This window comes from Prenolepis imparis, unplaced genomic scaffold, assembly GCF_030444845.1.
Source record: "Prenolepis imparis isolate NDT839.2.m4 unplaced genomic scaffold, iyPreImpa1.0 SCAF_1, whole genome shotgun sequence".
Classification (NCBI taxonomy): domain Eukaryota; kingdom Metazoa; phylum Arthropoda; class Insecta; order Hymenoptera; family Formicidae; genus Prenolepis; species Prenolepis imparis.
In genome coordinates this window covers 26,086,005-26,230,183 of record NW_028141159.1, presented here as the reverse complement: position 1 = coordinate 26,230,183, position 144,179 = coordinate 26,086,005, and the positions used below count along the sequence as shown (strand labels likewise).

General features: G+C 41.2%; 7 protein-coding genes and 1 pseudogene across 7 annotated transcripts in view; 1 reads left to right on the top strand and 7 right to left on the bottom strand.

Moving 5' to 3' along the window:
* LOC145938599 (uncharacterized) overlaps positions 1 to 4,233 on the top strand; it is a 7,064-nt gene extending 2,831 nt beyond the window's left edge. The window contains exons 2-3 of the mRNA XM_083042354.1: positions 3,662 to 3,900; positions 4,157 to 4,233. Coding sequence (XP_082898480.1) covers positions 3,662 to 3,900; positions 4,157 to 4,233 — 316 coding nt within the window. The remainder of the gene's footprint in view (positions 1 to 3,661; positions 3,901 to 4,156) is intronic.
* Positions 4,234 to 33,649: 29,416 nt separating this feature from the next.
* Positions 33,650 to 35,608, bottom strand: LOC145938589 (uncharacterized). The gene is made up of 2 exons (XM_083042328.1): positions 35,423 to 35,608; positions 33,650 to 35,212 (listed from the first exon to the last, which is right to left on the bottom strand). Exons 1-2 carry the CDS (start codon positions 35,606 to 35,608, stop codon positions 33,650 to 33,652), a joined length of 1,749 nt encoding a protein of 582 aa, XP_082898454.1.
* A 48-nt stretch (positions 35,609 to 35,656) lies between these two features.
* Positions 35,657 to 38,812, bottom strand: LOC145938582 (uncharacterized). Its single transcript, XM_083042317.1, has one exon. The coding sequence runs from the start codon at positions 38,810 to 38,812 to the stop codon at positions 35,657 to 35,659; it is 3,156 nt and encodes a 1,051-aa protein (XP_082898443.1).
* An 18,211-nt stretch (positions 38,813 to 57,023) lies between these two features.
* LOC145938566 (uncharacterized) lies at positions 57,024 to 58,145 on the bottom strand. Its single transcript, XM_083042295.1, has one exon. The coding sequence runs from the start codon at positions 58,143 to 58,145 to the stop codon at positions 57,024 to 57,026; it is 1,122 nt and encodes a 373-aa protein (XP_082898421.1).
* Positions 58,146 to 62,728: 4,583 nt separating this feature from the next.
* Positions 62,729 to 64,987, bottom strand: LOC145938561 (uncharacterized). Its single transcript, XM_083042283.1, has 2 exons — positions 64,335 to 64,987; positions 62,729 to 64,277 (listed from the first exon to the last, which is right to left on the bottom strand). The coding sequence occupies exons 1-2, from the start codon at positions 64,985 to 64,987 to the stop codon at positions 62,729 to 62,731; spliced, it is 2,202 nt and encodes a 733-aa protein (XP_082898409.1).
* A 101-nt stretch (positions 64,988 to 65,088) lies between these two features.
* On the bottom strand, positions 65,089 to 66,465 carry LOC145938551 (uncharacterized). The gene has a single exon (XM_083042270.1). The coding sequence runs from the start codon at positions 66,463 to 66,465 to the stop codon at positions 65,089 to 65,091; it is 1,377 nt and encodes a 458-aa protein (XP_082898396.1).
* Positions 66,466 to 87,050: 20,585 nt separating this feature from the next.
* On the bottom strand, positions 87,051 to 91,762 carry LOC145938537 (uncharacterized; annotated as a pseudogene).
* Positions 91,763 to 124,822: 33,060 nt separating this feature from the next.
* On the bottom strand, positions 124,823 to 127,211 carry LOC145938529 (uncharacterized). The gene is made up of 3 exons (XM_083042236.1): positions 126,296 to 127,211; positions 125,909 to 126,177; positions 124,823 to 124,897 (listed from the first exon to the last, which is right to left on the bottom strand). The coding sequence occupies exons 1-3, from the start codon at positions 127,209 to 127,211 to the stop codon at positions 124,823 to 124,825; spliced, it is 1,260 nt and encodes a 419-aa protein (XP_082898362.1).
* Positions 127,212 to 144,179: the final 16,968 nt, after the last annotated feature.

Genomic DNA, 144,179 nt, shown 5'->3' with positions numbered 1-144,179 from the left:
TGTCGAGACTTGTTGTGAGAAATTTATATGAATCGATGAAACGTAATTTTATGCAAGCTTTCCAATCTTTGTCATCGTTGGTACTATTGACAGTTTTTGTAAATGATATATATTTTTCTTTAGTTATTGGAAGTAAATCGATTCCCCCTTCGAACGCTGTAGCTATTTCCTTAATTATGAAATGTGAGTCGTAACCGGATAAATTATGAAATACTATTGGAATACAAAAAGAGTTTTTATAATTTAAGTTGCAATTTGAGTGTGCTGGACCTCTGTACCGCCCGGTCAGATGACAATGATCGCGTACGCGTGTATCGTTATCTTGCATGAATGGTTTCTCACATATATGACAATGTGTTGCGCTATGAAATTTTTCCCGCTCGTCTGATGTTAAATTTACCATGGGGACATTAGTTGCTAAAATATTCTTTACGCGTATCGCTAAATTTTGTAGTTGTTTGGAAAACCACGAAACGCAATCTACACTACGACGAGAATAATATTCGGATAACGAATCGTCATATGAGCAATGTACATAATATGCTATACTAAATACTTGGTGATGTTGGTATAAATTCTTTTCTTCTTCCTTCTTATTCGTCTTTGTCAGCACACATTCGAGGTCTGCGTATACGACAAAAGGAAGTCGTTCTTTGCGATTAAAGTTGTTGAACGCGAGCCACTTGTCCTTATCGCTCGGTAACCGGATAGCGCAGTCATTCATCTCTCCGCAGTCTACCATATGTGACTGTAACTTGTCCTCAGACCCGAAATAATGCATACATCTGTAAAATTACAATTATAAACAATTTTATTTTATATACATATATAATTTACAATAAATATAATTTGCAATAAATATACATACCGATCGCAGATATATTTTTGACCATTATGTTTGCTCAATTGCGAGCTCACGAGCCGGGAGAGATTCTTGATGCATGTGAAATGTCCAATGTTGTTGCTGTCTTCCACGTACAGCAAGTTGATGTGTCTGACTTTCTTCTGCTCGCTGAGACGCATTGGGACAATGTTCTTTTCTTCGATACAGTAAACGTTGATGGTGATGTTATTTGCCAGTTCAAACTTTTTAATTTGATTCACAGTCACTGGAAACTCAATGTCTTGGAGATTCAGCACTGTCGAATAATGGGGATATGAAGATTCCCGTTCCACTTTTCTATCAGCAGGATACAGAGCAGCGACCACCGCCCACGCAAAACATGCATTGTCTTTAGATTGCACATTAACCACTGCTCTCTTCATCATTATTTCTCGCGGCAATTTAACATGGCATCCCGCGCGCATTGGATTATACTTGTTTATATTTACAGTTAAATTGTTTATTCGCGATAATGCCCAACCACTATCACGTTCTTGAAATTCTTCTAGCGATGCTAGTGTGGGCTCGATAACGCGGCGTTTGTACCAATCATGTAAATCGGAGGTGCGAAAGATTTCAAAGTTTTTAGTGTTGACACTTTTATTAGCGCGCTTATCGCCTGACACAAACTCACCATTAAATATAGTGTTCACTTTTACACTAGTGTGTTTTTGCAACACTTTTTGCACGTGTTCGATTACAATGTCTTTGGCATCCTCTAGAAATTGACGAGGTTCGATGTGGTTGCTGTTTTTCACCGCACCAATCAAGATGCGGCTCTCGAACGCCGTATCAATCTCTCGCCATATGAGTCCGATGTCTCGCGAACTGCTTCCGGCACCTGCGTGTACAAAACGTTTGCGTACCGAATTCTTCAACCCTTCGAGACGTGCGATTTGGGAGACAAGCGATTGTCGAACTCCGATCGGTAATCGTGGACGTTTTATTCGACTTTGTTCTTCCAGTGATTCGATGTATTCGTCACATTGCTGCTCCCACACAATATATTCTTCCACCGAATTCACCCTTGCGGCTTGCTCCAACAAACTTGCTTCCAATTGTGCCATTTTTGAGATGCTTTTGCTGAACCTCTGACAATGATACTAACATAGTATGCCTCTTTACCATCCTTTTTATTTAATCGTAGAGATCATTGGCACTCGAGTATGTTGCACTTTGTGATTTTGTTACGTACGAATGATGTATCGACCTTGAAATTGATACATTTTTACACATTTCGCGAGATTCATCTCAAGATGAGAGCGGCCGTACATTGGCGCTCGAAAATTTTAATTATGTAGCATTTTCTTGTGATTTTATTACATACGTTTTGAACACCTGGGGATGATATCATAGCAGCCGTACATTGGCGCTTGAAATTGATACATTTTTGTACATTTCGCGAGATTCATCTCAAGATGAGAGCGGTTGTACATTGGCGCTCGAAAATTTTAATTATGTTGCATTTTCTTGTGATTTGTTACATACGTTTTGAACACCTGGGGATGATATCATAGCAGCCGTACATTGACGCTTGAAATTTTGAATATGTTGCATTATTTTACATTTAATATTTCATTGAGGATGATGTCATAGCAGTCGTATATTGGCGCTCGAAAATTTTAATTATGTTGCATTATTTTACATTTAATATTTCATTGAGGATGATGTCATAGCAGCCGTGCATCGGCGCTTTGATGATTGGTTAAAAATAATTTTGTGTCAGCAATAATCCCCACCCCATTGCTTTGTATCAATAAAAATTTGTAATAATGATTTAGTATTGTATCAATCACTTATGTGAAAGGTTCTTTTAAAAATGTACTCCGCCAGCATGAATTATTACGTTCCAATACAAGAAATGTCTAAGAATACAAGTGACAAGTAAGTTTCGATTCTTTTTTTTGTCAAAATAAAGATTTTTAAATAATGATTTTTAAATAATGATTTTTAAATAATGATTTTTAAATAATTTTTATAGCATTCAGCGTGCGACTCGTATATTTGGGTGAAGATATGCTCTAACCGCAACATCCTATAAATATTTGGAAATAGGAATCAGCGTTGGAGCTGTATCATATGTGGAATTAGCTCTTGGTGATAATCGAGGCAACCACATAATATTGCCTATTGAAACATGGATATCACTAATGCGGAAACGTGCGGACATTGAACGATTTTTACAATCATCTCAAACTCCATTACGGATTCGAGATCTAACAATAGAAATTGTTAAAATATCGGATTCAAAAATTGTAAAATTAACATTATCCAATAATTTTTTATATATGAAGCCATCGACTCTATTACATTTATTTGAGTTTGAAAAATGTATAGATCATGTGTATTTCTGGCTATGTGAAAATACTCATCTTGTGAATGAAAAATTTAAACAATTTGCAACTATTTTACAACGCAATAATATTACTAATGTATGTGATGCTGTAAAAGCGATACGCGAAAAGCGATGCGTACGATAGTGAATCACTCATAGATTGTGAAATATTAACATGTGCTGTAAATGATATTCTTCACGATGTTTGTAACAAATAAAATATTTTTTATTGTTAATCTATGTTTAATTATTTCTTTCCCAATAAGATATAGCTAACAAAACTATTTCTTCGTTCTCTGGAGATTTAAAAAGTGATGAGCTAGCTGAGACATGATACTCCAGTTAGAACCAGAGAGATGTAGAATTAAAATCAAGAGGGGAGCAACATTATAATATGTGTCCCATCATAAAGTTTCTGATAGTCTTGAATGTAAAATGGGTAGAGAAGTTGTGATGGATAGAGAAGATGTGGTGGATGATGATGATGTGATGAATGATGATGAGATGATAGTGATTGATGATATATCAGATGTTGATGATATATCAGATGTTGAAATGGAGCGTGAAAAGGTATTAAGATATAAAGTTGAGCCAGTAACTTCGGTAGTGAAGTTGTTAAAAAATCGTGAAATTGGTCAACGAAGTCCTAATGCAAAATCGTTGCATCAGTTTTTACGAGATCGTGAAAAGGAAACATTGAATGCCTGTTCGTGCAAGCATGCGTGTTTTATGATATATCCCCTATATTGTCCTCCAAAAAAGCGCAAGCTTCATCATGGCATTTTTTGGAAGATGTTCCATTGGGTGGACTAATATTTACGCGTCCAATAAATCTGACGTCAAAAGGCTGAGATTATCATGTAAGTTATAAATTAAATTAAATATAAATCAAATTATCTATTAATTATAAATTCTTAATAACATTTTCTGTTATGCAGGAGTCCCTGCCCAGCAGTCGCCGCCGCTTCTCGCAGCATCTCGCATTCGGCCGCCCAACCATTATCCAGCCACTTAAAGTTCATATTTTATATTTTATATACTTTTATTTTTGATTATATATTTTATATTACATTTTATTTTATATTATATATTTAAAATTTTTTAAATTTACACACACACACACACACAAACATTTTGTAAAATACACACACACACACAGTTATAAATAAAAATTATTTTAAATATTAAAAATATAGTTTATTTTAGAATAGGTCCTCTCTCCTTTCCTCCTATTAAAATCTTATTAATTAAAATTATTATAAATATTATAAAAAAGTCTCTCTCGCGTCCGCCTCTCGCGCTCTCCTTCGCTGCATCAGCTCTCGCGCTCTCCATCGCCGCATCATCTCGCAACATCTCTCTCTCGCTCTTGCATATACGCCTCGCTTGCGTCATCTCTCTCGCGTGCGCCTCGCGCTCTCCTTCGCTGCATCAGCTCTCGCGCTCTCCTTCGCGTCATCTCGCTACCTCTCGTCATCTCGCGCTATCTCTCTCGCTCTTGCATATACGCCTCGCTGCAACACCTCGCGCTCTCCATCGCCGCATCATCTCGCTACCGCTATCTCTCTTTCGCGAACGTCTCTCTCGCGACATCTCTCTCTCACGTTCGCCTCGCGCTCTCCTTCGCGTTCCTCTCTCCCCGCGGACCCCTTACCCAAAAAGTTTCATGCGGTCTTTCGCGGATTCCCCTCTCCCCGCAGACCCCTCACCAACAAAGCTTCATGCGGTCTTTCGCGGACGCCTCCCCCTCCCCGCGGACCCCTCGCGGACCATAAAATCGCGGACGCTTCCCCCTCCCCGCGGCCCCCTCGCGGTTCATCGCGGACGCCTCCCCCGCCCCGCGGACGCCACCCCCGCCCCGCGTGACGTCATTCCCCCTCCCAGCGTGACGTCATTCCCCCGCGCCATGGGTTCCCTACGCCCCTCACCCCCCCCCTCATTACCCCTGGGTTAGAACTCTCCTAGTATATCTACTCCCGTTCGATAAACATTACCATGTCAACGTCTGTAAGTAATTCGAACGTAATTTTTGTGTGCTTTAACATGGCGTCCCACGTATACCCGGGGTGAGTATAATAATACGCGGGGTCGAGCCCATAACTCTCGATACATTTATCCCGGAAATTTTCAAAAATGTCAGCTAATAACATAACATCAGTTTTTAAATATAAATTGCTATATTCGCCCAGCGTTCGAATGGAGAACCGCTCCCAGACGTTTTCGGCGTGCGCGTAATCGTTCTCGGATACAGTGTCGCCGGTCAAGGAACTGTAAAATGATTCGCGCGGTGGTAGACATGTATCATGCAACCTTTCAAAACAGTTGATGTATTCGTACGGAAAGACACCTTTCCGTGTTAATAATTCGAAATTTTCGGTAGATAAATTTTGAAATTTCAATTGTAAATTTTTGAGTTTATCTTTACTTAGAAATGATGCCAATTTGTCGAGACTAGTATTGAGGAATTTATATGAATCGATAAAACGTAATTTAATATTTCTGGATTTGTCTTCTGCAATTTGAACATTTTTTGTAAATGAAATATATTTTTCTTTAGTTATTGGAAGTAATTCGATTCCCCCTTCGAACGCTGTAGCTATTTCCTTAATTATGAAATGTGAGTCGTAACCGGATAAATTATGAAATACTATTGGAATACAAAAAGAGTTTTTATAATTTAAGTTGCAATTTGAGTGTGCTGGACCTCTGTATCGTCCGGTCAGATGGCAATGATCGCGTACGCGTGTATCGTCATCTTGCGTGAATGGTTTCTCACATATATGGCAATGCGTCGCGCTATGAAATTTTTCCCACTCGTCTGATGTTAAATTTACCATGGGGACGTTAGTTGCTAAAATATTCTTTACGCGTATCGCTAAATTTTGTAGTTGTTCGGAAAACCACGAAACGCAATCTACACTACGACGAGAATAATACTCGGATAATGAATCGTCATATGAGCAATGTACATAATATGCTATACTAAATACTTGGTGATGTTGATATAAATTCTTTTCTTCTTCCTTCTTATCCGTCTTTGTCAGCACACATTCGAGGTCTGCGTATACGACAAAAGGAAGTCGCTCTTTCCTGGTGTAGTTGGTGAAGCTGAGCCACTTGTCCTTATCGCTCGGTAACCGGATAGCGCAGTCATTCATCTTTCCGCAGTCTACTGTATGTGACTGCAACTTGTCTTCCGAACCGAAATAATGCAGACATCTGTAAAATAACAATTATAAACAATTTTATTTTATATACATATATAATTTACAATAAATATACATACCGATCGCAGATATATTTCTTGTGATCTTTTTTGCTCAATTGTGAGCTGACAAGTCGGGAGAGATTCTTGATCCAGGCGAAATGTCCAACGCTGTTGTTGTCTTCCACGTACAGCAAGTTGACGTGTCTGTCTTTCTTTTGCTCGCTGAGACGTATCGAGACAATGTTCTTTTCTTCGATGCTGTACACATTTATCTAAATGTTGTTTGTGTTAAAGCGAACGCGAAATTAATCCGCGGAATTTAGATGAGATGCACTGAGGTGAAGACACTGATATTGGTGCGTTAAACAGAATGTTTATTGAATCTCAAGAGAAAAGAATAACTTACAATGATTAGTCTCTCGATTTACAGAGAAGCGAAGAGAGAGATGCTCTCACGAAAACGGTCGATATCTGACTCGATTATTTCGGCGAACATACGTGTCAAGGTCTCGAGTATTGTTTTCATTTCGAACAGCTGTTTAATAAGGCCGAGATGGGCGGCGAGGCGCGGGGAAAGACGCGCGAACCAGAAAAAACGTAAACATGCTCGGCGATAATCCGAGCCGTTGCACGGCTTTCGCGAGAATCGGTTAAAGAGACAAATAATCCGAAAATAGATGCAATCGAGAATATTAACTAGAAATGACGAAAATGAAATATCGAAATTAAATGAGTTAATTAATTTAACACTACCGCCCGCCTCAGGGGCTGGACGCCGCTAAAGTAATGAAACTATAATGAATAATAAGAAATGGATGAAAATGGTTACAATTTGTACGGGATAATGAGTAATGAACAGAAGTTAAATGATTTAAGCAGTACGCATTGAAAGTCGTGACGACAATTACACGCATAATTGTTACGAGTTGATCGGGAGCGGACACAATTTAACGATGGGTCTTTTGAACTCCGACGTGGCAGTACGAACGGATACAACCCGAGTGAGACCCCTTACCCAAAAAGTTTCATGCGGTCTTTCGCGGATTCCCCTCTCCCCGCAGACCCCTCACCAACAAAGCTTCATGCGGTCTTTCGCGGACGCCTCCCCCTCCCCGCGGACCCCTCGCGGACCATAAAATCGCGGACGCTTCCTCCTCCCGCAGACCCCTCGCAGACCCGGTTCCAAAATCGCGGACGCCTCCCCCTCCCCGCGGACCCCTCGCGGACCCGTCACCTAAATCGCAGACGCTTCCCCCTCCCCGCGGCCCCCTCGCGGACCCTAACCTCGCGGACGCCTCCCCCTCCCCGCGGACCCCTCGCGGACCCTAAAATCGCGGACGCTTCCCCCTCCCCGCGGCCCCCTCGCGGTACATCGCGGACAGTGATGTGCGTTTACACGTAAAAAAATAATTTTTTATTTTTTACGTAAAAAACGTAAATTTTTACGTAAAGAATGTAAAATATGTAGAAAATTAGTAAAGAAAGGTTAGGGTTAGGCTAGGTTAGGTTAATTTATACTCTTGTACTCTTGTCTTATGAGTTATGTTATGAGTTTATGAGTTATGACGTTATATTATGAGATTATGACATTATGAATTATGACTGATATGTAATATATGATTTGTTTTTGTTTTATTAGAATCTAGTTTTCATTTTGTTTCAAAGTTTTTATTTTTATTTTATATATAAATTTTAAAAATTTATGTTTGGAAAAATTTATGTTCGTGGTTCATATGCATTTAACCTTTTGTACTATTACTTTTAAAATAAAGTAATATAAAGTTTGTCCAGTTTATGTAATTTTGTTAGTAATTTAGGCTATTTTTTACATTGTTTACATTCTTTACGTTTTTATGTAAAAATTGTAAAAAATAAATAAGGTAAAAAATTAATTTATTACGCGTAAAAAATTACGTAAAGAATGGACGTAAATTATACGGCACATCACTGATCGCGGACGCCTCCCCCGCCCCGCGTGACGTCATTCCCCCGCGCCATGGGTTCCCCTCGCCCCTCACCACCCCTCATTGCCCCTGGGTTAGAACTCTCCTAGTATATCTACTAACGGGGTAAACGCGGCGGACTGAGTCAATGTTCAAACAGATATGCACACGCTAATAACAAGTACATGCAGTCGTACGATCCATTGAAACCATCTTCGTATCTAATGTATTTCGATGTAAATAATTTGTATGGATGGGCAATGTATCAACCATTGCCTTATGCCGATTTTCAATGGGTCGACGATGTATTTAATTTCGACACATCATCTATCGCGCTCGATTCACCCACAGGCTACATCCTCGAAGTAGATTTAGAATATACGCGACATCTTCACGACACGCACACTGACCTACCGTTTTGCCCGACACGCGACAAGCCGCCAGGCAAGTGGGAAGATAAGCTTCTCGCAACGCTATACGACAAGAAGCGATATGTGATACACTACCGCAACCTGCAGCAATGTACGCGTCACGGCCTTCGCGTTGCAAAAATACATCGCATATTACAATTCGCGCAATCTCCATGGCTTCGAAATTATATCGAACTCAATACGCAATTTAGAACGCAAGCAAAAAATGATTTTGAAAAAAATTTATATAAATTGATGAATAATGCAGTATTCGGCAAAACGATGGAAAATGTGCGTAATCGGTTGATGTAAAACTTATCACACATTGGGAAGGAAGATACGGTGCAGAGGCAATGATTGCGAAACCAAATTTTCACAGTAGAAGTATCTTTTCGGAAAATCTAATCGCTGTCGAATTACGCAAACTCGAGGTAAAATTTTATAAACCAATCTATGTTGGTATGTGCATACTCGAGATCTCCAAAACATGTTTATATGAATTTCATCATGAGTACATGTCACCGCTGTATCGTGACAGATGCCGGGTAATGTACACCGACACAGACAGCTTAAGGGGGGAACCTCATTTATCGGGTCAAAAAAATCGAATTTTTGGAAATAGTCTGAATCGATTGCTAAACTATTCAAGAATATTCTCTGAAAATTTCAAGTCGATATCTGCAGTGTTTACGAAGTTACAGCTCATAAAGCGGAGGGGTCGGGTGATGAGTCCAGACCGGTTTGGCGACGCTCGGGCGGCCGGCGCGCGTTTATACCTGCGTTTGGAAATTCCATTGTTTGAAAATCCATCTGCTTTCCCTTTCACATTTTTTTGATCTACGATCAGTTCGCTTTCGTCTCTCGTCGAGTGAATACGTTGCTGAACGCGAAATGTCTGCGTATCCGAAAGGAAAACACGGGCAGTGCCAACGTACATCGAGGCCTCGAAAAAGGAAAGCTCCTTGTAATAAACGACAAGAAAAAGGACCCGAAGAAGACGAAATTACTCACTCGAGTGCTTCTAGAAAAAAACTAAGCAGTGCTAATGTTTGTGACGTAGAAGTGAATAGTGCTCATGTGTATAAAATTATAGAATTCCTAAGCGTTTTTCAGATGCTCGCGCAACTGCTTATATGCCGAAAATGCTTGAAAAATGTCCGATTTACAGAATCAGGAATTCGTGGTTTTGGTTTTAAGATAGTAATGTCGTGTTCTTGTGGCTCTACGTACATTGATTCTGGACCTCTTTATGGAGCTGGAATCGCTGATTAGTATGATACTGCCGTAAGTTGTGAATATATAGTATTGTTATGTTTCCAAAACTTTCAACGCGTTTTTCTCGAAACATCATTTTTCGATTTTGTGTACACGATTGAGAAAATTCTACTAAACCGATTTGGCTTTATGACGGCTCATTTTATAGATAATTAAATTCTCTATTAGATGACGTTAATTGTTTTTTGAAAAAAAATTTTTTACATATTTGTTTTCGTATTTTAAAGTCGATTTTTTTAGCGAAAAATGCACTTTAAATTTAAAACTGTGTAAAAACATGCAATTTCAACTTTTTCTTTAAAATACTCGACGTCATCTAGAAGCTAGTATCATAAACTTTACAAAAACTTTTTGTTTTTTTGTTTCAGATCAAAATTAAGGACGCTAGAGTGTACACAGCAATAAACGAGGCGATATTAACATGGCATCCATTTTTAAATTAAATATCGATTTTTTAATGTGAAAAAATTATACTGTGCTCTTGAATTATGCATTAAATTGTCATAAAAATTTCAAAGCGTTTCGAGTTATTATACCTGAGAAAATAATTCGTGAAAATCATGTATTTTTCGACCATGTAAATGAGGTTCCCCCCTTAATATACCACATCGAATGCGAAGATGTGTACGAGAATATAAAGCGCAACCTCAACAAATTTGATACGAGCGATTATACTGCGGACAATGTGTACGGTATACCGCTCGTGAATAAAAAGGTACCTGGTCTAATGAAAGATGAAAACAACGGTGTGATTATGACTGAATTTGTAGGGCTTAGAGCAAAAATGTATGCCTTGCGAGTGGATGGCAAGAAAGATACGAAAAAAGTAAAATGAGTCAAGAGTAACGTTGTCGCGAGAACGATAACGTTTGATGATTATACGCGGTGTTTGAATGAAGAGATTGAAATGACACGTAGTCAGTCATGTATAAGATCGAAATTGCATGAAGTATACACCATTCGCGAGACGAAAATTGCTCTAAGTCCTCACGATGACAAGCGGTATATCATACCTGAAACCACTGATACATTACCATGGGGACATTATAAAATACCTTTGTAAATAATATTTGTTGTAAAATATGTATATTATATGTATATTTGTATTTATAAAATTATTAGATAAATATATTGTAAAATAAACAGTGTACAAATATTTTAAATAAATGTTTATAATACATTATTTTTATGAATCCATGAGTTGTGAGATTTATCCAGTCCCAACCATTTCACATAAACATCATCGCCTTTTTTCCGCAAAACCTTTTCCACGAGATATACATCGGGATTTGCAACATGATGTAACTCGTACTCGTAGAATCCTCCGGCGACGGAATTTCCGCGCGAATCTTCAAGTATATATGTCGCAGGATTAGTTTTCTGCACTTTGATAATTTTAAATATTTCGGTAGTCCAATTTGGTGTAAAACCTTTTTCGAAGATGGTCTTGAATTTACTCACGCGTACCTGACAGCCTACTTTGAATCTTGCCGGAGCAGCAATTTTTACGTTACTGTATATCGTATTTAAAAGTTTTTCGGCAATCTCCGGAGTAACATCGATAGGTTTCATGCCGATAGTGCGATGTTTTCGCGCATTGTACTCTGCAACGAGTCGGGACAGCGCGTTGATCCACTTGTAATTGCCATTAAGTGTAGACATTTTCCACATATTGTTCTTTAAAGTACGATTAAATCGTTCCACCACTGAGGCTTTCATAACAGAATACGTCGAGTAATGATTGATGTTGTGTTTTTTTACGAGTTTCTGCACATTTGCATTGTAAAATTCTTTTCCTCTATCGGTTTGTATGTTTCTCGGACATCTCTTGCCATCTCGAATTATCTCGGCGATAGCGTCAGCTGTTTCGCGTCCGCTCTTATTCTTGAGCGGCACGGCCCATGCATACTTGCTCAACATATCGATGACGGTGAGTATATAATTGTATCCTTTGTTGACTCTTGCATAAGGACGCATCTCGACCACGTCAGCTTGCCACAAGTCGTCGTATCCACGTACTATGACGCGTCTACGCGGAAAATTTCTTCTCGCTGGAGCGTGCAATTCCTCCACGAGTAGCTGCTTTTCAGAGGTGTTTGATCGAGGCATATTTGTAATAATGTGATATAATTTTCACATACAGTTCTTTATGTATCTTTTAATGTAGTCTGCGTTACAACCATTTTATCCAGCGTTAATAATAGCGCCTGCGTATTCCTTTCAAGCCTGATTATTTTTTTCTCAATTTCTTTCTGTTGATCTCTCAAAAGCTTGACACTCGCTTCGACATATCGTTTGTTGGCTGCATCATTATCATCTTCCGGTTGCGCTACACGTCGTATCTTGCGCGACCTTGCGTCATAGCCGGAAGTTGTTAGACACAGAGTGTTATCGCGCACGCAATTTCTTAGTAATCCATTCCATTGATAATATGAATTATTATTATTCGACGTTCCAAGTGATAATCCAAATTTATTAATCGACATTTCGATACCACTAATATTGACAGACTGACTCGTATCGTGGATGTATAACTTATTTTATAATAATGCCAGCTTCGTAAAGTTCCTCGATAATCGACAATATTTCATTGCCGTGGGCGTTGTTGCCGGCTTGACGTGAAGCTTTGAGCAATCGCAGACGATCTACCAACTCGTTGGGATCATTCCAATGCACATAATCAATCTTATTATTGTTTAAGGTCATAGCATGCGGTATACCTTTTCCAGATTTTTTATCAGAGAATAATGGTGCGATTATATATTTATATTTGTATCCCTTGTCACCTAATACTGGCTGATTCACATTACCATTTCGTCTGTGCGCATTTGTTCTTATTAATATACTTTTGTAGTTCTGCAAGTCGTTTGCAGTATATATTTCATCGTCGGGAATTCTCTTGAAAACCAACTCGTAAAGACCTGCTGTTCCAACGTATTTTGATCCATCGATAATTATATTATCATTTTTATCCACATCGAAATTTTTATTACCGAGCATCATTCCTTTGTCGATAAATTTAACACCGTATACGTAATCCATCTTGGAATTTTTATCTTGACTCAATATAGCTGCCACATATTTTTGAGCAAGTGGACCTAGGTGATTTCGCAATGAATTTTGACCCTCAGATGTTTGTAATGAATGTTGAATTGATGTCACAAGCGATTCAGGTGAAGTCTCGAAAATTTCCTCGATAGACGTCTTATCATGCAATAATTGCCTTGGTTGTACATCTTGTATCGGAGTAGAAGTAGTTGCATCCAATAATTGTTACATTTGCCTGCTTTTGATTCGCTTTGGAGTAGAAGTTATACCGCTCAATGATATATTTGATCGCTTTGTTTTAAACTCTTTTTTCTCTCCGAGCATACTCGATGGTTCAATCTTTTCTTCACCAGACTCAACACCGACTGTATTTTCAACAAGCTGTTTCAGAGGTTCAGAGATTGGTTTAAAATGCCTCTCCAATGCATCGGCCTCCTCCATTTTATCAGTTTTCAAGAAACGATATTTTTTACGGATTGAATCACTCGTTTTCGCAATCTCTCTCACAATCTTTTCACGATCGTTATTCATCATGTTGCAATTTAGACGTTGCTCGATCAATGTGTTGAAAGCGACTAATTGCTTTGCGGTATTGCAAATTCATTAAATCCTTTTCTATATCGTCCATTAGTCAGCGGACTATCCTTGTCAATCACCGCGAATCCATATTTATGTTGCCAACATTTCTGGCAAAAAGCGCGAAAATTATCGTAAGACATATCTGTATTTACGTGATCGTTGTATCGTTTGTCCCATCTTGTTTAAATAAATGTTAATAAGTTTGCATTGTCACGTATAAGATGCTTGGGTATCTTGGCATACGTTTGACAAAGATAGAAACAGTCGACGCTCGAGTGTCGTCCCATTGCATAGTACTCTCTTATCATATCTTGCTTGTCGCATGCCACATCACAAAGATAAAAATGGAATTCGGAAGCGCCTCACTCGGTGGAATGACATCGCTATTATTAGAGAATGTAAAATAACCAATTTCTTCTATCGGTGATAGCAAATTTTCCAAATATTGATATTTCGGTTGTTGAAGCGATTTCGAGTAAACGTACATGTTCTCGAAGCGAACACCATACGGGCTTTCTATCAAACTAATCAACGTGTTAGTTTTACCGCAAATCGAGGGGCCGCAGATGATACCGCGTATAGTATTTGGTAGCATGTTTCCATGTCTGCGTATTTCTTTATCCAACATTAACCGTGTTTTATCGTCGAAATTTGTAACTTTGATTATCGTCGATTGCTGAACGAACCGCATGTTTTCTCTCGAATGAATGAATGAGTCATGGAGAGCCTATTTATAGCTGCGCGGAACCATGAATAGCTCAGTACCGAAAAAATGTTTGTTCTGCTAACAAGTGCTTCCGATATTCACGGTTTAAGCGCCGAACAGCTGCAATTTGTACCAAAAGCATTTTTATTGCGATATGAAAATCACATCCATTACGTGTGGGATAAGCTTCCGGAACACATAAAGGCAGATCCAGAGATTCAGACCTGTCGCCGCTGTTTCAAACATTACAATCGACCATGGCAGCAAACGCACATCGACGGTCCAGCGCCGATGATAAAGGATTGCAGCGAATGTCAACGAAAATAGGTAGTGGTCTCTTTAATCGCGCGATAAACGCACTTCCGATCGAATTCCACATCCCCGGCTATCAGTTTTGCGGTCCGGGGACTCATTTGGAAAAGCGGTTGGCTAGAGGTGATCGAGGTATTAATCCATTGGATGCCGCGTGTCGCGAGCACGACATTGCATATTCTCAAAGCAACGCCCTCAGAGAACGACACGTTGCTGATAATATACTCGCTGCGAAAGCGCGAAAACGTATTACTGCGAGAGATTCGACTCTTGGTGAAAGAGCAGCCGCTACGACTGTTTGGGCAGCTATGAAAGCAAAGACAAAATTCGGTATGGGGATGAAGACGAAAAAATCTTTGAAAAAGAAGAAGAAACGAATACTGCCTGTGGCGAAGCGTGGTGGTATCTTGCCAATTTTACCATTGTTGGGAGTTCTCGGTTCGTTGGCCGGTGGAGCAGCGGGAGTCGCAAAGGCTGTGAATGATAGCAAGGCTGCGCAACGTCAGCTTGAAGAAATGCAACGTCATAATCGCGCTATGGAAGGTCGTGGAGTTTATCTCGCTCCATACAAGCATAGACAGGGATTCTCAACTAAGAAAAAAAAAACATCAAAAAAAAATTGCTAAAAATGCCTGTGGGTGTAACAACTAATGTACAATTGCAACAACTGGCAAGACGTATGCGTATATCATTCTTTAGAGGTGTTTTCATGCGCAATAATTTACCGATAAGCGGTATACGACAAAATGAAAGCGGTATTGTAAATTTGGATGACGTTGATGATTCCGGTACCCACTGGGTGGCATATGTAAAGAGAGGAAATCGAGCAATATATTTCGATAGTTTTGGCAATCTTCAACCACCCAAAGAATTGGTGCAATATTTAAATGTTACGAAAATAGAATACAATCACACATCCTATCAAAATTATAATCAGAATAATTGTGGACAATTGTGTTTACGATTTCTTCAAACGACTGATATAAAGCCTGTCAATCCATCATCACGATTCAGTTTGACAACCTGTCGCTAACACTAACGTTGACTGGTAAAAGTAGCGTTCTCGCTGTAAGCTACTTTCCAGCTATAGATTTATCGAATGGTGATTATGAGCTCGGTTTAACAGATTTTGAAACTTATCATACGATACCGAATGTAAATTCTAAGAATAATAAATTTTACTTTGATAACGATGACAAGGAAATTACGATACCCGAGGGATCATACGAAATACAAGCTAGATGAGTATCTGAGACGTGCAATTTCACAATATCCTTCCAATAAGGACCAGAATGAAGATGCAATAGTGCTTCGCGCCAATCATAATACTTTAAAGAGCGAAATCAAATGCATCTATAGAATAAATTTTAGTAAACCAGACAGCATAGGATCGCTGTTGGGATTCTCGTCGAATCGTATATTGCAACCTCACAAATGGCATGATTCGGATTTACCTATAAATATTATTAGCGTGAATATTATGCGTATAGAATGTAGCGTCACCACTGGTGCGTAATGACAAGCGTGTACACACGATACATGAATTTTCACCGAGCGTGCCACCAGGATATAAGATATCCGAAACGCCTGCACAGATCATTTATCTCCCGATCGTCGTACGGAGCATTACTGATCTAACGATACGCATTGTTGATCAAGAAGGACGATTGCTGGATTTTCAAGGAGAGGAAGTTACTGTAAAATTACACGTATGGCGTCGACAAAATTAGCGTGTGATGCTCGTGCTAAATGATACGGAACGGGAGCGTCCCGTTTGACCACGTTAATATTGACCACAGTCCCGATTGACAACGTTGAGATTGACCACGTTGCGATTAACCACGATCCCGATTGACCACCGTCCCGATTGACCACGGTCCCGATTGACCACCGTCCCGATTGACCACCGTCCTGATAGGTCACGGTCCCGATTGACCACGATCCCGATTGACCACGGTCCTGATTGACCACGGTCCCGATTGACCACGTTGATATTGACCACATTCCCGATTGACCACATTGATATTGACCACGGTCCTAATTGACCACAGTTCCGATTGACCACGTTGATATTGACCACTGTCCCAATTGACCACGGTCCCGATTGACCACGGTCCCGATTGACCACGGTCACGATTGACCACGTTGATATTGACCACGGTCCCGATTGACCACGGTCACGATTGACCACGTTGATATTGACCACAGTCCCGATTGACCACGGTCCCGATTGACCATGTTGATATTGATCACGTTACAATTGACCACGTTACGATTGACCACGTTACGATTGACCACGTTACGATTGACCACGTTGCGATTGACCACGTTGCGATTGACCACGTTGCGATTGACCACGTTGCGATTGACCACGTTGCGATTGACCACGTTGCGATTGACCACGTTGCGATTGACCACGTTGCGATTGACCACGTTGCGATTGACCACGCGTTGCGATTGACCACGTTGCGATTGACCACGTTGCGATTGACCACGCGTTGCAATTGACCACGTTGCGATTGATCACGTTGCGATTGACCACGCGTTGCAATTGACCACGTTGCGATTGACCATGCGTCGCATTTGACCACGTTGCGATTGACCACGCGTCCTTATTGCTCCACCATAACTTTAATGATTTAAGGCGACAAACGTTTGCACACACACATACACATACACACATACGGGGGGGTTGCAAAGGGGGGTCATTTCTACGGGTGCAGAAGGGGGGCCGAAGGCCCCACTTGCATCCCTATAGGCACCCTACTATCGGCGGGGCGGGTGCGGGAGGGGGGGCCGAAGGCCCCCCGTGTGTGTGTGTGCACATACGTTTCCCGCCTTAAATCATTAAAGGTCAAGTGGTGGTCAAATGCATCACGTGGTCTATCGCAACGTGGTCAATCGCGACGTGGTCAATCGCAACGTGGTCAATTGCAACGCGTGGTCAATCGCAACGTGGTCAATTGCAACGCATGGTCAATTGCAACGCATGGTCAATCGCAACGTGGTCAATCGCAACGTTGTCAATCGCAACGTAGTCAATCGCAACGTGGTCAATCGTAACGTGGTCAATCGTAACGTGGTCAATCGTAACGTGGTCAATTGTAACGTGGTCAATATCAACGTGGTCAATCGGGAACGTGGTCAATCGGGACCGTGGTCAATCGGGACCGTGGTCAATCGGGACCGTGGTCAATTAGGACCGTGGTCAATTGTAACGTGGTCAATATTAACGTGGTCAATCTGGACCGTGGTCAATCGGGACCGTGGTCAATCGAGATCGTGGTCAATATTAACGTGGTCAATCGGGACCGTGGTCAATATTAACGTGGTCAATTGTGACGTGGTCAATATCAACGTGGTCAATCGGGACCGTGGTCAATCGGGACCGCGGTCAATCAGGACCGTGGTCAATCGGGATCGTGGTCAATCGAGACCGTGGCCTATCGGGACGGTGGTCAATCGGGACGGTGGTCAATCGGGACCGTGGTTAATCGGGACGGTGGTCAATCGGGATCGTGTTCAATCGCAACGTGGTCAATATCAACCTGGTTATTCGCAACGTGTTCAATATCAACGTGGTCAATCGGGACCGTGGTCAATTGTAACGTTGTCAAACGGGTGCCACTCATACGGAACACGTGAGAGACAATAATTTTACGAGGGACAATACTTTTGCGAGAGCAGCTGCGGCGGCTGTAGTGAGCGACAATAATCAGAGATCTCGTTACACTAAAAAGAAACTCAGCGCATTGAATCGCAAATTTTTAAAATCATTGGGATTCATCGTGCGAAAAGATGATTGACATTTTGAATATTGGTGGTGAGCCAGTCTTTGATGATCGCATCGTCAAGGTTGAGACACATACGTACAATCCATACGCCAACTCATCGTTTGGACATAGCGATGAGATACGGATATCTATCTAAACAGTTTATTGTGAAGGAAGCGGCGATCCTGAGAAGAGGATTCATTGTTTCACATTATTTTTTCGCATGCCCCGTACCATGGGGTGTGCTCATAAAATCGGAGAGACGTCAAGCCTCATGGTTGACTCGAAATCATTATGGATTGCAATGGGTAGATGGAAACGTTCCATATAGCATGGCTCAGCGTTTGATTACAACAGTTATCGCTGGTATGATACAAGAAGAAGAAGAGTCATCCTCTCTTGTGTATGTAAAAGGCCATGAAAAGCGAGAATGGTTGACCGATATAATGGACGATGCGAGAAACGGTTTCATTATTGAGACCTTGGATGCAGACTATGAAGATATTCCTACCTTAAACAACTTAGATACTACCTATAGCCTACGTTGCGGTAAACATGTAAAAAATTGCGCTTTAGAAAATGTATTTAAAATATTTAATTGGTGGTCAAATCATCGCAATGATTCGCCACACCCTTTTTTTGAATAAATTAATATTAAAATAATATTCTCTTCGTTCTCTCTCTCTCTCCTTTTCCTCATATGCATACAAGAATTATATGTCCGCACGTATTAATTTCAGTATGCGACAGCATTCTTATGTTATAATTTTAAATGTAGTCGATTGAGGTTTGAATGTGGTTGATTCATGTTCGATCGAGGTTCGAAGGTGGTTGATTGATGTTCGATCGATGTTCGAACGTGGTTTGAAAGTGGTTCGAAGGTGGTTGATTGGTGTTCGATTGTGGTTCGAACGTGGTTCTATTGACGTTCGATTGTGGTTCGAAGGTGGTTGATCGAGGTATGAAAGTGGTTCGAAGGTGGTTGATTGATGTTCGATCGAGGTTCGAAGGTGGTTGATTGATGTTCGATCGATGTTCGAACGTGGTTTGAAAGTGGTTCGAAGGTGGTTGATTGGTGTTCGATTGTGGTTCGAACGTGGTTCTATTGACGTTCGATTGTGGTTCGAAGGTGGTTGATCGAGGTATGAAAGTGGTTCGAAGGTGGTTGATCGAGGTATGAAAGTGGTTCGAAGGTGGTTGATTGATGTTCGATCGAGGTTCGAAGGTGGTTGATTGAGGTATGAAAGTGGTTCGAAGGTGATTGATCGAGGTATGAAAGTGGTTCGAAGGTGGTTGATTGATGTTCGATCGAGGTTCGAAGGTGGTTGATTGAGGTATGAAAGTGGTTCGAAGGTGATTGATCGAGGTATGAAAGTGGTTCGAAAGTGGTTTGAAGGTGGTTGATTGATGTTTGAACGTGGTTCGATCGAGGTTCGATTGTGGTTTGAACGTGGTTCTATTGACGTTCGATTGTGGTTTCAATTTTAAATATTATTCATATGCTTATTCTCATCATGGAATCTTTGTCTCGGACCATCTGTTTTCTTATCTCATGTGCCGAGTAAGCGTTCAACCTATTATGTCATACATCCCCTACTCTTTTTAACGTGAGTCTTTTTAACCCCGTGGTGTTCGTACATCCATCATAAAGTTTCAGACTGTTAATAATGGAGCACGAGGTTATAATTATTGATGATAGTGATGATGAGGTGATAGTGGTTGAAGTTGGATCAGACGTTGATGCTATATCAGACGACGAAATGGGCTCGGACGTTGAAATTGAGCCCGCAAACGATTCGGACTATGACAGTGAGTGCGATGGTGTTACTCGCGAAAGAAGAGTGCAAAACTTGTACACAGCGGACATCATCGCCATGGATGATACGACGAGAATGTACGCGATACGTCTGTATTATCGTCCATGGGGTGGTGCTAAGTTGTGTACAAGATGTTTTGTGCGAATGCAAGATCTTTTCGTTGAAATTTACGTCGTGCGCACTCACCAAACGGCGCAATACGAGCAGCTTTTGGGACAGTGGTGTACCGGTTGTCAGGTTCCGATGGACTAAATTTTTACAAGAAACATGTGTCCAGTGTGCAATCCATGTAAGTCTCTTTATTTTTATAATAATAAATTAATTAAAATATTTATAAATTAAAAATTAGGAAAATATTAATAAATTTTTTGTTATGCAGAAATCGCATCCACCTCGCCCTGCCGCGCCGACGTCCGCCACCTCGCAGCCACCATCGCGCTGCTGTATACATTTTATATTTTTATATTATTATTGTATTATTATATTTCATATTTTAATTTTTATATACTTTTTTACATTTTATATTAATTTATATTAATTCATATTTTATATTTTATATATTTTATATTTTCACACACAAAATTGTATCATTGCACACACACACCTATTTTATAAATAAACATTTAAATATTAAATAAATGTATTTATTTTAGAATAAGTCCTCTCTCCCCTTCCTCCTATTAAAAATATTAATTAAAAAAAAATATTTAAAAAATTATTTAAAAAATTCTCTCTTACGAACGCCTCTCTCTTTGCGTTCTCCTTCGCTGCATCAGCTCTCGCGCTCTCCTTTGCGTCATCTCGCTACCTCTCATCATCTCGCGCTATCTCTCTCGCTCTTGCGTCATCTCTCTCGCGTGCGCCTCGCGCTCTCCTTCGCGTCATCTCGCTACCTAGCCATCTCGCACTATCTCTCTCGCTCTTGCATATACGCCTCGCTTGCGTCATCTCTCTCACGTGTGCCTCGCGCTCTCCTTCGCGTTCCTCTCTCCCCGCGGAGCCCTCACCCAAAAAAACTTCATGCGGTTTTTCGCGGATTCCTCTCTCCCCGCGGACCCCTCGCGGACCCCTCGCGGACCCGACTTCAAAATCGCGGACGCTCCCCCTCCCCGCGGACCCCTCGCGGACCAGGTACCAAAATCGCGGACGCTCCCCCTCCCCGCGGACCCCACGCGGACCCGGCACCAAAATCGCGGACGCTTCCCCTCCCCGCGGACCCCTCGCGGACGCCTCCCCCACCCCGCGGAACCCTCGCGGACCCGGTACCAAAATCGCGGACGCTTCCCCCTCCCCGCGGACCCCTCGCGGACCCTAACCTCGCGGACGCCTCCCCCTACCCGCGGACCCCTCGCGGACCCGGTACCAAAATCGCGGACGCTTCCCCCACCCCGCGGACCCCTCGCGGTACATCGCGGACGCCTCCCGCGTGACGTCATTCCCCCTCCCCGCGTGACGTCATTCCCCCGCGCCCTGGGTTCCCCTCGCCCCTCACCACCCCCATTGCCCCGTAGTTAGAACCGGCCTAGTATAACTACTGAGACACCTCGGCGGAATTCCTCACGCGAGAGGAGATTTCCGCGTCCCACCGCGGTCAGCACCGGGCCAGTAGTGGGATCCAGGATGCGGTCCACATCCCTAATAAGGACCTCCTCGCGCATGGCGGCGTTTAGGCGCTCTCTCGCCTCCGCCAACCCAACATATTTACCGGTTGTCGCCAGTCGACCGCGTTTTTTAAGGGGAGAAAGTTGGTACTTACCCCCAAGATCCCTTTTCCGTACCGACACCTCTGCTGGACGTTCCGGGGAAGCGACTTTAGGGACGGAACCCGAAGAATCGTCCACTTCTTCAACGGGTCAAGAACTGCTCAGGAACGGAAATGAGTGATAAAACAAACAGCAGCAAATGACGATCGGGAAAAACCGGCGAAGCGATGAAACAACATAGTTTGGAGAGACGGCAATTGATGAACGAACTGCACGTGCCGGCAAGAAAAAATTTTCCCAGCACTGTGACATGTCTTCGGGGAAAATTTTTTCTTGCCGGCGCGTGCAGTTCGTTCACCAATTGCCGTCTCTCCAAACTATGTTGTTTCATCGCTTCGCCGGTTCCTGAGCCGTTCTTGACCCGTTCGTGACCCGTTCGTGACCCATTCGTAGCCGTTCGTGACCCGTTCTTGACCCGTTCGTAGCCGTTCTTGATCCGTTCGTAGCCATTCGTGACCCGTTCGTAACCGTTCGTGACCCGTTCTTGATCCGTTCGTAGCCGCTCGTGACCCGTTCGTGACCCGTTCGTAGCCATTCTTGATCCGTCGTAGCCGTTCGTAGCCGTTCTTGACCCGTTCGTAGCCGTTCGTGACCCGTTCTTGATCCGTTCGTCCGGTAAGACAACCTCCTAGAGGAAGGACACCTCGATAAAAAACCAGTGATGTACAATATGACAATGGATTCGAAAAATGGACTTACGCCCCTGTGTTCGGTTAGCATGGTACGGCGGGGGGGGATACTGTCCCGGTTCCTCCCTCGTCGTCATCAGACGACGGGCCATCCGCAGTCTTGCGGGCGAGGACTGCGGAGGAATTGACTATCGCCAGGGACAACGTGTTGTGTCGCCAGTGGACAGTGTGGCCTCAGCTGGAGAACAGGGAGAGCTGGCTCCGCTCTGGCTGGACGTCTGGCAGGATTCCTGCCGAGGAGATTATCCGCCAGATGGAGGAGATAGCGGGGCTTTGGCCTGATGAGGAGCCAGACAGGTAACAGGCGCTATGAGTTCCTGTTATATATGAAGCGGGTGGCCGAGAGACGACTCGCTGGTTTAAGCAGCGAGGAGTTCTCGGAGTGTAGTTCGCCGGAAGGATTGCGTGGTGACTCTGGCGAGTCAGTGACTAGTGTGGAGAAATCGCCCGCTATTGCGGACGTTGTGACAATGCGCCGCGGTGGTGAGTGTGAGAGTGAGAGAACACTCAGAGTGTCCCTCACTCCCATCGATATGAGTGTGCCAAACATTGGTGTGTGCTCGGTGGAGGGTGGAGAACCTGTGGCGGAGACTTCACCCGGTGGCCCACCTGCTGATGTATCCACCTACCTGTCTGTGGATGAGGAAATGGACGATTCTTCGGGTTCCGTCCATGAAGTCGCTTCCCCGGAACGTCCAGCAAAGGTGTCGGTACGGAAAAGGGATCTTGGGGGTAAGTACCAACTTTCTCCCCTTAAAAAACGCGGTCGACCGGCGACAACCGGTAAATATGTTGGGTTGGCGGAGGCGAGAGAGCGCCTAAACGCCGCCATGCGCGAGTAGGTCCTTATTAGGGATGTGGACCGCATCCTGGATCCCACTACTGGCCCGGTGCTGACCGCGGTGGGACGCGGAAATCTCCTCTCGCGTGAGGAATTCCGCCGAGGTGTCTCAGATGTCCCTTCCGTGGACCTGCGAAGATTGGCGGAGCGCTTTCTCCGGCAGGTGTACAAGGTGTCGGAGGTCTCCTCTGGATTGGACGAGGCCCTGGCGAGGGAGCTCTCGTCTTCCAGGGTGGGAGAAATCCTGGGCGCCTTTGAGGAGCGGCTTGGTGCCTCCGCGGATCCCCAAGTCGAGGTTCTGCGGGCTGAAAATACAGGGCTGAGAATTCGCATTTCGGCCCTGGATAAAGAGGTATCTCGGGTAACCGCGGAGTTGGGGGCCCTTAGGGCCAGCCTCCCCAGTATTGGGGAGGAGTATGAGAAACTCCTATACGTGGAGAAGCTCGCTAAAGCTCCCAAAAAGATGATGAAGAGGAAGAAGTTGGCCAGCTCATTTGAGGTACATCAAATGACTAAGCGGGGTGTAGGGGCCGGGGGGGCTTCTTCTTCGTTCCTGGCAACGGGGGTGGAGGGTTCCTCCGGTCTCATGGACGAGATGATGTCGCTCCTCGATCAGCGGATGCTTGATTTGAGGGGCGATATCGTTGGAGCAGTTGTGGCGGCGTTGAGGGGCCGGGCTTGTTGGGGGAGCCTCGGGCCGGAGTCCCTCCTTCGGTAGGGACTTCCGTGTCCCTTTCTCCGGCGAGAGGCGGAAAGATGGCTGGTGCCAGCGTCGCCCTGGTTTCGGGGGGCTCCGTGCCCTCTGCTGTTGCGGAGAGTTTCACGGATGCCCCTCGGGTCGGGGGGTCTAAGAGGAAGAAGAAGAGGCCCCGACGAGTACGTCTGCCTTTTTTTCTCGCTGTGGAAACCTTCAGAAGGTACCCTTGCCCCCCGGGTAGGGAGCAGGGGTTATGTGGGATTCCTTCTCCTCGCCCCAGGGAAAACCGAAGTTCTCCCTCTGGCGAGGCACAGAAAGGGACCGCACTAAAACCACAGCGGGTGTCCTTCCCGTGCGTTTAGGTAGGGAGCGCGGAGGATGCTGGTTGCCCATGCCGACTTCATGCCCTCCCGCCTTTCCGTTTCGGGGGAAGACCGCAGGAGCAGCCTTCCCTCCGCCATCGTGCGGACTCCGCGGTTGCAACGCAGGGCGACACCAACCCCTCGTTGCGCCTTCCCAGAAAGTTTGGGGGTCGCGTAGTATTCCCGCTCGGGCCGCGGCCCCCCGCCTCCAGGGCTGTCGCTCCCTCCGCTCCCCAAAGGAGACGCGGATTTGACGGTCAGCCCTGGAGGCCCGCTCCAGATGACCCCCCTCAGAAGTAAAGAGGTCATCTCTGCAGCGGGAGAGCCCTCGCACCGGTGCACTAGGCTCCCGGTACGAGGGCTCCCTTCGCTGCATCTCGTCCGTGAGGGGAGGCGCGCGCCCACCCGGGTGCCGGGCCCGAAGCCCCGACCCCCGTGCGCGCGCCCCCCCCGGCCCCACCGGTTGGCGCTCCCACCGCCCCCCTAGGGATTTGGCCTCGGCGACAACCGAGGGGGTTGCCCATTCGGGGGCCGGGGAGAGGAGACCGCGCCCTAAAGCGCGGCCACCCCAGCCCAATCCCCGATTTCCCGAGAGGTCACCGGGGGGGGAATTTGGGGACTTAAAGGTCTCCGTCTCCCCCCCCCCCGGTGACCTCATCCCGCATCCTGACTGGATGTGGGAGTTAAGGGGACGCCCCCCCGCCGCAACCCGACCGTAGGTGAGCCCACGGTCAAGGGCGCAGAGGGGGGGGGAACGCCCTCGACTGTCTCCTCCTCGTCGCCCTCTTCCTCTTCTTCCTCAAACTCCACTCCTCATCTTCGCTGCTCTCTCGCCCCTCCATCTCTCTCTGTCTCTTACCCGTCCTCTCTCGCCATCTCTCTGCAGCATGACGTTGCTGCAGAAGGAGGAGAACGCCTTCCATCCATCATCATTGTCTGTCACTGCCCGTATTACTGCGGGCAGTGACACATCCATCCCGATTGCGGCCACGAGCTCGGATCTTTCGTCCGCCCAGGCAGCACATTCCGCTAGTGTGTGCTGGGCGGAATCCAGCCCGTGGTGGCAATGGTGGCATCGTGCCGTGCGCTCCTTCTGTATGCGACCCTGGTGCTCACCAAAACAGCCATGGCCTGTGAGCACCTGGGTCATATGATATGTGACACCCCCGCGTGCCCTGTCTAGCCATTCTTCTAGACAGGGCAAGATGGTCTCGATGGTGCGCTGACCCGGTAATCGTGGGTCGAGTAATCTTTCGCCCCACCCCCGGATCAGCGCCAGCCGAGTGTGGACCCGTAGGGCCTGCCGGACACCGTCCGTGACTGGAATGCCCGCCCGCTGATACTCCTGTGTACGCCGATAGACATCGGCGTACATGCGGGCGAGCAATTCCACGGGGGATACTCCGGAGAGCACCCCCACAGCCGTCCAGCTTACCGTACGGTACCCCCGGCAGATCCTGTTCGCCACCCGCTTTTGCAGCTGATGCAAAGCATCTTTGGCTCTGCGGGTGGCGTCCAGTCTCTCCGCCCACACTGGGGCACCGTACAGAAGCATCGAGTGGACGGTGCCGGCGTACAGACGGCGAACATTCCCGTCCGGGCCCCCGAGATTGGGCAGCAATCGGCTGAGTGCCGCCGCCGCCCGCTCTACTCTCGGGGCTATGCGACGGAAATGCTCGCCGAAGCTCCACTTGCCATCGAGGTGGAGACCCAAGTATTTAATTTGAGTCCCGACCTCCACAGGGGCGTCCTCCACGTAGATTTGGGCCCTTGGCGGCGCCCCACGGCGGCCGTTATGCATAAAAACGGCCTCCGTTTTTTGGGGCGCCACCCTGAGCCCAATCTGACTTACGCGCCGCACGACACGAGCCACCGCAAGGTTGGCCCGCGCAGTCGCCTCTTCCCACGAGGATCCCTCGGCCATCACGATTGTGTCGTCTGCGTAGCAGACTGCGTGACAGCCGGGGGGCAGGGCCGTCCGAAGAACGACATCGTATGCGAGGTTCCACATTAGGGGTCCTAGCACTGACCCTTGTGGAACCCCGCATGTCATTCTTATGTGTCGCTCCTCGGCGTTACCGTCCGTGTAAGCCAGCTGCCTATCCCGAAAGTAGTCCCCGAGGATTGTGACCAGGTACGGGGGCACTCTATGGTATGTTAGGGCCCCCCCGACCCGGCTCCAGGGCAGGGTGTTAAACGCGTTGGAGATATCCAACGATATCGCCAATAATACCCCGCCCTCTCTCGTTACGGCCTCCGCGATTGAGCGGACGCGCAAGATCGCGTCAATGGTCGACCGCCCGGCGCGGAAGCCGTATTGATCGTTGTTAAGATTGGGACCCTCCCGGGACAAATGATGGACGAGGCGATCGGCAATAATCCTTTCAAGGATTTTTCCCGCCTCGTCCAAAAGGCAGATTGACCTATAAGCCGATGGAGAATCCCCCGGCTTGCCCTGCTTGGGAAGGAGAACGATGTTAGCCTCCTTCCACTCTCGTGGGAATCGGCCCATGCGGAAGCACTCATTGTATAGGTGCCGCATGGGCTTGGCGAGACCCCGATGGGCTAAAGCCCAGGCCTTTCCGTGGACGCCGTCAGGACCGGGGGCTTTCCCCTTTTTTATTTTCCTAACGGCGTCTTTGAGCTCTCCTCCCGTGACCCCCATAGTCTCATCGTCCCACTCCCACTCCCGCGCCGGAATCGGGTCAACATCTTCCTGTCTGCGCGGAAATATAATAGGGTGTCGACGACTCGGCTAAGGAACTGGGGGTCGAGAAATTCCGTCATCGGAGGCGCCCCGCCCCGTAGTTTGTTCAAGACTATTCGGTATGGGCGCCCCCACGGGTCCTCATCTAGGGAGGAGAGCAACTCCTTCCACGCCTGGGCTTTTGACTTCCTTATGAGGACGCGTAGGGGGTCCCGTCTATGGCGGTACGCGTTCCACGCGTCCTCGTAGTTCTCGGGGTCTGTCTGCGCGAACCGCTTCCTTCGCCGAAGGTGCCTTCTTGCGTGGTCGGAGGATCGCCGAGCCTCGGCGATTTCCTCCGACCACCAATATGCCTTCTGTGGGGACCTGGCCGTCACCATGGGCATGGCTGCGTTGCACGCTTTTTCAATCGTGTCTTGCAGCCATGCCCGATGTCCGTCCAGGTCCCCCTTCATGTCCTCGTCATCGGCCATGAGGACAGCCTCAACCGTGGACAGGAACGCGTCCTGGTCCATCTTGCGTAGGGCCCACCTGTGAGAGGCAGCCTCCCGAAATCGGCGGCGCTCCATGACTTCGCGGGGGTAGGCGTCGACGGAGAACCCTATATACTGATGGTCGGAAAGGGTTTCTGCCTCCGTCAACACCCGCCACCCACGAACCATCCTCAGTGCGGAGCGGGTCACCCATGTGAGATCCACAATTGACCCGCCCCGCATTCTAACGCAGGTGTTCTCGCTCCCTGTATTGCAAGGAGCGAGATCGCACCTCGCCGCCATCTCTAGGAGTTCGCCGCCCCGCCAATCTTGGCGTGGGGAACCCCAAACGCCAGATTTGGCGTTGAAGTCCCCGGCCATAATCACGGGGGCGGGACGACGACTGTTGATCTGCCTCTCTAGGGCGCGTAATCTCTCGCCGTAAGTCTGTTTATCTAGACTGGGCGAGAGGTACACGCCCACTACTACGATGGACCCCCACTGGGCCACTACGTGTCCCTCCCCGGCTTGTATGAACCTAAGAGGGGGAGACGTGGGCGCGTTCCTTCGGGTGATCGCAGCCAAGCCGTCCGTACTTTGCACCCAATTTGTCTTTTTGGATACTCTGTACGGCTCGGCTACGATACCCAAGCCACAATCTCTCTCCGCCAGATTATGGATGAAGAGATCCTGGGCGTCCCTCGCGTGGTTGAGGTTGGCTTGCAACACTTTACAGGCCATCTTGCCCTGTCCTCATGGCTTCCCCCTCTGCCGCGACCTCCATCTCGGCGGGGTTTCCTTCTCTGAGGTCTTCCCGCAGGCGCTGTTTTTTACTTCTGCCTGCGGGAAGCACCTCCTCCTCCATTCTCTTCTCTCGCACCTTCGGGGTCCTCCTCTCCTTTGGCTCCTCTAGGGTGGGAGCCTCGTTGGAGAGGGGTGTCTCCTTGGGTGCGTCTCCCTCCTTCTTTACGGGTGTGCTCCCTCCTTTCTTCTCTGCCGTCTTCCCCGCGCTTTTTTCCTGCACCTGGGAGGTGGTCGCGTTCGGCATTGAGGGGGCTGTCACCTTATTGAGTGGGAGCCCCCTCTTGCCTTTCTGCACCGGTATGCAGTTCTTGCTGCCCGTCCTATGGTTCGCGGGCAGTCCCTTATCACTGCACACCGGGCAGTTGATTTCTGCCGCACATTGGCCGGCGTTGTGTCCCTCTTGATCGCACCGGTAGCATCTACCGCTGCGGTCCGCTTTGTTTGGGCACCGCGCGCGCACGTGCCCACCCTCCAGGCATTTATAGCAATGGAGGGGGCGAGCTTCAAGAAGCTCTGCACGCGCCAGTGCCCAACCGATCTTGATCAGTCCTGTCTTTGTGATCTGGTTCGCTGCCTTGAGTGGGCAGCGAACCCAGACCACTCCCATTCCACCTGGGGTCTTTTTGATTTCCCCCAGGTGAACTTCCTCTTCTTTACATCCGCCCGTTCGGGCGACTGCCTTCAAGACCTCGGGGGCTGTTATCGAGTCGTCCAGCCTCAGTCTTAGTTCCGCCATTTTGGCGGGCCGCTGGACGCGGACACCGTCCTTCCCGGCAAGGGCTTGCCGTAGGCTGAGCGCTAGTTTATCGGCCAGCTCATGGCTGCCCTTGCCGGGGATCTCAAATATGAGGGCTCCGGTTATTGCTCTCCGGATTTTAACTCCGGAGATATCGAGGTCCTCGAGACTTATCTTCTGAGGCGCCTCCCGGATTGTCTCCTCGTATTTTCCAGGAGGACACGTCACCGACACCGCCGCCAGTCTGGGCTCCTTGCGTTGGACCGGCGGCGGCTGTTGTTGTTGTTTGGCCACCTTGGGAGCAAGGGTCTTCTTTGCCGCAGCTGCCGATGCAGCTGCGGCCACCTCTCCCTTGGCGGCCTGCTTGGCTCTCCTAGACACCACCTCCGTCCAGGAGGATGGTGTCTGAGCCGTCTCCTTCTGCTGCTGCTGCTGTGGCTGCTGTGCCCCTTTGCCCTTGGGCGGTTGGGGTTTGGCAGCCACCTTTTTTCTTTCCTCTGCCGAGGTCTTTGGAATCCTGGCCGTGGCAGACCTTGCCGGAGGGCCGAGTGTCATGACAGGCAATATTTTCACTGCCTTCTTCACGACCTCAATCCTCTTTATTACTGGCTTCGCTGCTCCCACGTTGGGCTTTCCCTCAGCGGTGTCGGTTGCCTTCTGCTGCGGGACCGCCGTTGATGTTCCCGCGGTGGGCTTTCCCGCAGCAGTAGCTTTCGCTTTCTGCTGCGGGACTGCCTTTATCGGTTGTTCGCGAGCTGCCTTCTCCGCCTCCTTCTGTTGGCAGTAAGAGAGCAGTGGGACCCCAAGTCTCTTGTCGAGTATTCTTTCGACAATACCTTCGAGCTTGGCTATTAGGGCCTCGTTTTTCTCTCTCTCCTCCTCGTCTCTACTTTTCCCTTCTTGGGGGGCGGATAATTTTCTTCCCCCTTTTCAAATCTGCAGGGCCCGGGTCTCCACGTTTCTTTGGCTGGTTGGATTGGAGGAAGGTCTCCTATGTCCAAGACAAACTCCTCTTCGACCTCCATCCTTTCCTCCTGGACCGGTGAGGCACCCCCATCAAGTGGTGGAAGCGGTGCCTCCTCGATCCCTTCCTTTTGGGTCTTCGGGGCCTCCCCACCTTTCGGTGGAGGCGAGGCTCCGTTGACCCACTCCCTTGTCCTTTCCTTTGCGAGATTTTTCGTCTCGCTGAGCGGCTTCTGCGACGTTGTTTCTGTCACCTTTCCCCTTTCCATGAGCCTTGGATGGTGGGTCCCCGTCCTTCTTTTCTTTGGCTGCTGCTCCAGCATCTGCCGCAGCTGGCTGTTCTCTCTCTCTTCAGCTGCTGCATCTGCTGGCGCATCTCCTCCACCTGCTTATCTAGAGAGATTTCCTCTGGACACTGCGCCTTAAGGGCAAGGACCGTGGCAGCGGCGCACATTTCGGCCGCCGCTTCCTTGGCCCTCTTGGTGTATGTATTGTGACGTGGTCGTCACGACGCGCGTCCGCCCCAGCCTAATCGCGGGGCAAAAAGCCAAGCGGTCACGCCAATCGCGAGAGAGAGAGAGAGAGAGAGCGAAACCGGAAATCCCAGAGAGACTGAGCAATACAGTATCAATTGTTACTAATTCGCGTGTATTTTACTTTATTTTTGGGAGCCTGACCGAGAGAGAATATTGTCGCTGGAGAAAGAGAGAGAGAGGTGTTGTCGTCGCAGGCGAGAGACAGCCGCGGTTGAAGAGATTAGCGAGACAAACATACCGCCGAGAACCGTAAGAACTGCCCTTCCTAACAACAAAGAAGGAAGCAAATACAGAGCGTCACGTAGGAATTCGGCCTTGACAATCTACTGACAGGAGATCCAGTGAGGCGCCCGACAACAGGCGCCGGAAGGGCCCCAGACCGGGAGGATAACTTTCCTCCCGCGGATTACCGCTCCGTCGGATACTGGACACAAGGCCACCGCGGGGAGGCCCGCGGCGCGAGGTCGCGAGGGCCTCAAAACCCCGCGCAAATACCGCGCGAATAAATATATTTTGTCACCATCACGAGGGTGCTGTGAACCCCCGTACGGCCTTGCTAATCTCGCGCGACGACGGTAGACGGCACGGCGCCGTAATTGGTTATCGCGTATGCACCCCGCGTGCGCAGTATTGATCCAGCTGTCGATTTCGGGCCGATAGATCCGGCAGATTGGTGCGACCGCTCCTCCTCGGTAGAAGTGTGGCGAGCTAAGACTCTTTTTAGCGAGACAGACGAACTCGAGAGGGATCAAGTCGAAGGGAGAAGTACCGGTGAGGCTACCCTTCCGTAAGCGTATCGAATAATTATCACGTCTGTCACGGTGTTAATCCGAGTCTCGTCCGTTCTGACGCGATTGTCTCGTTTAGTGAAGTTTTGTCGCGTGGGCTCTGCCCTATTCGGGAAACTATTTGGTGTAAGAGCGATCGATGTCAAGTGGCGAGTACTTTCGCGCCTTCGGGCCAGGGAATTTAGTTATTAACGCGAAATCTTCGTCTCTCTGGGATTCGGTCAAAAATGTCGCGTCTCGTGTCATATAGTTGTCGCACCTTTGTATAAGTTATTCTAGGATGTATGCCTGTTGCGTATCATCGCAGTGTGATTTATCCGGTTGTGCCCGGAAGTCGTTGTCGTGTGAACGTAGTCGCGATACATCCGAAATTAATAACGAGAGAGCGTACTACGCGCCCACCGGCGAGAGCGTGAGAGAGGGCGCGAGCGAGAGAGCGCGAGCAGGCGAGCGTGCGAGTGAGCGAGAGAGCGCGCGCGGATCATCTCTGGCGTCTGCAATCAACTCGCATATTCCGCCCGACGGATCGCCCTAGATCCCCGTCAACGATATCATATTGCTCTCCAGTTTCGTCGTCGACCCGACTTTCGAGCGTTTGCGATTCACTAGTCAGTTATATGAAGTCTATTTGTCTTGTCGCGGTTATTCTCTTGTAGTTTTCTGTTCTGGCGATACGCGAATCTCGGACTTAAGTTGTCGTTAATCTCATTTCGGTGTTTGATAGTTCGGCCGATTTTCTTTTGTATTTACCTTCGGTTGATTGTGTCGTTCATATTATTTCTTGTCCTTATATTCTGTTCTTTATTATTATTATAAATTTCAATTATATTTGATCTTATTAATTCATTCTTAATTGTACTCTATTATTATATTTATCGCCAATATTTATTTCTGTTTTTTTTTGTTATAATAAACTTGTGCACAAGTGAAATCGAATTGTCTGAGGATTGTAAGGAGAATCACGAGATAACCTTTTAATAAAAGTAAAGTTTATTAAAGAACACTACACTGTTGTAGATTGAGACTCGGTTTCATCGGTTACCGTCCTCAAAGCGTAACGAGAAGAAGCGAGCGACTTTTCTCGGGTTTTATTACACACTATCACCGTCGGAGCTCAGGATCAAGTGCGTGCGGCGGTCCGCCGACGGAACGTTTTATAGCTTCTTGATTCGAGAAGATTCTCGTCCTTTCTCGAATTTACGTGCTTCCGGTTTTCGTTCAAAACCGGCTGTTCCAACTAACGTAATTTCGGCGAAAGATTGTTTTTGTTTTCCCTCGGGTGACCGCCGCGACGAGCTTCAATTATTAATCGACTCGGGATCCGACGCGCGCAGGTGTTTAATCGCGTTTGGCTCTGCGCACGCGAAGCAAGGCGCTTGCTCTCGCGTTGCGGCGGCAATTTCGAGCGATTAGTTAACTCTATTGTTTTAGTGACAAAGGGTTCGATCTCGAACATTCCGCCCGCCTCGTATGGTGGAACCTACGATGATTTTTGGTCATGACTTTGAAACAGGTAGAATTGAAGATTTTGCGCTAAGGGGACTCCGTCTAAGGGAAATCCGTGGTAAAGTGAAGTCGCGCTCTCGTCGCTATCACGCGCGCAACACGTGCCTACACTTGTCGGGCGCTGTTGCCGCAATGGAATGCGAGTCATTCATTTCGTGCCGGGAGCGATCAGCTGCTTCTCAGTCTTCTTGAGTGATAGTGAATCGGGTGTGCCACTTTGGGATTCCGAGTTTTCCTTGGTTAAATCGAACGACCGACTTCGCGAATGACTCTCTCGGGGATCGCCTAGGCAAGTACTTCCAATGAATCGGCTGCGATTACGGGAATCGTCGTCACGAGGTAGGTTGAAGGAGTACTACCGTTGCTATTTTTTACGACAAATCATACATTCGAGTAACGCTAAATAACCTAAGGTACGATCGCATGATTATCTATTACAGAACAAAATATAATTATAAATGTATCCGAAAGTAAGACTAGGGGCCGGAGCGTGGTCTACTCGGGATTCACCGGGTCGCTGTCGGGGAGGAGAACTAATTTGCTGACCGGTCGCGTATAATTCGAGGAGGCTGTGCGCACATCGACGACCCGAACGACTCCATCCGTTCCAGGATGCAGGCTTTCCACTCTGGCGAGGGGCCATTTATGCGGTGGAGTGTTCTCGTACCGGAGAAGGCATAAACGGCCGGTGCGCACCTCCTCGCCAGCCCTGAGCCATTTCGGGCGGTGAGCTAGCGTGTTCAAGTATTCCTTTGACCATCGATTCCAGAAATGATCTCTCATTCTCTGGACGAGTTGCCATCTGGAGAGGCGCGACGTAGATTCTTCCGCTAGCGACGGCTCGGGGACGGCATTGAGGGCGGAACCGACGAGGAAATGGCCCGGCGTGAGCGCAGTGAGGTCCTCTGGATCGTCCGTCAGTGCCTGAAGAGGACGGGAATTCAGGCAGGCTTCGACTTGAGATAGAAGCGTTGCCATTTCCTCATAGGTTAGAGTAGCATCCCCGATTACACGGCGCAGGTGATGTTTCGCGGACTTTACAGCTTCCCACAGGCCACCGAAGTTGGGAGCTGCTGGCGGATTAAAGCGCCACTCGATTCTCTCCTCGGCGAGGTAAGCGGCGATGCGCTGTCCTTCGCGGTTGCAAGCGGTAAAGAGTTCCTTTAGCTGTTTGTTAGCTCCGACGAAGTTGGTGCCGCAATCACTGTATAGTGATCGGCACAGTCCTCGTCGGGCGACAAATCGTCGGAGTGCGGCCAGAAAGGCGTCTGCGGTGTAGTCCGAGGCCACATCTAAATGTACTGCTCTGGAACTCAGACAAACGAACACCGTAATAAATGCTTTAGAGGCTTTATGTCCTCTACCTTTGGACGTGCGTAACATCACTGGGCCAGCGTAGTCTACGCCCGTGTTGAGGAACGGACGAGTGGGTGTCACTCTCGCCGAAGGAAGAGATCCCATAATTGGTTGTGGTATTGCCGCCCGCCATCGCAGGCACGTCAAACATCGATGGATGCAGTTTTTGACTAGAGTGCGACCGCGGGGAATCCAATACTCCTGCCGTATCGAGCCAAGGGTCAGCTGGACTCCTCCATGCAGTGTTTTCCTATGAAAGGCCTCGATAGTCAGCTTGGTAAGGTGTGACTCACCGGGCAGGATTACTGTATGCATGACGTCGTGAGCAAGATTCGCGTGCTTTAGTCGGCCTCCGACTCTAAGTACTCCATGTTCGTCGAGGAAGGGACTCAGCTTGATGAGAGTCCCCCGTGCAGGTAAGGCTTCTCCTCGTCTAATGATAGCTAACTCCTTTTTGTAATGCACAGCTTGCACCACGCGGATCAGGGTTAGACGAGCTTCCTCCAGGTCGACGGCTCGAAGAATTAGCGGGGTGGTAGTCCTAGAGCGGTCTGCTCCTAAGGTACGCTTTTCTTGATGACACTGCAACCACCTCCGGCACCAGGCGGTGATGCGAAGTAACTTGTTTAGGGAGGAGTGCCTAGTCAACAGCGTCGGCTCGACAGGTTTTTTGATAGCAACGACGGCATGAGTCCGGATGCGCTGTTCGGCGAGATCGCAGTCAACGGTGTTGTTCGACAAGGATGTCTAGGCTCTCATCTCGGACCGAAGCCACGGCGGACCGCTCCACCACAGAGGGTGACTGACTAGTTCCTCGGGGGGCAACCCGCGAGAGGCGCAATCTGCAGGATTTTCTCGCCCTGGGGTGTGATGCCAGCTGGCGCAAGGGAGTGAGGTTTGTATCTCACTTACACGATTAGCAACGTACGTTTTCCAGGTAGAAGGGTGAGCTTGAATCCATCCCAGGACTACGGTAGAATCTGACCACATGTGTAGAGAGCCCTCTGCGATTCCAAGGACGCTGCGTATGTGGCTCATCAATCGCACCAGCAATGTCGCCGCGCACAGCTCTAGTCGCGGTAAGGTGACCTGTTTCATTGGCGCTACCTTCGTCTTTGCTGCTATCAGTCTTACTTCCACTCCACCCTAGCTTCTTTTATTCCTTAGGTATACGACAGCGGCGTAGGCCTTCTCGGATGCGTCGGCGAATCCGTGAAGCTCAAGTTCGCTATCGGCTGCGTCGCTTGTTAGCCAGCGCGGCACTCGGATGTCCTCCAGCTTAGGTAAAGCTTCTTGGAATTCCTTCCATCGTCTGGCTTCTGCTTCGGGGAGGGGAGCGTTCCAATCCATCTTCAGCAGCCACGTCGCTTGAATGAAGATTTTCGCTCTCACCGTGGTCGGTGAAAGCCACCCCAGTGGATCGAACAATCTCACCGCCAGCGAGACTACAGTTCTCTTGGAAAAAGTTTCCACCCGCGTCAGCTTCGTTGAGAATGAGAAGCTGTCTTCATTCGGATGCCAGCGGAGTCCTAGAGTCGCGTGGCTCTCGCCTGACTGCCACCATCGGGATTCGCGCTGAAGCCGGTCTTCCGTCGGAATTTCCTCCAGCAAGGCCGCGTCGTTGGACGACCACTTTTTCAAGGGGAAGCCGCCCGCCTTGCAAAGTCGTATTAGTTGTCCTTGGATGTCCTTGGCCACCGAGCGTGTTGGTGCGCCCGTCAGAACATCGTCCATGTACACGTCTGCACGGAGCACGGCGGATCCTAGGGGCGCCTCCGCTTCGTCGTTATCAGCTAGTTGGCGGAGAGTGCGGATGGCCAAAAAAGGTGCGCAAGCTAATCCGTAAGTGATCGTATTCAGCTGGTATTCCTTTGGTTCATCCTCCCGATTGTCCCGCCATACAATGTGTTGTAGATCCCGGTCTTGTTCGTGCACGTCGATCTGCCTATACATTTTTTCTATGTCTGTGGCAAGGACAAAACGATGTCGACGCCACCGCAGTAGAACATCGAACAAGCAGGGGAGCAGGTTTGGCCCGATCATTAGATGTCGGTTGAGTGTTTCCCCCGTAGGAGTGGCGGAGGAGCCGTTAAACACCACTCGCAATTTCGTAGTGGAGCTAGCTTCCCGCATTACGCCATGATGCGGCAGATAGCAGGCTACAGCGTTCTTGGAGTCGTTGGCAGGTGAAATGAGCGTCATGTGTTCAAGGTTAGCATACTGGCGCATAAAATCTTGATATAGCGAGTGAAAAGACTCATCGCGTATAAATCTAGCTTCCATTCTTTTCAGAGCGCGGACCGCGGTTTGGCGCGTCGTCGAGAGGTCAGGCAGCGGGGTGATAATCGGTAGGCGTACGGAATAGCGTCCATCAGGTCTCCGAGAGTGTGTCCTACGAAAGTGTTCTTCGCATTCTCGGTCTTCTTGGGAAAAATTGGCGTTAGTCGACGGAACCTCCTCTTGTTCCCAGAATTTACGCACGGCGGCGACTAAATCCTCCGAGACTCGACACTGGTAAGTGTGCATGACGTTTCCGGGCGCGGCGGCTCCGACAACTCCTGACAGAATCCATCCTAGAGAGGTATTTTGAGCTACTGGTTCCCGCATTCCTCCTTTTCGGAGGCCTGGCTGGAGAATTGCGGCGTAAATGTCGGCGCCTAGCAGAAGGTCCACTGGGTCATTCAAATGGTAATCTGGATCAGCCAGCTCTAGTCCTAGCAAATGCGGCCAAGAATGTACGCGCCTATCGAGTCCGCCGGAGTACACGGTGATTCGCGGAAGGACGATCGCCGAGGCCGATATCACGGTTCCTTTAACGCGAGGCGATAGTGTGAAGGTAACGCGACCTCTCGCTACGGCAGTCTTCTGGCCGCCAACGCCGAATACCGTGACCTGCTGAACGCGGTAACCGTAGGTTTTGAGCGAGGTGCTCTGATATAATTGTAGATTCCGATCCCTGGTCCACAAGCGCGCGAACGAGGTCCCTTTACGGTCGGCTACGCGGACGCGAGCGGTTGCGAGAAGTACGGTGATCGACGGTTCAGCTATCTTCTTGGCTACGTGCGATGTTTGGATGGTGTCCGGCTCGCGGCAGGCGTCGTGAAGAGATGAGTGGTGCCGAGCCCCGCAAGCGGTGCAGTCTTTCTTTGAAGCGCACTCACTGACCTTGTGCCGACCCAGACAGTTTAGACAAAGACTGTTAGCGTCGACATGTTGTTTACGCTCTGCTGCGGTCTTTTTCTTGTACTCTTCGCAGAGCATCACGAAATGATCCTTTTGGCAGAGAGAACAGCGACCTCGTTTACCATCGTATTTACTTTCCATTTTACGAGCATGATGACTGCGCGTGGGTTTGGATCCGCCTCCACCAATCTTGGTTGAACTATTGTCTATCTTTCCAGGTAACATCGATTCCAGTGTATGAAGACGACGATCGAGGAACTGCTCGAGAGTTTGGTACGCCGGCGGCTCCGTCGTTTCGCTAATCGCGTTCTCCCATTCGCGCCGCGACCGTGTATCGAGAAGCTCAACTGTTAAGTAGACGAACAAGTCCTCGCTGCTTGAGATCGGTCTTCCTATGCTGTCCAATGAATTAACCGTCGATTTCAAGCAATGATATATTTTCCGAAGTTCGGAAACCGACTCGTTCTTCATCTTCTGCAGCGCGGTGAAATTAGCGAGGTATGATCGGATAAGCAGCCGCTTATTTTCGAAATAGTCGCTCAAAGACTTCCAAGCGCGTTCGTAATTCTCACCCGTTGTGGATAAGTTTCGGATTAATAACTCAGCATCGCCTTTTACGCAAGTCTTTAAATAATGCATTCTCTCTATCTTGCTTACAAAAGACTCCCGACCGAGGATGGACTGGAAAAGATCGCGGAACGCCGGCCAATCCTCATACTTGCCGGAGAAGTGCGGTAATTGTATCCGAGGCAACGTGGTACGAGAAGCTGGCGTAGCTGTGTCGGGCGACGATGCAGCGGCGGATAGCTCTTTAGCTTTTAAACTCCGAATTGAGTCCAGAAATACTGCTTTCTGTTTCAGAAAGGATTCTTCCGCCAAGTCTGGAATATTCTGCCGCGTGTAGTCCTGTTCAGCGATTCTCTCGCTAGCGTTGTCCATTAACCAATCGCGATTCGTTTGAAATTTTGCCCAATTCGCTTCCAGGTTTTGGAGGCGAACATCTAACGCTCCTAGCGTAATGTTGGCGAGTCCGAGCTTACGTAAATTCTCGGAAGCTCGAGATATGAGTCCATAAAGATAGGTTTGGGAGTCAAGCCGTCTTTGCAATTCCGGATTCATTGTTCCTTACTTTTCAGGTGGTCACTCACTGAAGGTCACAGAGGAAGCACACCAAGTCTCCACTCACGCACTGATTACACACCGGTCAAGTAATCCGGCTCGAAGGACCATTAACTGTGCACAAGTGAAATCGAATTGTCTGAGGATTGTAAGAAGAATCACGAGATAACCTTTTAATAAAAGTAAAGTTTATTAAAGAACACTACACTGTTGTAGATTGAGACTCGGTTTCATCGGTTACCGTCCTCAAAGCGTAACGAGAAGAAGCGAGCGACTTTTCTCGGGTTTTATTACACACTATCACCGTCGGAGCTCAGGATCAAGTGCGTGCGGCGATCCGCCGACGGAACGTTTTATAGCTTCTTGGTTCGAGAAGATTCTCGAATTTACGTGTTTCCGGTTTTCGTTCAAAACCGGCTGTTCCAACTAACATAATTTCGGCGAAAGATTGTTTTTGTTTTCCCTCGGGTGACCGCCGCGACGAGCTTCGATTATTAATCGACTCGGGATCCGACGCGCGCAGGTGTTTAATCGCGTTTGGCTCTGCGCATGCGAAGCAAGGCGCTTGCTCTCGCGTTGCGGCGGCAATTTCGAGCGATTAGTTAACTCTATTGTTTTAGTGACAAAGGGTTCGATCTCGAACAAAACTTCATCATTTAGTTTTGCTCAATCAAAGCACGTACTGCTTTTCTTTAGTATTGTCAAATTAAACGTCTGTGTTGTCATTTTTGTGTCCATCCTAATGTTGCTAGAGTATTCTCGGCAATCCCACCCTGCCCCTCTGCCGTTAGGCGAGCTAGTTAGCCCGTAGCGGGATTCCCGGCCAAAACTTTGCGTTGGGTTCGCGATTTGTGGTTTGACGCGTGAAAGACCGCGTCTGGCGCCCAAAACTAGTCTCTCGCGAATAGCACGGCTGGCGTTCTGCTGCGGCACGCGCGGGACGACCCCGAGCTTAGTTCCCGTCGCGTGAAACATTAAAACCCCGGTGTTTTGACGACGGCCAAGCTCCGTTCTTCCGGCTTTTAATCGAGTCGGGAGAAAAAGACGTCGCAATATCTTTCATTTTATCGGAGGAAACGGCGATTTTATAAATTTCCGTCGTCCTCTCCGACACCGTCGCCTCAAGGTTGGCGATCGAGGAGTGTTCCAGTTCCTCCTCTCTCTCCCTGATCATCTCCAAAAAGTCCTCATATGACTTTGTTTGGGAGGGCTTGATCAGGGGGTCAAGAATTTCCTGTTCCCTCCTATTCTCCCTTTCCTCGGCTTCCGCTACCTCTCTCGCCAGCTTTCTCCTGTAGTTGCCGGTCGTTTCTTTCCTTCCCCTTCCTCTCTTTTCGGGGAGGGATGGCAGGGTTGCTTCAGCTCCTTCCTCCTCTTCCTTATTTCCCCGAGCTTTCTCCTGTGGTTCCTCAGGCAGGGCGGGGGCAGCGACCTCCATTTCCTTGTCACTTCCGACGTTGTCGGTCTCCTCCGCGTCCTCCATTCCTCTCTTCTTCGCAAGGTCCCTTTCGCTGGCGCTCTTTCTCTCCACCTTCTTAGCTCGGTGGAGGCTCCTCGTCGCGTTCGAGTAGCTGTTCTCGCTAGCTGCTTTCTCCGAGCCGACGGAAAACACGCTATTCTTTGAGTCGAATCTCTCCAGTCTTACGACTTGTTGGCCGACTCCTTCCAGCAGGAAGCGCTCGCTCGCCTCTTTTCCCGCGTCATTGTTGCGGGAACTTCTCGCCGTTTCTGCCCTTGTGGCAGATGCGGCTCGCTGCCGCGTTTGCACGCCAGCCATTCCATCCATATCGGTATTTTGTGGGTTTGTGTTTGTGAAATTCATTTTGTTTTAATCCCACGATCCCCACGGAGCTCTGTCAGCCGGCGTATCTCCCACCGACCGAAGGATGACCCAAAACATGACCGGCATCGCCCCCCTGTCGGGCCCCGGGTCCTCCCGGGGTACTGACATATGTCGCGGGACGGGGGGAATACGCGCACTCCCGCCACTGGACTCCAAGCCCCCTACTCTCCATTCGGATTTCAGGGGTCCCCTACCTCCGACAATAGGGGCACTCCGTGGGACGGCGCCACCCGGGGGGTCCCACAGACGGTTGGGGCTGGGTCGCCGCTCCCCGGCCCAGCCTTGCCCGCTGTGGCGACCAGCACACCCCTGGCTGGGGGATCAAGGCCAGCGCGGGGGCAACTCCTCCACCGGCCGGTCGGTTCGGAAAGAGTAACGGTCCCGACCGACCGGTGGCATCTCTCTCGTCGCCGGGCCCCGCCTCGGAGTACGTCCGAGCGGCCCCGGCGACCGACCGGAGATGTAGGGTCTCCGGAGTCCAAGGACTCCCTTGGCCCGAATGTTCCGGTCGTTAAACTCCGCCCTCCTGACCCTGCCCCGGATTATGTCCGGACGGCTCATGGAGGGCACGGACGGTGAGTCCGGAGGCTTCCGGATGCCCAGATATCTCTGGGCATATGCCTCACCGTCCGTTTCCCACTGGGAGGGGGCGCTAGTGAGACCACGTCTCCCCCACCACTCGCCCCGCCAGATGGGAACATCCCCTTGTGGGACGCCGCTTTGCCCGCCATGTCAGGCCGCGAGCGACGGGAGACTACCCGCCGCCCCAGCCTCAGACACGTGAGCGACCGGCACCCACATCCCCCCCGTATTACCGCCGAAGCGATAATACTGATAGAAGGACTGGCACAGCAGCGCCGTGCAATGCCCTTCTGCTAAACCGCCCTCTCACGGAGCTAGGGAACTGGCGGAGCACCGCCGTGCATAAGTTCCCCCCTTTCGGTGCCGTGCCACCAGGCGTTTGAATTCCGGGTCGCCATCCCTTACCACCTACGGTCCATCTCCTCTGAACAAACGAGGAGAGGCTCCCTTTCGAGGAAGTGGTCCCCGTCCCCCCAAATAGGGAGGAGCCACCCCAGGCGCGGGTGGTCTTTCATGTACAGCCGAAGCCGTACGGGTCACTGTTAGCACCCCAATGCAGACTATCCTCTGCATTAGGGTGAGCCCTCTCACCACGACAAGGTCGTGACCCTCGAGAGGGACGAGTACGTCTGCCTGGGGCCGCTTCCAGTGTGACGGTGGCTGCGGGCTCCGCGAGGGGTTCCAAGGAAGCGGTTCACGCGACCTCTGCCTCTGTCGTCTCACTGACGATGGTGGGGGATGGGGAGGATCGCCCGTCCTACGCTTCGGTTTTGTCCGAGGCGAAGACGGGTGTCAATTTGAGGGAACTGGGGATCAGCGGGCTGAGGATGCGGAGGGGAGTTGCGGGAGGCATCCTCCTCACGATTCCCGGCGAGGGATCTTCGGAGAAGGCCGATGCCATGGTTGCCGGCCTTTCAGCGGTGTTTGCTGGCTCGCGAGCTGTCCGGGTGACTCGCCCTTCGAGGACCGAGGAGGTGCGCCTCAAGGGCGTCACCGACTTTGTCTCGAGGGACGAGATTTTGGCTGAGGTAGCTTCTGTGACAGAATGTGGTGTCGGGGATATTCGGGTCGGTGAGGTCCGGAACGCCGAGTTTGGAACCTTATGGTTAAGGTGCCCGGCGATTGCGGCGCGTAAGCTTGCGGTGGCGCGGAGGCTCTGCGTGGGCTGGACGACTTTGATGGTTCAGCCGTTGAGTCGCCGGCCCATTCAGTGCTTCCGCTGCCTAAGTTTCGGGCACGCGGCATCGCGGTGCGGTTCCTCGGTGGATCGCACCGCGTGCTGCTTTAGATGCGGCAAGGAGGGGCACCGGGCTGCTTCATGCGTGGCCCCTCCTCATTGCGTTGCGTGCGCGGGGCGTGGGCGGCCGGATGGGGGACGCGAGTGCTCCCAAGGGTCGGAGGCAGGCCCCGGGACGCCCTGATGGTGGGTCGTCTCCGTCGAGCGTGCCCGTGAGTGTGTCGCAGGAAATGGAGGTGGACTCGGCTAGCGTCGGGCTACCTTCCTTTCCAGTCTTGCGGGGATGAACGAATGAGTTGTCTCTGTTCGTCTTATATATATTGTGTACGGAGAACGCGGCCGACTCTCTCTCTCTCTCCCTTGGTGGGAGAGCGGTTGGTTAGGTTGAGTCTCCTGTCTGTGGTTTTTCTCTATGCTGTTGACGTCTAGTGTTTATATGTGGGCTGCGGCCTACGTGTTCCCCGGAAACGGGAACCGAGGGTTCGGTTACGCCTTTTGTCCTTAGTATTTAACGTCTATCGTTATAACGTCTAGTGTGGCAATGGGGGCTGCGGCCGGCAAGTCTCCCCCTCTAGAGAGGGAGCGGCTGGTACGGTTACGTCCTCCGTCTTTCGTCCATACGCGTTAATGTCGTATGCTTGGTGTGTGAGAGCGAGTCGCTGTGTGGCTCGCCGTCTGGGGTTGGCAGGGGAAGGGAGTGAGGGCTCTCGACTCCATTGCATGTCACCCTGTGACGAGGGGAGGAGGATTGGTAGCCTGGTCCTCCTCTCTAGCTCGTAGGAGAACGGGATTTGGGTAAGGGGGGGAGAACTCCCTTCGGGAAGGGCCCGGAAACGGGTCAGGCCATGGGGAAGCACCTGAAGTTATGCGAGAGCGGTTCCGGGTGTTTCCCCGTTCGGCTACGGGCTACGGACTGGTTTTAGGGCATCGGTGCTAACATCGGTGTTAGTACCGTGTGGTATTCAGCCTGACCGCACCGGTGGTCAGGTTGTGAGTCCCCCACAAGTCCGGTTACTCCCCTTCAGGGGTGCCGGACGAGTGCGTAAACGCATTTCCAGTCTTTAAAAAAAAAAAATAGTTTACATAATGATCAGAGAACTAATGTTGTATATAAATTAGATTGCAAAAATTGTAATGCGTCATATATCGGCCAAACAAAAAAGCACTTACGTACTCGAGTGAAAGAGCATTTTAACAATATAAAATTGCATGAAGCCAATCATTCCGTTATAAGTAGACATAAGTTGGAATTCGGACATGAATTTGATTTGGACAAAACCTAATATATTGCATAATGGGAAATATATGAAAAAAAGAGAAATCGCGAAAATGTTATCTATTAAAAAATTCAATAATACAATCAACCTACAAAAGGACACAGATAGCTTAAATAAAATCTATGACATAATAATAAAGGTCGTTTAGCTTGGTTTCCTATTTTTATATTTCAGTCACTGACAAAGTTTCATACTGATACAATGTTTCTCTCTCTCTCTCTTTAAAATTCGACAAGATGTTAATGATTTGTTTTAACTCAAATTTGTGAAGTGTTTCAATAAGAACGTATGTACTCAAAATTTTATAGCAAATCCATTTATGTATATTACTGTTTTTTTGTATTCAAACCTATTTTTTTTAAATTAATTATTTCAGTTTATACTTGAAAAGGACCACAACCATATGGTCGAAGCGTCGTAACTTCTATTAAATAAACAAATTTTGGCTAGTTTGGTTGATTAATTTACAACTACCCCTTTGATTATTGTACTAGCGATATAAAAACAACTTAAAAAATTTTAAATTTTTATTAATTATTTTATTATTTTAATAATTTTTAAAATTAAAAAGAGATACTCAATTGTAGCGGAATGACGAGAGCTATGTACATCGCGGTAATATACAAAGGTCTAAGGACGCTGCGAGTTATTTAGGCGACCGCTCAACGCCGCGGTCTTCCCTTATGATGCGTAAGCGAAGAAAGCCGTCACTATCGGTTTATCTTTAGCGTAGCGCTGTAAACAGGCGGCCGATCCTTATTCGATTTCAATAGCGACTAGCGTTAGACGACGGGTCTTTTGACTTGCGATAAACAACCACCTAGATAGCGAGCCCGAGAACGTCTCGAAGACACTCCTCAGTTAAGATTGGTCGACGACGGATCGGCGCTCTGTGTAACCGAAATATACCTCCCGAATAAATGTGGTTTTGATTAATTTACTACATTCTGCAATAATTGGACCTTTGTTCCCCTTACAAAGTCAGAAGTGGGATTCACCTGTGTGCGTCCGATGTTACGAAGTTCGGTATCCGGAAGAAGTTCTTTATGTGTGTGATTTGCCGATGTTACGAAGTCCGGTACGAAGTCGCGTGTCCGGAAGAAGTTCTTTATGTGTGTGATTTATGAGTGCCCTTACGTGTTTATGTTGAAATTTTCGAGGGTGATTGCGATTACGAGACTGCGATACCCTATTTACGATAGACTAAGCAAAGCGGCTTAGTAATTACGAGTGTGACACTGCTTCAAACGACAGACCACGATGAGTACGCCAACGGTCGCCGACCTTAAGGAGATACTAAAGGGCAGAAATCTGCCGACGACGGGCACGAAGGTCGAGTTGATGAAGCGATTACTAGACGCAGGAGTTCTGCCCGAGGAGTTACAAGCGACGGAACCGGCGTCGACCAGAGCGCATGAGATGCGAGACGACGAGCCCCGGCCAGGGACGAGCGTCGAGAACGTCGTCCCGTCGGCAAGAGAGATCGAGCTGTTAAGGAAGGAGCGAGATCTAGCAGAGCGCGAGATCGAACTCTTGAGAAGGGAGCTCGAGTTAGCGAGGATGACGCCACCGCGGGAAGGAAACGTGCTCGATCGAGCTGGTGTAAGAAAGTGGCAGGACCTCAAGGATCTTATCGGTGAATTCAACGGTAGTGAATTGGACTACGACCGCTGGGAGAGGCAGGCGAAGATGCTGCTCGCTTCCTACGAATTAGACGATCACAAGGCGAAAGCGCTGATATGTAGCAAGCTATCCTGCAAGGCGCTCAAGTGGTATCACTCAAGGATCGACTGCGTCGAGCTAGGTTGTAACGACCTTTTCCGAGAACTACGAAGGATGTACGCACAACAAGCAGATCCACTGATGTTACGGCGCCAATTGGAAGCAAGAATGTGGAACGCAGGCGAGACCTTTGCGGACTACCTCCACGACAAAATGACCCTCGCAAATAAAGTGCCGGTGACAGGCGGCGAGGCGATTAGCTACATCATCGAGGGTATACCGAGCCAGGAGCTACGCACGCAAGCCCGAGTACAGTGCTATCAGTCGACAGAGGAGATGCTGAAAGCATTTGCGAACGTCCCGGCCCCGAAGGGAGCTTTCCGACAACCGGCTACGACGACGGGAAAGAGCAAGCTGCAGACCAAGGAGCAGAACCCCAAGGAGACGAGCCCCAGGAAATGCTACAACTGCAACGAGGAAGGTCACATCGCGGCGAAGTGCACGAAACCTAAACGGGAGCGAGGATCGTGCTACAAATGCGGCAAATTGGGACACCGAGCAGCCCAGTGCGATTTTGTCAAGGATTCCACCAAGGAAGGCGTTCACTGTCTGGCGCGCGAGCGGATAGAATGCGACGATTTTCAACGGAAGGTCGAGCTTCAGATAAGTACTAAGGACAGTGCCGTTAGCGTTAGTTTTGACGCGTTGATTGATTCAGGCAGCCCTATTTCCTTCGTAAAAGAGCGATATGTCCCGCGAGAATGTATAACCGTTGAGATAGACCGGGATCGATTTGTCGGTATAAATGGTAGCGATTTAAGAACGATAGGCTGTATAGCGGCTACGATTATTTTTGAACACGAGAAGTACGCGATAATATTGCGAGTCGTCCCTGATGATACAATGCAAAGTTCGATTATATTGGGACGCGTTTCATGAAAAAGGCGAAATTATCGATAGGCAGCGATCGAGAAATAATCGATATTATGAATATTAATCTTGATAGAGATGTCGGTATGTCGGTGGATGATATGCAAGTTAACGACCATCTTCCATTTGAGGTGAAGCAACGAGCGCGCGATTTATTAGAAGCGAATTATATAAATGCCCCGAGGCCATCACGGCCGGCAGTGGAAAATATCATGTCGCTCACCCTTACGAATAATGAACCGTTCTATTGCAAGCCACGTAAGCTTTCGTATTATGAAAAAGGTAAACTACGAGAAATTTTAGATGAGCTGATCGCGAAAGGAATTATCAGAGAAAGTACGTCCGAATACGCGTCACCTATTGTATTGACGAAGAAAAAGAATGGAGAGTTGAGAATGTGCGTGGACTTTAGGAGACTAAATAAAGTTACTACGCGTGATCATTTCCCGCTTCCGCTGATCGAGGACCAATTAGATCTGTTAGAGGGCAAAAAATATTTTACTACACTCGACCTTAAAGACGGTTTTTTCCACGTAAAAATGCACGAGGAATCGGTTAAATATACCTCGTTCGTTACGCCGTTTGGACAATATGAGTACGTAAGAATGCCTTTCGGTTTGAAGGGTGCCCCCCTCAAATTCCAACGTTATGTCACCGAGATCTTTAAAGAACAAATCAACACGGGAGATATCTCAGTTTATCTAGATGACTTTCTTATTGCTACGGAAACCATTGAGCATCATTTTCGGGTGTTGCGGAAAATTTTCGAATTACTTGTCGCGAACCGATTAGAACTACGGCTAGACAAATGTCGATTTTTGCAGACAAGACTAGACTATTTAGGTTATACAATTACTGATAAAGGTGTCCGCCCAACGGACCGGGGCCTTGAGGCAGTGGAGAATTTCCCGATTCCGCGAAGCGTTCGAGACATGCAAAGTTTCCTAGGCCTATGCTCCTATTTCCGAAAATTCGTAGAGAACTTTTCTATTGTGGCTGGGCCGTTGTATGACGTCACTAGAAAAAATGCCGATTTTCAATTCGGAGAAGTGGAGAACCGGGCTTTCGAGTCGCTAAAAAATCGTTTAATGAATGCGCCTATCTTGAGTATATATTCTCCACAAAGCGAAACCGAACTACATTGCGACGCAAGCGCGGTTGGTTTCGGCGCGATCTTGTTGCAAAAGAAATTGGACCGGAAGTTACACCCAATCTTTTATTTTTCAAAGAGAACAACGGACGTCGAATCGAAATATCATAGTTATGAGTTGGAAACGCTGGCGATAATCTATGCGCTCCGACGATTCCGCACGTACTTACTCGGAATTAAATTTAAAATAATTACCGATTGCCAAGCCCTGAGTTTGACGCTGAATAAAAAAGAGACGAATCCGCGTATAGCGCGATGGGTACTGGAGATGCAGAATTTCGATTATGTCTTGGAGCATAGAGCCGGCTCGCGTATGTTGCACGTTGACGCACTGAGTCGTCAGATATTAGTTGTCGAGGATAATTCGTTTGATAAAAACCTCTCTTTATGCCAAAGCGACGATCCGTTAATTTCAAAGATTCGGACAGAATTAGAACACTCGGAAGGCAAGTTTTTTGAAATGAGGAATGGGCTGGTGTACCGAAAGCAAAAAGGAAAAATATTGTTCTATGTACCGGCAATGCTAGAATCTAATGTCATTCATAAGTATCATAACGAAATGAGCCACGTCGGTTCTGAGAAAACGACCCGGAATATACTAAATAATTATTGGTTCCCGGAGATAAGATCGAAAGTCGATAAACATATCAAGAGCTGTTTGAAGTGCATTGCGTTCACGCCTAATTCGGGAAGGCCTGAGGGAACACTGCATAGTATACCGAAGGGTACCGTGCCGTTCGCCACACTACACATCGATCATTTATCGCCCGCGTCGCGATCGAAGTCATTCAAAGCACAGTATATCCTTTTAGTCGTTGACGCGTTTACTAAGTATGTAAAACTGTACGCTACCAAGAACACAAGCACTTCCGAGGTCATAAAGAATCTCCGATCTTACTTCAGGCATTACAGTCGACCCTTACGTATCGTGTCAGATCGAGGCAGCTGTTTTACGTCCCGCGAATTTAAAGAATTCATAAACGAGCACAATATTCAGCACATTGAGGTCGCCACTGCCTCCCCTCAAGCGAACGGTCAAGTCGAAAGATACAACCGCACAATATTGCCTATGATAGCGAAGCTAGCAGATGAGCGAAACATTCAGTGGTTTAACGTCCTTGAAGACGTAGAATTTGCCTGTAACAACACCATTTCGAAGGCCACGAATGAAAGCCCGAGCATATTACTTTTCGGGGTACGCCAACGAGGAAATATGGTGGACGGATTGTTAGACGCGTTAGAAGCAGGCGAACATATCGACGTAGCCCGTGATTTAATAGAGATGCGCAAACAAGCGAGCGAGCGAATTCAAGAAAATCAAGAGACGAACAAACGCGTTTATAACCGGAAACATAAAGATCCGAAGAAGTATGTGGTAGGAGATAAAGTAATGGTCCGAAATTTTGATTGTACGCACGGGGCATCACAAAAATTAATCCCGCGCTACAAAGGACCCTATCAAGTAAGCCGTGTTTTAAGAAACGATCGTTATGTATTAACCGACGTCGAAGACCACCAGTTAACAAATACTCCCTACTGCGGTACATGGGAGGCGGCGAACATGCGATTATGGAAACCATGTTAATTAAGTATAGGATAACACTGTATAGATTTAAGATAACATAAAAGAATTTTCTTTATAATCTTTAATTAAGTTCTGTATCAGATACTAAGCGATTACTTACGTTAAAATAAGCGTCGTTATTTCTTTTACTTTACGTACAATTAGTTTGTCATTTGTGTTTTATTTTGATAACAATTCTAGTTTTAATCGAGACGATTAAGGCTGGCCGAATTGTAGCGGAATGACGAGAGCTATGTACATCGCGGTAATATACAAAGGTCTAAGGACGCTGCGAGTTATTTAGGCGACCGCTCAACGCCGCGGTCTTCCCTTATGATGCGTAAGCGAAGAAAGCCGTCACTATCGGTTTATCTTTAGCGTAGCGCTGTAATCAGGCGGCCGATCCTTATTCGATTTCAAGAGCGACTAGCGTTAGACGACGGGTCTTTTGACTTGCGATAAACAACCACCTAGATAGCGAGCCCGAGAACGTCTCGAAGACACTCCTCAGTTAAGATTGGTCGACGACGGATCGGCGCTCTGTGTAACCGAAATATACCTCCCGAATAAATGTGGTTTTGATTAATTTACTACATTCTGCAATAATTGGACCTTTGTTCCCCTTACACACTAGACCCATAATTCCTCCCTGACAGGTTCGGGAGGATATGATTCCTCGCCGAACAATTTTCTGAGGCAGAAGACGTCATCCCATCAGTAATCCTGTGCCCATTTTACGATCCCCTCCGCGTCGCCCCATAGCTCGGCCAATTCCCGCCGATCACACCACCGATAATTTCGTACTTTTTCCAAATGCCGAAGATTAAGGTATCCGCCGATTTGGACGGATTCCTCGGTTATCTTCTGAAAATCGACAAATTTAGTAGATAATATTAATAAACAAATTTATTATATAATAATAAAAACTTACCGGCATTGTGAATATAAGGAACAGAGTCCTCAATAAATTTTCTAGCAGGTGGGTCTTCCAAGATATTATGTCTATTATTTCATGAAGTCCTCGGGACAGTCTTGTTAAAAAAAAATTTGGGCTTAAAATGTCTCCCGATCCAAAAGGCATTTTGCACTGCACTTAATAACTTAGCTCGACGACACTTAGCGATACTTAGCTCGGCGACTGCTTTAATCTTTGTGATGAACATCGCAGAGACAGACCCTCTCTCCATAAGCTTCAGCCCCATCCCCTCAGATAAATCGTAGTAATAAATACCTGTTTATAAATTCGAGCGGTTGGACATCAGCGCTCACCGTAATGCTATACGCCATACTCTGTTTTGTTTATACCTGCGGAAAGGACCATGAGAACGCTTAGAAGAGAGAGAGCGTGAGGCGTTTACGAGAGCTAGCGCGAGGCGTTCATGAGAGAGCGTGAGGTATACGAAAGAGAGAGATAGCGCGAGGCTAGGGACCGTGAGAGAGATAGCGCGAGAGAGATGTCGCACAGTGGTCCATATACGTGAATCATGGAAAAAATTATATAATTTATTAATTTTTAGGGATCGGGCTTTTTTGATGATTTTAATAGTTTTCAATTGCACACATATCAATATTGTTATATTAGAAGAAATAAAACATCAATATAGATCTGATAAAAATTAGTTATATAATACATTTTTATTTAATTAGTGATGACCAATCTAAAACGCGTGTTCAAAACAAAAAAAATATATATATTTTATAACAAAAGAGGTATTTTATAATATCTTTGAACTGAGCCTACTAGCCCCGGTCTCCTCTAGTCTTCTCGTTAAGCATATATATTCAAATAAAACAAATATAAACATTTTTCCATTTTTTATTATAAATATAAATAATCGCACTAAATCGCAGTTGTAATTAATTGCATACGATAACATAGTATGATTTCAAATTTATATAAATTTCTGATTGAAGGGAAATGTAGATAAATGGTGAGATTTATTCAATGATCAAGATTAGTAAGGGGATTTACGATTTTATAATATTATTCTTTGCATAAAAAAAAATCTGATTTAAGAACGAAATAAATACGCTTTTATAAAGTTATTATGTCAAATTTGTGAATTCCGTACAATAATTTTCAATGTAAGATCTTCAAAAAAAATTGTAGGAATATATGGAATAAAAGCATAAAAATTTCATATTCGATGATACTTTAAAATTTTCTTCGTAACGACTCTAATGATGTCCACAGTTTTATAAGCGTTGGACCGCTAACAATGCGAGTTCATACGATTAACAACGCCAAACTCATAAGTCTTGAATCTTCAAATGTATGCATGATGATGATCGAATCGACGTTACACCGTATGTTCGATCTTGATCCATGCATTGATGTATCTTTTGATCGATTGGTTAAAATTACCGAGACAGTCGATGTTAAATTTACACAATTTTCAAATATCGCGTCCAATGTAACGAATCCTAAAGAAGTATCAAATGTAATACGCGCTAGCGACGCCTTCAATAAACATCAACTCATCGATTGTGAGCTGGCAGCTTTAGTTTTTAGTCCATAATATGTAAGAAAAAATATACAAATAACGAGTTTTTAAAGTCTAAATTATGATGTAATTTTTGCATGCACATTTCCATTCTCCATCTTTCTCCCACCCGTAAGCAGTCCCAGCTCTCATACGTAGCTCGTTGCACGGTCCTTGCGGGGATGACGTCATGCGGTGAAGGGGAAACGCGACGCTAGAGACTGAGAGGTAGCGTGAGAGAGAAGAAAGAGAAAGCGCATGTGAAGGAGAGAGATCGCGGCGAGGTACACGAAAGAGAGACAGATAGCGCGAGGCTAGGGACCGTGAGAGAGATAGCGCGAGAGAGAAGAAAGAGATAGCGCGAGGTGCATGCGAAGATTTTTTTTTTTAATAATATTTTTTTTCAATATTAATAATAATAATTCTTTTATAATAATATTCTTAATATAAATGGGAGGAAAGAGAGGAATTATTCTAAAGTAAAATATGTGTTTTTATATTTAAAATAATTTTTTTTATTCATAAAATAGGTATGTGTAATATTTATAATTTAGGTGTGTGTGTGTGTGTGTGTGTAATAATATAATATGAATATAATATAAAATATAAAAAATATAATAATATAATATGAATATATAAGAAAAATACAAATAATAAGATAAATAGATAAACAATATAAATTTAAAATACAAAATATAAAAATTTTAAATGCGTCGGCGGCAAGCCTTGGAGCAGCGGCTGCGAGGTGGAGGGGCGGTGGCTGCGAGGCGGTAGAGGACCATAATGGGACAGCAAGGGGCCCCTTCTGCATAACAGAAAATTTTTTTTTATTAATTTATAAATATTTTAATTTATTTAAATAAATACTTACAAGTATTACATACTGCTTCCATGACAGGTTAGGGAGAATACGGTTCCTCAATATCTTGGTCTGAAAAATCATAATGGTTCCTCAATATCTTGGTCCGAAAAATCATAATCCGATGATTCGCATGATGTCGATGGTGATGGCATATCCACCAATTCGACCAATATATGGGTCCTCAGATCCTTTAAAATAAACCACACAGCTTTTATAGCGACGTCGAAAGCATTTGATATTGTTGTGTGCTCTGAAGCATTTAGATAAATCGCCAGTTGTTCTTAAAATATCTTCATGAATTTCTATAAAATGAGCCAAATCTTTTGTTTGGGCTTTCTGTATACCGAGTTCACGATTTCGTAGAAACTGTACCACCGAAGACATGTCCTTCGATTTTTTCTGAGTCACCATTCTCACAACACTTGTAGAATTCTCACTTTAAGTGTCCCAGCACAATCTCCAAAAGTTTATTTTGTGCAAATAGGACACATATCACTAGGAAATATCTGACACAATGATTCTCTACAATTGCAACACCATCGACAATCCACTGCATTGTGTAATTTAATCACATGCTTTCGTACAGCATACATGTGTCCGAAATCTTGAATAGAGATCATACATGAAGTACATAAAGCCAGAGCACCACCCGTAGAATAATAAAAGTATATGGCGCAAACTTTTGTACGTCCGTTTAGCGCAAGGATTTGTGAATTAGACACTACCTTGTCGTGAACATCCGTAAGGTCCTCACTGCGATCACTAATATAATTACTGTCACTCGACAACGCGTGATCTTCGTCAGATTCGTCTACACTGTTATCCGACAACTCGTGATCTTCATCAGATGACTTGTCTAATATTCTCTCGAAATTATTATTTTCCATTTCTTTTTAACTCACTACACTGTGCCACTGACACTTCGCATAGGACACTTTAACTCGTCGAATGCTAAAGACTTTTTGACGCGGAGACCCACTCTCCATAAGCCTATCCCTCTCAAAATTATCGCAAAGGAATATCATAGTAATAAAATCGAGCGCTATCTGTTTATAAAAATTCGAGCAGCCGAACGTTGGCGCCGATACGTCGCAATTCTTCCTTAAAAAATATTAAGAAAGATGTTTCGCTCTCGTTTATGGGAGATTTTCTGCGAGGGTACAAAGCTGCCGAACGTTGGCGCCGATACGTTGCATTCTTCCTTAAAAAATATTAAGGAAGATGTTTCGCTCTCGTTTACGACCGATTTTCCGCGAGGGTACAAAACTGCCGAACGTCAACGCTTTTACATTTGCACCTATAAATAATGTTTTGACATGTTCGTCGCAGTGTCGGCCCTAAAATCTTCATTTCTTTCCATAATATCCTAATGATTTATGGACATTTAATGGACATTTTGTTCATAAAATGAAAAAAAACATAGTTTTAATGGATTCTAGAACGCTCCGTTGACAAGTTCGAGCAGCCGGACATCGGCGCTTCCGTAATAAAATTATACTAACGAGGGTACAAAATTGTCGATCATCGGCGTTTGTTCTATACCTTTTGGGAAAATGTTTAAGATCCCTCATAAAAAAGTCGTAAAGATACCATCTATAAATATTGCACTCAGAAAACTCCCCCTCCTTTGCCGAAACATCCCCTCCACCCGCGTGACGTCAGCCCCCGCACCAGCGAGATACCCCCGCCCCGCGTGACGTCATACCCCTCGCCATGGAGAACCCCCCGCGCCCCGCACCCCCCTCTGAGGACCTGAGTTAGAACCGGCCTTATATCACTATTTATATAAATAGAATGTTATATCTATAGATGTATATGCAAAGTTACATTCATTAGATATGAAATTAATATTCAGTGTGTATGTAAATTATCTGTCATACCTTTCGCAAATGTATATGGAACAATGTACAAACAGTCGTTTTGAATTTGTATATAAATAAGATATCCAATGTACGTTATTTTTGTAGATTACCGCATATACAAGAATAAGTAATATCCACAGAGTATATGGAATGCACATGAGATGTCCAATAAATATCTACTGCACATATAAAAACAGATATTTATGTACTTCTCTGTATGCATGCATACATATATTTAAAATGTTCGACAAATATACACATGTATATTGTATGGATATATAGTGCACATACAGCGCGTCGCATTCGCATATACCTACGATATCCAATGTACGTCGTTTGTGTATCACTATATGTATATACGATATGTCATATCCATTGATGTATATGAGTAGTATGTGGTCAGTTATAGGGAGTCAAAACAAACCCCCCACCACTCGACCACTGGCGCCGACCTCCCACTATTCGGTTACTGACGCTGTCAGATATGGCTCGTCAAACTAACCCCCACCACTCAGCCGCTGGTTTTCGATTAGATAAGACAGTGTCACACCTCATATCTGGTATCGATATTATTATTAGTGATAATGAAGCACTTAAAAGTTAAACAATAGAAACAAAGGTCAGTGACGGTGTGATGAAAGAAATAACAAAATTATCGCACGGTTGAAGATTACAATAGCTTTACGAGAGTGTTAAAAGAGTTTCGCTGTTAAAAGGAAAAAGGGAAAGAGTGGAAAGAAAATACTGGATAATTTAAATAAAAAAAAAGACACATTTATTCAAAAGTCAATATAGTTATTATAAGTATATACATAAAGTTCAAATATTATTAGTAATTCTTCATATAAATTAATATTACAAATACATAAAGTTTAAAACGATACATAAAAGTATTATATTGAAATTACTGAATTACATATGATATCAGTTAGCAACTACGATAACACGTTTCTTATTTCAACGAAGAAAAATTTTGCGAAATAAATGTACGACTAATCGGTCGTTGTGTTCGCAATTTTCGGTAAAAAGAATAAGAAACTGATTAAGATCGTAACCGACAGACATATAATATAGAAATACACAGCTATATTGTCCGCAAGTTTGTGAAAAAAATCCTCGTAGTTGTCGTGTGTTCCATTGGTGGATGATGGAATTTCGTCGAAGACGAAGGAGAAATCCGGGCTCCAAGGGTGGTATTCCATAGCTGTCGAAGTAGGTGCCGGTTCCGTGTTCATCAAGGAAAAAGGCGACCCAATGTTTTCCAGGTCGATTATGATCGTCTGTATTAGCGGCGATACCCGTCGACTTCGTCCACACCCTCGGAACTCTGTCGGAGGGATAGACACCCACATGCTTGGCATCGATATGGCGCAATGCTCGTAGAATTTCGCAACAGTTCATTTTTTTGGTACAAAGACGAACGCGTGGATCCCGGTATTATTTGAATAACTTCGGTTTTTATTTCTCCCACTGTAACGTTTTCGGTCGTCGAATTGAGCTTCGAAAGTCTTTCTTCTTTTTCTTCTTCTTTTTCAATCGCCTGCTCGGCTCTCGACAATTTTTTTATCTCTAATACATTATCCGTTTGAGTTTTAATATTATGAATTAGAATGGGATTGCCATTTACGTTGCTAGCAGAATAATCCTTGTCGCAGCTGGTTTTCACGCTTTCGTAGCTGTCGTCGTCGTCGCTGTCACTCAATTGATAATTTTCGGGGGAACTACAAGTATCGGGTTGACTTGCGCTGAGAGTATCGCTGCTGCAGCTATTATTTTGTTCGAGTAGTAGCCAACGTTTCAATTTGTAAGCGTTATGTAACGCGCAATGAAAGATTTTTCGAATTCCGTGATGAGCGCAATATTGTCCGCACTCTTCTTCTAACATTAGATTTTTGAATGCTGGAGAGATACCTTCCAAATTATATATCTCTCTGGAAAGTAGATTTCGCAAGTAGTGTGCTTTTTCACTGCCTCTAACGTAAATGTGACGCGTCTGCCTTATAATTTCACGTAAATGTAATGTAAAATATTTTGGATTAGCCTCGCCGTCGAACCATTCGATCCCATGATAATTTCGTGTGAGCCAGCAGTTTTGTCGTCTTACTTTTTCGGGTAATACAGCGAACGGATAGGGCGGTATCATAATCCAATGGTCGACGATCGGTGCGTCAATCGCAACAACCACGACTTCCTTGGGAAGAAACTTCTCGCTCGCATCGCGAAAGCCTTGTATGTCGATGATTATATCCATATTGCGAAGAAAAACTTATACGCTTTTGGCGAGGTTTAAGCTTTTCACGAACCGTCGACGAAAGCGTCTCGAAGGAAACTGATATTTCTTTTCGTTACATTATAGGTTTTTTCTCGTGAAACGCATCAGCGAATGAAAGTGTAGGAGGGTGGGGGCTAAGAAAAATACGTAAAAATTTTTTATCGAGTATGTTGCAACGAGAAGCATGCCGTGATAAAAAATTTAAACAGAAAAATCGAAAATGACTTGACGAGACGAGTCGATTTTTATTACAATATCAAATTCTGCGTAAACAATACAGTTAATTGTCTCGGTGAGCGCCTTTTCGAAACGTACCTCTAATCGTAAACTACCGTGTCTCACGAGATTCCAATGGCCGGCGCAATTAGCGGACAAATCAGGCGTGAGATCAAAAGCAAAAAGAGTGTATCCCTTGGAATAATCATCTCTACTTATGTATAGAATTTCCCTCGTTCAAGAAATGGATGCCCGTTCCCGAGAAGAGTGTTTGATAAGCATTCACGTAAAGCGGTTCTTCCGGCGAGAAAATCGGCTGTAACGGTCTACTAGGAATTTGTGTACCGTCGACGTACAGAGAGAAGAAATTTATGCTGTAATTTTTAAAATTAAACGGATTTAATTTTCTATCTCCATTAAATGCTTTGTTATTAACGAAACCGACTATTATTCGTTTCGGCAGTTGTCCGAGTATTACGTTATCTAATGATTCCCCCACAACACCGCTGTGAATCGTAAATGTTTTAACCTCGACTCTCGTAAGCGGATATTTAGCCGTAACTTTACTCAGCATTCTAGCATGTGCGAGTAACACTCCGGCACTTAGTTTCGCTCTTCTCACTAGCAAACTGGCATCGAGAATATGTATTTTCGACATGCTGTTGTTTTCCATGAGGCAGAACGAATCTTTCGAGCGGACGAGTCTTAATCTTACTTCCACGCCGTTAATTAAGAATTTGTCTTGATTGAAAATGTCGCAATGAAGATGTCCTATAAGATCTATCGCTCGCCCGTCGCGAATGTAATGGGCGCGTCTCACGAAAGCGGTATTGCCTTTCGATTCCAGCGATTCGTCCATGCGACCCGGTGTGTCCGCGTCCCATAGACATGACGTTAGATGGGAAGTTTTTGCGGGTGAAGAATAATTTAACAATGCCTCGATGTACGCGCGGTACGCGTAAGCGTTGTTTGGAGGTGACACGAGCTTTTGATTGAAATACACTTCGACCTGATTGAAGATGGAATGAAGTAAATGATTTACGGGTCCTACGACGGTCTCTGCGGCTGCGCCGGTTGTTCCTGGAGCTCGAGCCGTTGAATCGTCGCCCGGTTTTGCGCGCACGCGAAGACTCAGCAGGGTATGCGTGAGATCTAGATATTCTTCTCCGTGACCAGGGACGACGAATTCTATCGGTGAATCGTCCGAGAGAGAGGTCACGGGTTTGTAATGAATCCATTGCGAGCTCTCGATACTAGTCTGCGTAGGCGGTAAAGAAAAGAGATCAAGTTCGCTCTTTAAACACTCGTTCGAATGCGTGCGAAGAAAAGACATACTTCACTGACAATTGTTTCGTCGTTGTTGTCTCCGTCGTGGTTGAATGTGCGTGAATTAAAATAGCGTTGTTTAAGAAAATATATCAGATACGGTACGTTTTTTGCCAATTTTACGTCGTTTCGCAGTTGTGCTGAGTCTTTTTATCCTCGTACGGGTTTTCTTCCTCTTATTCTTCGATGATTTCGTCTTCTTTTTTGCCTTGATTTTCGATAAACTTTTCTTATTCGAGCGACGGCGTTTAACGATGCGCGTGTCAAGCCCGGCAAAGGGGAAATGAGCTATGTGTATTTTCGCATCCGATTTATATCCCGAACCTTTCATGAGGCTAGTTATTTTTTCTTTAGCCTGTCTTTTGAGATTGTTACGCGATTCTTTAAAACGATGTTTGGCCGCTACCTTGAACGGTGTATTGTTTTCTACATCATCGATTATATTAACGCCCGCGCGTAAAGCCTCTTTACCCATTGCCCGCGCAGCAGTACCTAGATAAGGCAGCACGCGTCTGAATAAGCCTCCGAGAAAACTCTCGATACCGTGCCCGCGTTGATAGGGCGATCCGGCGAAAACTCGTGGAATTCCACCACCGCGAGCTCCTCCGTTCTGTAATTCGTCGTAATACGTCGAATAATAATCCATCACCAGAGAAAGAACGAACAAATTTTCTTTTCTTTTTTTTTTCCCCTTTGCCGTTTTCTCCGTCATATACACCGAGTATTCTCACGATATCTAATTGATACGTCTAAAGTGTAATGTCACCGTCAGAGTCCCGAATTCGAATGGTATACTTTGACCCAGCTGATCTCTTATATTTATTTCGATCGTACGGAAACACGTTTGACGCAGCGTGATGTATTGTGCTGGCCAAAAATGTCTTATCTGAGTTGATGCGAACGCGTAATCATTTCGCGAGTCGAGCGCGACTATTCGAAGAAGGGGAGATTGTACATCGCCGGAAATATAAGGTTCGCAAATGTCGCAATAGACAAAGAGCTCGGGAATACCTCGCGACAAACTACCTGGTTCGTCACCTATTAACATACGCGAGTGCGTGAGCTCGTAAAATAGCAGAGAATGCAACTCTTCATCATAAACCCATGATGGTAAAACGTCGGGTATAACGGAACTACTTTCGATTTTAACGAGCTTTTCGTTGTTATTGTGCATTTCGATACCGATTTCATTATAAAACCACGTGGGCAGCGGAGATGGTACAGCGGGCCCACTATCGAGTTGAACAAGATCTCTACGCTTGATGTGCATATCAAAGCCGAGTATGCGGCGAAGTTTGTCGGAAAAATTTACATAATTCGTCATACTACAATTTTTTTCTTCGCAGTCAAGTTTCATGAAAACTTTACCTCCCATGAAGATGATGAAATGTCAAACAATATGCGAATCGACAGATTTAGCAGCGTGATTCACACACGCGATAATATCGCGCATACTTGAGTAAATACTCGCAGGTACCTGAGATTTCATAACCTTACCCGTCTTATCGCGTTCGTTAATATCGATGAATCTGATTAATCCTTTATTATCCTGTATATGTAAAAAACTACACGGAAACTGAATCTCCGTGAGCGCCACTTCCCAACGTCCGTGTAATTCTATACGCTGGGGTAATTCAGTGGTGAAACATGTGGTTGTATTTTCCGGAAAGTAACGCATTCTACTATTGCTCGGAAGAATCATGTAAAATTCTTCTCCCTTCATTTTGACTCAAAGATCTTAAACTCGAAGCGGGAATCCAAGAGTCGAATTTAGAGAGATATCCTTGCCAACTAACTAATATTTGTTTATTGTTACCGCGTCCACTGCTCTTTATTACCCGATCGACGAAAAATTCTTCCTCTTGTAAATCTTTATTGACCAGAGTTAATTCTTGTTCGTAAAAAATTCCGTCTATATCCTCGCCTGTTAAATCGCTTAGTTCGTATACGCGGGGTTTTCTCGAGAACTCCCATTCGAGAACGCGGTGAATTCGAAATATTTCTTCGCTCCACTTTGCCTCGTATCCTTTCTCAAACACTACTTTTGCCCTACTGACACGCACGAGTTCGGCCACGTTATATTTAGCCTTTTGTTTAGCGTCGCAATTCTTTTTCTTCTTCTCGTTGTTGTCCTTCCATCGTCGATTTATATTTTCACACGCGATACGAGCATTTTCTCGTGTAACGGCTGCGGGTTGCATTTTAATAGAGGTATGACGAGTATGGTTGTAAGCGCGAACGATATCCTGTAAAACATCGATGTAGCGTCGCGTATTTTTATGTGTAAAATAACGCCACATCCGTTCCTTGAGCGTTCTATTAAATCGCTCCACTATAGCTGCTTTAACATCGGGATTACGGGCTACGCAAAAACAAATGTCTTTTTCTTTTAAAAATTTCTGTACAGGCTGGGCTATAAATTCTTTACCTTTATCCGTCTGCAGGTAAACAGGTTGACGTTTTTTGTTTCTCAAAAGTACACGCTGAAAGGCTTTTGTCACGCAGGTAGCTGTTTTGTCACGTAATGGTTCTACCCAAACGAATTTACTAAGGACATCGATAATTATCAACAAATAAGAATATCGATAAAAATATTTTTATATTCTTTTTCTTTTTAGATTTTAAATCACATTTTCACAGTTAGGCGAATTGTGTCTTTCAATTATTGCTGGCCCAAAATTTTGAATTAATTGTTCAAAAGTATTTTTGGTGATACGAAAATGTGATTTAAAATCTAAAAAAAAAGAATATAAAAATATTTTTCAGTTATATATAGACATATACATTGAGCAAATAAAATATATATATTCATCTTAATTTTCCAAATTTTAAGTACTGAATTTATTTTTGAAATGATTCTCACACACTCATCATATATTCAGTATTACAATTTTATTAAATAAAATAATTTTATTTCATAAAATTCATATATAATAAATAATATAAAAGTTATCATTACTTGTGACAGAATATAAAAGAACAATATTTTCAAAATAGTTATTGATTCTTTTAAATGTCGTTCTCTGACATGGATCTATTTGCCAATCATCACCTTCATCGTTATTAATAGAAACATTCCACAAAAAAGAAATATCCATTCTTATATATTTCCTATATATTCAGTAATAATTTAAATAATATATGATAGAATATAAATAAATATAGAATATATAAATAAAATATAAATAATTATTAATTAACATACATAATTAATAAAATAATTATTCATTCATTTTTTTATATAATTATTGATTAACATTTAATTTAATACAGTGTGTGCAAGAAAGAACCGGAAGTGATACGAACACGGGCAAACCCTTTACCTTTCAAGTAAAACCATATATTTTCAAAAGAATTAACAATAACGGATATTTACAATGATTACGCTTTGATTGGGAACGTGATTACAATCCGCGAGCACCGGAATAGTAATAGTCTCGCTACAGACGAGCGATCTGTTAACGGCGATTTTATTCGAAGTTTTTTGACGAGACCCGACAATCCTTCTACAGTGCGAGCTACTGAGATTGTGTGTTCGACGGTCGCCTGAGAGGTGGTTTTAAAACGTCTGTTTTCTAGAACCTTTGAGATCTTTGTAGAATATTGTGATTTGGAAAAAGGTCGAAGGAACAGTATAAGTTTTCTATTGTCTTGTGTTGTTATTTTGTCTCCTCTCGAACGATCGCGACTCGCATCGCTCTCGATCGAGGGAAGCGACTCGCATGCGCGGTAAGCGGCGCGTTTGGCGAAGGCGCGAGGTGCCGGGGGTCCCGCAGCCGCGCGCTTATTGAGTGTGTCTTGTATCTCGGAGTTTTAATTCTAATTATGAATCATAATAGCTCGATACTGAACATTCCGCCCGCCTTCGCAGATGCGAGCCTACGAATCGATTTCAGCTAACAATAAGTGTGAATGTGGTTTTGTCGGCGGATGCAGATCACGATTATGTGATTGCGATGCGATAGTGTAGCTATTGATTTTGCCTGCTCAAAAGACCGGGTAATTCAGTGATTGACCATACTGGTCATTCGCGTACAGTAACGAAGGTAAGAAACGGGGAGGAAAAAGGAAGAAAAAAAAGGGAATTTTTTCCTTTAATTGTCGTTTTTCGCCTCGGTACAGCAAGGAAGAGTTTGTTTACTGGACGCGTGAGAGTGGATGTCGCGGTCCGGATATCAACGACACGGACGTGTCCATCTGCTCCCGGGTGGACTTTCGTTACTCGCGCGAGCGGCCATTTAGTGGGGGGCGTCGTTTCACTGCGCAGAAGGCACAGCCGGCCGATGCCGACTTTCTCGTCGCCCTTGGACCATTTCGGCCGGTGAGCCAGGGTGTTTAAATATTCTCGAGCCCATCGGTCCCAGAAATGGTCCCTCATTTGCTGGAGCAACTGCCAGCGGGAGAGGCGCGATGTCAGTTCCTCGGCGAAGGACGGCTCGGGAACGGCGGTGAGAGCCGAGCCGATCAGGAAGTGTCCGGGCGTTAAGGCAGCAACATCCTCAGGGTCATCCGAGAGAGCCTGGAGTGGGCGCGAATTCAGACACGCCTCGATCTGGGAGAGCAGCCATCTCCTCATAAGTGAGGGTGGCGTCACTTCACGGCTGCTTCCCAAATGCCCCCGAAGTGCGGGGCGGCCGGCGAGTTGAAATGCCACAGGATGCGGTCCTCGGCGACGTGTTTCGCGATGTGTTGCCCCTCACGGCTAGCGGCGGAGAACAAGGCACGCAGCTGATTGTCCGCCCCGATAAAGTTTGTGCCGCAGTCGCTGTACAGAGCCCGACACAACCCACGACGAGCGACAAACCGCCGTAGTACTGCTAAGAAGGCGTCAGCGGAGTAGTCGGAGGCGACGTCAAGGTGGACTGCCCTGGAACTTAAGCAGATAAAGACAGTGATAAAGGCCTTAGTCGCTTTGTGACCTCGACCTTTGCTGCTACGGAGCCACACCGGGCCGGCGTAGTCAATGCCCGTATTCAAGAACGGGCGGCTGGGCGTTACTCTTGGAGCTGGAAGGTCCCCCATAGGAGGCTGCGGAGTCGCCGCCCGCCATCGCAGGCACGTCAAGCAGCGGTGGATGTAGCTTTTGACAAGTGCGCGTCCTCGTGGGAGCCAATACTCCTGGCGGATAGAACATAGTGTCAGTTGCGTGCCACCATGGAGCATCCTCCTATGGTGTGCATCGATGACCAGCTGGGTCAGCCTGGACGCGCTTGGCAGTATGATCGGGTGGGCGAGATCGGCTGCCAAGCGAGCGTACCGGAGTCGTCCATCAACCCGGAGGAGGCCTTTTTCGTCCAGGTATGAGTTGAGTTTGATGAGTGTGCTGCGCGCCAGCAGCGCTCTTTGTTTCCTCAGGGTCTTAATTTCTTCTTTATAATTAGTAGCTTGGATTCTTCGAATCCAACCGAGTCTGGCCTCATTGATCTCGGAGGCCTCCAGTACTAGGCCGTTGGAGACGGCAGTTCTTTTGATGCCGCGTCCTTGGATCCAACGTCTGCACCAGGCGCTGATCCTGAAGAGTTGTTGCAGAGAGGAATATCGGAGCAGCAGTTCAGATTCCTCGTCCTCGTTGGCGTTGGTGATTGTTGCGGCGTGATTGCGGATGCGTCGTTCGGGCAGTTCAACCTCGGTGTCGCCCTCGCTGAAGACAGCCCAAGGTCCCGCTTCCTCGCGTAGCCAGGGCGGGCCGTGCCACCAAAGCTGATGACTGACCAGCTCGTTTGGAGGGAGCCCTCGGGACGCACAGTCAGCTGGGTTCTCGCGGCCCGGAACATGATGCCACGCAGCTTCCGGTAGAGTCGTCTGGATCTCGCTGACTCGGTTGGCCACGTAGGTTCCCCAGGAGGCGGGATGTCCTCGGATCCATCCCAGCGTCACCGTGGAATCCGACCATAGATGGAGGGGCGTCCTTGAAGCACCGATAAGAGGCTGCAGGTGAGCTACCAACCTTGTCAGTAGCGTAGCGGCGAATAGCCGAGGCAGGGATATCTGCTTTAGCGGCGCGACTTTAGTTTTCGCCGCCACTAACTTTATGTCGATTTGACCGTCTCTTTTAGTCCTCAGGTAGACGACAGCAGCGTAAGCGCGAACTGACGCATCGGCGAATCCGTGAATCTCCAGGCGATCGGCATCCGGTCCACTGCCCAATCACCGGGGGACACGAAGGTTCTCAAGGCAGGGGACTTCCTCCTGGAACTTCTGCCATCGTCGTACGTCGTCGGCGGGGAGGGGCGTATCCCAGTCGATTCCTAGCAGCCAGGTCGACTGAATGTAAATTTTCGCCAAAACCGTTGTCGGGGATAACCAGCCAAGAGGATCAAAGAGCTTCGCCGTCAATGATAGCACCATTCGCTTTGAGATCGTCGTTAGCTCGAGGTGTCGTGTAGTGAAGGCGAACAGATCGTCACAGGGTTGCCACTGCAAGCCCAGTGTGGAATAGCTCTGTCCCGGCTGCCAACCTCGCGGTTCTCGTTGCAGGCAGTCTTCGGCCGGCAATTCTTCCAGGATTGCGTTGTGGTTCGCCGACCACTTTTTAAACGGGAAGCCGCCCGCCGTACATATACGAACAAGTTTACGCTGGATCTCTTTGGCTTCAGTAAGGGTGGCTGCGCCCGTCAGGATATCGTCCATGTAGACGTCCTTCCTTAAGACAGAGGCGCCTTGGGGAAGATCCCCGCCCTCGTCGTCGGCAAGCTGCCGGAGTGTACGGATCGCCAGAAATGGAGCACAGGACAACCCGTAAGTCACGGTATTTAAAAGGAACTCCTTAAGTTCTCCGCTTGAAGTCTCTCTCCATATTATTTTTTGTAGGCTACGGTCTTCAAGGTGTACCGTGGTCTGGCGGTACATCTTCTCGATGTCCGTCGCGAAGACGTACCGATGCTGTCACCACTGAAGTAAGATGTCCGCCAAGGCCGGTAGCAAGTTCGGCCCGATGTGCAAGAACTTATTTAGATTTTCTCCCGTCGGATTAGAGAACTTGATCCGTTGAAGACGACGCGCAGCTTTGTCGACGCGCTGACCTCTCGTAGGACTCCATGGTGAGGTAGGTAGCAAGCTCGTTGAAGCGAGTCTCGCGAGTTGGGTGTGACGAGCGTCATGTGTCCTAGCTCCTCATACTGATGCATGAAATCGGTGTACATCGTCCGGAAAATTGCATCCTGCTCAAATTTTCGCTCCATGTGTTTCAGGGCTCGGACGGCAGCTTTCTTCGTTTCGGAGAGCTCTGGCAACGGGTCGATCGTAGGAAGACGCACTGTATAGCGCCCGTCGGAAGCCCGTGAATGCGTGCGACGGAAATGCTCTTCACATTCGAGCTCCGTCTTGGAGAGGGGTCTCGCTGATGGTTTGATCTCCTCCATCTCCCAAAATTGACGCACTAAGGTTACGAGACCCTCTTCAGTGCGGCATTGAAGACTGCTTACGTGGTGTCCAGCGGACGTCTCGCCGATAACGCCGGACAATATCCAACCGAGAGTTGTCAGCTGGGCAACGGGTTCCTGAGGGTTTCCTTTTCGAAGTCCCCGACCGAGGATGGCGGCGTACACGTCTGCTCCCAGGAGCACGTCGATTGGGTCCGTTCCGCAATAGTCGGGATCAGCGAGCTCGAGATCCCGAAGATGCGGCCAGGAACTTGTTCCGTTGTCGACGCCTCCCGCGTAGACGGTGAGCTTTGGAAGCACGAGCGCGTTGACCGACATCGAGGGTCCTCCGCTCCTTGTTTGAAAGACGAGCGAAACCCGCCCTTTCGCGACACCCGTTTTGTGACCTCCGACTCCGAAGATAGCGACGGAGGTGGTAATTCGCGTCAATTTTAGTCGCTGCGCGAGCCGTTCGGAGACGATCGACGATTCCGAGCCTTGGTCGATCAGCGCGCAAGCGATGTGCCAGCGGCCGTGGCGATCGGCTAGGCGAACACGCGCGGTCGCGAGAAGCACTCTCAATGGTTTAGCAGACAGACGCTGGGTTACGTGCGACGTCTTCGCGCTCTCGGTTTCGCGGAACGCGTCGTGAAGCGAGGTGTGATGACGGCCGCCGCACGCCGTGCAATTCTTTTTGGACGAACACTCCGCGATTTTATGCCGTCCGAGGCAATTGAAGCACATATTATTTTCCGAAACATGTTGCCTTCGCTCCGCGGCCGGTTTCCTTTTGTAATCATCACAAAACATAATAAAGTGATCGGCCTGACAAAGCGTGCAACGACCGCGCGCGGTCTCCCTTGTTGCTTCCTGTTTACGAGCGTGATGATTTCGAGTCGACTTCGCACTACCGTTTCCGTTCCCGGCTTTACTCGCTGCTTTACTGTCCACTTTTGCGGGGAGCATCGATTCTAATGTGTGCAATCTCCGTTCGAGGAATTGCTCTAATGACGCGTACGTCGGGGGGTCGCTTGAATCGCTAATTAAGTTTTCCCACTCGCGACGAGAGCGTGCATCGAGAAGCTCTACGGCGATATATACGAACAAGTCTTCACTGCTGTTCACGGGCCGACGGATGCTCTCAAGCGAGCTTAGTGGTTTTAATGCCATAAAATATTTTCCTCATCTCGACGGCGGATTCGTTTTTCATCTTCGGCAGTGCGAGGAAGTTCGCTAATTAGGCGCGTATTAATAGGCGCTTGTTTTCGTAAAACGCGCTCAAGGTCTACCAGGCCCGATCGTAGTTCGCCTCCGTGGTGGTAAAGTTCCGTATTAGGAGATCTGCTTCACCTTTAACGCAGCTTTTCAAATAGTGTAATTTCTCCACAGGTTTCGTGGTCTTGTCTCGACCGATGAGCGATTGGAAAAGATCTCGAAAGGCCAATCCTCGTATTTTTCCGTGAAGATTGGCAGCTGGATACGTGGGAGCGTAGTGCGCGATGCCGACGTGGGTGTCTCCGATGACGGTGACGAGGAGGCGCCAAGCTCCTTCGCTTGGAGGGCGCGCTTTAGATCAAGTAACATACCTTTGTTTAGTAGGTATGCCTCCTCGCCGAGAGCTGGTATGTCTTCTTGTAAGTACACGTCACTCGCGAGTTGATCCAAGTGATCAGCTAGCTCATCGTTGTGAGCGTCGAATTTGGACCATTGTTTGTCAAGGTTTTGTATCCGCGCCTCGACTGCTCCCAAGGTGATCTTCGCGGAACCGAGCTTCATAAGATTCTCATGCGTGCGCGCGATTTTGCCATACAGTACGGTGGCAGCCGACACGATCGTTTTCACATCCGGATCCATTTCCACTGTCGTTTCAGGTAGATGCACTCAGAAGCTCTGAGGAGGTTCACGACAACTTTCACAACGCAAGCACGCTGGTTGCGGATAAATCTGGCTCGAAGGACCACTTTTTAATGTGCAAGAAAGAACCGGAAGTGATACGAACACGGGCAAACCCTTTACCTTTCAAGTAAAACCATATATTTTCAAAAGAATTAACAATAACGGATATTTACAATGATTACGCTTTGATTGGGAACGTGATTACAATCCGCGAGCACCGGAATAGTAATGGTCTCGCTACAGACGAGCGATCTGTTAACGGCGATTTTATTCGAAGTTTTTTGACGAGACTCGACAATCCTTCTACAGTGCGAGCTACTGAGATTGTGTGTTCGACGGTCGCCTGAGAGATGGTTTTAAAACGTCTGTTTTCTAGAACCTTCGAGATCTTTGTAGAATATTGTGATTTGGAAAAAGGTCGAAGGAACAGTATAAGTTTTCTATTGTCTTGTGTTGTTATTTTGTCTCCTCTCGAACGACCGCGGCTCGCATCGCTCTCGATCAAGGGAAGCGACTCGCATACGCGGTAAGCGGCGCGTTTGGCGAAGGCGCGGGGTGCCGGGGGTCCCGCAGCCGCGCGCTTATTGAGTGTGTCTTGTATCTCGGAGTTTTAATTCTAATTATGAATTATAATAGCTCGATACTGAACACAATGAGTTATAAATAATTATTCGTTTCTTTCCATAATTCTATCAGTAAAATGTATTTTCTATCAGTATACATACTTCTTTTATTAATAAATATTTTAGAGAAAATAAAACTATTATTAAAATTTAGAATAGTAGTTTAAAATAGTAATGAGGTACGTACCTATTACTTATGCTAGCTCTTAATCCAATTATTGCTGAGACAGCGCAAACATGATGCGATTAGTCTAGGGGATTTTTTGACATGAACCGATTGAGTACCACTGCTCGGTCCGATCAGAGATCCGATTAGTTGTCGTAAACACCCTTTGAGATTACGAAGATCAATCAAATCTGCTTCCCATAAATCGTCGATATTTGTCACGTTATAATGTAAACGCGGAAATTTTCGTCTTACTTGTCGATGTAGTGTGTACGCATCTTGCGATTTAAGCCATTCGACGACATCGTTACGCGTAAAATTTGGTTTAGCAGCTCGAGATAAATTCTCCGTCGCGGAATAGCCGGCGTAATGCGAGGGTACGTAATAACATTTTTCGAGTTCCATTATTCGAGTTTGCTCCAACGAAATAAACCCTTCTTTTTCTTAACCGAAGAATCTCTGTTACTCGTTAATGTATTATTATCGTCACTGTCGTCGGTGATGGATAAAAACATCGTGTCTCCTTCGGTTTCGTCTAATTTTCGTCTGTATGACTTTGAATGCACGAGCGGAGTTTTCGGAGTGGAGCTTCCGCTCGGCAACGTATTTTTAATACGTAGTGATCTGTGTGCAAACGTAGTCAACAAATCGCGATTTCCTATGAGATTGGAAGGCGTACCTATGTCACGCAGTAATCGCGCAAACTGACTTCTCCCGGTTGCTTTCACCGTTTTTCTCTCTCGTATCGCGTCGTTTATAAGATCGGCAATATTCGACCCCTCTACAACTTCGCCGTCTATAGTTACGAGTCCGTGTCTATCCCAGCTAATCTTAGATGGTGGAATATCTAACAAATATTTCAATAATACGTGTGCTTTGGAACGATAAGTTTGCGGCACGCTGCTGAGTATTTCCTGGATCTTTTCCGCAGATTGTACACGTTTCTTTCCGAAACTACTTCCGTCGCTGCTAATTGAAGTTCGCATTTCCGCGAGTTCGTCATCCAAGGACATCACGACATCTTTGTCGTCTTCGCCTTCGTCATCGTCGGCATTATTAGCGTCGTCGTTTCCACACGTATCGTTGCGCGAATCATTGCGTAAGCGTCTTTTCGCTACCCGAACAAAGTGAAGATAACGCTGAAGTACTTCCTTATACAATTTCCATCTTTCGTTTTCGTCGGTAGGAGTCGCGTGATTGAGAATACTCCACATCTCCGTGTCGAGACGCGATAAAGGAGTTCCAGGTGTCCGTACGGAGTTATCATTAACATTATTCCCATCTGATATCTCTATATTTTTATCTTTCGAAGCAATAGATGATATTTCCGGTTGTTGACGATGATGCATTCGTTGCATTCTTTCGAAATTTTCCGTAGAAATCAAAACCATTTTTTTAGCCTTTTCCATTATTCATAATGATTAACGTACAAGTTATTCCTCTCTCTTTTATTTTCCTTTATAATTATTACTTTCTTCCGGAGAAAAAAATATATGAAGTTGTATTTTTCTTTTTTATCACTCACCGATAATTTGTGATAATATAGCATCGAGTATAGGACCGATTAGATACGGCAAGAATCCACCCCGTTGTATCAATAGCTTTCTTTTAGTCTTTAAATTACTGTGTTTTACGGCGACGCGATGTAGGATTGCTTTATGTTTTGCCAAACGTTTCTTTTCTTTACTCCCGAGCGGTACGTTACCCTTGAACGTGTTAAAAACGCACTCTTGAATACACTTAATGAGATTATTGTCGGCGGTATGTAAAAATAATGCTCTTTGATTTTTATTCAAGTAACACAAAGTTTTTAAAAGACAAGCGTTTCTCTCGCCGATGGAGCGTTTTGCGATCTTTATTGCGCTGTCGGAAGAATTCTTTGACGTCATCGACGTCTCATTGATATTCCTTCTTCGTGTTACCATTATGACAAAATAGCGAGACTGACAAGTTGAGTGTGCAATTACCGCCTTTATATCCCCCCACCTCTACTTCTCGTTCTACGCGGGATGTAGGTGTAATGCAACTTATCATCTGGAAAGATGCACGTGTGAAATCGATATTCGTCTGGAGTCGATTGTTTCAGATCGAGCAATAAATATCCGTGGGGCCGCGAGGTAGCATCGTAGTATGCTTCTTCCAGAAATTTCGGATTGTCGGGATATACTTGACGCGAGAGGTGACGAATTTGAGCACGATCACGCGGATTTTTAAAAACTACAATGTAATTCGCGTTGAGAGATATGTCACGTTGTCCGCGTCCCTGATGGAAAAGATTTTAACACTGAGATTCTTATGATGACTTCCTTTGGTAAACAGATCTACGATAGCATCGCATGATGATTCTCTCATAAGATCGTCGATTATTGCCAATTTTGGAGTCAGTGGATCATTGGAATAATCTTCCGGACGCGGTAACCCCTCGTGAAATTCAATTATATTTTTCTTCGTTTTTAGCAAAGTATTACCGTATTCGTTCTTACGTACTCCGTTTTTTTCTTCTTCGTTACTTTCACTCGTTTCGCATTGTAGTCGTTGATACGCATCTTGCCATTCGGCGTAATAAAATAAAATTCTTTCGAATCGAACATCGGTCATGTCAGATAAATACCTAAGAAAAGTTTTCACGAAAATCGTTTTCCTACAGCCTGTAGGTCCGCAGACGATCGACGATCGACGGATGTTTCCACCGTACGTCCATTTCACGAAATGATTAATTTAAGTACTACTCACGACTTCATAAATGAAAAGTTAACATATACGACTTAGTAACAATTACGTGAAAGTGTATATGTATGCGCGCGCGCGTGTGTGTGTGAGTGTGTAAAAATGTACACGCGTGACGCATAACTGTTTTAAAAATATTAAAGCGTTGGTTTAGCTTAGTTATAAGCTTATTCCAGTGTTTCAGGGCCCATCCGCGGCGGTCGCATGCTCGCGTCAGCGTTTTCCTACACGCGTACGAGCGAAGAGCACCGCGGCTCGTTCAGCCGATTCGTTGCCGCGGATGCGACGCGAGTAAGCGTTTCCGCTGAGGTGTGCTCGCACCAACGTTTTTCCGGTGCACCGCTGCTGATGAGCTTATATACCCGGCGCTCTCCGTGCTACTCGTTTGCTTTGTAACCGGAAATGATAAGTTTGAGAGTCGAACTATAATCTACGATGCAATGTTCTACATTTGCAGTAAGTACAGGAGGAGTGAGGGTACAGAGCGGATAAAAGTAAATGTTTTGATTAAGGTAAGAACAATTTTATTTATTATTGATAATAATTTTTGTTTTATAAAATTAATGTGTACGTTTTAGCAGAATTATACGGACAATTTCATTAAATCGAAGACAAAGTAATTCTACAAATACAATGTTAAAGTATAAGTCAACAATGTAGGCTCCCAGCATTGATAAATTACAAATTCAGAAGAAGGCTATATGGAGCCACGCGTAGGGTGTAGGTACGCAAATACTAAAAACAAACTTGTTGGAATAACAAATTTATTAAACCTAAACGTTTCGGTCCTTTCTTTGGACCTTCTTCAGTAAATTTAATACAATAAATTATAATGTGGAATCTACATACTGATGCACGCAGCACAAAAAGCCGTGAGCCCCCCGATCGATACCCCACTAAATAGACGTAGTGAAATAATATGTCATGAGGTACTCAAAAGTGGACTCTAATGAAGAGTATATTGAGGGATTTCCGACAGGGGGCTCACTCTTACTCACACACTCATCCATCGCACGTTCACACGACCGTACGCGGACGCGTCCGACGCACGAGTGAAGAAGATATTCGGTTTGATGCTATTTATAAGGCGCCATACAATGGCTCATAGCCTGTTATCGAAGACAATGTCAAACACAATGTGTGGAATTTATTTCTCTCCCTCTCTCTCTCTCTCCTTCTCCTTATCCCTCTCCCTCTCCACTCTCTCTCTCTCCCTCTCTCTCCCCCCTCTCTCTCCTTTCCCCCCTCCGTCTCACTCCCTCTATCCCTGTCCCCCTTTCCTTTCGCTTCCCCCCCTTCTCTATCTCCTTCTCTCAAACAATGTATGGAAATTAATGTTACAACTGATTTTTGGCTCTATAAAGGAATTCGATAACAACTAAACGAAGACCGTCTTTCAGGAAATTTGTGGCATATTTGTCACAACAGATATATATGCTTGACTTAGACACTCTGTGTCTTCTTGTCGGTTTAGGCCATTTATCTGGCGCCTGATAAACAGCATCTCTGATACAAGTCTCTTTCTTAGAAACGGTTCCTCATCCAAGATCTCAACGTTATCCCAATTAAATTCGAGGTTATTCAGCCTGTGGTCCGTGATCACGGATGTTTCTTTTTATATGATTTCTGTGCTCCCTAATGCGTGCTCTCAACTGTCTGCTGGTCTGACCGACATAAGAGGCATTACAATTTTGACATGAAATTTTGTATACAACGTTATTATGCCAGTCTTTCTGCAGTGTGCCTTTATGCACGCGGATAAACGAGCGTAACTTATTCAAACCTGTGTAGGACATTTTTTACATCTAGATCACGGACCACATGGCTATACCGCTCGGAAAATTTGGGTATGTATGGGACATTAAAATATGCAACACGGGCCGAATTAGTATCAGGTGTTCTGTTAGCGTCACCTGAATTATTATTTTTATTTCTCGCAAACAAAGTCCTAAGCCTTTCGTGAAATGTTTCAAAAATCAGTTGCAATGAACCCATTATCACGTAACATCCCAATGACCAATTCGAGGTTCTTTTGGTGATATCTTGGGTGTGATAACCAGAAAGCCCTGTCTATTAGGCTAAATATTGTGCCTCTCTTGTGGCAGAGAGGGTGACAGGAGTAATAATTCAGATATCTTCCCGAAAATGTTGGTTTATGGTACCAGTCGAATTCAACATATCCCCGGTTTAGAATGAATGTAACATCCAAAAAATCGAGTCTATTGCCCCCCCTTTCCAAAGTGAACTGTAATCTATTATGACACGCGTTAAACTGTCTTAGTATCTCCTGGGTCGTCCCGGGAGGGACGGCCAACGCGATATCATCAACATAGCGTACGTAGATCGGGAGTTCAAAAGAAAGGTCTCCTATCACCCTGCTCTCCAAATCGCGCATGGTTAAATCGACTACTATGGGAGACAGCGGAGAGCCCATGGGCTGAATAACCACGAATTTGATTGGGATAACGTTGAGATCTTGGATGAGGAACCGTTTCTAAGAAAGAGACTTGTATCAGAGATATTGTTTATCAGGCGCCAGATAAATGGCCTAAACCGACAAGAAGACACAGAGTGTCTAAGTCAAGCATATATATCTGTTGTGACAAATATGCCACAAATTTCCTGAAAGACGGTCTTCGTTTAGTTGTTATCGAATTCCTTTATAGAGCCATAAATCAGTTGTAACATTAATTTCCACACATTGTATGTTTGAGAGAAGGAGATAGAGAAGGGGGGGAAGCGAGAGGAAAGGGGGACAGGGATAGAGGGAGAGAGACGGAGGGGGGAAGGGAGAGAGAGGGGTGAGAGGGAGAGAGAGAGAGTGGAGAGGGAGAGGGATAAGGAGAAGGAGAGAGAGAGAGGGAGAGAAATAAATTCCACACATTGTGTTTGACATTGACTTCGATAACAGGCTATGAGCCATTGTATGGCGCCTTATAAATAGCATCAAACCGAATATCTTCTTCACTCGTGCGTCGGACGCGTCCGCGTACGGTCGTGTGAACGTGCGATGGATGAATGTGTGAGTAAGAGTGAGCCCCCTGTCGGAAATTCCTCACTATACTCTTCATTAGAGTCCACTTTTGAGTACCTCATGACATATTATTTCACTACGTCTATTTAGTGTGTGAGTAAGAGTGAGCCCCCTGTCGGAAATTCCTCACTATACTCTTCATTAGAGTCCACTTTTGAGTACCTCATGACATATTTCACTTTGTCTATTTAGTGGGGTATTGATCGGGGGGCTCACGGCTTTTTGCGCTGCGTGCGTCAGTATGTAGATTCCACATTATAATTTATTGTATTAAATTTACTGAAGAAGGTCCAAAGAAAGGACCGAAACGTTTAGGTTTAATTTTGTTATTCCAACAAGTTTGTTTTTAGTATTTGTGTACCTACACCCTACGCGTGGCTCCATATAGCCTCCTTCTGAATTTGTAAGTTAAAGTATACATCTAAAAACGTCAAGTTATTTATTTGCAATTGTACATTTCGTTCAATTTCCTGATAATTACCTTTGACGGTAAGTTTTATAATTTCCCGATCTATAAAAAACGAAGGAAGTTTCAATTCTATTTCGTTGATTAAATATCTCGCAATTTCATTAACAGCGTCTCTCAACTATAGAAACTAACTGCGTTAAATGCGCATCTACGCATTTTAGAATTTTTTCCAGTCCGAGAAAAGTAGCTTTCTGCATTACGATTGCTACGCTGTACGTTTTTCGTTTCTTCGTCGCAGGTTGCGTCTCTTCTTCTTCAAACTCGCCATTCTTCGTAGAATGTCCCGCATTTTCCTTGTACGTTACCAATATAGCTCTCGCTTCATAAGCACTGGTGAAGTTGATACAAATATTGCTGATAGCGATGGCACTTGGTTTTATTTTTTGATTTTCACACAAGTATACTCTCATCTCCTCCATATTGGCTTGAAACTGACGCCATGTATCGAAATCGAAGCAAATTCCATCGGTATAATTTCCCGTTAATTTAACAATCGGAACGAAACAGCCCTCGCTCGTCGATTGTAATCCCACATGTAACTTCTTTGTGTAGGAAGAATTAAGTCCATACGTTGTCGATAGTAATAAATATTGTCGTTCGTTGCTCCCTTCGACGTTGTCGTTGTTAATATTCTTGATAATATTGGTCTCGGATTCCCCAGAATCAGTTACTTTCTTCGAAGCTGCCATTGTTATCACTTTTCGTGTAAAATTTAGCAAAGAATAGTCACAACAACACGATGGAATAGTGAATTTTGGAGAAGTTTTTTATCACTGTCGAAGCTAAGACGTCTGAGACAGAATAGGTACGAGATCTCGACTTCACGGGCGCTTATATTGCCTCAAATTTCAGAAAAGTGTGGGAGAAAAAATTTACTTACTCAACTAAATAACGGAAAAATTGTGATTTTTCATGTTCAAACTTGCACGCTAAATAAGAAGTGTGCGAGAGAGAACGGAAAATTCTAGAATTACATTATCTAGAATAACAAATATGTTTAAAAAATTTTTTTCAAACAATTTATCGTAACAAAAGTAGATAATTTTGAACAGTAATTTATGATAATACTTTAGCTTTAAGAAATATTTCCAAAAAGAAATTAGATACTGTCGGGTGTAAGAAAATTATCTGATATAGAATGTCGGCGCCTAGATGGCTGATGAGGGATGTTGAATGCCGGCGACGAGGTAGCGCCCGAAGGATGTCGAATTTGGGAAAATGTGCGTTTTCAAAGTCATTTAAGATAATAAAGTGCGTCAAATAATTCTACCAAAATACTTCTGCAATAAAATATATTTTTTTAGAGCAGCTAAGAAAAGAGCAGATAAGTATTAACAACAGATAAGTTTTAAGAACAGTAGGTTTTTCAAACAAGCTTAAAAATGAAAGAAAAATATTTTAAGATATATCGCTAACCTTTTTCTTTAAAACCTATATGTTACATGAAAAATAATTTAGATTTGACACTGCTCACTTTTCGAGAAGTAGGGAAAAGTATATAAATTTCACGTAGCGTAAGAAAAAAAAAGTTTTACGAGTTCGACCGTGCGATCGACAACTTGCTCTGTTGCGACTTGTTCACTCGCGATTTTTGCTAAATTGGTTAACTTGTCTCTTAATAAAACTGAAAAATGTCTGGAGTTAAAGTTACGGTAACAAAGTGCGTCAACTTAGCATCAAATTTGCTACCAACGTTTAACACAGCGCAATATTTATCCAGTTTATCGGATGAAGCGTCGGAGAACAATTACACGGTTTTTGAACGACTTGCATGTGCTAGTTCAAATACCTTACTAGCAATTTTATATAGACTAGGACATTTTAACAGTGATAATCGATTATTACGTTTCGCGGGTGAAATAAAAGAAATGCGCGAAGCGCTTGGTCACGAGGAGGAAGATGTAGCAGGACATATTGGTTTTCTGCTACTTAATTATCGGAGAAATTGTATATCAGGTAATAAAATGTGTTTTAAAAAAATGCAATCAAACTCCAAAAATTCTCAGAACTTAATTATCTTAAATTTTCAAATTAATAATTTATAGAACGGAATATTCCCGCGAATGTGGTAAGTATAGCTCCCGTACCGCGACAAAGACGACAGAATGAAGAAGAGCACGTCGACGCACCACCTGCACGTAAGTGTTACATACATTGTGTAAATAAAATATTAAACTTTATAAAATTTTCAATAAAACATTATATTTTTAGGGAGAGCACGATTAAACGGAAATGCAGTTGAGGTAATTCCGGTTATTACGTTATCGTCAGGTAAGCTTCAATTTTAAGAAAATAATGTAAAAGAAAAATGTAAAATTTTACGAAATATATATGAATATATCGTTTTTAGATAACACAGATGACGATGACAATAATGCGGACATTGACAGCGTCAGCTCAGCCGAGCCTGAAACATTTTCACCTCGTAAGTTAATACTTTAAAATTTATTTAAACGTTTTACATGAGCGAGTAAAATATGAAAAATATATTATCTTCTTTATGATTTTAAAGTTTTCCCAATGATCGCAGAACACCTAAATAGAATGCAAGAAGAAGAGGAAGAAGAGGAGGAAGAACTTTGGGAAGAAGAAGAGGAAGAAGAAGAAGAAGAAGAAGAATCGGAGGAAGAGCAAGAAGATCATCGGGAAGAGGAAGAGGAAAAAGAAAATCAAGAGGAAGAAGAAGAAGAAGAAGACGAGAAAAGCGAATTCGATCCTCGGACGAAAGGTAACGCCGTTATTTTGTCTTTTACCAATTTTTATGTTTGAATTCAACCTTAAACGAATTAAAAATTTTTTATTAGAAATTAGTCGCTTGTCGATTAATTATTCTCCGGAATATTAACGTAGAAGGAGAAGGGTGCGTTACTCGAAGCATGTCGATTACCGTCGAAAGGTGAGTTATCTCATTATATTATGACGCTAGCAGTTGAGCAAAGATTAAATTCGAACATAAAATAAAAGCAATATTTATCATAGTATTTTATACAATTTATATTTAATTTTACAATTTCCTTTTTTTGATAGTACAAAGTGGCGGAGGGGTCAGAGGTCACGAGCAAAATGAGAGATTATTATCGCAAAATAATGAGGAAGTAATCGCGAAAGAGGAGGAAGAAGAGGATAATCACAATATTAATTCACCAGAGACGGAAGGGAGAGAAGAGGAGGAGCATCATCGTCAACATTCGCAACAACTGCAACAACAGGTCTGCAATAATTTTATGCATGTAAATTTGCTAGGGGAAAATGCGCGTTGATTTAGGAGATTCGGGGTAATTGGAAGAGAAGCGAGTTTCGCGATTGTTACGTCCGCGCGGAGTCGCGGGGTATAATTCGCGGAATATATTTTCACGAACAACGTACTCGGACTATTGCGCAAGACAACGTCGCTTTTCGGAGATTTACTTCCGGGGATTGCCCGCGACGGAGGCTATCCGAATGTATGGTCACGCGTCCAGAACGGATAGATACAAGAGTGAATAGGAAACACGAATTTGCGTTGTTTAGTTAGAGGTATTCTGGGTACCTGTCGAATGAATTGTTAATCGCGTGGAAAACGGTCACTACTGTATTGCCGTCACTGTTCGTGTAGGGAGTTTCTTCTCCGTCGAGATACTTTAGATATGCGATTTGACACATGAGACAATGGTGGTGTGGATCGCGAGTTTGTGTCAATCTGTTCAAATTACACACGGAACACGTTATTCCAGTGGGCAACTCGCCGATTATGAGGAGGTGCTTTACTGAAATTACCCAATTAGACTTTTCGCTTGTGCTTAATTTGAAGTAACAACGTATGCACAACGCGGCGTCCGTACCTAGATGAATGTACCCGGTGGCACGTTGACAATAAATCGTCTCGACAGTCTCGATTGTCTCGTATTCCTCCTCAAAGGGTGGAATAATATAGTTGGAAAAACTACGCGGACACATGAGTAATATATTGTTTAAACAATTAAAGCGTGTTAATATTGGAAAATATTCGTTCTCTTACTCTAGCACGAAAAACGAAACCGGCCAAAGAATTTGGAAAGAGAAATCGCTCCTTTGTCTTTTTTTTTATGACTGACCCTTTTTTTCCTATCGGACCCGAGTTTCACTTTTATGACTGACCCTTTTTTTTCTATCATGACCCGAGTTTCACTTTTATGACTCTGTAGCTACGTACTATTTTAGTTTGGTTTGCCCGTTGAAGAAGTTGTTCATTTACAGTTAAAATAGAACGTTATTGTTACTTTTAAGTGAAACCGAAGGATCATAAGTTGACGAGAGATATTTCTTTTACTTACTTTTTAGTCGAGCTTGTAGTTGGTGGGTGGCAGTTCCACGATGTTTTGGAGTGGCTTCTCGTACTGCTCGTGCAAGGTTTCAGCTCCGCGTTGGAGGTACCCGGATTTGCGGGGGTCGTTTTCTGGGATGTCGACTGGCGGGGACTTAGGTTTTTCGATGTCGATTTGTAATAATTTCGAGGGCCACTCTCTTAGTAGCACGTGTTTGGTGAATAATGCCTCGTATTCAGGATCGTTGTAATAATCTGTGCCAATAATAGCTGAATATTCGTTTGGTTTTGCCGGGTGGTAATAACGCGCGACTATTCGACGAAGCTGATTCTTCCTTCCTGCACGGCGTGTCTTAGGCATTATAAATCATATAGAACATTCTGGAGACTGCGTTACTTTCACAATAAGTCGACGTGCGGCGGTCCTCACTGTCGGTTATTGTTTAGGTATATAACTGTGAGCGGGTTGTCCTCTCGAAACAGTCACTACAGGTTCCAGAATTTAATAGAAGAAATGAATTGTTTAGCAACGATGAGCGGTTCGTCCTCTCTAAATCGCAGCCTAGAATTCAATCGATAATAGTTTATTTAATAAGTAATTATACGACACGCTGGAGTGCACGCTGGAGAAACAACTGAATTTAGGGATTTTGAGAATAAATATGATGTAGAACTAGAAACGCGTGAGGTTAAAGATGAGGTTGTATTTTCAAATAAATATTAGAATTGTTAATATAAAACACAATTTATTTAAAGTTAACACTAGACGCACTTAATACAAAAAATCAAATCTTAGAGTTAGAGCTTATTATTAGATTTAGAATTAGAATTAGAATTTGAACTAGGATTTAGAGTTAGAGAGCGTTCGGAGTAGAACTGCTCTGGTTGGAGTCGCGATTAGAACTGACTAAGTTTGGGACTGATCTGAGGTCCTTCGTTTCGGCGGCTCGAAGTTGCGGCGGCCCATGGTGGGGGACGCTTGCCGTAGTGGGAACGCTCGCCGTGGTGGGAAAGTTCCTAGGCGCTACGCAGCGCCACGTTTAGGCACTAGGCGGAGTTAGGCATCATGGCCGTCGCTGGCGCGCTTTTCAAACAGCGTTAGGGGACTTAGAATTATTTGTATGAGAAACATAAAAAAATGAAAAATGTTTAGCGGCCGGACGTGACACGATACGTCCGCTACCCGAAAGTGGTGATATTTATCGTTTTTTGGAAAACGCTTTTCGCGAAATTCACGCGTTTGCGATAAATTCGTGCGAATCGGGTGATTATGTAGGATTAACGTTTGATTCACCGAATTTATCGCATGGTCCCGCGGGTTTATCCTTTCGTCCGGTGCGTGACTTGACTCACGAGAATATTTGGGGGCTTGTAAGTTCGGTAGCGCAGAGCGCGGGAAGTCTCGATATCGCCGAACAATTTAACGTGCGTATTTTTAATATCACAGTTCCTTCGGGTCGCGGATGTAACGTGTGAAGATTTCGCGAAACGCTCGATAGTCGAAATAACTAATTAAGATAATTTGTGTTTCCCTCGCTCCCTCGTAGTAGCGCAAACTTACTGCGAACGCGGTAACATACGAACAGGAGAATTACACGATAAGTGGAATGCAGTAAGACACTCGCGTTCGGTGTTACAACGCGAATGGGCGGCGATATTAACGAGAAATGCCGGTGTGATAATGTCGGAAGAGGGATGCGGGATATACGAAATCGAGTGCTTCCAACGATATCTCGCCGCTGACAATATCGCGATCGTTGTATATAATTTTAGAACTTTTGGTCGCAGTGAGAAACCATTGTACGACGGTACAGCGATACTCGCTTCTCTTGGACGCGAATCTTCTCGGCGATTAAATATTATGTATTACGAGAATTATAGTCTCGCTCGAGCTGTCGTGCGGGTCGGACGTGTTCACAACGCGCTGCCGTTCCGAACGCGATAAAGAGCCTCTGGTATAGCAGTGTTATTGTTATACTTCCATATGCTAATAATCATTACTTAATAAACATCTGTATGCTAACGGGTTAAAGTATTTAAAGTAAGTAGTAATACAACAAAGTAAACCGCGGCCGTTATGGCCAGCGGATGTGATAATACCGTTGAGAAACTCACGCAGATGACAACCCACAGCAATGCAAACATACAGACGGAAGCTGTGACACAACGGAGACAGTCAGATGCACTGGAACAGCTGGCCACTGTCACATTAGACCAGGTATCTTGTAGCAACGACGAAATAACTCCGAAAAGGCATACCACGGAAAAACATAACGAATGGCAAGAGGTCAAAAGCAAGAACAAACGACCAAGATCCAGCTCAGAAAATAACAACATACGGCGTAATTCAAAACAAACACGCATAGCCGACTACTGGCTAAGTGCGCCTGTCAGCGTAACAAATAAATACAAACACCTAGACAATCAGGAATCTGAAGAACCGGAAAATATAAATACTGTTAAACCTATAAGGGCTCCACCCATATTTATTTCGGATGTCAATAATATTAGCCCGTTAATGAACATGCTAGATCTAATCACTAAAGACAATTATATTATTAAAGTTCTAAGCCAAGAACAAGTCAAAGTTCAAGCTAATACTATTGAGGCCTATGATGTAATTATTAAGTCTTTAAGAGAAAAAAAACTAGAAAGTAATACTACGAAACATGCACCACTCAACTGAGACCGATAGCATAAAAAAGGAAATAGAAAATCATGGTCACACGGTACTAAACATTATAAACATGCGCCAAAGAATAACGAGAAACCCGCTATCCTTGTTTTCTATAGATCTGAAACCAGCAGAAAACAACAAAAGTATCTATACACGATCGAATATCTGCTAAACACAAAAATTAAAATTGAAGCACCGCATTTTAAACGCGAAATACCCCAATGTATAAACTGCCAACGATACGGTCACACAAAGAATTTCTGCTTCCACCTCCCGCAATGTGTAAAGTGCACAGGTAATCACAAAACATCAGACTGCTCGCATAAAGAAAGATCTGATAAAGTAAAATGCGTTTTGGGAAGTGCAGTGGGAATCACCCAGCCAACTACAAAGGATGCACAATTTTCAAACAACTACAAAAAGCTAAATTCCCGACCCTAAGAAATAAAGAAATAACATCAAAACAAAATGATATGGAACAAACCGTGCACTCGACACAAACATTGGTACAATCTAAGACTAGTCGCCCAGGACTCACCTATGCACAGACTACAGAAGACAGAAGGACACAAGGACACCCCTCTAACAACCCGTAATCTAACCAACAGCTTCAAGGGCATCAAACTAATAATCTTCAAGAACTAAAATCCACGATAAAATGCCTCACGGAACAATTAAGTATCATGCTAAACTTACTTACTACTCTAATCTCTAAAATGACACAATGATTAAAATCTTACAGCTGGTAATCTGGAATGCTAATGGCTTATCCAAGCACAAACTTGAATTACAGACCTTCTTGAAAGACCAAAGCATAGATATTATGTTAATATCTGAAACTCACTTCACTAAGAAAAGCCATATCAAAATTCCCAGATATTCAATTTATTACACTACACATCCAGATGACACTGCTCACGGCGGATCCGCTATTATCATCAGAAATAGCATAAAACACCACGTAATTAACGCATATCAAACAGAGCAAATACAAGCCACGAACATAGCTGTAGAGGACTGGCACGGCTCTCTCACTATTTCAGCAGTTTACTGCCCCCCGAAGCATAACATCAAAGAAAATGACTTTGTGCACTATTTTAAAACATTGGGATATCGATTCATTTCCGGAGGAGATTACAACGCCAAACACTCACAATGGGGTTCACGATTAATAACACCAAAAGGCAAAGAACTCCATAAAGCTATGGAGCACTTAAAACTTGATTCGGTGTCCACGGGAGAACCAACGTACTGGCCTACAGACAGGAGAAAAATCCCTGACACTATTGACTTTTATATCACCAGAAACATAAACAAACGATACCTAAAGGCTAAATCATGCCTAGAACTGTCTTCAGACCATTCGCCAGTACTACTCACCTTGAGCAGCAAAGTGCTTGTAAAAGAAAAACCGTGCACATTGAACAATAAAAGAACTGACTGGGAATATTTCCGGACTCAAGTAGAAGAAACATTAAACACATCAATACCCCTAAAAACTACGAGTACGAAATCACGGAATCGATAGAACACTTCAATCAATGCATACAGCAAGCAGCATGGAACGCTACTCCGATTAACTCAACAAAAGACGATGCTAATGAAATTCCAACATCGGGAAGATTAAAAATAGAAGAAAAACTCAAGCTCAGGAAACAGTGGCAGACAACCAGATCCCCAGAACTAAAATCTAAGCTAAACAAAGCCATTAAAAATCTACGTAAGATGCTTAGTTTAGAGAGAGATCAAGGCATAAAAAAATACCTACAAAATTTGAGCGCTACAAAGCAAATGACTATACACGCTAGAAGGCAACTAAGCGGCTCAAACAACCTGAAATCCCAATACCACCAGTGCGCTCAGCAGATGGAACATGGGCGAAAAGTGCAAACGAAAAAGCGGATGCATTTGCTCAACACTTGGCAGAAGTCTTTACCCCACATCCCGATGTAACACAATCAGAAGAAGAAGAAGACGAAATCAATCAAGCGATAAACAAACCTCACCAGCTGGAATTTTCTCTGCATAACTTCAAGAAGAATGAAATCATCAAAACCATCCGGAACAACCTAAATCCAAAAAAGGCACCAGGATATGACCTGATAACTGGGGAAATACTTCAAAACCTGCCAGAGAAAGGTTGGAAGTTCTTAACTCAACTGTTCAATGCTATACTAAGTACCAGTTTTTTCCCACTACAATGGAAGGTGTCTCAGATCATTCTTATACTGAAGCCAGGGAAAAAACCGGAAGACATCAATTCATATCATCCAATCAGTCTCCTGCCAATCCTGTCAAAAGTCTTTGAAAAGTTGTTGCTCTCAAGATTAAAACCAGTCATAAATGAAAAAGGATTGATTCCAAACTATCAGTTCGGATTTCGACAAAAGCACGCTACTATCGAGCAGGCCCATCGCATCTATAAAAAAATATACACAGGATTAGAAGGAAAAAAATACTGTTCGGCTGCCTTCCTGGACATTACGCAAGCTTTTGACAAGGTATGGCATGTTGGCCTATTATATAAAATTAAGCAAAGCTTGCCTCTAAACTATTACACCCTTTTAAAATCATATCTACAAGATTGACATTACGTTCGTAAAACACCAAGACGCAATCACGGATCTTCAAAAAAATACAAGCGGGAGTACCACAGGGAACCGTGTTAGGCCCAATGCTCTACCTCTTCTACACAGCTGGCTTACCTACAACAACTGGAGTAACAACTGCGACATTCGCGGATGACACAGCGGTTATAGCCTCTCACGTAAATCCAGTAATAGCTTCCCAAATGCTACAAACCAACCTTAAACCAATTCAAAAGTGGCTAAAAAAGTGGCGTATAAAGGCCAACGAAACCAAATCGGTCCATGTGACCTTTACCACCCGAAGAGAAACCTGTCCTCAGGTAACACTGAACGACCAACCAATACCACAATCAGAGTTTGCTAAATACTTAGGTATATACTTTGATCGTCGTCTGAATTGACAAAAACATATTTTCACTAAAAGGAAACAACTCGAACTAAAACTACGTAAAATCTTCTGGTTATTACGTCGAGGATCACAACTATCAGTGGAAAATAAACTACTGTTATATAAGACAATATTAAAACCAGTGTGGACGTATGGCATCCAACTATGGGGAACAGCCTCAAACTCCAACATAGAAATATTACAGCGCTTCCAATCCAAGGTCCTAAGAATGATTATAAATGCCCCATGGTTTGTGACAAACGACTCCATACAACACGACCTCCAAATACTGAGCGTCAAAGAAGAAATTATAGAATGCTGTACAAACTATCGTAACAGACTTGTAAATCATCCGAACATTCTTACAGCAAATCTCATGAAACAATCTCTCGGTATGAGAAGACTAAAGAGAAAAATACCAGCGGACTTTATATCCTAGACTATAACAAGTCCGTACTAATGCAGCAAACATAATAATATTAATGCAAGTAATAATAATTATATAAATACTTAAAGTATAATCTAAATAAGGACGTATCACTAGATATGTCCTTTCCATGTTCAACTCTAAGACATAAATATTGCTAAATGTCCTACATACATGGACAGATCGTAATAAAATTAGGATAACAAAAAAAAAAAAAAATACGAGAATTCACGTCATTACAATCCCTATAAAAACTTACCTCTAAAAAAGGTAAAAAGAGGCGCGTAGTATGGGCACGCCAGTAGTGACAAATTACTCATTGCAAACCCATGTAGAATCGTATGAAAAATTACCCATTGCAAACCCATGTAGAATTGTATGAAAAATTATTCATTGCAAACCCATGTAGAATCGTAGTACAAAAGTAATGATATCAAACAAAAATTGCGCGCCAAGTGAAAGTAGAAACTTGTACCAGTGGAAAATTTAAGTTGCAAATCTATATAGAGTCGTATAATGAACCAGTGAAAAATTTAAGTTGCAAACCCATGTAGAATAGTATAATTATAGAGACCTCCCTTCACGCTGGAAGTTGCAAACCCATGTAGAATCGTATAATTATAGACCTCTCTTCACGCTGAAAGTTGCAAATCCATGTAGAATCGTATAATTATAGACCTCTCTTCACGCTGAAAGTTGCAAACCCATGTAGAATCGTAATAACAAAAAAATAAGACAAAACAGAATTAAAAATTAATACAAATATTAAAAATTAAAAATTTATGCAAAAATTATTAAAATTAATACAAATAAGAAAAATAAAAAAATTTTAATTAAAAAAACTTTTTGCTGCTAAATTTCATAATTAACTTTAGCATATTGTTTAATTTAGCAGCGTCAAGTTTTTTTAATTAAAAATTTTTTATTTTTCTTATTTGTATTAATTTTAATAATTTTTGCATAAATTTTTAATTTTTAATGTTTATATTAATTTTTAATTCTGTTTTTTTATGTGTTTTGTCTTATTTTTTTGTTATTACGATTCTACATGGGTTTGCAACTTTCAGCGTGAAGAGAGGTCTATAATTATACGATTCTACATGGGTTTGCAACTTCCAGCGTGAAGAGAGGTCTCTATAATTATACTATTCTACATGGGTTTGCAATTTAAATTTTTCACTGGTTCATTATACGACTCTATATAGGTTTGCAACTTAAATTTTCCACTGGTACAAGTTTCTACTTTCACTTGGCGCGCAATTTTTTTTTATATTATTACTTTTGTAGTACGATTCTACATGGGTTTGCAATGGATAACTTTTCATACGATTCTACATGGGTTTGCAATAGGTAATTTTTCATACAATTCTACATGGGTTTGCAATGAGTAATTTTTCATACGATTCTACATGGGTTTGCAATGGGTAATTTTTCATACGATTCTACATGAGTTTGCAATGAGTAATTTGTCACTACTGGCGTGCCCATACTAGGCGCCTCTTTTTACCTTTTTTAGAGGTAAGTTTTTATAGGGATATCATTCATTTTTGTATATGATAATAATACGATTCTGCATGGATTTGCAATGGGTAATTTTTCATACGATTCTACATGGGTTTGCAATGAGTTATTTTTCACTACTGGCGTGCCCATACTAGGCGCCTTTTTTTACCTTTTTTGAAGGTAAGTTTTTATAAGGATATCATTCATTTTTGTATATGATAAACATCTTTAAATAAATAAGCAAAGAACCCGCCACCACCCCTGTCATATTTCAAAATACGACGGTCCTCTTTGCTTACTATAGATAAAAACAACTATTTTGTACAACCATTTTTAATTAAAATATTTTTATAGGTTTTTATTTATCAGTTGTTGCAATTTTTCATATCATTATTTTTATAGATTAATATGTCATTAAAAATATATTTATTATTCACAATCTATACCTTTAAGTCCATTGATGAATAATCGTTGCTGCTTATATAGTTCATTATTAAATATATAAATAAAGCGAAAAGTGTGTTATATCATTCCATGTTTAGTAGTAAAGGCAAATTATTGACGATTTTGTAAAAAATATTTTTTTGCACTTTACGAATAATGGAGAATATAAAGCGTTGTCATGAAATTGCTAATACATTATGATACATTCTTTTATATAGGACTGATCGAAATACAATATTAAATGATTAAATATTAATCATAAATTTGATATATAAAAATCTATTTAGTGAGAATTTTTCAACTACTTTAGTTTATATCGAATTTGTATTATTTAGCAATTTTTTGTAAAAATATTATATAAACATCTTTAGCACCTCTAGGCCACTGCCTCTTTTTAACTTGCGCATCATCAATTTCGATCCAAATATTAGATAGTCCTTCTCTACATATGCTTATATAATGACCTTCATCGGTGCACGAACCATCATAAAGTATAGCATTCATCGTCTTGTACAATTGTCCCGCTATTAATACTTTAGTTGTTGGAACAGCACATAAGTTAAATTTGTGTTCTGCTTTTATTAATTTACCATCTTGTGATAAAAATTGTATTAAACGAATAACAATTATTTCTCTTGTTAATGTTACTTCATTTTTAAATATTTTATCAGTTCCAGTACAATATTCACATGATTCGTTGCGTAAGTGAAATCAATGTGAAAACGTAGCATTTAATAAATCATTAAGATTATAACTTTTTTCTTTTAAATTATCAAGAGAAATTGAAATAGCAATATTATTTTCAACAATAGTTTTTGTATTGCCACATGTTTTGCATCGTTTGGTAGAAGTTACCTGATGTTGTATCAAATTTTTTATGCAATCATATTTATCGCAAAGTGCCGTAAGAAAATCATACGCATTTAGTTTTACGATGCTTGAAAAATATTCTCCTAAACATTGCCGTATTGCATATGTATTTAGATTACGCATTCCATTTTCATATCGATGCATTAATATACGTAAAACATCTGTTTTGTCGCAATTAATCAACTGTTGCCGAATAACATTTAAATGTAATAAACATTGCAATACTGTATTTGCATAACATGAAACCTTGTCTGTATTCTGAAAACCATGTATAACCCAAGCAGTGCTTTGAATTCTTCGATTTGAAGCAATATTGAATTTTGTGATCTGAACTTGATTTTTGAACAGAAGCAACTACTTTTGGTAGTTACGCCCATAGAACATCTTTCACTTTATGACAGCGTTCTTTTGACGCAGCAATCATTTCTGCTTTTGAATTGTGTATCCGTTTTAAACGATTATATTCAATAATAGCTTCATCGTTAGCAACTACTGCTGAAGGATCAAAGTTAATTAAATGTAATCCTTCTAGAGATGTTACTCGCGACAAGGCAACATAAACTTGACCACAACTAAATACAGAGTTGCCAATATCCGTAACAACACTTTGCAAACTTAATCTTTAGCTTTTATGAATAGTGATGCCATAACTTAAAGATAATGGAAATTGTTTTCGTATAACATACGCTCTATCTAATACCTGAAATTTAACCTTTACTCTTTCAATTTCATATTCTAAACTTGATGGTAAAAGAAGTTTAATCTTTCTACGTCATCAGTAGACGTTTCTCGTACAATTGAAATTACTTTAGCAATTGTACCGTTTACAAGACCCAAACTAGCATCGATGTTACGCCGAATCATAACTTTTGCTCCAATTTTAATTGTAATTTGTTTTGAAAGCCCAGCTGTTCGAGAATTATCATCATCGTTATTTGACAATACTTTTAATACTTTCTTTTTTACATATGATATACATTCAATCGTATCTTGAGCAATTAATAATATTTCTTTGGAAACAATGCGACTTAACATTGCATCATTAAGGACATTACACATATTACAAGTTGGCAATAAACAAACAGTATCCGATGGTAAACTGTTAATAAAATCACATAATTCATTTACTCTAGATTCGAAAGAATCAGCTTTAAAAAATATTTTTCTACTCTCTAGAATTTTACAATCAGATTTTGTCACTAAACCAATACGAATTCGCGACAATAACTCACGGTAAGAATCATCTCCTTGCTGACGCATATTGATTGTCAATTCATCATACTCAAATAATGTGTAATCCATAAATTAACTGCATTTAAAGAACCAAGACATTTAGCAATTTTTTTATCTGATAAATGTATAAAGATAGGATCTTCGCGTACAGGAGGTAATTGAAGCAAGTCTCCGAATAAAAGAATATGCTTTCCACCAAACCAACCATCATCGCAATCACTAGTGTCAAAAATCTCAGACAATCGAAGATGTATATATATTAATTAAGCAATTATTGTAAACGACCCAACTGGCTTAATTGATCTTTATTAATTCGATATCATATATAAATATACAGACTACGTTTTGACCTTTGGTTCTTTTTTGGTATATACTCGTATATTAAAGTCAAATTAGATATCATTGACACTTCATCAATTACAAAAAGAATAACATCTTTAAGATCTGCTCGTAAAACTTTCAATACATGATCAGATAATTTATACTTAGGAGTTTGACCATGTTCAACGGGTAATTGAAGCAATCTATGAACTGTCAAACCATCTATAATATATTAAATGCTGCTATACCAGTAGGTGCTGCTACAGCAGTATCTTTGTTGAGATTTTGTTTTATCCAGCATTTAATAGTCTTGATTAAGAAACTTTTTCCAGTACCACCTTCTCCGCTAACATATAATCGTAATATTGATTTATCGGACTCTACAACATTGATAACTTTATCAAATACGCGTTTTTGATCCGTATTTAATTTTACTATCATTTTAGATACATCAATTTCTCGAATCGCTTTATCACCAAGATCTTTAAAATCTTGCATCGCTTCACCAGCCTCTATATTTTGAATACCTATCGCATTTTCAGGATCATCCTGAGACTGCTCTTTTTGTAAATCGTCATCTAAGCATTGCTGAACTAACTGTTTTGCAGTTTCAAATGCTTTTTGCAATTCTTCTAATCTTTCATGATATTGCAATGCTTCTACAAGATGCAGTTTTACTTTGTGAAACGATTCGGCATAAGTATCGCATTTATTTTTAAGATCCTCTAATTTTCGCCATGGTTTAAACATAAGCAATAACGCAAAGAAATAATTTTCCGGCTGTGTATTAACATTATATCTATAATGATTAATAAGATATCCGCGCTGTCGCCGTTTAAGATAACAACCATTACCTATTTTATAATCAATATACTTATTTTTTGGTTTAATCTTAAAGATATCGTACCACTGTGCAAATTCATAAAGAGACGTATTTTCTAGTTCGTTTGGTCTATGTGGATAATGATCATCTATCAAAGATTGATAATATATATCTGTAGATTCAGCATCAAGAGCTTCAATTTCTCTGCGACTTTTCAATTTTCTATATCGTATTTGATTAACATCTAATCATCTGATGGTTGTATTTCGATCAGTTCCATACAAAGGAATACCTAACAATGTATCAGCAGCTTCGAGAGCTCCACATTCTCTATTATTCGTAAATCGCAAAACAATATTCCAAAGATGACTCGCTAATGATTTGTTTTTGTTATCCTTACTATCAAGAATAGTCTCAGACAATTCACTTTTTCCCGCTTTATTCATATATTTAGTAATATACCAAGTAAGCAGCGATGATTTTTCACCAATAAATTGTATATCCATATTACCTTCCCACGCAGTAAGAAGAACAGGATTATAGTCATTTATATTAACTTCATTATCCGTTCGAGGAAGATCATAGAGTCTACTTTTATGTTTCAATTGTTTTCTACCGGCTATCGAAGTTGCAACATCTCTCATATTCAAAGTTTCAGTAACGGGACGAGGAAATCCAAAACGACATCGACGAATAACTTTACGTCCTACTTTTTTAGAGCGAAGACAATAATCGTTATGTATATGTCGCTGATGCGTATCAACACGACTGTATAATAATGGCGAAATATTTTTATCCGGCATTTTGCAGCTTATATGTTGTAAAATAAATTGGGAGACTTCTTCCATAGTAGATTCACCGAAAATCGGTGCATTTTTAATCCAAATTAATAAGTGAAAATGTTGTGTACCTCTACCTTGATATTCTCGTCGCCAGAAATAGTGCGTTACTTCTCCAATTGGATGATCTTTGGACTTGATAAAGTCAAGCATTGCCCGAAACTTATTATCGAGAAATCTGGATGTTGATACAGGATCTCTAGCAATGAGTGCGCTAATGCTTAAGGAAGCGTCATGCCATTCATTTACTTCACGAATATATTCACCTAAATCTTCCCATAACCACTCACTCGGACTTAGTGTTAAAAACCATGTCGCAGGTCCATAATGCTGCGTCATACAATTTAAATCACTTCTCGGTCTACGCCAATATTGCTCCGTATTTCGAAGTGTGGCAAATATTGTACTCAAATTAGATTCCAACAATTCTTTCGACATTGCGTCTAAGTATTCTGCAGTTGTATAACGAAGTCGCGGATTAGTTACATTCATTTTATGAAAAATTCCACGATTTAATTGACGCATATTTGCATCGTTCAATAAATAAAATAAGTATTGTTGATTTAATCTATACTGTGGATGTTTAGATGTCAAACGACATTTAATAAATTCATGATCATGAAGTTTAACCTGTCTAATCTCACGTTGTTCATTAATACCAGAAGAATATAAATCTGGAAAACACATTAAATCTAAATGTTGCTTACGATTATTCAAAGGCAAGTCCTGAATTTTTAACATTTGATATAAGGCTGTCGCAGTTTTATTTGCTTTCTTTTCATATAAAGGATAGTATATTGTTCGTAATAGCCATCGTTTTCAGCATTAGTAACTTGAGTTAACATTGCTTTCCGTTGGCCTTCTAATGTATCATTTTTTATCTCTTCTATCGGATCATTTAATAATTTAGTCTCATCATTAGCCACTTCTGCATTATCTTCTGTCTCTTCCATTTGGAATTCAGAATTTTTTAATTTTGGTAAACGTAAATCATTGTGATTATTTGGCAATATAATATGAGAGTATAAAGTATTGTTGCGCTTTAACCACGTTAAAGCGTCAAATACTTTTTTAACATCAACTACCTCTTCCTAAATAATCTTTGATTTTGTCGGGATACCTCTAACTAATATATATAATGATATGTTCTACCTTTAACTTTTGGTACCATTTGTCTTTGAGGCAACTTTTTATTCATAACAATTCCCATTTTGAGGACAGTTTGAAACGCTTTAGCTCTCTGTATAAGAATTTTTTCGAATGTATTAAGAGATGATATTACTTCAGGCACCTGATTTGTAAAAAGATTATTTAAGACGCAGTATGCAGGCATTAAGCCCTTACGAAATTTGCTTACATAATAATTACATATATATTGCGTATCAACTTTTTGTTGTTGTACATACGTCATTAAATCTCTCCAAATTTGTGTCTGAAGACTATTGACTTTAGAAACATTTTTTTTATAACACAATCTCTCGCACGATACGTAAACATGTCGTGATGTGTCCATAGAGCGTTTAGTTAACGCTTTAAATGCTTTACGATATTTAAAAATAATATCATCGTCACTCAAAATTATAGCAGTCCGTTGATGTCTGTGCATATCTACTTTTTCCTGTGCAGAAGTCACAATTTCATTCAAAGTGTTTATATCACCATGATTTAATACATCATCTAGATTTTCCATTTTTCGATAAAAAACTGTAAGTTCGTAAATTAAACGCTTCATATATCTTACTTTTGGAAAATGAGGCGATAATAATTGAACTAGAAGAAACATTCCTTTGCAAAGTGTTAAATCAATATAACAGCTACGCATATGACCCAATTTCTCATTTGAAGTTTTCATAGTACATTTATGAATACTTTGGATCAGTTTTGGTACATTCTTTAAAGTATAATATTTACGGTTTCGAGAAACTTTGGATAACTATCAATTAAAAGCAGATTGTTAATTTTACAGCTTGCAGTATTACACATCAGAATTGGTTCATTCTTTAAAGTACATGTGTTTACGGTTTTGAGAGATTTCTGAGAACGGTCAATTAAAAGCGGATCGTTAATTTTACAGTTTGAAGTATTACACGACCAAGATTTTTTAGCTCGTTCTGTTATTAATGGTAATATGTTTACTACTTTTCCTTCTACATTTATTACCAAAGGTTCCAATGGATTTACATCATGATGATATGTAGACTCGATGAAATAATTTTCAGATGAAGCTGTATGTCTAGATTCGCCACATAGCGCAGTTAATTTGTCTTCAATTGTAGAACAATCTGCGATAAGAGTCAAATACACTTCTGATTTCTTTTTAATCAAACAATATTTTGTATATATTGCGAATATAATTTTTTCTAATACACATGCACCAACGTACAATTTTTTCGGCTTTCAATCGTTTCTCAATATGACCTTTAATATTGATTTTTTCAATAATATTTTTAATAAATATTTCTGAAGAATTACGAAGTTTTATAGTGTTTTTCGACCAAAATTGTTCATACTTTTTAGTAATTTTTTGCCAATATTGCAAGTTTTTATTTCAAATGTAGATTTTGTCTTGATTTTGTTCTGTATTTTTGTCTGATAATATCGCTTATTATAAAGCCATTTGTGATTAGGATCCAATCTTTTTTATCTATCTCGTTCATGCTCAAAGTTTTTCGAATAACGCATACGCTTTTATGCGCGTTTATTTTCTAAATCTTGTTCATATCGATATCGATCTTTAATGCGTTCATCTTCTAAATTCCGTTGATATCGATTACACTTTTTAGCGCGTTTATTTTCTAAATTTTGTTCATATCGATCACACTGTTTAGCGCGATTATCTTTTAAATTTCGTCTATATCAATCACACTGTTTAGCGCGATTATCTTTTAAATTTCGTGTATATCGATCGCGCTGTTTAGCGCGATTGTCTTCTAAATTTTGTTTATAACGATCGCGTCGTTTAGCGAGTCTATCTTCAAAGCTCTGTTTATACAGATCGTGCTGTTCAATGCAATTATTCTCGGAATCTTGCTCATATGAATCATGTTTTTTAGCCTGATTATTTTCTAAATCTTGTGTATAGCGTGCACGTTTATTTACGCAGTAATTTTCCAAATCATGCTGTTTTTTCATAAATATCATTGTTTGTTTTCATAAAATTTTTTTAAGCATTTTCCATTAATTGTAATTGATTATTACTTAATTCTTTTTTAGATTGGTCAACATGACGTTGCTTTTTTAAACGATTCAAACTTTGTTGTTCCGTCTCACATCGACGTATAGTACGTATACGGTCTGCTTCAGTCTCTCTTGCTTTTATTACTGCTAATGGAAGCACCTTTTGAAGAGCATATTGTGGATCTTGTGGAAAATGCTCAATAACATTAGATTCAAAAATCTTAATTAAATGCAAGCGCATTAAACTATAATCATATTTTATTTTTTCGGGTTTAATATTGAATAACAATGAAATTGCAAAGGCTATTGCGAAAACCTCGCAATCGCTACCGTTTGGTTGGTATTGTACAGTAGAAAATTTGACAGAATTTTTTTCAAAGTTATATGTTGGAAATAATCTTTTCAAGAATTGTTCATGATGTCTATGCAATTTTTTATTATTTAATGAATCATAAATAAATATATTTTTTGTATCGTAATAACTACACACCCAATGTCCATCTGATGGACCTGACGAACTATGTAATATTTGTATATGTTTTTTATCAATTGACATAGGCTGAATAGTATCAGAAAGTTGTAATCGCCATGTTTCGACAGGTCTATAATCTGAACAATTTTGCAATAAATAGTCAAAATATTCCATATGTATATCGGTTAACCATTCACCTCGAATGATTATATCTTTATCCCTAGGTGATAGAATTCTATGTTTTTTTTGTCTTTACAGACATTATTTAATATATATTCGATAAAAATATAATAATTACAAAAGATACAATTTTTTTGTAAATATGTAATAATTTATGTTATGTACGGCGCACAGCAGCCACTTTTTGTAGGCGCACAGCAGCCTTGTATGGGCCCACAGCAGCCACTTTTTGTAGGCGCACAGCAGCCTTGTATGGGCGCACAGCAGCCTTTTGTAGGCGTACAGCAGCCTTGTATGGGCGCACAGCAGCCTTTTGTAGGCGTACAGCAGCCTTGTATAGGCGCACAGCAGCCTTGTATAGGCGCACAGCAGCCTTATATCGGCGCACAGCAGCCTTATATTGGCGCACCGCAGCCTTGTATCGGCGCACCGCAGCCTTGTATCGGCGCACCGCAGCCTTGTATCGGCGCACAGCAGCCTTTTGTAGGCGCGCAGCAGCCTTGTGTAGGCGCACAGCAGTCTTTTGTAAGCGCACAGCAGCCTTGTATCGATATACAACAGTTTTCGAAGCCGAACTTGGAGCAGAAAGAAGGCTGTTCTATAGGCGTATAACAGCCTTTAAAAAACAATAATTAAAAATATACTTACCTCACTCTACCTCTAGCCACTGATCTAAAATCCTGTAATAAACACTACAAAAAATTAATTTTATTAATATACAGGGTGTTCCGTCTCTACCGAATCACTGATTTACAGTAGATTCCCGACATCATTTGGAGATTATTTTTCATCAGCGAAGATGTCGAGGCACCAATAATTTTCGAGTTACAAGCAATAGAAAATAAAGGCTTTTTCGTAAACTAAGTCTTATAGAAATAAAATATTAACAAAATCACATTCTCCAATTAATTTCAAATAGAGTTTACTTTAATAGAATTTTAATTTAAGGCTTAGTTATAAAGATACATGATGGCAAAAATTGGGAACATGCAAAAAATGATGACCTTTCTCGACATTTTCGCTGAGGAAAAATCGTCTCCAAATGACGTCAGGATTCTAACTATATCAGTGATTCGGTAGAGACGGGACACCCTGTATAAAATATTTTATATTAATAAAATAAATTTTTTGTACTTATTTACTAATATATAATATTATAACACCAGTATATATACAAAATATATATAAAATTATATTTACACAATATTATATTAAAGTAGATAAAGTAAGATAGATAAGTACATTAACTTTATTAGATTAGATCTCTTTATTGTCGCCCCAGCGGGGATTGCAAGGCGCTTTTTACGAGGAGCGTTCCCGAACCTCTTACACTTTCTTCTACTTCATTCCCCTTCCCCTTTATCCCCTTTACAATTGCTTCTCTCTCTAACCTGGCCATTTTTCGACCTTACAATTTTCTAACCTATCCTCCCTCCCCTTCTGCCCCTCTTCGTTCTTTTCCTCTTCCTCCTGGTTCCTTCCTCCTTTCCTCCTGTCTTCTCCCTTCCGTCCTTCCAGCCAAGTGTTCCATTCCTCTCTCCGGCTCTGTCTCCTCTATCCTTGTTCCTTTCCTTCTCCTTCCAACAAAAAACATTTTTTACAGTCTCTCCTTACTCTTCCTTTTTGTCTACCCTCCCTTCCCTCCTCCTTCTGTCTCCTCTTCTTCTCACCCCTTCTCCTTTTCTTTCCCCGTTTCCTCCTTGCCCCTTATACCTTCCTTCCTTCCCCTCTCCCACCCATCTACCTCTCCCCACTTCTTTCTTTCTTTCTCTTTACTTCTACTTTCTACCCTCCTCACATTCCTCTTCTTTCTTTCTCTTTACTTCTGTTTTCCACCCTCCTCACATTTTCCTCTGTCCTCCCTTTTGTACCAACCTCCCCTTCCATTATCCCATAACCATTCCCTCCCCTCTATCCAAATCCTTCTGTTCGTCGCTACCACGCTTCTCCCTTTTGCCCTCTCCTTTCTTGCCTTCTCCACTATCCTCCACCTTTCCCTCCTCTCCTCCATCGTTAAATCTTCATCTATCCCTACTCCCCATTTTCTTCTAATTTCCCACCCTTTCTCTATCAGCTCTTTTTTATCCTCTTCCCCAATCTCCACTATTAACACCCAAGAACCTGCTTCCCCTTCTCTTTCCTCCACCCCCTTTATCTCAAACTCCCTCCCTAACACTCTATCCACTATTCCCTCCATAAACATTTTCCTTTCTAACCTCCCATCTCCCTCTATTCCCCTCCATATTACATTCTTCCTTCTTCTCCTTCTTCTCTTCTGTTCTTCTTTCTTCTCTCTCTCCCTCCTCTCTCGTTCCCTTTTCTCCTTCTCCTTTCTCACTTTCTCCTCCCTCTTTTCTAATCTCCTTCACACTTCTTCCCTTTCATTCTCTCCTTCCTTGTCCTCTATCCTTCCTCGTTCTTCTGTTACCTACCTTTGCTAACTCTTCTTTCTTTTCTTCTCTTTTCTTCTTTCTTCCTTTCTCTTTCCTCTCTTCTCCTTCCTTTTCTAACCTTCCTACCTCTTCTTCGCTTTCCGTTTCCCTCCACCTTGTCTTTTCTTCATTTCCTTTTTTTCTTCCTTTCCCCCCATAGTCTTCTCCTTCTCTACTGTCCCGGTCCTCTTCCTTTCCTTTTCCGCTCTTCCCTATCCTCCTCCATGACCCGGAGGGGTTTAACCCGAAAGGAGTTTCCGCTTTCTCCTCCCTTGTTCCCCCCTCTCCCTAATCTATATCCTCTACTCTCTATCTCCGCCCCATCTTTTAACTCCTTGCTCTCCTTTGTTTTATTTCCGCCGGATCTGTTCTCCTCTTCCTCTTCCTTCCTCCTGCCCACTCTTCTCTCTTCTTTTATCACCTTCCACCATTCTTCTTCACTATCTTCCGACTCTCCTCTACTATCATGGTCCTCTTCTTTTCCTTCCCTGCTGTCTATTTCCTCCTGCGTGCTCTCCCAGTCCTCCTCTTCCTTCAGCCTCTCCATTTCATTTCTCTCTCTTACTTTTCCGCTTCCTTTTCCTTCTCCTTCTAACCTCTCTCTTCTATCTTCTCTTAACTTCGTACCTTCTCTTTCCTTCTCTGCCGTCTTCTCATCCCTGCTCTCCTTGTGTGTACCTCCTTTCTCCTCCCTTTTCTTTCCTTCCATCATCCATCCCGTAATCCTCTCCAGTACATCTGCCACTCTTTTAATCTCCTCCCTTATTCCCTTCAGCTCCTCCATCAACTTCTCCTGCCGACTCATCTTTCCTTTCTCTTCTCCCCTCTGACCTGTCTTTCCTCTCTTCACTCTAAATCTTTCGTCCACCGCACCTCCTGGCTACTCCACTGCTTTTCCGTCTCTCCTCTGTCTACTACTCTACCATATACTGTCTTTCTTGTCACGCTGTCCTCTCCTGTCATACTCCTAACATCTTCTATCTCTCTGTCGTTCACAGCATCGACCCATCAATGATCAATCGATCTCCTGCGTGTCGCTACCTGCTCTTCGATCCTCGTGGCGCCCTCTCACCCTCCTCTCTTCACTTTTCCGTATAGGGACACTGCCTGCTTCAACACCCCAGCGCCACTCTTCTATCCCGCCGAATTCTCCGCTCTCCATCCGTACCGCCTGCGCCATCTAGCCTCCTTTTTTCCGACATCCTCTCCCTCTACCTTCTTCTCTCCCCCCGACACTCCTCGCCATCATCTTCGCAGCCTTTACTCCATTCACATTTTCCTTTCCTCTGTCCTTAATCCTGCATATCTTATCTCACCTTCATTTCCACCACATCCTCCACTACTCTCTTATCCATTCCTCCTTCTCTCCACTCTCACCTCCGCCTCCTCCGACCTCACATCCTTCCTCAGAACAAGAGCATGCGAAAACACCTGTCACTCACGCGCCGCCATATTTTCCCGTATTAACTTTATTAAATTTCTTATTTTAAATGTTATATATAATATATATATATATATATATATATATATATATACAATACACACACACACACACACACATATATATACATATATATGTATATATATATACAGGGTGCAACTAAACAAACGTATACGAAGCACACCATCAGGTGCAGGACAACAAACTAAATCGAAAAGTCCTGAGCCATTTTTTTATCTGAGCTTTATTTTTTACGCTATAAATTGTTAAAGTTTGCCAATCAGCGCGTGGCTACAACGGAAGGCAGCGTAGGCGCCGCCTACTGGGTGGGGAGCGCCGGATCGGAGAGTAGCGAGACAAAGTGGGGCGAACCGAATGTAGCATGTCTCTGCTCTTTTTTGTACGATTTGCGTAGCTCTTAAAATTTGATTATTCTCGATACTCTCGGCAGTGTGGAATATTTAATTTTTCCACCTCGTTAGCTGTCTCCATATTTGTGTTTAGAAATACTTTTTCTTTGAAGAGAAAGGTCACATGAGTTGTAGTCCGGAGATCGAGCAGGCCACGAACTAGTACTGAATCCTTCCCATCCTTGAGGAAAATTTTTATCGAAGTAATGGCGGATGATACTTTTGAATAAGATTCATTGAAATTAATATTAAAAGTGGTTCCGATAATTGGACTTAAATGCTAACTTCTAAGTGCAAAGTGTATGTTTTTACTTTTAACATATTTAATAAAACTTTCTTTATGAAAACAAATTATACACAATACACATGTATGTATGTAATAAATACTGTTATTAAAATTTTTAGTGTTGATGAAGCACGATATAAAAATTAACCTTTAAGGGTAGACTATAATATTGAATCTGAGATAGCAATCTTAATTAATTTTGCTAATAGATTCTTCTAAACTGTATGCAATAAAATTTTTATAGTAAAAATTTCTTACGTGCAGAATGGGCAGGTGCCATCATGCATGAATATCATAGCTCGTCTATTTAATGGTACATCTTCCAAATTATTCTCTGCCGGAATTAATAAATCTGACAGATCATTTCGTAAGAAATTGAGATATTCTTGAGCATTTAAACGTTCTGGTAGTATAAAAAGTCCAATCTAAGCTCAATTAATAAAGTTATATTAATAATAGGAACAATATTAGTAACAAAACAGTAGTATAATTAACGAGTACAAATTAGAATTCTATAAAGAAAAAGACATTTTCTTTATAGAATTAGAAATCTTAGAATAAATACATATTTTTATTGTATTGATTATAAATAAAAAAGATATGTCAAATCGAGAGAGACATTAAGGGCCAGTTTTTCAATAATAGTTTAAACTTATTGTTAGATCGAAGTTTATTTTTGCGCAGAACACATGTGCACATAGTTTCAACTTCGATCTAATTTTAAACTATTATTGAATAACCGGCCTTAAGAGAGATATTAAAAAATGAGTTCCATTGAAAAAAAAAGATTAGAAAGGACTGAATAAAAATAGTTTTAATTCAATTAATTTAAATTTCAATTAAATTATAATCTTAAAATACTTACGATTTGACCTCCCAGCAATCCACACCAAACATTTACGGAATATCGGTATTGAAAAGAACTTGATCTAGTGAGAAACGGATTTCCATGGCTCCAGTAATGATAATTGTGGGTATTAAACATTCCGTTTCTCGTAAATGTACATTCATCAGTATACAGAATCCGACTTCCGTAATTAGGTCTCAAATTCATTTGATTTAAATAATATTCAGCAAAATTCACATGAAATGGATAATCTCGTGGAAGTAAATGTTGTACTTTTGTATAGTGATACGGGTGCTGCTCATTTTCTTTAAGCACTTTATAAACACTCATATGCGATATATCAAACTGACGAGCAACAGATCTTGTACTTAATGTGGGATCATTGCGAAAGACACCCATAACAGCATCTTCCATCACAAGATTGCGTATTTGACGTGGACGACCTCCGTTTCTATTATTCGGTAAAACATTGCCAGTTTCTCGTAGTCGTCGAACAGCACCAGCTATTACATTTGGACTTGGATAATGTCGATTCGGGTATAAATTAGCATATTGCACTGTGCAGCCTGTTCTCCGTTTATAAAATACAAACGAATCATTTCGTAATAATCTTGTGCGTAATAAACGGGCATGATGAGGATTATTAAATGGTCTGTCACTTATAAAAGATCGTTCACTTATAAAAGCGTAACAATGAATAATTGAAATGATCAGAAGATTTTGTTAAGAACCTTCGCGCTTGTGTTTTGTTTTCATACATACAATACATAAAGATGAACATACATACATACGTATGAAAACAAAGCACTAGCGAAGATTCTTTATAAATAACAAAAATATTAAAGAAAGAAAAAATATAAATCTGATCTTTTTTTTTTAACATTTCAACTATTCGTTGTTACGCCTTTATAAGACTATTTAATAATCTCATGCTCGTTTATTATACATAAGATTATTGCGATACGATTTGTTTATATTTTACAAGTGGAGAACAGGCTGCACCTGCGCGCTCTCTCTCTCTCTCTCTCTCTCTCTCTCTCTCTCTCTCTCTTTCTCTCTCTTTCTCTCTCTCTCTCTGCAGTAGAAAATGTTTATTTATATTCGAATTGACATCATCCAAATTTGAACGTAATAGTTAGTGCTGTTCGACGACTACGAGAAACTGGTAGCGTTTTACCGAATAATAGAGATGGAGGTACACAATCTTGTGATGGAAGATGCTATTATAATTGTCTTCCGCAATAATCCCACATTAAATACAAGATCTATTGCTCGTCAGTTTAGTATATCATATATGAATGTTTACTGAATGCTAAAGAAAATGAGCAGCATTCGTATTATTATATAAAAGTACAACATTTAGTTCCACGATATTATCAACCTCGCGTGATTTTCGCTGAATATTATTAAAATCTAGTAAAAACCAAATTATAGAAGTCGGATTTTGTATGTCGATAAATTTACAAGAAACATTTTAGGAATGTTTAATATCCACATTCTCTTATCATTATCATTACTGCAGCCATTTGGAAATCTATTTCTTACTCGAGAGAGATCTTTTCAACATCGAATTCCGTAAATATTTGGTATGGATTGCCAAGAAATCAAATCGTAAGTAGGTATTTTAAACTGAAATAAAATTAAAATTTAATTGTAATTTAAATTAATTAAATTAAAACTATTTTTATTGTTTCCCTTTTAATCATTTCTCTAATGTAACTTTTTTTACTATCTTTCGTCTGTCTATCAATTTGAATTATTATTTTATTTAATCAATGCAATAAACATTTTCTTTCTAGAAAAATAATGTGTAATCGTTATATTACTGTTTACTTTTATTACTAGTATTGTTCCTATTGAATTATTTTTCCTATTGATATAAACTTATTGACAGGACTTAGATCGAACTTTTTATATTATCACGCTTGAACTCTCAAAAGTAGTCTCGATTTCTTACAAAATGATCTGCCAGATTTGTTAGTTCCGGCAGAGAATAATTTAGAAGAGGTAACATTAAATAGATGAGCTACGATATTCATGCACGATGACGCACTTGCCCATTCTGCACGTAAGAATTATTTTTATTATAAAAATATTTATTTTTAATATGTATAATATATCTTTACTCTTATTTTATTATTATTATATTTATATTATTATTTATTTTTATTTTATTATTATAAAAATGTTTATAATTATTATTTTATTGCGTAGTTTAATAGAATCTATCGAAATTGTGAAGATTGCTATCTCAGTTTTAATACTGTATTCTACTCTCAGGGCTTAATTTTTATATCATGTTCACACATCAAGACTAAAAATCTTAATAAAAGTAGTCATTACTACATACATACGTATGTATTATAATGTTTTCATACATCAAGAAAGTTTTTTTTTTGTTAAATATGTTAAAAATGAAAACATACTTTGCGCTTAAAATAAATTTAATATTTAAGTCCAATTATCGGAACCACTTTTGATATTAATTTCAATGAATCTTATTCAAAAGTATCATCCGCCATACTTCGATAAAAATTTTCCTCAAGGATGGGAAGGATTCAGTACTAGTTCGTGGCCTGCTCGATCTCCGGACTACAACTCATGTGACATTTCTTTTCAAAGAAAAAGTATTTCTAAACACAAATATGGAGACAGCTAACGAGATGGAAAAATTAAATATTCCACACTGCCGAGAGTATCGAGAATAATCAAATTTTAAGAGCTACGCAAAACGTAGCAAAAAGCTACGGCCAATTCACGTGACGACGGCGAGAAGAGACAGCCCAGTTTTATGTCGTTACTAAGCATGCGGCGAAAAGAAACAGTATAATGTTACACGATTGCTAAGCGCGTGATGAAGCGGGGAGGAGCGCTTTACAAAAAACAGTAACTCCATACGAGTAGCGCTAACTCTGGACCCCCGAGTGGGCTGTCTCTTCTCGCCGCACGCTTATCATCGCGCGAATTGGCTGATTTTCTTTAATTTATTTCTCTCTTATTATTGAGAATATCGCAAAATGGTAGAGGACTTTTCTACTCGGTTTAACTAGCTCTACCTGCACACGACGGTTGATGCGACTATTACCGGACACCCTGTATATATATACAAGGTGTTTCTAAACCAATGTCAGAGACTTTAAGGGCTTATTCTAGGGGTCAAAATAAGAAAAAAAGTTTTTATAAACATGGGTTCAAAAATGAAAATTAACACCCCCCCCCCCCCATATCTCCTTCTCAAAGTCAAAGTCGGCTCAAATTGTCAAAATGACATAAAAATGGTTTCATGTGTAAAAGGTCACTATTAATTATTACACTGCAAAATTTCAATGATCTGTGAAAGTCTCCGAGAGCTAATTTTTCGATTTTCCCCTCAACTTTAGGAGGCTATAACTCAGAGGGAAAGCATTTTTGGACCCATGTTTATACGAACTTTTTTTCTTATTTTGACCCCTAGAATACGCCCTTAAAATCTCCGACATAGTTTTAGAAACACCCTCTATATCTATATATATTTATGTATATATATATATATATATATATATATATATATATATACACTACGCAAAACAATTAGGGGAGCGCTTTAAAACTAGCAAAATTTGATGATTTTTAAGAAGCCATATCATGGCTTAGAGAGGTCGTAGAACAATGTTTCTGGGCGCATTTTAACAGGTGAAGCCTCAACTTTAAAATGGGTAATATAGCATTATTCGTCTCATCAAACTGTTTTTCGTGTGAGGCTTAAAATCAGATGGCAAAAAAACTCTGAAAATTTCTTGACTTTGTAGTTATCCATGGAAAAAGAAGGGATGGAACCATAAATGCCACCATATTGGCTTTGAAGTAGGAACCCTCCCCTTTAAAATGCCGCAAGAAACATTGCTCTATCATGTCTAGGAGCCGAGTTATCGCATTTCAAAATTACTCCTGCATTTTGCAAGATTTTTAGCAATACCGCCGGCATTCGCGTTATCCAATGTGCACCACGGGGAGGTTGCTCGGTTGGATTTTGCACATAATGTGTATGGTGTATGTGCACGTCAATGTTAAGTAAGTGTGTGATGCGTGTGTGTGGGGGCGGGGGGGGGTATGTGTGTGTGTCAGCGCTCTCTCTCTCTCCCTCTCCCTCTCCCTCTCCCTCTCCTTCTCTCTCCCTCTCCCTCTCCTTCTCTCTCCCTCTCCCTCTCCTTCTCTCTCCCTCTCCCTCTCCTTCTCTCTCCCTCTCCCTCTCTCTTCCTCTCCCTCTTTCTCCCTCTCTCTCTCCCTCTCTCTCTCCCTCTCCCTCTCCCTCTCCCTCTCTCTCCCTCTCTCTCTCCCTCTCCCTCTTCCTCTCCTGGCTAACTTTTTCGTTTCCGGAACTGCGAACTATACGGACGTATATCCGACGCGTGTCCGCGATTTCGTTGAATACCTTTTGTACCGTTGCCAAGGATAATTATATAGTTTGATTACTCTACGGCTGTGTTGTTTGTCGCGTACCCTGCCCGAAAGCGTATACCACCCCCTTCCGCCTTCCTGACATCTAGACTCGTTGAGTTCGCGAGGTAACCTCGCAAAATATCTCTGAGCCTTACAGCTCTGTGCCGCGATAATTTGTTGATACGTAATTTTTTAAAACAAGCCAAAAATTTTTTCTATACATATTTTGATTGTATATAGTTTGCAGAGTACTGTAGTATCAAAAATATAGGAGCCTACAAACTTTTTTAATAAAACATAAAAAAAGTATGTCCCGTATAGAGTCGGCGGCGATAATTTGATTATACCAAATATTTAAAACGAGCCAAATATTTTGTTATGTACTTATTTCGATAGTTTATTGTGTGGAGATTACATTTGTAGCAAAAATATAGGAGCCAAACACTTTTTAATTAATATACATAAAAAAAATTGATTACAATATGGATTACAATTCTATCTAATGGAATACCATTTTTATAAGGAATTTATGTAGATACATGTAAATATAAATAGAAAGGTATAAAAAATGTATATTAATATAATCAGCAACATGTACAAAATTTTAAAAAAGTTGAATTAATATTACAATAATAACAATAAAATTTTTTGGCATTTTATCTTTTATTGTGCAACTATGTATTTTTTCAAATTTTAAACTTAATTATATAAAATAAAATAAATATTTTATAATTAACTTTTCTAAAATTGTTATAATAAAATAATCTAAATATAAATATATCAACTGTTTTCAGAAAAAATATTACATTTTATTTAGCATGTAAATGCATTTTTTAAATAACTTAGAATAACACAAGTGCGCGTTACGCGCGTGCCATTCTTCGGTTTTATGTAAAAAAAAATGATATTTAAAAAGAATAATATAAAGTTTGGCTGAAGAAGTCATAAGTAGATGCACGAAACGTTCCGCATTAAATAAATTAAGTTACAATACTAGATATTAACATCGGCACTTTATTTATTTATTTCCTGCTCGAGAAAAGGCCTAATATTTATTACGTTTTAATTTCTAATTATCGAGCCAATTAATAATTGTATTAATTATACGCAGGCCATAATGCGTTGTTATAGTAATAATTATTATAAATTTTGTTTTAACACTAGATTTGTATTTCATTTTACTGGTTGACATACTCGAAGAAAAATAAGGACTGAGAAAATGTGATCGTACACATGGATTGAATTGCGGCTGAAGAAGTCATAAGTAGATGCACGAAACGTTCCGCATTAAATAAATTAAGTTACAATACTAGATATTAACATCGTCACTTTATTTATTTATTTCCTGCTCGAGAAAAGGCCTAATATTTATTACTTTTTAATTTCTAATTATCGAGCCAATTAATAATTGTATTAATTATACGCAGGCCATAATGCGTTGTTATAGTAATAATTATTATAAATTTCGTTTTAACACTAGATTTGTATTTCATTTTACTGGTTGACATACTCGAAGAAAAATAAGGACTGAGAAAATGTGATCGTACACATGGATTGAATTGCGGCTGAAGAAGTCATAAGTAGATGCACGAAACGTTCCGCATTAAATAAATTAAGTTACAATACTAGATATTAACATCGTCACTTTATTTATTTATTTCCTGCTCGAGAAAAGGCCTAATATTTATTATTTTTTAATATAAAGTTTGTTTAAACCCGATTAATATTTTTTTCACAGAAATTAGCTGATTAAAGCGTTAATTTGCTAATTAAATTTTAAAATAATAATATGTTTAAAAATTAAAATAGTAATATATTGTAAATAATATGTTATAATATCTTATTCTTGATTAATATTTTTTGAAATCAGTTGTCAAAAATATTAATCGAGTTTAAAATTTGCTAATTAAATATTCTAGCTTATATATGAGTCATTCCACGTTAACCGGGCCACCTCTCTGCCCAGAACAGATTGCAACTAAGAAATTTTTTCAGGGGTGCAAAATTTACTTAAAAATATACTCTTTCAAATGCCGTGTGCTAAAAATTGTGATACATAATGGCGAATTCAAGGTGTCCGTATGGACGCACATTTATAAGAGTGAGATATATTGCACAGAAATATACTTAATGTCTTTATAAAAATACAATTTAGTGTCTTCTAGATAATTTCTAATAAAAATTGAACGGATTAAAGGTTGGTTATTGACTTATTCGGACTTAGCATGTGTGATAAGCGTTAATGATATTTTTTGTTTTATTTAACTTTTTTCTATAAAATTTCAATATTTTTGATTTTTTCATGCTAATCATGTAAGAAAAGAACACCTTCTGTTGCAGAAGAATATCTTTTTATTAGCAGATAAGAAAAGGTCTGCTATTTCATAGCAGATTCTCTGTAGCTAACTAAGCCAATACCAAAAATTCAGCAAAGTCATGCTTTCATTCCATTATCAGAAGGAAATTCTAATAAAAAGAGACAGCGGAGCAACTTCGAGGTATACGAAATAAAAACATTTTTTTTCTAAACTGCATTGTTTATGAGATTGTTATTCGACACACACATATGTATATACATAATTTGAATATTTTGTTTTCAGATCAATGTGCTGTGTACTACAACTCCGGCTATTGTACGTATCGGTAAGAGTGAGAAATTGTTTATTTTAAAACATTTCTATAGCGGTAATGGGGGTGTATATAATATGTTTGAAAATATTTAAATATTAATATGTTTTATATAATATGTTATAATATCTTATTCGCGATTAATATTTTTTGACAAAAATCAGGTGATAATTATCAAAAATATTTATTGAATTTAAAATATTATTTTTAATATTGCCCCGTGCACAATAGTTAATTCCAACGAAAAATTAATTTTCGTTGGTATCGACGCACCGACATCCGCGTACGGCTCGAATAGCCTATCTATTATCGATTTATATTTAAAATATTATAACATCTCTTTCTAAAAAAGACATGTTAAGTCGATTCTCGCGAGTATTGTTGCATCTTTTCCACGATGCTGATTGACTGTTTCGATTCGCATTGTGCGTTATATTTGTAGCATCAAGAGGCAAATTAAATAAAATAATGTTTGAAATAATATGTTATGATACTTTATCCGCGATTAATATTTTTTGACAGAAATCAGCTGACAACTGTCAAAAATATTAATCGAGTTTAAAGTATTATAACATTATTTAAAATTACACAGACAGAATTTTCTCTTAGAATTTACCCTGAAAATCATGGTAATCGTGGGACAATATGGTATAGAAAGAATTTGTTTAATGATTTAATTTGTTTGTGTTTTAATTTGTCTAATATTTTAGATTGTCTTTCTTAAAAATTGTTGAAAAAGATTACTATTTAAAATTAAAAATTAAAAATTAATAAGGCTCTCGAGAATAAAACAATTCACAAAATGATAGGCTAGAATGAGCCAACGCAATTGTTAAGGCGTCAGATATATAATTATTAAAATCAAATTACAAAGATCTTCATATAAATAAAAATAATATATAAAAAGCGTACGTTTCGACCTGTATTTAGGTCATCTTCAGCGCAACAATATTGAAAAAAGCATTATTGAAAAACTTAATTAAAATAATGTTAATATATAAGAATAAAACGCATCCTATATTGAATTCGCTATGAAACCGCAGAGTAAAAACTTAAGTGCTGAGAATACGTGTCTCAGTCTTTATATGAAAACGGTCATCTATTCCTCGCCTGCACATCTTCTCACTCCACGATTGAAAAGCCGGAGAGCGAAAGAGTTATATGTTGACCAGTATACCTGTGTGGTTGTATTTACAAGCGTAACAATCCGCAATCTAATAAAGGTATAATGGTAATCACAAAAGTCACTAAGAATTTAACTCACATATAACGTGCTGCGACGAGACACGACTCGTAATTTAGTAAGCCCACAATAACGATTGCGGCATAAATATGACAATCTTCTTAAAACACTAACGTAAGAATAAAATGGATCTGTCCTTGGGAGGACAGGGATGCTAAATATGTGAGCATGAATTTCTACGTAGTCATATCAACAATATAAGTCAACAGTTATAAACAAACAGAAAATAACAAGTAAATCAAATTTTTGAAAGTCTGTTGATTGCGTTAAAATAATTATAATGTAATAGATCTGTGTCTGTCTGCAAATTCAGCCTATTAGTTTGTCTTCGAATGAAAATCATTTCCGAAATTAATCTTTTGTTATAATTGCACTCATAATCCATCACTTCAACTTTATCCCATATAAAATCATGGTTGTTAGTGAGCTTATGGTCAGTAATTACTGATTGATTAGTAGTATTCCTTGTAATATGAACACGGTGTTCTTTAACTCTTGTATGAAGCTGTCTTTTTGTTTGGCCTACGTATGAAGCATTACAATCTTTACAATTAATCTTGTATACAACATTGTTTTCAGATTTTATCGGTAGCGGATCTTTATGTACTTTAACAAATTTGTTTAATTTATTTAGGCTGTAATAGGAAAGGTGTATATCAAGATTTTTAAATATATTTTTTAACTTTTGAAAATATACGGTACGTAAGGTATGGTAAAGAACCTCTCTTCCCTCGTTTTTTTAAGGTGAGGGTTCATATCTTTAGCGTTAATTTTCTCCATTAAATATTGTAGTCGTTCATGGAAAGTATTAAAAAGTAACTCTAGAGGGTAACCGTTATCAATTAGTATTTTAATAATGAAAATAAGATTTTTTGTATGAAAACGCGGATGTGAAAGTAGTAATACTCTATCAAATAAGCCTATAATTGTACCCTTTTTTTGGCACAACGGATGTTGAGAAAAAAAATTAAGATATCTACCAGAGAAAGTTGGTTTAACGTACGCTTTTTATATATTATTTTTATTTATATGAAGATCTTTGTAATTTGATTTTAATAATTATATATCTGACGCCTTAACAACTGCGTTGGCTCATTCTAGCCTACCATTTTGTGAATTGTATTACTATTTAAGTAAATCTGTCTGAACGCACAGCAATTATTTGTCAAGTATTTAAAGTGAGTTTCTCGCGAGTGCTTTACGCTGATACAGTTAGTACCGCCATTGTACCGCGAGATGGCTTCGCGGCGAACAGTCTTTCCGTAGAAGAAAACAGTCTAAGAAAGTATATATTGCGATGAAACTATTTATTTTATGTCTTGATGTTCAAGGCTTTTCAACAGGATTATTTGTTACACTTTTATTTTCGACACATTGATTCAAAATTCCTATTCTCGTCAAAGTGAAAGTTATTCTATAAACATGTTATTTTGTGTTTTTATTTAATATTAAAATTTCATCTTCATAAAATATCTTTAGATAAACATATTTAGAGGATATTATGTTATTTATAAATGTTTACCGATAAAGAACAGATTAAGTTATTTTGTAACTCGTGAAAAAGGGAGAGTAATAATAATAGATATAGAAAATAGTTTCTTAAATTTAATCTGCATCAAATTATTTTCTTGATGAATTTTCTAATCGTCTTATTTTATTGCAATTCATTATGCATATCGTCTGCTATTTACTGAAATGAAATAACTCAATTTAGAAAATTTTTAATATATACATATAATTTAACCTATTTAACATATATACTGCGTTTGGCAATGCAAATTGATCATTATTTTACTCGTAATGTAGCCAACGCTACAATAACAAATAATTTTATTTATTTTGCCTTAAACAGTTGGGGTAAATATATTGGATAAAATTTCAGCTCGCATTTTATATGTTGCCGATGTAATTGTGTGTAATATCTATGTACTAATTACTTTTACTGATTAGTCTTCTAATTTTATTTTTTGAGGGTTGCCATTTTTTAAGATGGGTACATTTTGTTTTGGTTTTATAATTTTATTTTTTATTCGTATTTTATTTGTATTTTCTTTTTCAGACTCATCTAATTATATTGTTGAAATCAGTTGTGTGCCTTTTTCTTTTTTCGTCGTTTATTCGAAGTTTTGCTTCTTCAATTCTGAAATGTCCTGACTTGTGATAGGACATATTTTAATATAATGTGGTCCTTTATAATTGCTCTCCTCAACGACAACAATACATACACAATTATTAAAAGAGATCCTATAAAAAAATTAATTAATAATCTCCACGATTGACATGCGTAACATGACCTAATGACATGCGTAACAGCGTCGTTTATAAAATTTCATATGAAAATTGTGACGCCTCATACGTAGGATAGACCAGCAAACTTCTAAAAACACGCATTTCTGAACACCATAAACATATAAACAGGAATACAACACAATGTTCGGTAATCATAGAACATAGATTAACAAATCATGATTTTGCATGGGATAAGAGGGAAATTTTGGATGAAGAACATATATTTGAAAAGTGTTTAATATCCGAAATAATTTTTATTAAAAGACAAAAAAATAAGTTAAACATGCAGAGCGATACTGAAGGTTTACATGACACTTTTTTAACAACGGTGGAGAGATTACCACAGATTTAATTTCCGCGATTTTTAGCTTATTTCCCCACATCGATCGACATACGAATACAGTGTTTCTTGTATTGTTTACACTCACAATGTCAAGCGACACCGAATCTTAGCATTTATTTTAATTTGATAGTTGTGTCTTGCCCACGGTCATTGGCTGTTACTCTTTTATCGAGATGGATGGGGTGAGTTTTTTTGGCTTTTAATTAATTAATGAATCTACCATTCACCACTCTCATGGACATACAACTCTTTGTTGTTTTTTTTTAAAAAAAGGTTTTGCATCTCGCGTTTTTCTTTCCAAAGAACGTGTGACCTGCTCTTTTGCGGTAGCAATCGGAGGAATTCTTATTGCTCCATCCGTTTACTAGTCAATGGCTATGGAGGATTGCACCGAATGTTCTTTCGTTCCTGTATATATCTTTAATGTAAAGAAATGTGTGCTTTGTTAATTTCTTGTATTAACGGACTACATATTTTGTTAATTCTTTTATTATTTTGTGTTTTTGACAGTTAACTGAAGAAGTTCCAAAACATGGACCGAAACGTCTGAAATATATTACTGGATATAAAAAAGTTATATATTGCGCATCATTTACCGCGCTCGGCTCTTTATTAGCCCGTTTCTTTTCCATTGTTAGTTTAATCTAATAGAGCCTTCATTAATTATATCACTTTGTAGATCACACAGTTCTAACTGAAAATCTACACTCTGTTCAATTATTGAAATTGTTCGAGGATTTTCGTAAAGTAAAAGATCTTTCTTCAACTTTTTAAAATCACGAAATCGATGATCAAATTGTGCAATTAATTCATTGATAAGATGCACTTATTTTTTAAAGTCGCATTTCGTATCATATTTTTTAACGAGAATTTTGCAAGAAAAAAAGAAAAGAAAACTATTTTTTTACAAATAATTTAAAAATATTTTTAATTTTGTGCGGAACGAATCGACATGACATTAACTCGGATACCGTTTGAATAGTCTGTTGTAGCTTTAAATTTGAAGTATTTAGGTGACAAGTTAAATCTGTGATGAAAGCTAATTCCGAAAGTGATTCCACGTCTTCAAAAAATGATTTAAATGTTTCTAGTTTTGCTATGCACTTTTGTTGTATGAAAAGATATATTTCTTTTCTTATAGAAAAAAATTTTTGCAAAGTTTTTCCGGCACTTAAGCATCGGACTTCACAGTAAAGTGGTATGTCTATGTAAATTGTATCATACTCTTCGAGGAAATTTTGAAATTTGCGATGAAGCAGGGATTTGTTTTCACCTTTAATTGCATTTACAATTGCTGTTACGGTCTGCATAATGGTAGATAGTTTCATAGCTTTCCCGCATAAAACTTTCTGATATATAATACAATGAAATATAGGAAATTTTAATTTCTTTGCTTTAATTGATCTAAAAGTTCTAATTTTGGATCTTACCACTGATTTAGCACTATCTGTTACTATACACGAACATTTTGCAAAATCGCAATTAAATTTGTTTAAAGTAATCTCCCGTGCTTTGTAAATGTCAATACCGGTTATTGTAGCATGTAATGACACGAAATCTAACATTTCTTTGGTACACGAAAAATCTTGCACAATTTGCGCAAGAAATGCTTAATTGGCTTACGTGTTGAACACCGTGCTCTCATCGAGGCACAATAAAAAATAAGTGCATGTATTTAATAATTATTTTAATTTTTGTTCTATAGAATTGGCTATCATAATAATTCTTGATCTTACCGTGTCACGAGAAAGTGGAACGTTATTAAGTGTCACAGTATTTCCAAATGTTGTCACTGCTGCAAGAATACACTCTTTTATGAAGACACCGTCGGTAAACGATTTTGAATGTTTCGCAATTAGATATGAAATGGCATACGAGGCACGAATTGTTTTATCTTGAATATCTTTATCTTCATTATCACAAATGTTCGAAATTGCACCAAAACGTTACTGATACACTAATTTTAATGTTGCAATTACAGCAAATTTTTCGTGTCCTGCAAATGCTGAATATTCGTTTAAATGTTTATGATTATGAGTGCTTTCCAGCTACGGAACACAGTGAGACACTGTGTTACACAGTGTTACATAGTGTCGACTTGTAGCTGGAATGCTATTTAGCTATTTCATTTCACCACCAGAGTGCAGGGCAGTCACTTTACAATATTTATCACTAAATTTACCGATGTATATGTACAATTATGTTTAATAATTTGTAATAATTAAAAATCGCAAGTTTTTTTCTACAATTATTCAAATTACATAATTATTTTCGTGCAAAAAGTGATTAAAAGAAAGAAACGCGCGTAAGCATCCATTTAATTTAAGAACTTTTAACTATATATCTCCTAACTATATCTCCTAGCTCTATTAATTTTCATTAATTATAAATAAAATAATTATTTTTTAAACTATGAGACTATATTCCTAAACTTGCCCAAACAATTTTTTAATGATTGCATAATAAATAAAAATAAGAAATATTAAACTTATATATTTGTTATATTATTATAATTGTTATATGTATATAACTAATACTTATAATTAAATATATGGTTTCTTTTTTCAATACAAATATTCATTTTATGCATGTTAAAATATACATGTTTTATTTAATTTTTTTGTACATTTTACAAAGATTACATAATACTGATGAATGACACATATTATTAGAAATGCATGTTAAATACGCATATGTTTTTAAAAACATAATTTTTATAATTAATATAACTAAACATTTTATATAGTGATATGTAAACATAGTTAAAATATATATTATAAACATAACTAAACAGATAATCATTTAAAAATTATTAATACTTTATTAAAGTTTTAAACTATAGAAATAAAAATAATTGATTTTTGTGTATTTTTTATATTATTTTATATTATTTATTCTATACTTATAGTTAATTTGTACTTTATTTGGAATCTTTAAACTATTTAAAAGAAACTAGTGAAAAAGTACATTAATTTTATAATAATCGATATTATAAACAATGAAAAAAGTAACATTGGAAAGCTATCCACATAAAATAATATAAATAAAGGTTGCATAATTAACAAAAAATATTGTTAAAAGATTTTTCACGAAACGACAGTGTTTGATAAAATGTTTAAAAATAGTATTCAATTATTTCAAAAATAAACTTTTACCAACTTATATAAAAAATTTAATAATTAGAATACTTATAAATGAGCTTCTTTAAATATTTTTAACTATTTTACTTTTAAAAACGTTTAAAAAATTAATTTTATGCCAAAGATTAATGTAATTTAAACTTAATTTTAAACTTAAACTTCTACGGAAATAACTTTATTTTATAATTATACGTAATCTATTATGAATCTACGTATTAATTAGGTCAACTCCACATTGAAACACAGCTTAAGAAACAGTCTTTAAAATTATTAATGATCGAATATATTGACTTGAATTCGTCACTTTCTAATTGCGGAACTTAGTATTTTAAAAGTAATATTGCTTATATATATATATATATATATATATATATATATATATATATATATATATATATGTACATACACTGTTTCTTAATGATTAAGTAATATTATGCAAACTAAATTAATTCATCAAAAATAATGATTTGAGAAATTATCAAAACATTGTTTTTTACTATAAAAATTATAAATTCTGTTTTCTTTTCACAAATTTTTCAAAATTAAATGTGATTAGAAAAAATATTGGTTAAATACATTTTTTACACAAAATTGCACTTGAATTGTGTGTAAAAATGATAATTATATATTGTGTGTGTGTGTGTGTGTGTTGTGTGTGTAAATTATATATATATAATTATCATTTTTTCTGCACACAATTCAAATGCAATTTTTTATGTACAAAATATATTAAACCAATATATATATTCTAATCACATATTTAATTTTGAAAAATTTGTAAAAAGGAAACAGAGTTTATATAAAAATTCTTCTTTATAATAAAAAAACATTTATATATATATAATTTCCCAAATCATTATCTTTGGTGAATTAACTTACTTTTGCATAATACTAAACTATTAAGCTTTGTCTAAATCTACTCATAATTTGTTTCTCTTTGCTTTGTTTCTCTTGTGAATCTTTGTTTAGCAAAACGCAACCAATCACTTGCAGCTTCATCAAATTCTTTTTAGGTATAATTTGTGTGCATACCTAACACTACTTCTCTCATATGTTTTATGAGACATAAAGAAGCAACTCCAAAATTTTCTTTACGACGATTTTCTTTGCTATGTTCGTGGAAATTACCTTTTTACGAACATAGCAAAGCACATTCATTTGTAAGAACTTGTGATAATGTATTTCTAATAATTTCACGCGCAGTATGACCACCAATTCTTCGGATAAAAGTTTTATATTCGCTGATAAATGTTTCTCCTTCATTTTTTAATTTTTCTTCTATTTGGACAATTTCATTAATAGTTTTCAAAGGTAAGCACTTCGTTACTCGATCTGTAGAACAACTGGTAATACTCCTGGCGTAATATCATCTATACGTTGTTGAAGATTTGTAAAGTGAATGTCAGATGCTGTAACCATTCTCTTTAACGTCTGAACGTTTTCTGAAATCAAAAATGTGTAATAAATAAAATTTTTGGGTATAATTTGTGTGCATACAATAATGAAATTATAAATAAAACATTGTATTGCTAATGTCCTATAATATTAATTTTGCGAGTTTCAAAGATATTTATCTCTCATCAAAAATACATAAATGTTTAAATCGACTAAGTAAATTTACATCCTACTAGATAATTTTGACATCCTTTTACCTTGTGTTTTTATAACTGTTGACATTATGTCATCTCTTGTTTTGCGCATTTCCCGTTGCATTTTATGTATCTCCTCTTTAATTTGTTGCATATTATATGCTACATTTTTTATTCATCGATCTTAATTTGTGACGAAGAAATTGATGAACGTTCAGGTGTATCTCTTCTACAATAATTTTCTCTTCCGGCTTCTATATAAATATATTATATATGTATAAATGTATAAATATAATGAATAACAACAATCAGTATAAAGAATTAATTTTTAATTTTTTAACTACATTTACTATCATCATTATTTTCATCGTAAGTCGATTGAATTGACTGTGATAACAATTCTGTCTGATCGATTATTTGATTATTAGTATCTGGCCATTGAGGTAGTTCAGGTTTCTTTTTTTTTCAACTTTTTGCGTTTTGTTATTATTATTATTATTATCCGAGCCGCTGCTATCTGGATGTATATCTCAGGTAGACTTTTTTTTATGGCTTTTGTTTTGACTTTTTTAACCCTCGTCTTCTTTATTTTCTTCGGACTCGCTATCAGAATAAATTTTATTAGGAATTCTAGTTCTAAAACCTTTTCCTAATTGGGATTCTTCGCAAGAAGTATAATTCTTATCTTCTGCAGCTTTTCGTGCTTTTTCAACAGTTGCTAAACAGTTGAAACAAGAAGAATTAAATAAATGGAAGAATTGATTTGCAAAAGTAGAAACTAACAGAATTATTATAATATTATCAAATTACTATATATCTGGCTGCGTTCCAAAATGTCATTCGGATGCATTCCCTCTCTCTCTATATATATCACTCAGCGCTGAGTGATATAGAGAGAAAGAGGAAATGACGGAGAGAAAGAGGAAATTCGAATAACATTTTGAAATTCAGCCATAATATATAGTAAAAATACCAAAAAAACTTTATTGATTGATATTGTGATCAATTTATTAACTAACCTATCAGAAATAAAAAAAGTTCTTACCACAGTATTTTTCTACATTTACTGGAAGTAACTGCCACGTCTGAACATCAGGATCGATACATTTGGATATTAGAGATGGTACATTTTTCATATTATTTGGTGGCCACCAACACAAATAATTATTGCCATCATCTTTTTGAAGCCAATTTGTGGGTACTTCAGATACAAGTTCATCATCATAAAATGTAACAACTGCATAAGCCATTATTCTAAATGTAGAAAAATTATTGTATTATTATGGATTATACACACACATTGTTGTTTGTTTTAATATTTTAATATAAAATATAATAATATTATGCGTAAAGTAATATATTTTAATAATGAAATCTTTAACATTTTATCAAAATAAATAAAAATATATAAATGATAGGTTATGAAATTAGGTTATGAAATACATTAAGATTATTTTTAAGTTTTTCAGGATTCATTAAATAAAATTAAACTAAATTTGATGTAATATAAAAAAGGGAATGATGAAGATATACATATATTATTTAAATTTAAAAAAAATAATAAATAACAAAATTATACCTGTCGTATTCACTTCTCGTGAATCTGGTGAAGCAAAATCTGGTGAAGCAAAAGAGAACGATACACACAGTAGCGACACTACTAAACATATACTTAAAAAAGCGGCAGATTAAAATTAATAAAACAATATATACATTTTATATTTATGTTAAACATAATACGTTGTTGAATTCGTGAATATATAAGCAAAAATAATTTATTTTTATTGTTTCAAATATATAAAATATTACATAAACCATAATACGAAAAATATATATGAAAAAATACTTCCATAAACGTTATATATAATATAAATTTATATTATCATATAATATAAATAAATTTTAATTATAATTATTAATTTAATATTTTGAATATTAATATTATTTTATAAATAAAACAAAAGGCTACAATATAAAAGAATTAAATTGAATGATGTATTAGAGGAATTATGATTTGTTTGTTAGAATGGGTTAACTTAAAACATTTTTCTCGTATTTGTGAAGAAGAAATTATTACATTATTAACAATGCCGGAGTCACTAATTATAGAAATATTCAAATTTTTGGAGTTACATGGTTTTATAAATAATGGTTCCGTTATCATAAATTTATCACCACAAAATTTCAAAGTTTTGTTTGACATAAATATTTTTTTTACTATTAAAATTGAATTATCTTTTAGCAAACATACATTGTTTGGTTCTTTAAAAGAAATTGTAAATTCTTGAAAATCTACTGAAATAATTCTAGATTTAAGTTTAGAAAAATGAATAATTGGATATAATTTATCAAATTCTTTTACATTTGGACATCGATTTTCTTCATTAATTCGATTAACTAATTGTTCAAGAGGTTTTGGTGAATTTTGAATTTTAAGTTTTAAAATTCTTAAATAGTTCTCAAATTGAAAACAGCTAAATTTATCTAAACAGTCAAAAGTCTTTACTTCATTAGCTAAATGTGATAAATTATGAACATTATATGACATATATTGTCGACCATATAACTCCTCATAATGAGAAACAAAATAAATTAATAAATTATGAGCGTATTGATTTAATGTAAAACATAATTCCGGATGACAAAATTCTTATGGCTACACTTAAAATAAGAAAATGTTCGTAATATTCTGCAGACATCACTGACTTTAGAATTACAGGGCCAATATATAATAAAAATAATCTTAATTCCGTAGCTTTCCATTTGTCCACTTCGTGTAAACTGCGTGGCAGTCGCGAAAATTCACATGGAATGGATGTTCTCAACGCTAATAATGTTTTAGAAAGATAATTTTGATGATCTTTAGAAAAGCGTACATTTTTAAATCCTTTAGTCCAAAATTGAAGGAATTTTTTCATTATTCCTAAACACACTAAATGCATGTAATCTAATGCAACTTGCGAAATCATATTAATTTTCAGCGATTCTAAAATAGATGTCCCGATATGATGCTCTTCTTGTTGTTTTTTTTCGAAATGATTCATCTGTTCTCAACGGGCAATTAAATTCAGGAAAAATAATAGAATTAATATACTTTCCTTCCTGCACACATTTACTGCAGCCAAAGTAACCTGAATGATTTTTTATATAAGTTACAAATGCTTTTGCTGGAGCATCACAAACAATTCCTTTAACTAAAACTTTGCAAGTTTTTCCATTATAATTAATACCATGTTCCTCAAGTAAAATAAGTTCACTAATTAATGGATTTAAATACTGATTTGCATCATTCGGTTTTGACATACCATGGTACACGCCAGCGACAAATAGTTTTGTACGGATATTAAAAATAGAAATTAAAATAGGCCAAAATTGACTCGTTGAACTCTTCGATATTGATAAGCCATCAACATTAATTAATATATCAATATTAGTGCTTGGACATACCTTGAAGTATTTTGTTATTGATCGTAGAAGACCATCCACTACTCCAAAGTGTATATAAGAACCACCTGCTATTTTTTTTTATGTCTCGTGTAGCCTGTTTTGGAGTGTGCATTAAAGTCCGAGCATCTCGAGGTAGTGTGTCACCGTGATCACAATCACGTAGTATTTGCAGCAATGTATTAACAGACTTTTGTGTTATATTTTCTTCCATCACCCTTAAAGAAAGCCTGTCACATAAATTAGAAGCACTTTTATCAGATGTCTGTGATTCATCATTATTTACTTCAATTAAATCTAAATTATTAGTGTCATTCAAATTCATATCTTCCTTTATCTCATTATAATGAGATAGAGGAAGATGTGAATTTGAAGAAATATCCATTGGAAAATTGCATGTAAGATGATCTTCGATTAAGGATGTAGAATAAGTGACTGTAATATTGTTTTCTAGATTATTATTTGATATTTCATTCCCCAAGGCACAAGTATTTTCAGCATTGCTCGAATTGTGAATGCTATAAAACTGTATTCGTGAGCGAATCAGTTGATTTCTTCTGCGTTTTGATATAAAACGTATATCCTTCGGCATTTTTATTCTTATATAATTTAATTCAAATCTGAAAAAAGATGTGATGATACTTTAATTAAAGATTATGCACAGTAAAAAATATAGTTCTGTTAAATAATTATAAAAAAAAAAGAATTAAAAAAGTGAGGTTAGATTAGGTTATAATATATATATATATATTATTGTAATAATATATTTAATTTGTTGAGTATATATAATTTATAAAAATCTTTATTATTTGCATAAGAAATTAGATTTATTTAAAATTAAAAAATTGTTTAATACGTAATTTAAAAATATATAATGAATATATAATTACCTCTGAACACGACACGCACGAAACAGATCACAATAAACGCATCAATATAATTAATTCTTCTTTTTATATCTACTTTTATTAAATTATTATGACCAAAAGAGAGAGCGCCCGGGTCTAATAAATAATTTTGACCGGTCGCAGATAAAACATACAAACTTAAGTGTCAATTGACAAATTCACAAAAATAATATGTAAGACCGTGCCATTGACAAGCCAGTCGAGTTTTTCACGCATGCACAGCATATACGCGGCATGTGTTGCATACGTGTTACATGAATTTATTGCAGAAATATATTCTGAATGTAAAATTTATAATATTACATTTAACTTATATGTTATATAACTTACATGTAATTTTATGGTAACTTGTTATATTATTTTTGAATAACAATTTACATTACTGTTATATTGGACAAACGTAAAAAATGTAATTTACTTGTTACTTCAGAGATATTACATAACTGTTATATTGGACAAACGTAAAAAATGTTATATTACTTGTTACTTCAGAGATACATAACTGTTATATTTAGTGTTTAGTGGGAAGTATACAGAGGTCACCTCCATAGAAAATAAAATAATGGTAACAAATGTAAAAATGTTGGTAGCGATGGAGCGACGACACAGTCGTACATAGCATTTTAGCTGTGTACGCTTGTGTCGACTTGTGTCATAAGGTTTGTTCTTTATTGCTGCACTGAGTTCACAGTGCACTGCACTGAACTAAACTAGTGCAAGCGCGGGGACAAGCTGGTATAAGCTAGTGAGTAAGTGTATAAATGTAAAATAATATTAAAATTATCAAAAATATTTAACAAAAGAAAAGAGGAAACATGTTGGGTTTATATACAAATATTATATAGAGGAATATGTATGTATGTATATTTATTCCGCTGCCCCTAAGGGATTGCGGGGCGTTTTCAAGGGACCGCCAAACCCCTCACAGCCACCCATCTATCTTCAACCTCTCTTTACAATACTTCCTTAATACAATACATCCGATCCTCCTCTTTTTCTCTCTTCTCCTCTCGTGTCATCCTTCCTTCCTTCCTTCCTGTCTCCCAGTCCTCTGTTTCCTCTTCCTTCTCCCCTCCTTCTTTCCTCTCACCCTCACCCTTTTACACAATTTTCTCATCCCCCTAACCTGGCCAATTGGAGACCTCACAATAATCTAACCTAACCTCCCTCACCCTTTCCCCCTCTCCCCTCCTCCTCTGCTCCACTTCCTCTTTATCCTCACTCCCCCTCCTACCCAACTACAGCCCTCCCTCCTCCTCCGCCTCTCCCCTTACCAGCTCCATACCTTTATCTTTTGACCGACTCTCCTCCCTCGCTATCCCACCCCCATTCCTCCCCGTCTATTTCTATCTTCCTATTCCATACCCTTACCGCCTTCCCTTTCTTTTCCTCCTCTCTCGCCCATTCTAACATTTTCCACCTTATTCTCCTCTCCTCCATCGTCAAATCTTCGTCTATGCCAACTCCCCACCTTCTCCTAAAATCCCACTTTCTTTCTAACAGCTTTTCCCTATCCTTCTCTTCTTCCAATTCCGCTATCAGCACTTTCTTTCCCCTTTCCCCCGTTCTTTCTCTAACTTCCCTCACCTTCACCTCCTTTCCTACCGCCGATGCCATCAACCATTCCATCATCATTCTTCTTTCTTCCTCATCATCCCCCTCTATCCCTCTCCAAATTATATTCTTTTTCCTAATTCTTCTCCTCTCTATCTCCTCTCTTCTCTCTCTCCTCTCTTTCTCTTCCCCCTCCCTCTAATCTCTTCTTTCTTTCTAACGCCCTCCCTTCCCACTTCCTCCCTATCCTATCTTCCTTTCCGCCCTCTTCCCTCCCCCCTTCTCCTTCCTTTTTCTCTCTATCTTCCCTCTTTACCTCTTCCCTCCCCTTATCCTTTCTCCTAACTTCATCCTCTTCCATCAACTTCCACCACCAGTCCCTCTTATTTCCCTCCTCATTTCCCCCCGCCCCTCTCTCTACGCTTACTTCTCTCCTTTCCCCCCCCCGACTCTTTCCTCCTCCCTATTATCCCCTTCTGTCTCACTCCTCTCACCCGCCCCCTCTCTCCCTTTCTCCATTTTCCCTTCCTCTTTCACCTTCCTCTTTCTCACCTCCGCTCTCTCATCCTCACCCGATGTCCTCTCTCCTCCTTCCTCCTCGTCCTCTTCTCTCTTCCCTTCTCTCTTCTTCCCGCCTGCGCCTACATTCTTCTCTCTTCCTCCGCTCACCCCCTTCACCGGCATATCTCCTCCTCTCTGCCTTTTGCTCACACACCCTTCTCCTTCCGCCACCTCTTCCCTCCGCTGCACTACCTCCTTCCTGCCATCTTCCATCCGCTCTCCTCCAAATCTTCTCCCGTCCTCTCCCGCTCTTCCCTTTCTTCCATTCTTTCCTCACCTTCCTCCTCTTTCCTCCGCTCTCCTTTTACCACATCGCACCACCTCCTGTCCTCTCCGCTCTCCGACTCCTTCTCTTTGCACTCCTTCCTCTCTTTTCTCCTTTCCTCTTCCATTCTCTCCTCCCCTTGCATGCTCATCCTCCATAACCTCTCACTCGCTTCCATTCTCTCTAACCTTTTCTCCATTCCTCTTCTCCTTTCCTCCTCCACATTCTCCCTCTCCGTATTCCTCTCCATCTTCAACATCTTCTCCATCATCCTCCTTATCTCCTTTATCTCTCTCACTCCGTCTTTTATCCACTCCATCTTCCGGTTCCACTCTATCCAACCAACTCTGTATGAAATCTGCCACCGATCTGTATCACACTCTCTCTTCCTCTTGCCTTTCTCTACTTCTGTACTTCTACACCCACGTGCACACTTTTCCGACCACCTGTTTCCGCTCTCTCTGCCGCTATCACGGCGCCCTCGATCCTGCACGTGTCTCTCCTCGCTACATCCAACGCCCTCTCTGACAACGCCTCTTCTCCGTACTACCGCACTCTTCCTTATCCTCCTTTTACCGACGCCTCTCCTTTTCCTCCACGTCATCGTTCTTCATCCCGTGCTTATCTTTCCTTCTTTCCACACTCCAATTTTTCATCCGCCAGTGCTCCTCCACCGTTCCATCCTCTTCTTTCCCTTCGCGGCCACTTACTTCATTGCTCCCAAGCCATCTCCTCCTCACCCATTTTCCGCCTCATCCTCTCTATACCGCCTCCACTTCTCACCTAAATTCGGAGCACCGACCGTCGCCTGTCACTACTCCGACGGCCATCTTCCAACCCCCATATAGAGGAATAAATAAATCAATTTTGAAAAGATTTTAAAATTAGTCGAACAATTTGTAGAAATAAAAAATGCGCACGAAAATAATTTAAAATCTAATTTATTAAAATATTGAGATATTATTTATTAAATTTTCATGAAAATGTATTCTATATACTATTATCAATTACTATTTTGATCGATAATAATTCTGAAAACGTAATTTTAGTTTCAAATTTATTTGTTACTATAATTTGTAAAAATATGACGAATTTGAATTTATTATAAAAATTTTTTAATATCGCTCACGTTTTTTTCTGGTCCAGGTAAAACTTTTTATTTTAGTAGTTATACAATCGGAAGTCGAACTGCTGTAAAACTTATTCAACTCAAACTATTAACTAAATTTTATTATACTTTATACATTTAAAACGAGATAATACTTGAACGATGAAAAAAAATAGAAATAAATTTTCAAAAAATTCAAAATAATACAGTACTTATTATTTATTACAAAACTGAGAAAATATATACTTTATACTGATTTTATTCACACTTATTTACAATTTCTTTGAATAGAATTGACAGTCATTGACAGAGGGTTTAATTATCTTATTAAAATCTCTCTTTTATATTACTTTCGTTACAACAAAAACATGAATTTCGTAATCGAAGGTGATCGATATCGGTTAATTCTTGAAGTGTATCGAAATCTTTACTTAAGAATAAATAAAATTATCCAGAATAAGCGAGATGATCGATATCTGTCAGGAATAGTTAAGGGAAACGTTTGAGCAGAATAAAAAATGTTTTGTGAAGAAGTGTGAAAGCACACTTTAGTCGATAGTGTGTCGCCTTTCAGATGTCTCGTCTGTTTTTATAAAAATTAATAAGTATTTAATTAATTTTAATTAATATTACTAATTATATTGATATTTTTATGAAAAATATCGATGATTTAATTATTAAAATTCTAGTCTATATCTTACATCTTACTGATTGTGTTACTCAAAATGTAATTGATAAAATCAGTAATAATAATTGTACATATTTGTGAAATGTAATTTTTAAAGAAAACTATTTTGCATTGCAATTTTTTGAGAGACGTCTTCATACAAATACACACACGTACACACAAATACAGAAATACGAATACAGACACAAACTCAAACACGCAAAGTACATAATTTATATATTATATATTGTAATTTATATATATTAATTTTTAGATATTATTGTCTGGGCAATTACAGCAGAGTAGATATGGGCCACTATAGCGAGTCAAAACAAACCCCCATCACTCGGCCACTGGCGCCAGAGGGGCGTGGCTAGACACGGCTTTTCGATCGCTGATTGGTCTATTTGTTTATTGGGGTCATTAGACCCAGGGTTCTGATAGGCTCTCTCCATAGTAGCCCAGCATTCTGATTGGCTGATTTTTTTTTGGAAAGATGGTGGGTGAGTAGGGAGGGTTTTGGAAAAAGCCGACAAAATGGCGATAAAAATCGAGGTATAGCGAAGCCGGCGTGGGGGGTTTATGACACCTCGACCGTCTATGATAGGCTCTAATTATAGTGGCCCAGCACGCTGATTGGTTGATTTTTGTATTCGGTGGTGAAGGGAGAGAGCGGACAGGGTTTCTGAAAAAAAGCCGACAATATGGCGATAAAAAAATCGAGGTATAGCGCTGCCGTCGTGGGGTTTATGACACTTCGCACGTCGCACGTCTACCTGTAGCGATAGAGCGGATAGGCCCCGGTGACTATGTATAGCGCTGAAAAAAAGATAAAAAATATGAGTATGCACTAATTTCGACTGACCGGTTACTCAGTGTCGTATTGTCAAATATCGTCAGCACCGTCGGTAACAAAAGAAACAAAAAATAAATAAAAAATACAATTGGCCAGCGTCCGTTTACAATTTCAACTAATCGCTTACTCAGCGTCGCATTGTCGGATATTATTGGCAGCTCAGATCACAAAGGAGGCCTAAGAGAAAACACGTGCGTTCGAGTTCGTATTTAGTAACGCTATGTCCAGGTTTTATTGCTGAAAAGAATAAAATTATTTCGAAGTAAAGGGAGGATAGAGAGAAGGAAAATATTAGACAATTTGAAGTACAAAATTTTACTTTATGCTACTTTTTAAATAAAATTGATATTATTACATAGACGTGATACATAATATATATTTTCTTTATAGCTTATTACACTTAAAATTACAGGAACAAAACATTTTATAAATGTTACAATTATTGTTACAATTATTACTAATACTTTATACAAATACTACAACTATTACAATAATTTACATTACTTTCCTAAAAAATGTATAAAATTCTTATATCCTACTTTGAAAGAAAGACGTGGAAGACCGAAGAAAATACGCGAGGAAAGAATATTATTATTCCGATGATAAATAACCGTACGAAACTGAATAACGGCTATTAATAAATCTACGTTTTACCAATACTGGTGCGCATATTTTCGTCTCGTCCTGCGTTACAATTTCATGAAACGCGGTGCGTCGAATTGCTCTAAAACATAGATTTATTGTAGTTTCATTTTCTTCTTCTCCTACGTCATCTTCTTTTTCTTTTTCTTGATTCTTTTCTCGCGCTAATAATAATTTTTTAATGCTCTTAAAATTAACGTGCTGCGAATTCTCGTAATTAAGGGTTATTCCTTTAACTTTACAAGTCTCATATTCACAGCCCCCGGGTATTCGCACAATGTAGGCGTAAAATTTTGGGCCACCGGACACGAACTCTTCGATGTAGCTATCGCGACCGTAGCTCTCGAGCTCGTTGGTCATATCGCCTAAAAAATTACCCGTGCACGGCTCATATTCATGCGGATCACCGGTGCTCACATAAATACAGGAATCGGTATCGTAATATAACACGCGGCGATCTAAACGCTCTAAATATTCGTATAATTTTAATCGTGCTTGCGCGGTCGTATATGCAGCTATTACTACGTTGGTTATCGGTGAAGGTACGACAGCCTCTTGTCGCAATCGCCACGAAACATATATTACCTCGTCGTTTACAGGTAATCTCGTGCTCGGGATTTGTTAATAATGACATAAAACGCTGCTGCGTTTTAACGACTTCGGTGTTCGACAAATTGGATCGTTGGCCAAATTTTCCCCAGAATGAATTCAAACAAAGCTTCGCGACCGAACGTAAACCGGGGTTTCGCGCTATGTTACGCTTATCGAGAACAATACCCTCGGTTTCCCCGTACTTCCTCAGATATTGCTCTTTAGCGTCATCGTCCTCGCATTCGCTCGGCCACCCACTTGCTTCCTGTTTAAGTTGTAGAAATGAGTTTATATATTCGGCGAACAATCCACCTTGCCGTGTTTCGCGATTGTATTGACTAATTTCATATTGCCAAATTTCATTTACTTTTATCACAAGATAACCCTTTTCGATGGCCTTGCGTAATTCGCAGGACACCCACGTGCCCTCGAATTCGCGTTCGCTAGGACGCTCGTGCGTACACGCCGACTGCGAAAATGTTTCGCAGCAACTGCGACATAAGGCAAATAACAATTTTCCGTGCGAGCGATACGGAAATACCGGATGAAATAAATCGCGCGGTGGAAGTACTGTACAACGTACGAGGCCTTCGACAGAGTCAAAATTATAATTCGGTGCTGTTCCGATTAAAGTGGAGCATTCATCTCCGATATAAATGACAGGATGGCCGATAGGGAAAGCACCCGTCTTCAATACATACGGGTACAAAAAACATACGTCCACGTAACGTATTTTCTCCGCACCCGAAATTTTGTAAAGTGTCGCGATATTTCCCGTACGTCCACCGAAAAATGCGTCGCGAGGATCGAGCGGTGCTGTTTCCAGCAACGGATGCTTCTCGAGAAATTCGCGCATCTCGCGATTATCCCGCATTTCTCGATCGAAAGCACATTCCCACTTTTCTGTCATCAAGTACCCCTGTTGTCGAAGTCACCACGAGATCGCGAGAGTTCGCTCGTATCGCGAGTCAATCGTGTTTCTACGCTCCATAGCCGACGGAAGCGGTCTATCGCGATTTATCGGAAAGCACGAAGTACATCCATGCCAAAAGCAGCCGTGGAATTGCAACACGTGACGAGATGTTATCCCCGTTTCCGATGTCTTTTCATAATAACCGTCGACGAGTGTGCCGTCGTTCGTGCGATATTCACGTGCACGCCCTGCGTGGTTTATAGGATGACCGAGCTCGCGCTCCTTCCATATCAACCACTGCAGAGCTTTACGCGAATGCGTGTTCGCTTTTCTGTAGCCGCCTGCTGGAATGACACCTATCGTATTCGTGTGTAAGAAGTTTTTCCGAAAAACTGTCATACACGTCGAAGCAATAGTTGTACATTCCTCGAACGGGCATACATTTCCGCGATCTATAAAAATTTTTCTAAACGCCATGCACGCTCGTCGAAGTATATCAACATCGGTACGGCAATATTGCACTATCTCGCGTTGAAAAGCAAACACAGAGTTTTTTAGCCGCATGTCAGTGTGCCACGCGAGAAAGCGTTCGCGCTCTTTCGATTTCATGGTTTCGGGAGAGTAGTAATGCGCGGCGGGTAATGGTCCAACATACATTTGATTTTCGACAGTATAAATAAGTGCGGAAATATGCCTTTATCCGCTGTATCCTCCAGCCCGAAAGCTTTCGGCAACTCGGATAAACGCATCGGCATATAATTTACGCTATCGATAAACTTTGTATGTCCAACCGTTAATACGACGATTTTAGTTCCGTTCAGAATAACTTTCGGCACGAGATTGACGCTATTTTCCACAATATGTTTCAAAATAAATTGAGCGTCGAACGCTTTCGCATTATGCGCTATGCATATGATCTGTTTGAAATATTTCGTCCTTCGCGTTGCGAAATCGACAAAATATTTCACCGGATCATTACGAAACACGAACTCTCGCACTCCGCACCAGCGACAACGCACGGACATGTCATTGTTTCGCGCGCACGCTTCGCAAATTTGTTGCGCGACGCAGAGTGTCGGAACGTGTTTTTTTACTGACGTCGTACCTTCGATCGTCTCGTCCTGCCGCGTTTCGAAATCGTAAAACACAAATGCTACGCGTCCTTTTCTGTCTTTATATGAAAATGTGCTCGTTTCCTCATTATCAATTGTGCTTTTTTCCTCTTCGACGGCTGTATCTACTGACGTTGTCGTCGCTTCTACTACCGGAGGCGATGTCGACGACGATAGTCCGGAGGAATTAACGACGCGTCGAAGAGGCCTCATATAGCATAAATGATTTCGAGGTTGCGCCGAATGACATAATCTGCAGTAAGAAACTCCGCATTCGTGTTTCGCTTTCGCTTTAACTACGCACCCGCATTTATCGCAAAATCGTAGGACACTACAAACACTGGCGGACGATCTACCGTCATATGATTTTTCACTACGATGACGCTCGAAACACGTTGCACCGTAAAACGTCCGATTGCACGCGCCGCATTTTACGTTTCGTACGTCAGAGTGATCGCACGCCGGCACGGTAAAACAACGCGGGCATTTATTTGAGCATCGGTGACCGCTACCTCTATCGTTTCGAAAGCCTACATTGCACGCTACGCAATAATTACGAGAACCCGCGGCGGCTTTTAAATTTAATATAGGGCTGTAATGACGTGAATCCTCATAATACATAATATTTAGCGGATAAGAGGATTCACGTCCGAGAGAAGCGAGTATCGCTGTACCGTCATAGAACGGTTTCTCACCGCGACCGAAAGTACTAAAATTATATACGACGATAGCGATATTGTCTGCGGCGAGATATCGCTGGAAGCGCTCAATTTCATAAACCCCGCATCCCTCTTCGGATATTATTACATCGGGATTTTTTGTTAATTCTAACGCCCACTCGCGCTGTAACACCGATTGCTGATGTCTTACTCTATTCCATTTTTCGTGTAACTCTCCCATACGAATGTTACCGCGTTCGCAATAAGTTTACGCTATTACGAGAGACCGGGGAAAACACAAGTTGTCGGAATTATTTATTTGGACTATTGAGCGCTTCGCGATATTTTCTCGCGTTAATGCGACACGCCCGCGCCCCAAAGGAACAGAGATGTTGTAAATAAGTACATTAAATTGTTCCGCGATATCGAGTCCTCCCGCGCTCTGCGCTACCGCGCTCACAAGGTCCCAAGTATCCCCGTGGGTCAAATCACGCACTGGACGAAAGGATAAACCCGCGGGTCCGTGAAATTCGGCGAATCGAACGATAATCCTACATAATCACCCAGTTCACTCGAATTTATCGCATATTCGTGAATTTTTCAAAACGCATTTTCTAAAGAACGATAAATATCTCCGCCTTCGGGTAATGGACGTATCGCGAAACTCCGATTACCCCAAATCTCCTAAATCTACGGGCATTTTCACTAATCAAATTTATATAATTAAAATTATCGCCGACCTGCTGTTGCTGTTGTTGTGGTTGCTGTTGCGATTGTCGTTGGTCCTCCTCCTCCACCTCCTCTTCTCCATCTTCCGTCTCAGACGAGGTATTATCAAGATTTTCCTCTTCATTCTCCCCCCTCGTGATTACTTCTTCATTATTCTGCGAGTGTGATAATAATGTTCTCTCAGACGCGTTGTTTTGTCCACATCCTCTACCCCCTCCGCCGCTTTGTACTATCGAAAAAAGAAAATTGTAAAATTGAATATAAATTGTATAAAATACTATAATATTGCTTTTATTTTATGTTCGAATTTAATCTTTGCACAGCCGCTAGTGTTATATTACAACGAGATAACTCACCTCGTGGTGATAATCGTCGTATCTCGAGTAACGCATCCCGCTCTCCTGCCGCTAATATTTCGGAGAATAGATAATCGGCAAGCGACGAATTGCTAAAAATTTAAATTTGTTTAAGATTAAATTCGAACATAAAAATTTAGCAAAAAGTAAAACAACTTCGTTACCTTCCACGCGGGGATCGTATTCGCCTTCTTCGTCCTGCTCATAATTTTCTGCCTCCATTTCTTCTTCCTCTTCGTCATTTTCCTCCTCGTCTTCTTGCTCCTTTTCCTGATCCATTTCTAATTTTTAATATTTGAAATTTTGTTATAAAAATAATATATAATTATAGTCTTATATTACTTCGTATATTCAAATTTCAGCGCTTTGTACTTATATTTTTAAATATCGTCTTACCTTGTGTGAACACTTCGCTATCCGCTGAGCTTACGCCAAATATAGAATCGTTGTCGTCGCCGTCGTCAACGTCGTCATTGACGTCGTTGGTTTCGATGTTATTATTACTATTAACGACTACAATATCATCTTCGTCGTCTAAAATAATACATTTATATATTAAGATTATTACAAATTTTTTATATTTCTTTTAAAAATATTTTTATTATTTTTTCTAAAAATGTTAACTTACCAGAAATATCAATAACAGCAATCGGAAAATTTTCCGGTGGGTGTATTCGTGCTCTTCCTGAAAATATTTAATTTTTTATCAGTAACTGTTATATATTTTTACAAATAATTATTATATATTTTTAGCCCTGTAAACTTACGCGAAGGTCCTGCCTCGGGCTCTTCTTCCGCTCGACGTCTTCGGGTGGGGGGTACTACGGCGAGTTTTACAGAAGTATTCCGCGCTAGGAATAATTAAAAATGATTTAAAATTTAGGTTTATAATTTAATCACGGTCTCATATTTTTTCTCGTCGAAAGAATGGAATAAAATAATTACCTGTTAACTGTATTCTACGTTGATTCGCTACTAGTAGATACACTGAGAGAAAAGTGTCTGATATTTGCAACTATAATTGCATAGTAAAATAATTATAGTTGGGATTTTCATTTTTATAGTTATGATTTCTATAATATTAGTAAAAGTAACCTTACATGTATGGTTCTGACAAATAATGTAAAAATTTTACTATAAATTATAATAATTTGAAATATTAATATAGTAAAATATTAAGTAACAAATGGTAAATTAAATAAACCATTTTTTATAATAATCACAATTACAATTATAGTATATGTATCTATAATGTTGATATCAGTTCTACTATTTATTGGTAATAATAACTAAAAAATAAGTAAGAAAAGATAACTAAAAACATTAGTTTATATGACTACATTAATAGCTTGTTTAACTATATTTCTAATTACAAATTTACTAAAGATATGAAAAAAGAACAAAGAGAATAGTTACACAAGTAATCATTTATGCACAATGCATATAACTATAACAAAAGTATATTTTAGAGAAACCACATTTATAAATAACAATTTATCATTTTTCCCAAAAAATTAAAAAAAATAAAAATCGTTTATAAAATTACCAAAAAAGTTAATTTTACTATTATATGAAATTATTATTATATGTTGTAACATGCAAAGATTGAGATTGGAAATAGAAAATTGGAATTTTATTAATTAATATATGAAAAGAAAGGCTCTCGAAATTATAATACCAAACTACAATGACATTGCTGCGCGATGTAAACTGCAGTTAATACTGCTATACGAAATGCTACGAATAATTTTATCTTTTTTCTATATTCTGTGAAGATTAAAGATAAAATGTTTCAAAACATTCGTAACGCAGTCTTTATCGCAGCCGTAGTCGGTCAAATAGCCGCTTTCTGTAAAACAAACATCGAGTCGCTACTGTCATATCGTTGCCATACAGAGATGCCAGATTTGGCACCCGGTAATATATAGGCACATGGCACACAGAAACGCTTGCCGCGCGGCAAGAAGCGACGCGATAGGCAATCAACGTACCGCTTTTTAATAAGAGCTGTAAGTTTATTGGCTACCGCGTCGCTTCTTGCTGCGCGGCAAGTATTTCCGTGTCCTGTGCGCAGATAGCGGCAGTCGGCAGCACTGATTGCGAGTACTGAGCATTACTATTGTCCGTTTCAGCAGCGTGTACGCAACGCAACGTGCACGTACACGTTTGTTTAGAACAATCCCGAAATCGGACTATCGGACGTGTTATCGGGCAACAAAGAGATTTATACGTGAAAACATTGATAAATTATGTGAATGTAAAGTGTTTGTAAAGTGAATGTAAAGTGAAACGAAATTATTACAAAGGATTCGTTGTTTAGAAGAAGTAAGTAGTTATAACAACAAAGAGAATCTTCATATATAATAGCACAAACACATTCTTTTTTTAATTGCGAGAAAATATTTTATCTACTTAACCTAACGTAATATGAAATAATATTGGAAAGTTCTTGTCTTTTAGTGAACAATTCTTGCAATTATCGATACTTTAATATAGATAGATAGATAGATATGCGTTTATTCGTCCCCTCAGGGTTTGAAGGCGCTTTTAAGGAGCGGTCCCGAACCTTTACAAAGTAGTCTCATTCCCCTTCGCGACCTGGCCATATGCGACCCTTACAACCTCTTACCCCCCTCCCTCACGGTTCCCATCCCCTTCCCCTTCCCCCTGCCTTCCTCTTCATATCCTCCCGCCTCTCGTATCTCCTTCCTCTCTCCTTCCCTTCTGCATTCCTCTATCCTTGACCTTCTTATTCCTTGCGGTTTCCTCCTCTCCTTGTCTTCCTTCCGTCTCCCCCTCATCTCAGTCAAACATCTCGTCTCCGCACATCCTTCCTCTGTAAAGCATAACGAAACAAGACAGAGCATGACAAGAACATGACAAGAACCAGATAAGATACGATCACCGTTCTCCATCTCCACCCCCTCCTGACCTCCCTTCCAGCCTCTCCCCCTCCCTTTCCCTCCTGCCTTATACCTCCTCAACCTCTCTCCACACCTCCACCTCCTCGTCCCACTTCCATTCCCTGCCCTCCACCCATAATCCCCTGCTATCAAACTCTACCCTTTTTCCCCTTCCCCTCTCTAACCTTGCTCTCTCCTTGATCCTCCACTTCATTTTCCTCTGTTCCCTCGTTAGATCCTCGTCCACTTCCATTCTCCACCTTCTCCCAATCTCCCCTCTTTTTTCTAAGATCTTATCCCTATCTCCCTTCTCCTCCATTATGACCAACAGCCACCTCTTTCCCCCTTCCCCTATCCTCTCCTCCACCCCTCTCAACTCCACCTTTCTTCCCAGGATCCTTTCAATCAGCAGTTTCAGAAGCCTACTCCTTTCTTCAAAACTATCCCCTTCTATCCCCCTCCACACCAGGTTCCTCCTTCTCCTTTCCCTCCTCACCTGCTCCTCCAATTTCTCTCTCGCCTCCCTTTCTCTCTCCCTCTCCTCCTCTTTTTTCCTTTTCCTTTCTATTCTGTCCTCTAACTTCTTCCATAACTCCATTCCCCCCTCCTCCTCCTCCGCCTCTTCTTCCTCCACACTCTTCCACCAGCTATCCCCCTCTTAACCCCCTTTTGCTATCCTATCCTCCTCCTTATCACCTTTCTCTCCTTTTCCTCCCCCCTCTCCTCCCCTCATCCCTCTCTTTGCCCTGATACCCTTCGCAATCTTACCCCCCTTCCTCCTCTCCATTCTCATACCCTCCATCATTCCCCCTTCCCCTGTCTGCTCTTTCCACTCTCCCCCCTCCTTGCCCTCTTCGACCTTATTCTTCCCTGCTTCTCCCCCTATCATTTTCCCAATCCCCTTGTCGCTCGCCCCCTCACTTTCCTCTCCCTCCCCCTCACTTCCCCTGATCACTCTACGGCCTCTTTTCTCTTCTCCCCCTTCGCCCTTTTTCCTCCTCTCAGCATCTTCCTTCTTCCTCCCCTTTTCCTCGCTCCCTGCGTCTGCACCTACGGCCTCTTCCTCTGTCCTGCCTCCTCTCCCCTGCCTTCCAACCTGTCATCTTCTTTCTCCTCCTCTTCCCGTGCTTTCCCTCCTCTCTCTCTCTCTCAAAAGTCTCAGCTCCCTCTCAATCCCTCTCATTCCTTCCACAATCCCGCTCAAGCCTTTCCTTATCCCCTTCAGCTCACTCAACCAGTCCTCTTCCCAACCCATAATCTCACCACTTTCTCTCTGTCAGCCTTTCGATAATGCGACCTCCACGCACTACTGCGTATCACTATTAGCCCCTCGCAACATGTGCTCGCGCACGTGGCCCGCCGGCTTTCCTGTATCGCCATCACCTGTAGTCCCAGCATCTCGTTCTACCGCCGGCCGATAACACTCTCCTCCGTCAATTCCTTCCCTACCGACCATTCCGTTCCCTAGTTCTTCTTCTTCATCCGTTCCTTCATCGTGCTCCTTCCTTGCCGACTCCTTCCTTCTCTCAGTTCCACTCTCTTCTACTCTCCCTTCCCGTCGCCGGCGCCCTCTTCCTTACTTTCCACACTCTTTCCTTTTGCTCCATACACCTTGCGCCCTCTCTGCTGCTTTCTTCTGCCTCCGTTCCTCTCAGTCATTTCCTTCCTCCTCCCCTCCTACCTCTCTCTCCTGCCGTCATGCTTCTATTTGCTCCGACTTTTCCTTCCTCTAGATCCTTTCTTCTACTCCATTTCCAGCTTTATCTTCAATTGCCCACCTTCCTCTTCCTTATATCCCTTCGTCCATCACTCCTCCAGCCTCCACCATCACTCTCACCGCCGACAAGCCCGTCAAAGCTCAGAGCTCCAAAAACCACCTGTCCACTAGACGACCGCCATCTTCGTTCTCCGATACTTTAATATATATGTTGCAAATATATTCGGAAGATGTTTTTGAGACGTACGTCTTCGAAATGTCCTCTGAATGTCTTTAAGCTAATCTATGTGCTCTTTGCTTTCTGTTGCTTATTTTTTACCTCTTCTTTTATGGCTTTTTCGTGCTGTTTTTCAACAATCGTGTTATTCGTCACATATTTCTTGTCCCTTCTAGAGTTCGTCATTAACGAACTTTAGAAAGGACAAGAAAAACGGTATAACAAAGCCAGAAAGCAAGAGATAAAAAGCAAGCAACAGAAAACAAACAGCACATTGTAGATTAGCTTTTTTGGACATGCATGTTGTCTAAAAAAATATAGCGTTGAATAATTTACGTTACATATTTTATAGATTAAAAATATCTCTACAAGTACGATGTCAAACAACTTTATTGAAGAGAAGTTAGAAGCGTGGGGTCTTCATGAATATATTGAGAAATTTAAAGGTAATTATTTTATTTTAATAATATAAGACATGATAATTATGTCGCATTTTTCATTATTTAGATGAGCAAATTGATGAGGAAGCATTCCTATATATGCCTGAATCTATGATAAAAGAATTAATACCTATAATCGGAAAACGTTTTTGTTTTCTTCAAAATCGAAAACAATTACTGCGTGAAAATGAAAATTTAGTTTTGGTAAGATAATTTTTATATCATATTTCATATTTGTTAGACTTTTTATATTTGCATTTCTTATATTGAATCAATTAAAATTGTTTACAAATTAATATATCGATTTTTTTATACATTATAAAATTAAATAAAATGTCGGTATGATTTTTATGATTAATGTTTATTATATATTTGTTTCGAAATCTTTTGAAATACTATTAATTTTTTTACATTTTAAATTAAATTGAATTAAGCAATCTTTAACATATATTATTTATTATATTATAAATTTTTGGTTTTATTTCTTTATTTATTAAAATATTTATTTATGATTATTTGTGTGTGATTTAGGAAAGCTCATCAAATAAATTGTGCAAAAGTGAATCTGAGGATGCATGCAGTATAGCGAGTAGTTCTTCGATGAACTCAATTCAAGATCATGGAAAGGTATACATTTTTATATGAATTTTGCAACATTCTTTTCATGTTTATATGCTTTTGATGACTATTGTTGTGTGCCTCGAACAAGGCACTGGGGTTGCGCCGAATTAAGGATGAGGATCCTCGGGTCGACCGGGACGTCGTAGGAAGATAGGAAGATTATTCTCTCTTCTTTTGATTAAATATATTTTTATTTCGGATTGAATATGGTTTCGCTTTATTTCTCGTCCTTTCTTTAAATATATATTCGCGTAACATTCGATGAGCGTATATTCGTATTCCTCTCAATAATTCAGGTCGTTGTTAGTGAGTCTCGTTCTGATGTTCTGGTTTCTTATTAGCGACCACGTCTTGATGTTTAGGAATTGTATTCGAGACTCCGTCTTGATGTTTAGGAGTTTTATTCGAGACTCCGTCTTGATGTTTAGGAGTTGTATTCGAGACTCCGTCTTGATGTTTAGGAGTTTTATTCGAGACTCCGTCTTGATGTTTAGGAGTTGTATTCGAGACTGCCTTCGCGGGCGGGCTCTCCGTCCTATATCCTCTTTGTTTCTTGGATTTCTTTCGAGAGAGGCCCTTGGAAACAGGTCTCTGATTGGTTAACAATACTCACGCGTTTTTGGTCTAATTGCAAGCGAAGCAGGTCGAAGTCCCTGGTCTTCGCTTGCATCTCGCGGTTTCCGGTGCTTCGCGCGTGTCTCGCTGCGTTAGCGTTTTCACGCGACGAGCGTTTGTCGAGAGCGCTCTTTTATAAGCAAAAATGTTTTACAGTATTCTATAAAGATATTCAGTAAATTCTAATTTCTAATAACTACTGGTTATAGTTCGGGCTATAACATTCCTCCCCCGTAAAAAAAAGAAAAACGGAGGTACGAAGTTTTTCGCTTTCTTATCTTATTTTTGTTAAGATTATTTCTAATGCTACGTACAGTTATAATTCCCGTTTACAATGTAGTTTTATAATCGTTTCTTATTATTTTATTTTCGAGCTGACCGTCACATTGTATGGTTATCGTTTGTTCGGCGTCCGTCGAGTATAACCAGGTGTGCTCTTGGTGTAATGCTATCCATAACATGTGGGTTGAGACGTAGTGTCTTACATTACATTTGCTCTGATAATGTTGTCGCTGCGTATACATTTGAATTTCGCATGGTGCGTCTAAATCTACGCGGTGTATAGGTGAATTGCGTTACATATTGTGTATTAATTTTATTACAATTTCGCAATTCGCTTTCCGTCATTGTCGCATATGTTAATTTTTCTTTATCTATAACAATTATTTGATTATCTATTTTGATATAATTGTATACATTATTATAGGATGGTGTGGGGAATTTTATTACTTTTACAATATCATAGGTCGGTTGCGCAATTAAAGGGAAACGCAAAATAGTATATATTGTTGTCGGATCACAGTAAGTATATAACAGTAAGTATTAGTTTTCTATAAATAGCTTTAGTCTATTCGTATGCATGCGCACTGCTTTTCTTCCTTTTTTAATTGTGTAGTTTACGTCGGAATTCTTTTCGGTTATTACGTAAGGTCCTGCCCATAGTGCATCTAATTTTTTCGATCGTCCCCGTCGGAGCGTCTCGTCGTATACTAGTACTTTGTCGCCTATCTTAAATTTTGTTTCTTTCGCGGATTTATCGTAGTACCCTTTGGCTTTTATTTTGTCTTCTTTAATATTCTCTTTCGCGAGTTGATTTGACGCCCGTATTCTTTCTTTTAATTCTTGCGAGTAGTCGTCGTAACTATACGTTAGTTTGGGCGGTCTCGCTAGAGCTGTCGGTAGGTCCGCTTGATGCCCGTATACTAATTCGAAAGGTGTATGCCCCGTAGCCGTGTGGGGTCGTGTTATATGTAAACATTGCGTAGGGAATCCACTCGTCCCAGTCTGTTTGGTCGGCATTTATATAGTGTCTTAAATATTCGGCTAACGTACGGTGTGAACGCTCTAATGCTCCGTTGCTTTCGGGGTGATAAGCTGTTGTCTGAATTTTATCGATTTTAAGTAATTTGCACGTATTCTTAAATATTTCACTTACAAAATTTGTTCCTTGGTCGGTTAGAATTTTTTCGGGAATTCCGTATTCGAAAATTATTTTCGTGGCGAATTCTTTCGCGATCGTGTTAGCTTCTTGGTTTGCGATCGGTATCGCTTTGCTAAATTTTGTTAAATTATCTTGGAAAGTTAGTAAATATTTATTTCCGTTATTAGTAATTGTTAACGGTCCGACTATATCTAACGCGCATTTTTCGAATGGTTTACTCGGCGTGTCCGTAATAATGAGGGGTGCTTTTACTCGTCGCGATAATTTATTTTTCTGGCAGGATTCGCATTTCGAGATATATTTTTCGACGTCTCTTGTTAATCCTGGCCAGTTATGTTTTAATCGAATTCTTTTTATTGTGCGTTCGATTCCCTGATGTCCTCCTGTGGGTGCATCATGATATTCGTAGAGTATTTGTTGTTTCTCCTCTTCGGTATATACTCTTGCGTTATCGGCGAGTTTTTCTTCTCTCTCTTCTTCCTCTTCTTCTACTTTGAAGATTTCTCTCTTTCTTCTCTCGCTTGTATCTCGAGTTACGTGTCGACTTAGCGCGTCGGCGTTCGCGTTTGCTCGTCCGGCCTTGTGAATTATCTCGTAATCGTATTCTTCTAATTTTAATCTCCAGCGGATGAGTCTTGATCCGGGGTCCGTGACGTTAAATAGCCAAATTAGAGGTTTATGGTCGGTTATTATTTTAAATTTTGTTCCATAGACATATGGTCGAAAATGTTTAACTGCCCATACGATTGCTAACAATTCTTTTTCGGTCGTATTATAATTTTGCTCTGCCCGAGATAACACTCGGCTGGCGTAAGCGATAGGTCGGTCATTGCCTACCGGTCCCTGTGACAGCACGGCTCCGATTGCGTAGTCGGAGGCATCGGTGGTCACGTTGAATTCTTCGATGAAGTCCGGATATTTTAACACTGGCGCGGTCATTAATTTTTCTTTTAGGGTGTCGAACGCGATTTGTTGTTCGTTTCCCCATACAAAAACTTCCGTCTTTTTTGTTAGTTTTGTTAACGGTTTCGCGATTCGCGAGAAATCTTCAATGAATTTGTGATAGTAGCCCGCTAGTCCGATAAACGATTGTATGTCTTTTATTTTTTGTGGCGTCGGAAAATTTTTTACCGCGTCTAGTTTCGACGGATCGGGTAATATGCCGTTCTCGGAAATAATATGCCCTAAGTATATTACTTCTTTACGTAAAAATTCGCACTTTTCCGGTTGCAATTTTAAATTATGTTTTCGTAATCTCTGTAGTACTTCCACGAGTCTTTTGTTATGATCCTCTAAACTGGATCCGTATATTACGATGTCGTCGAGATAAACGAGACATCTGAGCCCTTGTATCCCTGTTAGTACCGAATTCATTAATCGTTGGAAGGTCGCAGGCGCGTTTTTTAATCCAAACGGCATTCGGTTGAACTCGTAGTGTCCATAGGGGGTTGAAAAGGCGGTTTTATTTTTATCGCGCTCAGCCATCGATATTTGGTGATATCCTGATGCTAGATCAAGCGTCGTAAAATATTTGGCGTTCCCTAACTGGTCCAATATATCGGTAATATTAGGCAGGGGAAATGAGTCGCCTATAGTTAAATCGTTAACTTTTCGGAAGTCTACTACCCTGAGTCTTTGTTTTCCTGACGCATCGGCTTTTTTCGGCACTACTAATAATGGAGCATTCCATTGACTCATGCTTGTTCTAATAATTTGGTCTTTTAGCATTCCTTGCACTTGCTTATTTACTTCTGCTTTATGCTTCTCGGGAAGGCGGTATGGTCTTACGTTGACGGGCGAGGTGTCGGCGCGCGTGTTTATCTCGTGCTTTATCGTCGCGGTGCATGTCAGTGGTTCTTCATTTAAATGAAATATATCGCTATATTCTTCGCATATCCGTTGTACTGAGCGTTTTTCTTCGACGTTTAGATGATCCGTGCGTAATAATTGTCAGATTCGTTCGTCGCGCGTTGACGAGTTATGAGTGTCGCCCGTGTGTATCGTGTATACTTTGTGTGCGTTATCTTCACATATGTCTTCTACGGTTACGAGCGGCGTACTAATCTCTACGGTCTCGTCGGTCGTATTAATTATACTGACGGGGCACACAAAATTTTTTGGTTCTACCAGGCATCGTCCGATATATATTCCCGGTGCTGTTTCTTCGGCCTTTATCACGCCTATCTTATTACGATTCGTTGCCGCTTGTATTATCGTTTCGCTACGCGGTTTTAATTGAATTTTATTGTACGGTCGTAATTTTAATACGGCGTTTCCTATTTGAATCTCCTGTTTTTTGTAATCGCACGTGACTTGTTGCTTTTGTAGAAAATCGATTCCTATGATCCCTTCGTATTCCATTGGGAAGTCGTCCTTTACGACATAAATCGCGTGTTTGATTTTTCGGCTGCCTAGATCGATAGTCGCGTAGAATTTTCCTATTGTTCGCGCTTTATGCCCGGTTATGCCGATCAAAGTAATTTTGTCGTTGTATATCTCGGTTTCACCTTTCAGGTGTTTAACTTTTATTAAAGAGACAGTAGCTCCAGAATCGTAGAGCATGTTAATCTTGCCGTTCTTTACTTCGCGTATAGGTAGAGTTATTAAATTCAGGCTCGCTGCTCCACGAGGCGTCTGTCGCACGTGAGTCACCTGATATTCTATCGCGCGTGTCTTTTTATTATTTTCTTCTTGCCGTTCTTCCTCGTCACTGCTATACTCGGAGTCGGTATCTCTTTTTCGCGATTTCGGTTTCTTACTGTTCTCAATTTTATTTATGCTTCGCGATTTTTTATTATCGGTTCCCTTATCGCGGTCCGGTGTATTTGTTTTCGGCCTTCCATTTAAAGTCCAACACTCGTCGCGATTATGTCCGCGTTTTTTGCAATAATTGCAGAATTTCTCTACGGTATTTGCGCGAGGGGGCTTGTCCGGTTTTGGGAGCGCGTATTTACTGCTGCGGCAATCGCGTCCGTAATGTCCCGATTTTCCGCATTTATAACATTGCGTGGTTTTATGTTGACCTTGTCGCGGTTGTTGCCCAGTTTTGCTTTGTGATGCATTTGTCATTCGCGATGCGTTAGATCCTATTAACTTTTCTTCTGCGGTTGCGCCCGTTATCGCTTCTTGGAGTGTTGTGTATCGTTGTGATCGCACGAGTATTTTCAATTCGTTACGTAACCCGAATTGGAAATTTAATAATGCTTGGCTTTGTATGGTTTCTAAAATAGCACGCTTATAGGTGCTCGAACGCTTTTCTCCCTCAATCATTGAGCTATATAATTTCCTGGCAAGTTTGTCGACGCGTTGTCCGAAACTCTGTGCCGGTTCGTTAAAGTTTTGCTTGAGCGAATTGAACTCGATTTGTAAATGCGCTGTACTCCGCTTACTTTGATAAGAATTTTCTAGTTGGTCTTTCAATTCTTCGAACGTTTGAATGTCTCGTGTCTCGAAATCTTGCATGGCTTTTCCCCGTAATTTAGTAAATAATATTCCTTGAATTAACGCTTCCTCGTCATCAGGGTGAATATTTTTAATTGCGTACGTACAGGAGTTTAGAAATTCTTGTAATCGGGTTCGCGTTGTGCCGTCGAACTCCGGTATCATTATTCGCGCCTCCTTTAGTGACATGTACCGTTGTGAGGCATTCCGCCGATTTCGGATGTCACGCTCGGTTCGTCCGTAAGCCATACGAGGCTCGTGCTCTTCGTCCGAATCTCGATCATAAGCGCGTTCGCGGGATCTAATCTGCCTATTGTCTAAGCGCCTATCCGCTCCCTGTTCGCGTGTGTGTTCGCGTAGATTCCGTCGATCTCCTGCGTCTCGATTTCGAGGGTAGTCGCGGTGATCACGTTGATTATTTCTGTCTCGCTCGGGAGTGAGTTCGCGTAGATCTTGCCGACTGTCGCATCTCTCTTCCGCATTTTGATTACGGGTGTGTTCACGGAGATGTCGATTATCGCGGTGCCTATTTGCATCCCGTTTGCGTGCGCGTTCGCGGAAGCTTTGACGACTCTCGTCTGATCTCTCTCCGCGTGACCTCCAATCGTACATTTTATTTATTTCTGTCCGCATTTCGATTTGTAAATCTCGTAGGCCTTGCAATACGTCGCGCATCATAGGATTTTCCTCGTTCGCGTTGTTTTCGACGGGTGTCCTATGTTCGGCGGGTGTCCTGTGTACGTCGACTTCTACGCGATGTACGTTTCCGCGCTCTATAGTTTCGCGTAGGCGACCAATTTCGCGGTCCACAGCACCCACGGATACGTCCGCTGCACCATTTGGTGGGGTGTGCATTACCGACATGTTATCTTCGTTAGAGTCAAAATCGCTACTATCGTACGTAGTTGACCATCCGCTTTTCTGTGACGCGTTGCTAGGGGTTTTGCTTGCGCGTATTTTAATTTCTTTTATATTTTCGTTATTACCGTCTGTTCGCGTCTTTAGTATACTTTCGTCAAAACTATCGAGGGGGAACTCGCGTTTAACAATGACGTTCGCGGGTAATTCGTTTTCGCTTTCGCTTGAATATTCGTTCTCTAATTTTCTACGAACTCGCTCGAGTCTTTCTACAGTTAAGGGTAACGCTTGAATCGCTCGTTTGGCTGAGTCGCTATGTAGCCAAGATTTGTTCGCTATCGGTTTCGGGGATGTCTTGTTCCCTTCCGACATTCACGCAGAAATATTATAAGGATCGGACTTACAGTATTACGGTTCGCATCGTTACGCTCTTTATCGCTACGGCTTGGCTGCTGCTACTGCAACTCGATCGCTCGTGGGCTGATAACGGCTGGCGGCTCGGTGCTCGTGATTGATACGGCAGGTCGTCGCTCGGTGATGATGCGTTGTCCGTGAAATTGTCGCAGGTCGGCGTTGTCCTTGGGACGTTGGCGATCCTACTCGGTTCTCAGCTGCTTGCTTATCGCTCCTCGTACTGCTTGCGTTGTCCGTCCTTCACTTTCACTGCACGGTGACTTCTGCTTATTTCCGTCAGCTGTTTTTCTAACTGACGTGCCTGCTTCCACACGTTGTGTATGTGTGTATTGCGGGTCTTATTTTTTAGTATGCTGCTTTCTGTGTTGTCCGTCGATTATTTCGACGTGCCTGATTTTTCTAATACTTTTGTATTGTTTTCAGGTCTTCAGGTTCCTGCTGGTCCTGGCGGTCCGTCGGCGCGATCCCACCGCTGCCACCAATTTTGTTATGTGCCTCGAACAAGGCACTGGGGTTGCGCCGAATTAAGGATGAGGATCCTCGGGTCGACCGGGACGTCGTAGGAAGATAGGAAGATTATTCTCTCTTCTTTTGATTAAATATATTTTTATTTCGGATTGAATATGGTTTCGCTTTATTTCTCGTCCTTTCTTTAAATATATATTCGCGTAACATTCGATGAGCGTATATTCGTATTCCTCTCAATAATTCAGGTCGTTGTTAGTGAGTCTCGTTCTGATGTTCTGGTTTCTTATTAGCGACCACGTCTTGATGTTTAGGAATTGTATTCGAGACTCCGTCTTGATGTTTAGGAGTTTTATTCGAGACTCCGTCTTGATGTTTAGGAGTTGTATTCGAGACTCCGTCTTGATGTTTAGGAGTTTTATTCGAGACTCCGTCTTGATGTTTAGGAGTTGTATTCGAGACTGCCTTCGCGGGCGGGCTCTCCGTCCTATATCCTCTTTGTTTCTTGGATTTCTTTCGGGAGAGGCCCTTGGAAACAGGTCTCTGATTGGTTAACAATACTCACGCGTTTTTGGTCTAATTGCAAGCGAAGCAGGTTGAAGTCCCTGGTCTTCGCTTGCATCTCGCGGTTTCCGGTGCTTCGCGCGTGTCTCGCTGCGTTAGCGTTTTCACGCGACGAGCGTTTGTCGAGAGCGCTCTTTTATAAGCAAAAATGTTTTACAGTATTCTATAAAGATATTCAGTAAATTCTAATTTCTAATAACTACTGGTTATAGTTCGGGCTATAACACTATTAATATAAAAATAATAATTTTTTTATTACTTATATGTATGAAATTTAAAAACTGAATTGTAAGATACAAATTATGTAGCATTCTTTTTTTAACACAAGACATATTGAAAATCTTAATAAAATGAATTAAAATGTGTGTATACATTGATTGGTTTATATCTATAAAATCTATAGTCAACTCTAA

Bases quoted from the DNA above. Each gene is read 5' to 3' on its own strand.
- LOC145938589 (XM_083042328.1), bottom strand. From the start codon at position 35,608: ATGAAACAGGTCACCTTACCGCGACTAGAGCTGTGCGCGGCGACATTG. The intron at 35,213-35,422 runs GTAAGTGAGATA...CTCGCCGAACAG, and splicing joins AAACGTACGTTGCTAATCGT to CGCATCCGGACTCATGCCGT.
- LOC145938582 (XM_083042317.1), bottom strand. From the start codon at position 38,812: ATGAATCCGGAATTGCAAAGACGGCTTGACTCCCAAACCTATCTTTAT.
- LOC145938561 (XM_083042283.1), bottom strand. From the start codon at position 64,987: ATGTACCGCCAGACCACGGTACACCTTGAAGACCGTAGCCTACAAAAA. The intron at 64,278-64,334 runs GTTCCAGGAGGA...GTGATTGGGCAG, and splicing joins GACGTACGACGATGGCAGAA to TGGACCGGATGCCGATCGCC.
- LOC145938551 (XM_083042270.1), bottom strand. From the start codon at position 66,465: ATGCTCCCCGCAAAAGTGGACAGTAAAGCAGCGAGTAAAGCCGGGAAC.
- LOC145938529 (XM_083042236.1), bottom strand. From the start codon at position 127,211: ATGACAGAAAAGTGGGAATGTGCTTTCGATCGAGAAATGCGGGATAAT. The intron at 126,178-126,295 runs GTAATATATGTT...ACGAATATTTAG, and splicing joins GATTACCTGTAAACGACGAG to AGCGTTTAGATCGCCGCGTG. The intron at 124,898-125,908 runs GTTAATTTTAAG...GCTTTTTTTCAG, and splicing joins ATTACGAGAATTCGCAGCAC to AAACCCTGTCCGCTCTCTCC.
- LOC145938566 (XM_083042295.1), bottom strand. From the start codon at position 58,145: ATGTCTTTTCTTCGCACGCATTCGAACGAGTGTTTAAAGAGCGAACTT.